At 37.0% G+C, this 121,896-nt stretch overlaps 1 protein-coding gene and 1 pseudogene across 1 annotated transcript; one reads left to right on the top strand and one right to left on the bottom strand.

The window, feature by feature from the left end:
- Positions 1-203: 203 nt before the first annotated feature.
- LOC145713709 (large ribosomal subunit protein eL18-like) lies at positions 204-60,233 on the bottom strand (annotated as a pseudogene).
- A 229-nt stretch (positions 60,234-60,462) lies between these two features.
- Positions 60,463-64,779, top strand: LOC145713600 (uncharacterized). The gene has a single exon (XM_081792458.1). It carries the CDS (start codon positions 60,463-60,465, stop codon positions 63,001-63,003), a length of 2,541 nt encoding a protein of 846 aa, XP_081648584.1. The 3' UTR covers positions 63,004-64,779.
- Positions 64,780-121,896: the final 57,117 nt, after the last annotated feature.

Below are 121,896 nucleotides of genomic sequence, written 5' to 3'. Positions count from 1 at the left end.
ACACTGTACAAAGTTGTTACAATATTGTTGACTATATCCCTTATGTTCTACATTACATCCCCATATCTGATTTATTTCATAACTGGAAGATTGTACCTCTTAATCCCTTTCTTTACCCAACCCCTCACTTCCCTGTGGCAACTATCAGTTTGCTCTCTCCTTTTTTTTTTTTTTTCAACATCCAAAATCTTTTTAATAACAAGTCAAGATCTGGGGTTCATTTTTGTAGCCCTGCTGGCCCTGTGGCCTCTGGTGTGCTCAAACTTCCAGCCCTCTGGCCGCACGTAGGGTTTGGTGTGGCTGTGCAGGTTTCCTGAGGCTTTGCCAAACCACTCGGCCCTTGCGTGGACCAGAGAGCAAGACTGTGCCACACAGCCCTTGGGGGAGTCCAGGGCCAACAAACTGGTCAAAGGTGAGGATCTTGCCTCCAGCTTTGAGGATGTGGATCCGGGCATGGCGGCTCACCGGCAGCACGTACACCTTCAGTTTGGGCACCTCCTGGACATGCACATCCTTGCAACCACAGTTGTTTTGTCTTCACAGCCAGGCAGCTTCATCTTCAGGATTATCCCGTAAAGGGACAGAAGTGGCCAGCTGGTGTGACTCATGAACAACCTCTTCAACACAACTTAGTTAAAGGTGGAGTTGGTTGGTCTGGACAGAAACCTGTACAGCTTGACCACAGTCTCATAGAAGTCCTCGATCTGGGGCTCCTTGCGCGGAAACCTTTGGGTCCTTGTTTTGGCGGATGTCAACTCCCACTATGGCGCCTCCTGCTCAACAGTTCCTGAAAGAGAGAAGCATTTTGTTCTCTTTCAGAGTTGCATTTTAACGGTAACATAGAACCATGGAATAAATAAAAGACTAAATCTAAAATTAGGTTAGACATATTCATTTGTGTTCACTAGTCTGTAGTTCCTATCTCAGAAAGCTTTCTTGAGTACTAAGTAACTTAATACATAATCGACAATTAGAACAGTGTCTAACATATAGCAAGTGCTCAATTAATATTGGCTATTATTATTCAAAAGATTTTTGGTCTCTCTATATTAGCAAAAATTACTAATGGCTCCGATAAGCAGATGACATTACATTTCTCCTGGTTTCTCTCATTAAAGCAGCAAAGTTGAATATTAATGAGTATAGAGAATTATGTTGTCATGCATGTTAGTCTGGAAAATATAAATTCATCTCATAAAAAAGTCAAAGGATCAAAGAAGGTTTTTACTGTTAATTGGAAACAAAGTCTCATTGGTGTCCTGATTTAAAGGGCACTCAATTATGATTAGCTAATAAAAAAAGAATAAAGAAATAAAGAAAAATAGTTAAGGTTAAAGTGAAGTTATTATTAGCCCTTAGTTCACTAAAATCTTTTCCTCATAGCCCTTGGCACCAAATAAAATTAAATATAGAAAAGTTTCATAATTCACGATGACATTCTCAGTGTTAAGACATTTTTAGATAAAAAATGCATTACTGAAAGCATACTTGAAAATTATTAGATGCAATATTTTTATAGCCAAAAGCACTTAAATTTTAAGAATTGAACAACTGGAGGACTGGATACTATTTATGGATTTAGATTTAGTCACTTTCATAAGTTAAAATTCTTTCTGTAAGCCACCTGTTCTTTCTCTCTCTTTAGAAATGGATTTGTTAAAAATATCTCAGGATTCTGACTATTCTCTAGTCTAAGGAAACCACATCAAGAGCAAAGTAGGATATTTTTCTTAATTATTGGTAAAGACTTTGGACAGGTTCATGGACAGACAGTTCACTAATTTGTTACACTCTTCTAGTAACATTTGAAAAAATCATCTGAAAAATCTCAGAATAGACACTGCCTAAAATAAAACCAAGCAACTGACCTAAGTTCAATGAAGTACTGAGAATATATACTACCTTAAACTTTAGCTTAATGAGTCCCTTAATTAGGGAGGACATAATCTAAGGTGCTAAAAAGTCATGTGGCTGAGTATTTGAATTATTGTATGTTTACATCAATTGAACTAGAAGCTATAATTATCAATTAGGGAAAGCCTGAATTAAAAGTTCTTCTAAGGAAGTATTAATGACATGCTTTCTTTATGTGCTTTAGACACATTTATTCACACACAGTTATTCATTTCCAGAAATAAGAAACTGAGTAAACGAACCACTAAAAAAGATAATTGTTTAAAAATGTAGTATTGTCCAAAAACAACAAATAACAGTCTCTGCTTACATACAGTCTTTCTCCACACAGTATATTTCGTTTTAAGTACATCTAATATATTTTGAAGTGTAACCTTTTATTTAGTCCATTATTGTAATTTACCATTAAAATAAAACTCTGAAAATGATGTTTACAAAGAATCATAAAGTACATGGGAAAATGCATAAGAGATGCAATGTATGAGGAAAAAAGGAAAGTGACATACAGCTGTATATAGAATATTAGCTGTAAACCTTGCTGTTTTCTCAATTTTTTACAATAAGCATATATTATTTTTAAAGTCAGAAAGCATATTTATTCAATGGAATTCTAGTCAATAACCAAATTATGGTTGGATAATTACAACACCCAACCAGTTTGTTTGTCTAATGATTCTACGAAAGTATAATTTATCATTTCAGCATTTCATATCATGGAACCCAACTTAGAAAATAATTCATTACCTACTCTTTTATATATTGATGATGATAATCAAGGCAGAAGCCCTTTATAAAATACATTTTTAGCCTTTAGCATGACAGGTTAAACAGAAGGAAGACTTTTTTTGCTTTGTAGAGTTATTAGCTGAAACCATCAACAGTTATAAATAAGCAAGCAACATCTTGTCAAGCTGCCCATGACCTTGATATGTTATCACATACCGAACATTGACTGGGTTTACAAAGATATACCTTAAACGTTCTGCTTCCCATTGACTAAAATATATTCATTGTGCATTTCATTCTACTTCACAATTTTTGAAAATCCAGTTTAATGGCTTTTTTCTTACATTATAATATTTAGTTATAATTTTTTCCTATATTATAAAACCTTACATAATATAGGGTTTATTTAACTCTTTATTCCTCCTTCTGGATGAGCTCTGCTGGCATTTTATTACTCTTTCACCAGGGCCATGTCTAGCTTTTTTCTATATATCTCACAGGTAAAACAAAAGTTCTATTTAAGAAAAAAAAAAAAAAAAAGACTGGCTTGCGCAGTTGTGGGATTTTATTGATTGATTGATAAGAAAATCTATCTGGGGATTGCCTTGAAAAGTCAGAAGTTTCAGTATGGATTTAGACATCCTAAACTCCATTTTCAAGACAACACCTTGCAAACAATCAGTAGAATCAAGTAAATCATTATGAAAATTATAGTAATTGTGTTTTCCAGGCCTGGGTGTTTTCTTTTAATGAATTATGAGAGCAAAGCCTATTACATTATTAACCAGGAAAATAATTAAACAGTATTTTTTAAGAAGAGAAAATAGAAATCAAACCAATTTTAAGAGCACATCAATAAAAAGAACAGAGTTTGGAGCAATACATTACAAATGAACAGAATTTAGGATGTTTGTAGTTCTTTTTTGATTTAAACAGGCATTAGTTTACTTTCTAAATCCAATTTGTATTTACATACATTCACCAGAATTGTAAAATATGAAAAAGTGAAACTAGAATTTTGCATATATAAAGACACTTTTCAGATTATGATTCCAAGAAGGCGGTAGAGTGGGTATAACCCTCTTGGAAAACTGTACTAACAATTTAGTAATTTGAGTAGACCCTGGCCTCAACAAACATGAAGTTAATGATTCTGCACACTCATTTATCACTTACTGAAGTTCTCTTTTAATGACATTTATGTGATTCCTAGGTATAAATTAGTTTTCTTATTTTTAGTTTTTAATAGATATTTCTCTGATATCTGATATTTAGCACTTTATGTATCATATTTTCAGCTCTAATTGCATTTACCAGTATACTAAAATTACACTGTCTTTGAATAAAAATACTATGTGAAAAATATGTGCTACAACAATAACTATGACTTCAGAGAAAAATATGTACTACAACAATAATTGTGACTTCAGAGAAGTTAATCTTAGGGAGATGGCAGATGGTCTCCCTTCAATAATCCTTTAAGAACTCCAGGTGGGACCACATGTAGGTGTGATGAAAAAATCAATAAAAGTTCACTGTTAAGTATCTCATGTGTTCAATTCTATCTTGGGACATAAGAGGGGTAAGACCAGAGTGGAGTGGATATTGAAAACTCAGGAAACTGTCAATGTCCTCAAGATATTTACAATAGACTTGGATAAAATAGTTAATGAATGATATAAGAACCAAATTCAGTGATCAATTGTGAGGTACAGAGATTGATATATCATGAAGCTAATAAAATGTAAGCTTCAGAGACAGTTACTAGAATGGATGCTTTACAAGGTCCTGGGGGGGATAGTTTGCCAGGGCTGCTATAGCAAAATACCACAGACTGATAACCTAAACAAAAGAAATGTATTTTCTTAGAATTCTGGAGGATAGAAGTCTGAAATCAAAGTGTCATCAGGTCTGGTTTCTTCTTCTCTTTTTTTTTAAGTACCATTTTTCTCTTTTCTTATTTATTTATTTATCTATCTATCTATTTATTTATTTATTTTTGAGGGAGATGGTAAAAGGAGAGGGAGAGAGAGAATCTCAAGCGGGCTCCACACCCAGCGCTGAGTCCAAAGCAGGGCTCAATCTCGCGACCGTGAGATAAGGATCTGAGCCAATATCAAAAGTCAGATGCTTAAACTGACTGAACCACCCAAACGCCCTAGGTCTGGTTTCTTCTGAGGCAGCTCTCCTTGTAGATAACCATCTTCTCCCTGTGTTTTCATATAGCATGTGTCTTTGTCCTAATCTCTTCTTTTTACAAAGATTCCAACCATATAGCCTCATTTTTACTTCATAATTTATTTAAAGACCTTATCTCTAAATACAGTCAGACACACTTCAGCCCATAATACTATGCCCTCTGGCCACCCACATTTATGTCCTTACCACATGCAATTTATATTCACCCCATCCCAAGAGCTACAAAAGTCTGAACCTATTCCAATATCAATTCTAATTCCAGTCTTATCTAAATCTCATCTAATTCAGATATGGCTTAGACTCCAGGTTTGATGCATTCTGAGGCTAAGTCCTCTCCAGCTGTGAAGCTGTGAAGTCAAACAAATTATCTGCTTCCACAATACATTAGTGGGACAGGCATAGGATAGACACTCCCATTCCAAAAGGAAGAAATTGAAAACAAGAAAAGGATTATGAGTTACCAGCGAGTCCAAAACCTAGCAGGTTAATGCCATTAGATTTTAATAATTATTATTCAGGATTAATCCTCTTTAGTTTTGATGCTCTCCCTCCTGCTCCAGCAGTGTGACAGTCACACTCCCTTGGCTCTGTTTGCCTGACTCTTCTGGAATGGGGAAGAAGAAGGCTCTGTCCTCAGGCTTGTGTCTCCAGGGCCCATGGTAGCAGAGGCAGCTCTACTGACCTTGAACTTTCAGGGTAATTCTTCCCTTTACTTGAAACATAAAGCTTGTTTGCAGACAGATAGCTCTATTGGACCATCTTGTGGAATTCCAGAAGTCAGACAGCCTTCTTTCATCTGTGGTATCACTGAAGTCCAAAATCAACTCTGGGACAGCTTGATTCCAGACTTCTGGTTATGAAATATAATTAAATATTGCTATTTATTTACTTCTGGTCAGAGATTTTTTTTGTTCCCAACTAAATGATAAGTGATGAAATGTGGAACGAAGAAAGGAGCAAGCTCCCTTATCAGCTATCATATTAGCAAATACTTTCTCTAGAAGGGTTAAGCATGTTTGTTGGTATAGAATTGTAAATAATGAGTTTTGGTTGAAATGAAAATTTCGGCTCTTTGGTACCCTCACTTGAAAGTTGTGCAGTCTCCATTGGTATTCTCCTCAAGGTTCATGCCATGCAGCTGTCTAATAGGGAAAAGCATTTTAAAATGATTTCTTTCTGATACTTACAGAACAGAACCCTTGTATTAGTATCTTTGTATGAGTTCTAATTTTCCATTTCACAGCAGCCAGTTTTATGTCATGTGGGGAACAAATTCAGGGTCATTCTTTTTAAATTTGAGACAGTTATCTGTACTGTTTAAGTAAAATGTAAACTGTGTGGGTGCTTTAGAGTGGTTGTCAATATTGACTAAATTGACAGAACAATTACTCAACTTTCTATTTCATTTGCCTTTGTACACATAGCCACAACTCAACTGGCTCAGTTAACTTACTCGGAGGAATTCATTTTCTATGAAAAGCTAAATTCTAACATGATACAATTTAATAATAGAGTGGAAATCTTGAGAGTGGGCAAACTTTCGAAGTAAGAATAACATTAAATTTGGTACTCAGATACTTGAGGGCAATTGTGGGTTAGGTTCATTTTAACAATTTCAATGACTCAGGCAGATTTATTCATTCAACAAACTTTCACTGAGACTTCCTATGTGCTTTTCACAGTGTTACATCTAGGGACACAATTTAAAATGTCAAGTCTCAGCCTTCAACAAATTCACAATCCACTGGGAAAATTAGACAAGAAGAGATAATTATGCACAGTATTGTAAGTGCAGTCAGTAGTAGGGTTGTAGAAAATAGTGTTTCAAGAAAATTAATGTGGTTGCATTATGTAAAGTGCACTTGAGTTAAGGATATCAAATTAGTAGTATAAAGTAGGTACTATTACTGTTCCTATTCTCTAAATAAGGAAACTTCAGAGAGATTCAGTAATAGTCTGGGATCACCAGATTATTCATTACTGTGTTCATTCATCAGAAACTTCTCTATGAGCCATGAATAGAGCAGCAATCAAGACAGACTGGACCCTGCCTTAAGGATCTTATAAGAGACCCAGGAGTGCTGTGGTAATTCAGAGAAAGAGATAATAGTACTGTATTTAGAATTGTAGTGGGGGCAATGGACATAAATACTAAAATTATACATTAAAAGGGCTCCTGGGTGGCTCAATCAGTTAAGTGTCCAACTTCAGCTCAGGTCATGATTTTGCAGTTGGCAAGTTGGAGCCCTAGTCGGGCTGTGTGCTGACAGCTCAGAGCCTGGACCCTGCTTCCTGTGTCTCCCTCTCTCTCTGCCTCTCCCTGGCTTGTGCTCTGTCCTTCTTTTTCTCTCTTAAAAATAAATATTTAAAAAAAATAATAATAACATTAAATTAAACATTAAAGAACAGAGCTGAGAGTCAAGCTGGGTTTATCCCACTTTTCTATAAAAGGTAGCTCTCCTACATTCTGGCAGCGAGTTTATGGTCAGTGAGAAGGGCTTTGTTGATGCTTATATATATATGGGACTGCAGGACTCATTGAGTTATATTGTCTGAGTGGGCATTTACTTTAAAATACTTTAGGACTGCGGCGCCTGGGTGGTTCAGTTGGTTGAGTGCTGACTTCGCTCAGGTCATGATCTCGGGGTTTGTGAGTTCGAGCCACATTGGGCTTCCTGCTGTTAGCGCATAGCCCACTTTGGATCCTCTGTACCCCTCTCTTTCTCTGCCCCTCCCCAGCTCACTCTCTCTCTCTCTCACTCAAAAATAAATAAAACTTTAAAATACTTTAGGACTGTATAAGCAGTATGAGATGAGTAAGAGAAAAAATAATTCTAATTAAATTCCTAGGGGTGACTAATTACCATTTGAAGAGTTTTTATCTATAGCAACACTTGGAGGCTAGATAATTAACAGGTGAAGTATCTTAAATGAAACCATCACCTTAGGATTTTCTGATTTGTACAAGTAATGTTAAAAATAATTTTGATTGGAAAACATATCAGTGCTAAGATATTTGATTGGTTTGGAATAGTGCGAGAAGATTAACCTCCTTCATATGAGTGAGATGTTGAAAAATTGGCAAGCCCAAAAGTATGTTCCATGCACAACACATCTGTAGCTTATTGACCCTGCATCTCCACTTTACTGAAAATTTTACCACCTAGTATGACTACAAGGCTTCCACATCCTGCCATGTAGGGTGGAAGAATGCAACTGCATTTGTTTCAGAGTGAGCCTTTCACACAAGGTGGATCTGAGGATACAGAAAAGAACTTTAAAAAAATTGATAAATAGGTTGCTAAGAAATATTAGTACCTTAGGTGGAATTTGGTCTGAGAATTGCTTTCTCCTGGTAGTAGGCTTCAGGGTTGAAGATAGGTAGCCTCTATTTATTTTCTAATTGTTGGAGGCTGCTGATATTTACCAGAAGAACCTGACATTCACAGAGTTGCCAAAAGAGCTTAGGTCTATTTGTTACAAAGGGTAATTCATTTCCAAAGGGGAACTAGGATCAATAGTTCCCCAAATATCAAACTATCCATGATTAGAATATTGGGGATCAGTGGGAGGAAAAGAATTGATGGTGTTGAGGGTAGCTTAGTAGGCTTGCTAATTTCTATAGGTTCTATCCTCTGGGTTAAGACAGAGCAACAGTACATTGCCTTTTCTCCTGAATGCTTCATAAACATAGTGAAGGTTCATTATTTCAATTCAACTAATACTCATTCTATTTCCTACTCAGGGCATTTGGTCATTAACCTAAATATTATTCAACACTGATTGCATGTTGAAATTGAGTGATATGGACCTCTAACTTCTAATTGGTTGTAGATTTTAATTAATACTTTTCATAGCATTGCAAATTTTACTTTTAGTTTTACAATGGTTTCTAGATCTCTCTCTCCCATCATTTGTCTTGCAATTTAACCTTTTCTTTCTATATTGCAATTCTGGCAATTGTATAATCCTAAATCTCAAGCTAATAATTAACTGTTACATTGTTCAATCTAAATATTTATTCTTTTATCCAGGAAGCTACCTTTCTTCTCAGCTTATGGAAGGGGTAGCCCTTAGATAGAGGGCTTTAGCACTCTCCTTTTAATTCTTATTATCTTAAATCTTTCATTCATGGCAATTATGATCGCCTCAACACAAAAGAAGTCTTCTCTCATTCTTTGGCTCTGTAATATCCTATTTAGTAATAGGATATATCCTATTTCCCCTACCTTTCTATAGCTCATATTCTTCTCCCTCTCTGTGAATGTTTTCCTTGGCCATCTTCTGGTCTCATGTTTTGTAACTCTGCTGAACTACTCCCTCTTTAGGCCAGTCTCATCACTTTTTGTAGTTTCATCAAAGAGATTCATAAAGTAAATAGGTAGCACATAATGATTAGTTGAATGCTGGGAGCTGTAGGGGAGGAAAAATAATTTCCCCTCTACCTTTCTAAGCTTTTGGCTGAGACTTCATGTAATAAAAGATGAAGAAGAAAAAGAAATGGAAGTTTAATAGTATGTATACCTCATCTATAAATGGAAGATACTCAGGAAAACTGAGTAATTCCCTGAAACAGCCCAAGCTGCCACCTTAAATACCATCTCCAGCTAAAGACAAAAGAAGATGTTGGGAGGTGGGGAAGACAGTTATGGGAGGTTATCAGGAAAAGCACAGTAAACAAGAGTATAATTGTTATACAGATTTAGGTCATTACTTTCTCCATTGATAAGTTTCTAGAGATTAAACATTATTCTCTTTCTGTTATAGAGAGGGAGACACCCTTGCAAATGAAGATTTTTCTTATACATCTGACCCTCGAAAAACAAAGGTTTGAACTGCATGGGTCCACTTATACGTGGATTGTTTAAAGTAGTGTTGTAAATGCATTTTGTCTTCCTAATGACTTTCTTAACACTTTTTTTCCTCTAGCTTACTTTATTATAAGAGTACAGTACATAATACATATACAAAACATGTGTTAATTGACTGCTTATGTTATTGGTAAGTCTTCAGTCAATAGTAGGCCACAGTAGTTAAGTTTTTGAGGAGTCAAAAGTTATACATGGAGTTTTTTAAAGTTTATTTTGAGAGAGAGAGAGAGAGAGAGAGAGAGAGAGAGAGAGAATGAGAGGGTATGACTAGGGCAGGGGCAGAGAGAGAGGGAGTTAGAGAATTCCAAGCAGGCTTCTCACTGTCAGTGCAGAGCCCAATGCGGGGTGGAACCCATGAACCGTGAGATCATGGACTGAGCCGAATTCAAGAGTTGGAAGCTCAACTGACAAGCCACCCAGGTGCCCCTATACAGGGATTTTTGACTGCAGGTTGGTACCCTTAACTTCTGCATTGTTCAAAGGTCAACTATAAATGCAAATGTTCCTTACAAAAAGGTAACTTCTACTTGGTTTTTGGAGTTTCTTAATAATAACCAGCTAAGATAATACTCATAACAATGAGGCATATTTGGGAGTGGCAAATTCTATTCTCCTTCAGAGCCACATTGAAAGAGGAATTAGATATAGTGCTTAGGCTTCAAATCTGATATTCCTTTTTAAAAATTTTTTTAATGTTTATTTATTTTTAAGAGAGAGAGAGACGGAGTGTGAGCTGGGGAGGGGCAGAGAGAGAGGGAGACACAGAATCTGAAGCAGACTCCAGGCTCCGAGCTGTCAGCACAGAGTCTGATGTGGGGCTCAACTGACAAACTGCAAGATCATGACCTGAGCCGAAGTCGGACTCTTAACAGACTGAACCACCCAGGTGCCCCCAAATCTGATATTCCTGAAACATATTAGTACCATCAATAAAATGGAAACTATAACAATTAACACCGCTCAAATACAAAATATTATAAGAGAATATTATGAAAAAGTATATGGTAATAAATGGGACATCCTAAAAGAAATGGATAAATTCCTAGAATCATACAGTCTTCCAAAATTGAATCAGGAAGAAATAGAAAATCTGAATAGACTGATTACTAGTAACAAGATTGAATCAGTAATTTAAAAACTCACAAGAAATGAAAGTCTAGAACCAGAAGCCTCTACAGGTGAATTCTACCAAACATTTAAAGAAGAGTTAATATGTAATCTTCTCAATTCCAAAAAAAAAAAAAACAAAAGACAAAACAGAATAAGAAAGAAAACTTCCAAATGTTTCCTATGAGGCCAGCATTATCCTGATACCATAACAAGGCAGACACTACAAAAAAAGAAAACTACAAGCCACTATGCCTGATGAACACAGATGCAAAAATTTTGAACAAATAAATCAAGTGGGATTTACTCCCAGGGATGCATGGAAGTTCAATACCCTCATATCAATCAATGTGATACATAACATTAACAATATGAAAGATAAAAATTATATGATCATCTAAGTAGATGCAGAAAAAATATTTGACAAAATTCAACATCAATTTATGGTAAAAATTCTGAACAAGGTGGATTTAGAGGGAACATATCTCAACATAAAAAAGTCCCTATATGAAAAGCCCACAACTAACACTATATGCAATGGTGAAAAACTGAAAACTTTTCCTTTAAGATCAAGAACAACAAGGATATCCCCTGTCACCACTTTTATTCAACATAATACTGGAAGTCTCAGCTGCAACCAGCAGACAAAAAATAAATTAATTAATTAAAAAAAATAAAAAGCATTGAAATTGGTAAGGAAGAAGTAAAACTGTCACTATTTACAGATGACAGAGATGACATGACACTATTTTTTGAAAACTTAAAGATCCTACCAAAAAACTATTAGAATTAATAAATGGATTCAGTAAAGTCACAGGATACAAAATTACACAGAAATTGGTTCGATTTATATATGCTAATAATGAAGTAGCAGAAAGAGAAATTAAGAAAACAATCCATTTATGATAGCACCAAAAATAATAAAACACCTATGAATAAATTTAACCAAGGAGGTAAAAGTCTTGTACTCTGAAAACTGTAAAACATCGATGAAAGAAATTGAAGGCAACACAAACAAATGGAAGGATATAACATGTTCATGGATTGGAAGAATTAATATTATTAAAAAGTCCATACTATCAAAAGAAATCTAAATATTCAATTCAATCACTACTAAAATATCAATAGTATTTTTCACATAACTAGAACAAATAATCCTAAAATTTGTATGGAACCATAAAAGACCCTGAATTAAAGACCAAAGCAATCTTAAGAAAAAAGAACAAAACTGGAGGTATCACAATCCTAGATTTCAAGATATAGGACAAACTGTAGTAATCAAAAACAGTCTGGTACTGGCACAAAAACAGACACATAGATCAGTAAAATAGAATAGAGAATCCAGAAATAAACCCATGATTAATCAATCTTCAACAAAGGAGGCAAGAATATGCAATGGGAAAAAGACAGTCTCTTCAAAAAATGGTGTTGGGAAAACTGGACAACAACATTCAAATGAATGTAATTAAACCACTTTCTCATACCACACACAAAAGTAAACTCGGAATGGATTAAGGACCTAAGTGTGAGACCTGAAATCATAAAAATCCCAGACAGTAACTTCTCTGACATTGGCTGGAGAAACTTTTTTTTTTCTAGATAGGTCTCCTGAGTCAAGGGAAACAAAAGCAAAAATAAACTATTTGGACTTCATCAAAATAAAATCTTGTGCTCAGTGAAGGAAACAATCAACAAAACTAAGAGGCAACATATGGAATGGGAGAAGATATTTGCAAATGACATATCTTATAAAGGGTTAGTTTCCAAAACATATAAAGAACTTATGAAACTCAACACCTAAAAAAAACAACAACATAATCCAATTAAGAATAGGCAGAAGAGGGGCGCCTGGGTGGCTTGGTTGGTTGAGCGGCCGACTTCGGCTCAGGTCATGATCTCACGGTCCGTGAGTTCGAGCCCCGCGTCAGGCTCTGTGCTGACAGCTCAGAGCCTGGAGCCTGTTTCCGATTCTGTGTCTCCCTCTCTCTCTGCCCCTCCCCTGTTCATGCTCTGTCTCTCTCTGTCTCAAAAATAAATAAACGTTAAAAAAAAAATTAAAAAAAAAAAAAAAGAATAGGCAGAAGATATGAACAGACAGTTCTCCAAAGAAGGCATACAGAAGGCCAACAGACACATGAAAAGAAAGATTCTCAACATCACTCATCATCAGGGAAATGCAAATCAAAACTGCAATGAAATATCACCTCACACCTGTCAGAATGACTAAAATCAACAACATAAGAAACAGCAGGTATTGGTGAGGATGCAAGTGCAAAGGAACACTTGTGCCCTGCTGGTGGGAATGCAAACTGCTGCAGCCACTCTGGAAAACAATATGGAGGTTCCTCAAAAAGTTAAAAATAGAACTACCTTCCTACAACTCAGCAATTACATTACTGGGTATTTACTCAAAGAATGTAAGAACAGTAATCCAAAGGGATACATGCACCCCTATGTTTATAGTAGCATTATTTATAATAGCAAAGATATGGAAGCAGCCCAAGTGTCTATATACTGATGAATGGATAAAGAAGATGTGATATCTATATCTATATATCTATATCTATATCTATTTATCATATCTATAGATATGATATATATAGATATGATAAATAGATATAGATATAGATGAATAGTATTCAGCCATAAAAAAGAATGAAATCTTGCCATTTGCAATGACATGGATGGAACTAGAGAGTATTATGATAAGTGAAATAAGTCAGTCAGAAGACAAATATCATATGATTTCACTCACATGTGGAATTTAAGAAACAAAACAAACAAGCAATGCGGTTGGGGGGGGTGCGGCGGGAAGTGACAAACCAAGAAACAGACTCTTAATTGTAGAGAACAAACTGATGGTTACCAGAGGGGACATTGGCAGGGGGAATGGGTTAAATAGGTGGTGAGGATCAAAGAGTGCATGTATTGTGATGAGCACTGGGTGATGTATGAAATTATTGAATCATTATGTTGTACAACTGAAATTAATATAACACTGTATGTTAAGTAACTGGAATTAAAATAAAAACTTAAAAAAAAAAACAAATAACCTAATTAAAAAATGGGCAGAGAACCTGAATAGACAAATTGCATATGATTTCATTTATGTGTGCAGTGTAAAAAACAAAACAAATGAACAACTCCTCCTTCACCCCAAAGAACAGACTCAAATAAACAGAAGAAAATACGAGAGAATAAACTGGTGGTTGCCAGAGGGGAGGGAGGAGGGGGATGGGGGAAATAGGTGGGAAAAAAGGCAATTAGAAGAGCTGGTATAGTAGGGAACCAGAGTAAATGGATAATTTCGTAGATGATATTTGATAGTTATTGGAATAGAAGTGAAAACAAACTTCCTGCATGATATTTGATAGTTATTGGAATAGAAGTGAAAACAAACTTCCTGCAGGCATACAGCTTAACAGGATCAAGAAGCAAGGATGTCAATATCAACATCACTGCTCAGGGAAATTCTTGCCTAGGAAGCTAAGGTTGAAAAAAATTTATTGTTTGTTTCAGGAACTTTCTGAGAAGTTATCTATCTAAAGAGTAAGCTGGCTCAGCTAGTTGCCCTTCTCAAGACAAGATGTTACTCATCAGGGTAAATATCCCCATTCTCAGATTGCTAGATCACTCAGTGAGAAAATTGCTCACTTAATCAAATGATTACTCAACAAGACTTACTTTAAAACTCTTGCCTTGCTGGGGCACCTGGGTGGCTCAGTCGGTTAAGCGTCCGATTTCGGCTCAGTTCATGATCTCACGGTTCATGAGTTCCATGCTGATGCCTCGGAGCCTGTTTCAGATTCCATGTCTCCCTCTCTCTGCCCCTCCCCTGCTCATGCTCTGTCTCTAAAAAATAAATAAATGTTTAAAAAAAAAAAACTCTTGCCTTGATGTATACACCAATATATACATTTAAAAATCTATATCACAAATTTTGTTCAATTCTAATCAGGTCCCTACTTTGAAAGAGGTACCTTAAACCAAACCCTCAAATTTTATAAACATCTGCCTTTGCCTTCCCCTTCCAAGATACTACTAAGACCTTGCGAAGGTAGTATTTCCACTTATTACAACAAGTAACACATTCTGCTTTGTTTCACTAACAGATTTTTGTTGGTGGTATTTTTTTAAGTTTATGTATTTATTTGAGAGAGAGTGAGAGAGCAAGCAAGGGAGCAGCAGAGAGAGAGGGAGAGAGAGAGAGAGAGAGAGAGAGAGAATACCAAGCAAGTTCTGCACTGTTAGCCACCCCCATTGGTGGTCTTTTTTTGAGTCAGCAGTCATAGATGTGATAGTTAAAATAATGAGAATAAGGGGCTTCTGGATGGCTCAGTCGGTTAAAGCTGCTGACTTCAGCTCTGTCATGATCTCATGGTTGGTGAGTTCTTGCCCTGCGTTGGGCTCTGTGCTGACAGCACAGAACCTGGAGCCTCCTTTGAGTTCTGTGTCTCCCTCTCTCTCTGCCCCTCCCTCACTCACACTCTGTTTCTCTCTCTCTCTCTCTCAAAAATAAATAAACGTTAAATTTTTTAAAAAAAATAAAATAATGAGAGTAAATGAAATTTTTAATGAATATACATGGCATGAGACTAGAAAAGGGCCAAGGAGAACGTTCAGAGAGTGAGAGGACGAAGATGAGCTAGAGAAGACCACACATAACTACAAGAAATATGATTGTGTCATCTATCAGATCCAAGCAAGGAGAGGGTACTTCTTTCTTGATGGGTTGATCATAAGTGTCATGTATTAAAAGTTTAGAATAGTAAGGATTAACAGGAGACTTACAAAATTGTAAGGTTTTCCTAGAAAACCTCAAATAGAACAGCTAGGCATGGAATGAATATATGGTTATTAGATGTGATCAATGGGTCTATACTAAATCTAAATGAATTTGAGAAAAGAAAGTGAAAATATGCTACCATAGATGAACGGAGCCCCCAAATCAAATTTGGCTTAGTGAAGCTTCCAGTCGAATGGAGCATTCATGATATTAGAGAAATGATATAATGGTTTGAATTATTTTGCCCAGAGTTCAGCAAACCTTTCTGTAAAGGGCTTCCCTATCTCTGTTGCAACTTCTGTTATCATTGTAAAGTCAAGGAAGCAGCAAATACATAAACATTTGGGAGTGAGTGGATGTGTTCCAAAAAAATTTTATTCACAAAATGAGATTGCATGGTGGATTTGGTTCATGGGCTGCAGTTTGAAGACCCCTGATTTATACTAAGGAAATGTTATGAAACAAAAGAAGTATTTGGCAAGCCAAAATATATACACTATTTGTAGACATTAAATAAATGCACTAGAATTGAGCAACTAACTACTGAAAATGTTTATGAAGAGTACCTGAAATTCAGTGTCTGAAGGCAATTTTTTATTTCTCTCAAAAAAAAAATTGTAAGGCTGAGGCTGGTATCTGAACTGCATGCATTTTGATTGCCATATCGGATCATCCTACACTGAAATAAGTAAGATGTGTAACACCATATTTTGCATTAAATGTATGCTACCCAATTAACAGTCTTTGTCAATTTAGAATTTTAATCAATGCATGCTGCTTTGCTATTCAAATCTTTTAAAAATTAGAATAGAAAAAGTTAAGGTAATTACTACAAATTAACAAGATACTTAGATTAATCCAGTGAACACTTGTAAATTCACGTTCAGACTTAAATAATATTAATCCCCAAAAGAAGTTTAGATAGCATTACTATTCTAAAAAGGGAGGTAAATGGGGGGAAAAGGAGATTGCAGTGGGTGTTCCTTGTACAGCTCAACTATAGAATTAACAATTTACTTTGTAATGAATTTTAATTTTTATAATATATGAACTATGCAAGTTTCATAAACTAGGTGCTTGCAAATAATGTGGTTGCGATATCAATATTAATGTCAAAGCAGAATTAAATAAAGATACTTAGTAGTAAAATCATAAAAAGTGCTGTCAGGACGACTTTCTCATTTAATTATGAAAGTGCACTATTACAACTTTGTGCATGCCTTTGATTTACTGCAGATCACACTGTTTTGATTATTTAATCACCTGCTGGTATTTCTTATACTTTATTTTAACTTTGGATTAGGAAAAACCCCCAAATTTAAAATATATTACATTGCAAAATATAGGCTAAGTGCTTTACATTGCAACACCACATTTAGTCCTTACACCAAATCCTGTGAGGTAAGGACTATTATTATCCCCATGCTACAGATAAGGAAAGTAAAGCACAAAAAAATTATGTAACTTTCTAGTAGTAATAGAACTCTTAAGTGGCAGAACAGAAACTTGACCAATTTCTATTTGTCTCAAGATCCCAATCTTTTAAGTGCCCTAATGTATCACCTCTAAAATTTTTTTTAACATTTATTCATTTTTGAGAGACAGAGAGACAGAGCATGAGTGGGGAAGGGGCAGAGAGAGGGAGACAGAATCGGAAGCAGGCTTCAGGCTCTGAAGTTGTCAGCACAGAACCAGACACAGGGCTTGAATGCACGAACTGCGAGATCATGACCTGAGCTGAAGTCGGACACTCAACCGACTGAGCCACCCAGGCGCCCCAATATATTACCTTTAAATAAGACTAATTGGAGGTGGGTGTGGGGAGTGCAGCCATACAGCTAGTTAATGAAGTATTCATCACATGCCAGGTTTTAGTGCTGTACTGGATACGACAGGAAATTCTCATTTGATAACAATTAAAATATTATGTAATATGTATACCCTGTGTACTATGAGACCCTTTTGTAAGTATAGTTAATACAAACCTTCTACTGGATTCATCATTTCAACAAAATGGAATAGGATATATCAAGAAATCAGGAGTATGTCTATGAACCGTTGCATCAGACTCTGAATTTTTTGAGAGTAAGGACTAGGATCTTGTTTACCTTTGTATCTCCAATGCTAAATGTGGGGCCAGTCATAAAACAGAAAATACTGGAGGTCAAGGGGAACCAGTAGTTGACCAACCACTTACCATTGTATAATCTTGGGTCAATAATAACCCGTAAATCTCAGTTTTATTATTTCTAAAATATAGTTGGCTGCTGGATAATTATAAAATTTGAAAAAGATACACTTTTTTGAGGTTTATTTTTATTTATTTTGAGAGAGAGGGCAGGCAGGGGAGAGGCAGAGAGAGAGGGAAAGAGAGAGAATCCCAAACATGCTCACACTGTCAGTGCAGAGCACAATGTGGGGCTTGAACTCACGAACAGTGAGATCATGACCTGAGCTGAAATCAAGAGTAGGATGCTTAATTGCCTCAACCACCCAGATGACCTAGTTTTTTTTTCTTTATGAAGCTTGCCATCTAATGTATGGAAGGCACACCTGTAATGATACTTGTCTTACCTTGCTCACAGAATTGATATGGTCATGAGTTACTGTATGTATTTGACACATTACAAATACTCTACAAAGATTAACATTGTAATTTCAATTATTTAAAGTTGTCATCCATCTATTAGTCTGGTTTATTTTGGTTGCAGGAGATAGAAATCTAACTCCAACTAGCTTAGGAGGAAAATGAATGTATCGAAATTATATAAGATAATTCCCTGAATCCAGAGAAGAAGAAACAAAACTGCAAGAACAATATAGCTCTAGGAAGCTCAGATATGTTAAGTAGGGTCTCAATGCCATGGGTCTCTTTTTTTCCTACTGCCCCTCTCTCCCTTTGGCTTGAGAATTAGTTCTTCCCAGGCTTTTTTACTTGGTAGAGAAAATAGCTTCTGACAACTCTAGAGTCATATCCTCATACTTGTTTTGATAACTATATAGTTCCTTGACTAGAGGTAAGAGAGACATTTCACCACAACCTACAGCTGAAAAATCCTGAGGAAATACTTTGCTTGCATGCAAGGATGGGATGTCCATCCTGTGCAAATCAATGGGGTCATACAATTGGGTTGCTATAATGGTTTCAGCCTGGGTCATGTGTTCATTCATTTTTATAAGAAATGGGCTTGGGAAATTATCTTGAGTAGACAAAGGCAACAATTTCTACAATACCATAGCTTCATTTGTTTATTCTCCTCTGCTCATGCCCATGCTCCAATGTGCCATTGGATTTGATTTACAAAACACACCTCCACACACAAAAGTATTCAGAATTTCACGATGGTGACAGCAGAACATTATATCAAGTGTGGGGCCCCTTTTGGGATCAAGCAACTTTACTGCATGGGTTTTATGCACATAAAGTCTATCTTGCTTGCTTGTTCACTTTGGGAAATAGGTCCTTGCTTACTCTCTGAACATGTAGTTGCTCAAAAGTGTTCAGAAATTGTTGGAAAAAAGAACTGAAAAAAATTCCTAGATTTGGGTTTACTCATGCACATGTGCATGTATACACATACACATATACACACACACCTCACATTCCTGAAACAAAAATGTCATTAAATAATACTGAACTTTACAATATATTCCTTTCTTTTTATTTATTTTTAATGTGTTATTTATTTTTGAGAGAGAGAGAGAGAGAGAGAGAGCACAAGCAGGGAAGGGGCAGAAAGGGAAGGAGATAGAGGATCTGAAGTGGGCTCTGCACTGACAGTAGAGAGCCCGACGCGGGGCTCAAACTCACGAGCCACAAAATCATGACCTAGGCCAAAGTCAGACACTCAACCAGCTGAGCCACCCAGGTGCCCCCATTCTTTTCTTTTTAAAAATGTTGGTCCTCATCTAATAAAGGAATACAATTTCCTTGAAATGTGACCAACTCATTCTGGTTTGCCTGGGACTTTCCAGTCCTGTGTCCCCTCACTTCTGGCAAAAGCCAGATGTGTAGTCATCTTGTCTCCATGTCTCTTTTCTGTCATTAATTCCCCTTCTTTGCCTTGATTTATTTTCAACCTAAGCAATCTATTTCTGTGAAACCCTTTCTGATACTTCCAGCCTGAGGTAAGTGCTCCTTCTTCTCTGCTCCAATAGAGTGCTGGGTATAACTTTCACAGAATTTACCACATTGCTCCCTTGGTTGTTTCTCCCATTGGACAAGAGATCCTTAGGGCATGAGGTGAGTTTTTTTTTTTAATCTCCATTTTCTTTGTGCCTAACATAGTGCTGGGTACATAAAGAGTAATCAATAAACACTTATTGAAAAGGAAAATGAAGCACCAGATCTAAAATTGCTCTTAATCATGAGGCTTGGGAAACTGAACTAACCACGAATGGTTAATAATCCTTTGCTTAGTTAGAAAATCAGCTTGGACAGTCACAGCTTCCTTCAGAAATACTAAAGTTGACCCACCCTCCAAATGTTGGGGATGAGTTCAATTAATTCCTTATTTACTAGATTCCTTATATCACCCTAGCCATCTTTCACCTAATGAGATGTGTGTTCTTTAATCTGGATATAAGAAATCCATTAAAGTCAGCAAATGATTTTCTATTGTTTTGATATCAAGTTTCCATATCATTGGACATAGTTGTAGAACTGTGATGTTACTGAAAAGTCAACACTATTATCTTCATATTACACAATAAGACTTTTTCCTAACCATGTTGATGTCACTGAAAGTTGAGTTTGAAGGATAGAGATAAAAGATTAAAGTTTGGATTTAGACTCAGTGAAAGAAAAATAAAGTTTTGCTTGAAAATTGCCTGCCTAATGTTGACATAAAGCTGATGGATATAATCAATTTATCTAGTGTCATGAAAACATCTAGGTTGAAAGGCTTTGATTTTAGTAAGAAAAAGAAATAGTGAATGTCTTGCTTTACACCAAGGAATTCAGCTTTATGCACTGAAATGCATGGTTTCATAGGCTACGAGTTGGTTTAAAGACAGACTATAAAAGTATTATTTTAGATTTCAAAATTGTTATTATTTATGCTATTGAAAAAAATTTTAAATACATTATACGAAGAGCTGTTTGTACAATCCTAATGCAGTATAGAAATTTGTAATGGTCACCTTCTCTTAAATATTTCTTTTTTATTTTTTTAAATTTTTTTAACGTTTTATTTATTTTTGAGACAGGGAGAGACAGAGCATGAACAGGGGAGGGTCAGAGAGAGGGAGACACAGAATCTGAAACAGGCTCCAGGCTCTGAGCTGTCAGCACAGAGCCAGACGCGGGGCTCGAACTCACAGACCACGAGATCATGACCTGAGCCGAAGTTGGCCGCTTAACCGACTGAGCCACCCAGGCGCCCCTCTTAAATATTTCTAATGTCATACTCTAAGTTAGTTTTTACTAGACTATTGCAATGACTTTTGATACTGTGAAAAATAAGCCTACTGCTCCAATCAAAGGAGGGATGCAGAGACTTGGAGCACAGTGAAGCTAAGCTTCAATCGCTTTTCTTACAAGAGTGGGTGTCTGATGGACAGGCACACTCAGGGCAGTTACAGCAGGCAATTTATCTCCTAGTGTGAAGTCTCTCCCCTGATTCCTCATTGGCTGAGTACTACAGAGATTACAGCCTTACTGGTGTTATGCCCAGAATTCGTGATCCCCAAAGACCACCAGGGAGCCGAGTCCAATGCAAAAGCAGAAGAGCCTTTATTCGAGCTAGCTCGAGCTCAATCCCCTACCTGCACCCACGCAGCGGTGAGATACCAGGGAGAGAGAGTGAGTTTCAAAAGGACAAAGGTTTTATTGGGGCCTAGGGGCAGTTGGTGAGGTAATGGCTGTGGCCTCAGCTGATTGGCTGGGGAAGGGTCGGAGTCCTGTTACGCAGGTTGCTGGGCGTGTTTTGACCAGGAATTTTGAACGGGTGAGTGGGAGGTTACTCAAGGGGTGGAGGCGTGGTCTAGGTGAAGGACACAGAACAAGATGGAGTCGGCTAGCGTAGGCCCGCCCTTTCACTGGGAAGTCATCTATGCCCATGGAAGACCAAAAAAGTAGTCTGATTCGAACAAACATACATTCCTCGAGGTGACTCAGAGACTTCAGATCTTTGGCTCATGCTCACTGCAAAGCCCAGAAAAACAAACCTGAGAAATGGAGAGGGGAAGAAGGACCAGGAAGTGAAGTGTCTAAGGGTTTGGAACTCCATTGGTGGGAGGAGGAGTTCATATATATTTCCAATAGGTTGTAAACCTATTGGTAACCATACAGCACAGCTTTTATTTGGTAATTTTGAAAATGAATCATCTCACTTCTCGTACTAACTTCCTGGAGTTAGGCCAAGCTTCATAGGTTTGTTGGGAAAATAAGTAAAGTTATGCACCATAAATGGCTGATGGGACAAACATAAGCTCTAGTTCCTACCTTAGAGACTCCTCTTTCAGGTTCTTCTTCCTGCCCTGGTTGCTGAGCATGCCAAATTACTACTAACATGAAATGCGGAAGTAACAGACAATAAATAGTTCCCTGTGCTTATGCTCAGGACTCAGATCTCTGGAGAAGGATCTTGTCTGAGCCTGCTGGTGTAAAATAAAACTCCAATCCACCAGGATCTCTGAGTGTTGCTTGGTTTTTCCACCAGCAATCCAGCTTGGTTCCGTAACAGGTTAAGGACATAATCCTCCCCACACTGTTCTCATTTCAAACATCAACCATCTGCTTGGGGGTTCCCAGGCCATGCACACTTCTGATCAATTGGCCATAAATTCAGGCTTTCCCACTACCCCCATCAAGTTCAATAAATTCACTAAAATGGCTCACAAAACTCATGAAAGTACCACTTATGATTATAGCTTTATAATAATAAAAAGTATAAAATCCAAGACCAGCCAAAAGCAGAGATGTATATGGAAAGAACTAGGAGGGTCCCAGATATGAAGTTTCCAGCTTCCTTTCCCAGTGGAGTCAAGATGCATCATCTTCCTGGCACATTTACATGTAACAATATATACAGAGTATTGTTAACCAGGGAAGCTTCAGTGTCCAGACTTTTTATTGGAGTTTCATCATATAGGCATGATTAATTAAATCATTGGCTATGTAATGGCACTCAACCTCCAGCTTCCTTTGCCTCCCCAGAGGTAACATGACCTGAATCCTTAAACATCTAATCACATAGTTTTTCTGTCATGGCCATCTTCTAACCTAAGTCATCTCAGTTAGCTCAAACTATATAGGAACCCACCATGAGTCACCTTATTAGCATAAACTATCAGAGCCTACTATGAATAACAAAGACATTCTTATCACTTGGGAAATTCCAAGAATTTAGAAGTTACCTCCCAGGAACTAAGGACAAAGGCCAACCAAATTTTTTGTTAAACAACTACTCATTGATAAATTGGGAGCTATTAAGATTTCTTCTGTGCTTACAGACTAGCATTCTTTATCTACGAAGTACACACACTTTGTTTTATATGTACCAAACAGAATACACCAAAAGGAAAACATTTTATACATAAACTGTTGCAAAAACACGTTGATCTATTTTTTTTTTTTTTTTTTTTGAGTGCAGAAATAAGTCCAGGGAATAAGGATTTGGGACCACTAAAGCTTTATTCTTAGGAGTGTCTTTCTTTTATTGTATAACTTTCAGAACAGCAAAACAGCTTCCTGAGTGCTTCACATTGTTTTATATGTGTAATATCATTTAAGGTCTTGACATACATATGGAATATGCAACTACTAAAATTGCATGGTTATAGCATTTTCCTTTTTTGGGGGGTTCCATCTTCTCTCTGCATGTGTATTTATTTCTTCAGTTTCATACGTTACGGGAGGAAAAATATTTTTTCCTTTACTCTTCTAAGTTACTTGGCTGAGACTCCCCTGTTCTAAAAGACAGATTAACGAGAGAAAAACAAGTGTAATAGCATGTATAACTCATGTATACATGGAAGATATCCAGAAAAATTGAGAAACATCCCAAAATGGCAGAAGCCATAACCTTAAATACCATCTCCATCTACAGACAAAAGAAAATGTTGGAGGGTGGGAAAGCCAGTTATAAGAGGCTATCAGAAAAAGTACAGTAAACAAGGAATGACTGTTATGTAGATTTAGGTCATTGTCTTCTCCATTGATGTGTGTTTCTAGAGACTTACAGGAGGAAGACACCCTTACAAATGGAGATTTTTCATTATAAATATAAATATTCTTTACAAAAGGGTAACTTCTACTTGGTTTTTAGAGCTTCTCCTGTATCTGCTATTTCTTAAAAATAACCAGTTTGTGGAATTTGGAAGTATGGCATAGAGAATATAGTCCATAATGTAATAATGTTGTATGGTGACAAGTCGTGACCACACTTATCAAGGTAACCATTGAGTAATGTATAGAATTGTCAAATCACTGTGTTGTAAAACTGAAACTAATATAACATTGTATGTCAACTATACTTCAATTAAAAAAAGATAACCAGCTTAAAGTAATCCTTTAGCCAAAGAAGCATATTTTGGGATGGCAAATTCTGCTTCCCTTCAATAACTTGGTTAATCTCAGAGATTTTGGAGTCAGACTACCTAGGTTCAAATTCCTGCTCTTCCATTAACTAGCTGCATGACATTGGGCAAGTTATGTGGCCTTTCTATGTCTCAGTTTTTTTCATCTAAAAAAACAAATAATAGTAATATTTACCTCACAGGTTGTAGTAAGGATCCAAATAATATAATAAATAAATAAATAATAATAAAAATAAATTATGTATGTGAAACACATAAAAGAGTTGTTGCAGAGTAAGATTCATTAAGTGTTGGCAATTGTACTTTCAATATGAGAATTATACATGTTTTCGATAATAGATCAAAGACAACAATTGCTTCTATATAGCTAAAAGGTGTTGCAGGATTTTTTACCATAATACCTGGGATTCGTTGTCTTGCCTCTTCGAAGAAGGAAGAGGTGGACATGAAATGAGCAGCAGGCCAAAGTTTATTAGAATATAAGATCAGAAAGGAAGAATAGTAGGAAAGCTCTCTTTATAGAGAAGGGATATTGGTAAGCGAATGCCCAAGAACTGTAGGCAAGGGTGCTTGTTTTACAAGGTTCTGGTCAGCCCTCCCTCTACCCTTCCCCCTTGTTCTTTCTTGGGTTCTACCCTTATTGGCTTGATAACTCTAGGTGCTGGGTTGCTCATTCCTGATTGGCTCATTTTCATTGTATGAGGGGTGGTCTACAGCCATACTTAGGTCTTTTGTCAAATTCCTGAGGGAAACCTGAAGGGGAGTAAGTGGGGTATGTTACATTCTTAAGAGGAACCTTATGCCTGAGGGGGTTTGCTGTGGTCAGAGGCTCCAAGCACTGTTCCAAAACAGGTGTTTTTCCCCACCCAGGGATCTCAGGTCATAACTTTTCCCTCTCTGCCTACTGAATCCTATCTTCTCCTATCATAAAGGTTACTTTGAGATCAGCTAGTCTGAACTTTATTCTCTTTCACTCCTGAATGTAGGCAACAAAGCACGTATTTCAGAAGTTCAAGGGAGGCAAAATAACTTGCCTAAAGTCACACAGTGAGTGGCATAGATGTGATTAAAATCCTCATTTCATGTTTCCAAGCTGAGTGCTCTTTTTACCACGCTGTACTGCATTAAGTTGAATGCAATTTATAATCATTCCAAAGTAGTACTCTCAGAAATCTTGGGTAAAAAAATTCAAAAGTACTGATGTGCTAAACAATACTCAACCTAGGAATACCTTCTCTATGTATATGCAAAAGAGCATGACTCAATTTCTTCAAATGTGAGTTTATGTACCTAAATTTGTGAAAAGAGTTCTGTATATATCTTATGCATTTTATTTTTTATTTTTTAATTTTTTTGCTATGTTCCCTTAAATTGATTCCTCTTGCTCAGAACATTTTTATTTTTTCTTTTGCTTTGGTTGTTGACAGATTTATTTTCAATTCAGTACAGCTCACTGAATTGCAAAGGAAAATAATGAGTGTGAAAGTGTTACAGTACACCCACATAGCCCTTCCACCTGGTTGCCTTATCCTTCCAAACAGACACCACCCCAAAGTAAACCATGTTGCTCAAAAACAGTGATGAAAGAAGAGTGGGAATAGTCTGTTGCGATATTCTAATTCAAATGCTAACTTGAATGTTTTTCATGGGCTGTTGTGATAAGGGCTGACATGATTCTGTGATGAACAAGGCAGCACTTTCAAATTGAAGTTTGTGGAATGCAAGTCCACTTGAGATGCTAACCATCCCACAAAGAGTTTTGGGGGGCAAATAGACAAGTCTGAGTTAGAGCTTTTTAAAAAATATTTCTGGATTTCCCAGTACCTTTCATAGGCTTTGGAACACATCTTCAAAAACACTTCGAGAAACATTACATCAAGATTTTGATAGTGAAAGGGTTCATAACTTGTAGTTTGAATGTTTTAACTGAAATTTTTGTTAAGGTAATTGTAGATATACATGCATTTGTAAAATATAGGGAGGTTCTATATATCCTTTATCCAGTTTCCCCCAATGGCAATATTTTGCAAAACTATATAGTACAGTATCATAGCCAGGATATGAATAGTTACACAATCTACTGATCCTACTTAGATTTCTCTAGTTTTATACCCATGTGCATGTGTGCGTGTGTGTGTGTGTGTGTATGTGTGTATGCATGTGTGCTTAGATCTATACAGGTTTAACACATGTGTAGATTCAAGTATCCTGTCCATGAATTTTTATCAGAAAATTATTACCTCTTTATTTCCACTACTCTATTACTAAAGATTAGCACTTTCTTCAATGATCAATGTAGGTTAAAACAAAACAAAACAAAACAACAACAAAAACCAGCACAGTTATATTAGCTGTGCCTATGACTTTTTCATCAATAGAACTCACATTATAGTGCTTGTAATTATTTCAAAACATCATTTATGGTCATCACTACAAAATTAGAATAATTGGTAATTCTGTCAATAGATCTTATTACTTAATTCTTTAATGAACATATATTTTACTATGTATATATCCCAATTTTCAAAAAGTTTGATAGCTTTATTTCATCATATTTAGTTTTTTTGTAATCCTATGTATTTTATTTATTTAAAAATATTATTTTGAGGGGCACCTGGGTGGCTCAGTCGGCTGGGCGTCCAACTTCGGCTCAGGTCATGATCTCACAGCTCGTGAGTTCAAGCCCCGCGTCGGGCTCTGTGCTGACAGCTCAGATTCTGGAGCCTGCTTCCGATTCTGTGTCTCCCTCTCTCTCTCTGCCCCTCTGCCATTAGCGCTCTGTATCTATCTGTCTTTCAAAAATGAATAAAACCATTAAAAAAATTAAAAAAAAGAAAGAGAAAAATATTATTTTGAGAAGGAGTTCATAAGCTTCACCAGACTGTCATAGGGATCTATGTCACAAAAAGGGTTAAGAACTTCTAGTGTAGTCAGGAAAATACACACAGAAAAGAGAGACAGAGGAGGTTGTTTTCATTTCCATCTCTGCTAGTTTTTACCTACAGAGCATAGACAAGTATGTAAATTCCAAGTCTTAGTTTCCTCACCAGTAAAATGAAAGTGAGACTAATCAGCTGCTATGGTTCCCTTATAGCTCTAAATTTCTCAGAAGCTTTTATACAAAAGTAAAGAAGTCATCTTTCCATTATTTTCTGAACTAGTTCAGATCTAATAAAAATAAGCTTTTTTTCTTTGAATTTTTAAAGATATATGGATAACTTGGAGCTTTTTCAGAAAAGAGCTTCAACCCATTAATTCATTCAAAAATAATCTTTATTCATGCTTTACACATTAATAGAACTATGCACCTGGAGTTTTGGAAACACCTAAGAAGATTAAGAAGATTAATTGTTAATTAGCAATTAATTATTTCTTTGTTAACAATTGATGGACAAAACCAATCTTGGAAAGAATTGTTATCAGCAAAGAATTCCTAGAGGAAGAATTTGAATTTGAATTCAATTGAATTGAACTGGCCATTTGAGTTGACTTTTGCAAAGGTCCTAAGGGAAGGGCATTCTAGACAAAACAAATGACATAAGTAAATGCACTGAGCAATGAGAGAGCATAATGCACTTGGAAAACAGCAGGCCCTTGTCTTTATCTTGTGAGAGGGTGAAAAGATGACTCTGGAGAGAGTTGAGGCCCTATTGTCATTGAGGGTCTTCTCTGCCTGCCAAGCCAGGCAAAGAGATCATGCATTTTATGGAGAAGTCAGTGGTGGCTGACAAACAGTCTTAAGAAGGAAAGATGACTTAATCTCATTTGCAATCTATAAGGATCATTTGATACTTATCAAAGGCTGAAGAAGGAACTAAAGGGAAATAAAATTGGACATAAAGAAACTAGTTACGAGGCTGCCAACAGTTGTTAGAATAAAATAGAGGACTTGAAATAAAGATATCGTTGCGGGGGTATACAATAGAAAATGTATTTGAAAGAAATAAAGGAGGAGTCAAGAAAGGCTTCTAGGTTTAAAGCTCAGAAAATTTGTAGTTAACAAAAGTAGGAAACATTAGGAACAATAGATTGGGGTAATACGGAGGAACAAAAAGTTGATTCAAACTTAAGACAGACTTTGAAATAACTCCAGAACACCTACATGGAAATATTCGGTAGCTGACTGGAAATTTAAATATGAAGGTTAAAAGTGAAGTTTGGGCTCACAATATAGATGTGGGAGTCATCTTTATTTACATGTTAATTGATGCTACAAGAGTGGACGCTGTCATTGAAAGAAATCATCAAAAGTGAAGAGAGGAAAGCAATAGATTCCAAATTTTGTTGGCAATATATTTCATTCATAAAAAAGTTTGTCCTGTATGCATGTGTGGGTGTGTTAGTTTATGTATAATCTAAAAACTAATGTATATGTGTATATTTTATAAATATTTTTTATTACAGATACCACCAAAATGTCAATATTAAAAAGATGAGATAAGAATACATACACATGAAAGTTCTAAAATTTTCCACACTCCAATGCATCATCTTGTGTACCTCCTCAGGTGTGTACACCTCACTGTGGGAATTAGTGGAGAATGGGTATAACAATGGAAAGCTGGAACCTTAAAGAATGAGTAAGAAATTGGTGGAGACAACTTGGGGAGGGTACTCCAAGTAGGGAGGGGATTTTGAGCAAAGGCATGTAGGTAAACAGTGGGAAACATAAGTACAGAGTTGCTGAAGCATAGAATGCAAAACAGGAAGTAGCAAGAGTTTATGTGGAAGAATCTGATGGAAGTTAGGTCCTTAGGGGCTTGTAGGCCACAGTAATGGGATTCGAATGCATTCTATATCTAATCAATGGGAAGCCAGAAAAGGTTTAAGGTAAGAGAATTTTTACATGTTTCTGTTTACATTTGGCTCAAATCACTAATGGTGATGGGGATTGGAGAGGGTGAGTTTGGAATCAGTGAGATAGAATGAAAGATATAGAAAATAGATTTGTGAAAATAAGTGAAATTAATTAGGTTTATTTCTCCTGGAGAATGGATGGCTAAGAAGTGACTTGGTCATAGTCTTTCAATATCAGATTTACTATGTGAAAGATTTTGTTTAGTCTGATTGCTGAGAAGTGGAAAAGAGGCAAGAAAATAAAGGTGGAGAAGTTTGAGTTGGTTATCAAGCAAACTCTTGATTATTTAAGTGATGATTTATATATTTAAAGTCTTTTTTCTCTAGAGATTTTCGTGAGAAGAATGGCATTAGTGGCTACTTTAGGATAGGCAGGTAACAAATGTCAGAGGTGTGGAAGTAGGACTATTGAGATTGATTCTTTTAAGAATCTGATGACAACTACTCTATGAAGACTAGATTCAGCTTGAGGGCTGCCTGTCTGTGAAAACTATAGTTTAATCATTCACCTCGTTTTAATAAGGGGTCCAAATCAGTTAGCTGCTTCCAGGAGGCCCTGTTGTGCCTTGTGATACTCTGAGAAAGTGATCAACCAAATAGCAAGCACTTAATGATAATTTACTACATTCGGGGTAAAAAACAAAGATTTACCATATAGTTTCTGCTCTGTGAGAGCTGATCATCTAGTTTGGGAAAACAGGACATATGTATGAGAAACTAACAATATAAGGGAGAATATATAAGTGCAGAGATAACTTATAATTAGCCCATAAACTTCTGTTGTGTCATGTTAGGTGATGCAGCACATTTAAATATCTATGTGTTACTGGAAGTTTTCCTAATAATGTCATTTCTGAGAAACTCAGGTCAGCAGAAATCAATGCATCCCTTAATAGTTAAACCTGACATATCTAGTCCTGTTATGTAAAAAGGTAAAAAGGTTAGAAATGAATAACGATGCCACTAATTCTATTTGATAATTCAAGAATTAAATTAACATTTACTCCAAATATTATTCAGTTTGAGTACAAATGGTTTATAGATTCAGCAGAATAAAGATGTTCTAGGATAAGTAATAGCTTAAAATTTATTTATTGTTCTGAAATGAGCATTTATAAGTGTTTACATTAATGCATGCTGAGACGCAATGCAGTGTGATGGAAAGAGTACTGGACTAAGAATTAAAACTTTTCCTGTTTTACTTCTTCCCCTAATTAGTTCTGTGATGGTACTGATTAAAATACTATTATAGTAATACAATCTGTTCTTCCTAAGGCATAACAAATTGAATGAAATCATCATTACTTTAAGCCTAAGAAAAATATTGAGATTTGAAAGCCAGTTAAATGGAAAACATGATAAATGTAAAATAATGCTGATGAATGGCCTAAACAAAAAGCTTAAATAAAGTTCAGCTACCAAGAATGTTTGACATGGTAGGTAATATGGTATTTGGATGAATAAAAGTATTGAGATTATATGGCAAAATTGTGGGAGAAGACCATGATAATATGTAAGAACTTGACTCCTCTTTCACATAGGAAACAGAGCTTTAGAAGTGACATATACAAGCCTCCTTAAATATCACAATTGTATAGAAGGGCCATAAAAACAAGGAAGAAATAGAGAAGGATGATAGCATTTATTAAGTACCTACTATTTGTGAAAACCTCTACACTCCGTTTTCACAAGTTCTTTACCTACTAGGAAAGTAATATAGAGCAGTATTTCCCAGCCACTTGGTACCATTGTTAAAAATACAGATTCCCTGGTCTCAGCTTACTTCCTGAATGATAGTCTCCAGAGAAGACAGCCTGATAATCTGTATCTTTTGCATGTGACCCATGTGATTCTGATGATCAGGCAATTTTAGAAAATACTGCTGTAGACTCTTAATGTTCACAAAAGACACATCCAGAGACTTTGGAATTTCATAATACTGCAAATATCACTTATAATCACTGTGATTTTCCACATAAATGTTCTATTTTGCTGGCTAAGAACCATCACTTTCTTAGATCTTCTCATTTTTTCTTTCTCTATATTTCTATCACCAGCACTAGCAGTTGGATCTTTGAGGGTATTTTTTCACAAACAAAAATTTAATCACTTTGAAGGGGATCTACTGAGCACATGAGCAAAAAGGAACTACAGATATACAGATGTTAGCCATGTACTTCTCTGGGTAGACAAGTAGAAACTGAGATATCTCACAGGTAAAAATGCTGAGACTAATCTTATTTTTCATAAGTTTATAATATAATATTTGTTAATTGTTGAATAAAATTATGTGGAAGAATAAGTCTACAATACACTTGGCAAATTTGCAGTTAATGTCATAGCCTTTTAGGTAGTGAAATGCTAAGCTGGAGGTTGTAAAATGGAAAAAGTCGCTCTCTGTAAAATCATTCTAACTTTCTGTAATGTGAGCAGGCGAATTCAACCAGGGACTCTGTGGAACCACTTTTAACATTTCCCTGACTCAAATGAATTGGAAGATGTGTCATACTGATTAAAGAAAGTAGGTATGATTTTTAAAGGTGAGTGAGCAAGACACTGATGAGAGTGTGGTACACAGCATGCATTTGAAGGAAATAACCCAAATTATATTCATAGGCTAATAGGATCCTAGTTTACCATTTACATCTATAGACAGCAGCTGTGAGTGCCTAAAGTAGTCTTTCTAAGCACCCAAGTATGGTTTATCATATCTACCTATTTTATTTTCTTTATAGCACTTCCCATGCATATTTCTGTTGAATGTCTGCCTTTGGCAATATTTTATTGTTTACTCCTTATTTGTTTGTTGTCTGTGTTGACTTCTTCCATCCCCAAAACAAGATGCAAACTGCATGAGAGTAGGGACCTTGTTTTACCTGCTTTCATTTGTTGAGCTGAATTATCAGCTCCTAGCACAAAATAGACACTTACTAAATGTTCGTTGAAAGAACGAATGTCCCAAAGACATCAATTTAGTATGTTGCTGTGGCCAAGAGGTCAAGAAAATAATAAGCATAATCATGGTATATATTAAACATAAAAATATAATATTCTACTTTGTATGAAAATTAAAGATTTACTCCCATATCTAGAAGATGTGAAGAAGTGGAGAAGTTCTAAATATAAGTAACAAGTAATCGGGATGATTGAAGAGCAAGATCTTTAAGAGTAGAGCATAAAGAGTATGCTTCTTTAGTCTGAGAAGATTAAAGCTGAAGGTTATGCATTGTAAGGGAAAGGGTAAGTTTAGAGATGTTCATCAAATCTTCATATTTAATAGTTAGGAGTTACCCTTTGGAATGCCTTTATTCAATAGGCATGCATTTTATAACAGGTACTCTGCTAGATGATGGAGATACAAAGATCAACAAAATACAGTAGTTCATAGGATAGTGGGAAAAAGCCTGATATATGGATGTCAGGGAAAGCTTTTTAGATAAGGTGATGCCTATTTTGAATTTGAAAATATGGTTAGAAGTTAGCCAGGTGGGGGCACCTGGGTGGCTCAGTCCATTAAACTTCAAACTCTTGATTTCAGATCAGGTCTCACAGGTCGTGGGATCGGGCCCCACATTGGGCTTCATGCTGACAACATGGAACCTGCTGGGGATTCTCTCTCTCCTTCTATCTTTGCCCCTTCCCTGCTTTCTCTGTCTGTCTGTCTCTCTCTCTCTCAAAAAAAAAAAAAAAAAAAACTTAAAAAAAAAGAAGTTAACCAGGTGAAGAATGTTTGGAAATAGGCAGGGATTTTTTTTGTAGTTTATCAATTTTGAGAGAGAGAGAAAGAGAGAGAGAGAGAGAGAGAGAGAGAGAGAGAGAGAGAGAGACGGGGCAGAGAGAGAAGGGGACAGAGGATCCAAAGCAAGCTCTGCACTGATAGCAGAGAGCCTGATCTGATGTGGGGCTTGAACTCATGAACTGTGAGATTATGACCTGAGCCAAAGGTAGACACTTAACCCACTGAGCCACCCAAGTACCCTGACAGGGAATTCTTGACAGCAGAAACAAAGGAAATACATGAGAAGCAAGAAGACATGTGTGAAGGACGACAAACAGTTCAACATTGCTTGAATTTAGCATTTGATAGGGGAATGGATGAAAAATGAGACTGGCAAGGCTCATAGAGACACTCATGTAGAGCTTAACATATTAGGGAGTTTGGACATTACTATATAAGAAATATAGACATTGAATGCTTTTTAAGCATGGTGCTTAATAATACTAACAAGCTTTGAATAGTTTGAATAGTTTGGGCTGGAACTTTTTTGGTAGATAAATTTGAAGGGGAATATATAAGAGGTTTGGAGAACAGTTAGGAAGCTGTTGTATTAGTCTAGGCAAATGATGATGGTTGTCTTGGGTAATGGTAGTGTGGATGTTAAAGTGGTGACAGACCCAAGGAATATTAAGGAGGACATAGCCACCAATTGGATATAGGGGAAAGGAAGGAGAAAAGGGAATCCAGATGACTTTAAAATTTCTGGTTTTAATGATTGAGTAGATGACAGATGCCAAATAATTACAGAAGAGGAGAGTATGGATTTAGAGATGAACTCAGTTGTGTTATTAATATTTCTGTAAGATATTTAGCATGCAGTCTTATGCCTGAGCAAGTGATAGAGTTTAGAGATAAAGATGTAGGAGTTATGAGTACATAGGAAATATTTGAACATTTGAGCATTACTTTTATCATCTGTGGAAAAGTGTAAAGTGAGAAGATAAGAGAAATGATACAGACCCTGGGAAACATCAATACTTCCTGAGAAAATGCAAGAAAAGGAACCCACAAAAGAAAAAAATTGGTTGAAGATACACTAAATTAACTACAGCAGTTTGGTGTCCTGAAGATCAACAGTGAAGAATTTCAGGAAAGAAGGAGTTATTGTCATTACTAAGTTACAGTGAAGAGGTTCAGTAAAGTAAGGATTGAAAAATCTCCTTTGGATCTTACAAATAGGAAGCCGTTTGTGACCTTAACTGAATCAGTTACGATACAGTAGTGAGTACAGGGCCCAGAATGAAGGAAATTGAGGATTTAGTGAGAAGCTAAAAGGGCAATATTTAGGATTAATAGAAGGGTGTTTCTTTCCTTTCTTTTACATAGAGTAGGTAAAAAAGCACTGGAATATCTAACTTCTAAAGCATAATACAGATTGAAAAAAAATTTTTAGGTAATTTTATGACTTGCAGATCCATGGTATTTATTAATAAAAGAAAGACTGTGGGGGCATAATTAGCCTGTTAAATGGATAGATATAAAAGTCATTCCTTATGTTTTTATCATAACACTCACCCATAGGACCATTTGAAATGTGTCTGGATTGATACCAAATGAATTACTATCCCTCACAGCTTTATTTGCCCTATTGACAAACAACTATAGAAGCAGGGACAGAAAAATATGAGTGCATCCTAATTTTCCTGTCAAATTCAAACGAAATCTGAGAAGGGTAATGCAACATGTTTAGTTCTCTGACAAAGAATATTGAGAAGAAAACAACAGAAGCAAGACTACAGGCGTAGAGTAATAAATATTTTTTTTGGAAAATATAGTACACTAAACTTGACACTATAAATATGAACAATGCTGACCTAAATAGATGGATCAAAAGCAAAAGTATTCTATTAGAGCCACCTGAATTTAATTGTTAACTCTCATTAGCTATAGAAGGTCAATTTTTGAAGTAGAACATCAGGGAGGAGTGTTGCTTTACAGGAATTTTGGCAGTTACTATAACATGTTATTAAACTTTTTGTTTTTTAGAAAAAATGCTACTATTTGTAATTTATTTTACATTTTAGTAACTTTTTTGTTGAAGTATAAATGACATACAGTATCCTATTAGTTTCAGGCATATACCATAGTGATTTGATATTTTTATGCATTATGAAATGACCCCCATGAGAAACCTAGTTACTATCTGTCACCACACAAAGTTATTACAATATTATTGACTATATTTCCTATGCTGTACATTTTATCCCCATGACTTATTTGTTTTATAACTAGAAGTTTGTATTTCTTAATCCCCTTCACCTATTTCACCTGCCTCCCAACCCCTACTCCATCTGGTAATAACCAGTTTGTTTACTGTATGTATGAGCCTGTTTCTATTTTGTATGTTCATTGTGTTTTTTTTTTAAGATTTCACATGTAAGTGAAATCATACAGTATTTGACTTTTTTTGAGTTATTTCACTTAGCATAATACCCTCTAGGTCCATCCATATTTTTACAAGTGGTAAGATTTCATTCTTTTTATGGCTGAGTAATATTGCATTGCATATGTGTATATATAAAAATAAAAATAAATATAATCTTTATCCCTTCATCTATCAGGGGACACTTAGGTTGCTTCCATATCTTGGCTATTATAAATAATGCTGCCATGAACATAGGGGTGTATATATCTCTTTGGATCAACATTTTTGTTTTCTTCAGATGAATACTCAAAAGTGGAACTGCTGAATCATATAGTAGTTCTATTTTTAGTTTTTTGAGGAACCTCCATTCTTTTTTCCATAGTGGCAGCACCAATTTAAATTCCCACCAACACAGTACCAGGGTTCCCATTTCTCCACATCCTTGCCAACATTTGTTATTTTGTGTCTTTTTGATAATAGACTATCTGACAAGTGTGCAGTAATATCTCATTGTGGTTTTGATTGGCAGGTTACTGATGATTAGTGATTGAGCATCTTTTCATATATCTGTTGATTGTATGTCTTCTTTGGAAAAATGTCTATGCAGGTTGTTTTTTGATATTAAGTTGTGTAAGTTCTCCATATATTTTGGATATTAACTCCATATTGGATATATCACTTGCAAAACCTTCTCTCATTCTGTATGTTGTCTTTCCATTTTGTTGATTTTTTTTCTGTGCAAAAGCTTTTTAGTTTGATGTAATCCTATTTGTTTATTTTAGCTTTTGTTGCCCTTGTCGGAGGAAAATGGTCCAAAAATATATTGCTAAGACCAATATAAAAGAGCTTCCTGCTTATATTTTCTTCTAGGAGCTTTATGGCTTCAGGTCTGACATTCAAGTCTTGAATCTATTGTAAAGTTATTTTTGTGTATGAGGTAACAAAGTGGTCCAGTTTCATTCTTTTGCAAGTTGTCTTGTTTTCCCAACACCATTTATTGAAGTGACTCTCTTCCTCATTTTATATTCTTGCCTCCTTTGTCATAGATTAATTGACCATGTAAGTGTGGGTTTAATTCAGGGCTCTCTATTCTGTTTCACTGATCTATATGTCTATTTTTGTGCTAGTATCATACTGTTTTTATCACTATACCTTTGTAATATAGTTTGAAATCTGGGAGCATGATACCTTCTGTTTTGTTCTTCTTTCTCAAAATTGCTTTGGTTATTCAGGATCTTTTGTGGTTCTATACAAATTTTAGGATTATTTGTTCTAGTTCCATGAAAAATGTCACTGCTTTTTGATAGGGATTGCATTGAATTTGTAGATTGCTTTGGGTAGTATCAACATTTTAACATTAATTCTCCCAATCTGTAAACATGGTGTATCTTTCCATTTATTTGTGTTGTCTTGAATTTCTTTCATCAGTGTCTTATGTTTTCAGAGTATAGGTATTTCACCTTCTTGGTTAAATTTATTCCTAGGTATTTTATTTTTTTAGTGCAATTTATAAATGGGATTTTTTCTTAATTTCCCTTTTTGATAGCTCATTAGTATATAAAAATGCAACTGATCTCTTTATGTTAATTTTCTATCCTGCAACTTTACTTAATTCATTTATTCTAATAGTTTTTGGTAGAGTATTTAGGGTTTTCTTTTTTAAGCTTATTTATTTATTTTGAGAGAGAGAGAGAGAGAGAGAGAGCAAGTGGGAGAAGGACAGAAAGAGGGAGAGAGAGGATGCTAAGCAGGTTCCATGCTGTCAGCACAGAGCCTGATGGGGAGCTTGAACTCATGAACCATGAGATCATGACCTGAGCTGAAATCAAGAGTCAGACACTTAACCAATTGAGCCACCCAAGTGCCCCTAGGGTTTTCTATATATAATGCCAAGTCATCTGCAAATAGTGACAGTTTTACTTCCATTCCATTTTAGATGCCTTTTATTTCCTTTTCTTGCCTAATTGCTGTTGCTAAGATTTCCAATACTATGTTGAATAAAAGTGGTGATAATGGGTGTCCTTGTCTTATTTCTGATCTTAGAGGAAAAGCTTTCAACTTTTCACCATTGAGTGTGATGTTAACTCTGGGTTTGTCATATATGGCTATTATTACTTTGAGGTATGCTCCCTCCAAATTGACTTTGTTGAGAGTTTTTATCATGAACAGATATTGAATTTTGTCAAATGCTTTTTTCTGCATCTATTGATCTGATCATATGATTTTATCCTTTCTTTTGTTAATGTGGTGTAACATGTTGATTGATTTGTAGATGTTGAACCTTCCTTGAATTCATGGAATAAGTTGTACTTAATCATGTTGTATGATCCTTTTAATGCATTGTTGAATTTGGTTTGCTAATATTCAGTTGAGATTTTTGCATCAATGTTCATCAGGGATATTGACCTATAATTTTCTTTTTTTTTTTGGAGTGTTTTCATCTGGCTTTGGTATCAGGGTAATGTTAGCCTCATGAAATGAGTTTGAAAGCATTCCATCCTCTTCAATTTTTTGGAAAGTTTGAAAAGCATAGGTATTAACTCTTTTTTAAATGTTTGGTATAATTTACCTGTGAAACCGTCTGGTCCTGAAATTTTTTTTCTTGGGAGTTTTAAAATTACTAATTCAGTTTCATTACTTGTAATCAATCTATTCAGATTTTCTTTTGCTTCATGATTCAGTCTTGGAAAGTTGTGTCTTTCTAGGAATTTATCCATTTCTTCCAGGTTGCCCAATATGTTGGCAAATAATTGTTTTCAGTAGTCTCTTAAGATCCTTTGTATTTTTGTGGTATTAGTTGTAACTTCCTTTTCATTTATGATTTTATTTATTTGGGCCCTCTTTTTTCTCATAAGTCTGGCTAGAGGTTTTTTTTTTTTTATTTTGTTTATCTTTTCAAAGAACCAGCTTTTATTTTCATTGATATTTTCTATTTTTTAGTCTATTTCATTTATTTCTGCTTTGATCTTTATTATTTTCTTCCTTCTACTAACTTTGGCCTTTGTTCTTTTTATAGTTCTTTTGAGTATATATATTGTTTTGGGGGCTTTTTCTTGTTTCTTGAGGTAAGCCTATATCGCTATAAACTTCTCTTAAAACTGCTATTGCTGTGTCCCATAGACTTTCAAAAGTTATGTTTTCATTTTCCTTTGTCTCAAGGTATTTTTTTATTTCCTTGGATTTGTTCATTAACTCATTGGTTGTTTAGTAGCATGTTGTTTAGTTTCCATATGTGTTTGTGTTTTTCCAGGTTTTGTTCTTCTACTTAATTTCTAGTTTCATACCATTGTGGTCAGAAAAGATGCTTGAGTGAAGCATCAAAATGATTTCAATATCTTGAGTTTACTGAATCTTGTTTTGTGACCTAACGTGATCTATCCTAAAGAATGTTCTATGTGCACTTGAAAAGAATGTGTATTCTGTAGTTTTAAAATAAAATGTTCTATAAATATCTATTAAGTCATCCTGGTCTAATGTGTCATTTAAAGCCAATATTTCCTTATTGATTTTCTGTCTGGATCATCTCTGCAATGATGTTAGTGAGATGTTAAAATTTTCTACTATTATTGTATTACTGTCAATTTATCTCTTTATGTCTATTAATATTTGCTTTATATATTTAAGTGTTCCTATGTTGTGTGCATAAATATTCATGAATGTTATATGTTTTTTTGGATTGATCTCTTTATCATGATATAATGTCCTTTGTCTTTTCTTTCAGTCTTTATTTTAAAGTCTATTTTGTCTGATATGGTTATTGCTACATGAACTTTCTTTTTGTTTCCACTTGCATGGAATATCTTTTCATCCCTTTCCTTTCAATATGTGTGTGCCTTTAGAACTGAAGTGAGTCTCTTATAGGCATCATATTAAATAAGCCTTTTTTTTTTATCCATTCAGCCATCCTGTGTTTCTTAATTGGAGTATTTAGCCTATTTACATTTAAAGTAATTATTGGTGGGCACGTACTTGTTTCCATTTTGATTATTGTTTTCTGGTTGTTTTTGTAGTTTATTCCCTTCTTCCTTGCTTGGTCCCTTCCCCTTGACTTGATGGTTTTCTTTAATGTTATGTTTGGGTTCCTTTCTCTTTATTTTTTGTGTATCTACTGTAGATTTTTGGTTTAAGGTTATCACGAGGTTCACATATATTGACCTATATAAATAGCAGTATATTTTAAGCTGATAGTTGCTTAAGCTCAGACTCATTGTAAAAGCACTACATTTTTTACTCACCACCCCGCCATGCTTTATGCATTTGACACTTATTTTACATCTTTTTATTTTGTGTGTCCCTTAACTACTTATTGTAGTTAGAGTTGATTTTACTATTTTTGTCTTTTTACCTTCATACTAACTTTTAAAGTAGCTGATTTACTGCCTTTACTATATTTGCTTTCATCTGTGAGACTTTTTTCTTTCATATATTTTTTTATTTGTATTCATGGCCTTACTTTCCCACTTAAAGAACACCCTTTAACATTTCTTATAATGCCAGTGTAGTGGTGATTAATTCTTAGCTTTTGCTTGTCTCAGAAACTCTTTATCTTTCCTCCATTTCTGAATGATAATCTTGCCAGGTAGAGCATTCTTGGTTGTAAGATTTTCCCTTTCAACACTTGAATATATCCTGCCACTCCTTTCTGACTTGTAAAGTTTCTGCTGAAAAATCAGCTGATAGTCTTATGGAGTTTCCCTTGTTTGTGACTATTTGTTTTTCTCTTGCTGCCTTTAAGATAATCTCTTTATCTTTATCTTTAGCCACTTTATTTTTTTTTAATGTTTATTTATTTTTGAGAGAGGGAGAGAGAGAGAGCACAAGTGGGGGTAAGGGCAGACAGAGAGGGAGACACAGAATCCAAAATTCAAAGCTGGCTCCAGGCTCCAAGCTGTTAGCACAGAGCCTGATGCAGGGCTCAAACTTGTGAACTGTGAGATCATGACCTGAGCCAAAGTTGGATGCTTAACCAAGTGAGCCACCCAGGCGCCCCAGCTTTTGCCATTTTAGTTATAATATGTCTTCATATGGACTTCTTTGGGTTCATCTTGTTTGGGAGTCTCTGTACTTTCTGGACTTGGATGTCTGTTTTCTTTCCAAAGTTAGGGAAGTTTTCAGCCATTATTACTTCAAATATGTTCTCTTATCATTTCTCTTTCTCTTTTCTTTCTAGGACTCCTACAATATGAATGTGAGTATGCTTGATGTTGTCCTAGAGTTCCTTTATTCTCATTAAACAGAATTTTTTTTTCTTTCTGTTCTGTGTGATTTCCAGTACTCCACCTTCCAGATCCCTGATCCATTCTTTTGTATCATCTAATAAGCTGTTGATTCCCTCTGGTGTATTTTTCAGTGATCATTCTATTCTTCAACTCTGTGATTTCTGTTTGGCACTTTTTTATGTTTTCTCTTTGTTGAGGTTCTCACTGTGTTCCTTCAATCTTCTGAGTTTGGTATATTTGTGGTCATTATTTTGAACTCTTGATCAGTTAAATTACTCATCTCCATTTCATTAGGGTTTTTTCCTGGGGTTCTATTTTTTTCTTTTTTTGGAAAATAAACTTCTTTCTCCTCATTTTGTTTGACTTTCTGTGTTTGTTTCTAGAACTAGGCAGAACAGCTACCTCTCCTGGTCTTGAAGGAATGGCATTATGTAAGAACATCCCTTGTGTTAGACTGCATGTTCTGGTGGTTTTAGCTGGTTGGCTGGAGCTGGTTCAGGCATGAGCTGTGTGGGACAGGGTGTCCTGGGCCACACCATGCTAGCGCAACCTGGTGAAATTACTGAAACTGGAGTGGGAGTGGGATGGGTGTGTCCTGGGGTGTGCTTTGCCCAGGCCACCTGGCAGGACAGCTAGAGTTAAGGTGGGCATGGACCAGGGTTGTCTTGGTGCACTTTGTGCTACAGTAATTCTGATGGGACACCTGGGTTGTGCATGGGCTTTAGGGCTCCTGGGGCATGGTGTACTGGGGCCATCTTGTGACTGCTGGAGCGGGGGTGGGCACTGGTGGAGGGCCACCTTAGTGGGAACAGCTGGAATTGGCACAGGATAAAGGCTTGGGGCTCACAGGGGTGGCCCTAATTGGCAGGCCAAAGTGGTCCCAGCTCCTATCTGTCCTGTTAAGGTGGAGGGGGGAACATAAACAATGGTATTTTCCTGCACCTTCAACCTTGGGGAGTTCTAGTAGTTCCCCAACTCTTTGCACATGCTCTAGTGTTAGCAAATGGATTATCTTCAATTACAGTCTAGTTGCCCTTTAAATTGATGTTTTTTTTTTTTTAGCAGTGCCTCAGGTTGGATGAGTCTGCATGAAGTCCCCTCAGTGATATTCCTCCCTAGTAGAGGTCATTGCCTTGGGAGTGGGCTTTTAATAATTACTGTGTCTCTGTTTTTCCTACTTTTCTCTATGTGGTCCCTCTACTATTTCTTGTGCAGATACTGTTCAATTAGCCACTGGTTCACAGTGCCTGTGAAAGGAAATGAGTTCTGGGGCTTCCCATGTTGCTGTATTGGACATGACTATTTGTAATTTCAATTGTTTTGTAGGGATTTCAGACTATGAGAAACATTAAAAATGGTTCACATATATGATTTTCCCTGAAATTATAGTGTTTATCTTGATCAGTCTAGGTCAGGTAGGTGAACTTGTGGCTGCATGAGTCATGACATGGAGTTATCACCTAGGATGGATATATCTTTGTGGGGACACACTATTCTAGTATATACTTTTCAGTTCTGTAGATTAGTTGCTCACTTTGGTCAGGTACATAAATGTTACCAATTTCTCAGACACTAATTTACACTAGATTAATTCAAAAGGGATCAATGTCTAAAATCTGCTGGTTTATTGTTTACAATGATAAGCATAACTATCAAGTAGACTGCAACACTTAGCTTGATGATCATGGGGTTTCCTCCATATTTGTAAGTTATGCTGGAAGTCTATATTATCAGATGATTGGTGAACATGTAATGAAAACAACTGGAATTAGTTGGATGATTTTCATGGAATTTTGTCTGGTGCCTGTCTCCACTAAATCATAGATCTGACCAGGGGACTGGAAAGTTACCATCCATTCATTAGAACACCCTCTTCATTGGATAGGTTTTAATGGAAATTCCGATTTGTACTTTCTGATTCTTGCTTTCCTATGTTTCAAAGTGTTCATTGATCTTCATTTGACTCATTAAAAAAAAATATGTTTAGGCTACCTACTAGGTTATAGGCAAGATTTGCTCTTGCTTTTGGAGTGAAAGACATTTTCTTTTATAGTATGACTTTTGCACATGTATTAGCACATGTATCATACATTGATTTTATTATTTTGGGTCTCAGTTCTGGGGAAATATGTCATTGCAGGCATGTAATATTAGGAGCATGGGTTTTGTGTTTAAATAATCAAGGTATTAGTTCTGGCTTCCCCACACATTATCTGTGGGCTCTTATAAAAGTTATTTAGCTTTCTTAAGCCCTAATTTGCTTATTTAAAAAATGGAGATGATACTGTTATTTAACTTACATGATTGTGGTGATGACTGCCTAAGATAAAGCATACTAAGTATGCACAGCATGTAGCACATAGTAAGTACTGAAAAGTTATGTATTGTTTATTACTATATAAAAAGTGTAGAAGAGAAAACTTTTTATTAGCACCATTAGTATTGTTTATAACATAAATATGTAAATGGCTATTGAAAAGATCATCAGTGAACAACTTTACTTTTAGTGTAAATGGAATCACTTCTACCTTCACTTAATATGCAACAATTATTAGTGCCAATTTGAAAATTAGAGCTGGTAACATTGATAATTGCTCCTCTTACACCTGAATGATTTTTTATATAGCTAGAAAAAATAGTACTGCTACTTATAATATTTATTCAACACTTGGCAAGTTGAATTGGTCCAAACATAAAACATTATTTTTAGGGAAAGCTGTTATCTATCTGGTCATCTATGTAAAGAAATAGATCAATGTGGCTTTTTAATATTTCAAGGTCATGCCAGAATTTTCTACTTTCTTTTTATTTTCTATTACTGACCTAAGAAGCAATAATAATTATATACAAAATTGTTTACCCTCATAACTATATCCCCTTAATATGTATTTTTATTTTTCTGTATATTCCATGTGTAGTCTTAATTCTATGCTTAATTCTATGTTACTGTTTTTACTTTCACATATAGAATATGTTTTGTTTCTGATCAGAGGCAGATGATGCCTTCAGCAACCAGAAGGCAACATAGATCCTGGAAATATCACAAATGCCAGTACACACATGGTGCATCCTTGGTGGTATTAGATGTGTAGCTCTAGTAAAGAGCATCCATGGAAATAGCTGAAATGTAGAATGCAGGTAGGTGGGGGACCAGATGACAGCTTCTAAAAACATAATGGAATGAAAGCACAAGAGGCAGTTGTCATATGAATTGAGTAATATAATTCAACTGAATATGGCAGGACAGGGTGACCTGGAATAAATCTTGGCCAAGCAGTTGATTAGTAAATAACAGAGAAACATCATTTGTCAACTTCATCTTTGTTTTCCCCCTCACTATCCTCATTGAAATTCTACCTGTTGTTCAAATCCTTCTTTCCAGATAAAGTCCCACCTTCTGCAAGAAGGCTTCTTTAATAGTAATAAGGATGATATGATGAAAATAACAATTACATATATATGATTACATTTACATATATATAAGAATATATCTATGAATACATATACATACATATATGAGAATATATATTATTTTTAGAGCGAATGAGAGAGCAAGTGGGTGAGGGGGCAGAGGGAGAGAGAGACAGAGAGAGAGAGAGAGAGAGAGAGAGAGACAGAGACAGAGACAGACAGAGAGAGAGCATGACAGAGAAAGAGAGAATCCGAAGCAGTTTCCATACTCAATACAGAGCCCAACACAGGGCTCCACATCATGACCATGAGATCTGAAATCAAGAGTCAGACACCCAACAGACTGAGGCACCCAGGCGTCCCAAGAATATATGTATTCTTATTTCATCTTTGCAACAACTCATTGAGGAAGCGGATCCTCAGAAATGTTAAGAAACTTGGCAAGTCATTCATCCAAAGTAGCGTTGATGACTTAAGACTTGTGGAGAATAAGGTACCTATGAAACATCCAGGTAAAGGTTTCTAGGAAGTTGTTATTTAGGTGAATCTGAAGTTTAGGACACAGAGAAGGACTGGAAAGTTGTGGGAGTCTTTAGCAATTAATAATGGTAGTTGAGAATAATGGAATAGGAGGATAAGATAGAAAGAACGTCTGAAATGATGGAAAGTGCCTGGGAAAAAAAAGGGTCTGAGGACAAGACTCAGGGAGATGCCAGTATTTAGGAGTGAATGGAAGCACACCAGGTAGCAAAAGGAAACTAAGAAGGAGCATCCATAAAGACAGGAGAAAAGTCAAGAGAGTTTGGTGTCCCAGAAGAAAAAGGAGGATTGGATTTCAAAAAGACGGTGGTCAACATAGTCAAAGGCCACAGAAATTTCAAGTCAGAAGAAACTTGGATTAAGAGAGGGGAGAGGGTCACTGGTGGAGCCCTTAGAATACTTTTTGTAGCTTTATAGGTGGAAATTAAGGTACAAGGAATGTAGACAAGAACATTATACGGCATAGAAAAAGCTTGAACATGTTTATACCATGATGGGGAAGGAGATAGTAGAGAGGAAGAGACTGAAATAGAGAAGAGAGTGGAGAGAACATGAATGAATTGAACTCCCTGAAGAGATGGGAGAGGCTGGAATCTAAATCATAGGTGAAGGAGTTGGCTTTAATGTTTAGAAGAGAAACTTTAATGTTTACTGTGAGAGCAAGTGAGGCAGGAACTATGCAAGACAGTAAGCTAAGCTTGAGGACAGTATGGCAACTGAGAAGTAAGAGAAGGAGCTGAGCAAAGGGCAGCTCCCTTCCCCCCACTTCATGATGGTAAACCTCTCTACATGGCTTGTGGTATCCTCTGGAAGCCCCCAGAAACATATGAGATTCAACATTCACAGTTCACTTTTCCCATACATATTCACAAACACGGTCTCATCATCCATCAGAGTATTCCAGTTTCAAATGCTGAAATCAGAAATGTCTTGCCCTCCTCTTTACAGAATCATGTCTCTCATCCTCACTGTAGCCTCCTGCCCTTGATAGCTCCTTATTTTTCCAGAACATCTTGGTCTGGCTTCCCTTTCCTCCTTATCCGCTCAGCTATCACAGTGGTTCTCTTTCTAGAGCCCCTCACCAGTCTTCCCCAATGGTTTGAGCTTTGTAATCCTCCATAGCTACCGGGTTCTCCCTTTACTCATGTACAGGGTACACAACAGGCTGTGTAAGGGTGGACAGCTTTTCCCTTCTTCCCTCCTAGGTTTGTGGCTGGCCCATTAATTAAATTGATGTAAGACAAGTTAATAGGAGAAAAATTTAATGTCATATGTCCCGGAGCTCCATAAAAATAGGAGACTCAAAGAAGTGTCCAAAGCAGCCACCTTTTATACCTTCTATATAAAGAAACAATATATTTGTGAAGAATTGAGAAGATGAGGTTTGTTTTGGGGGTAGTAAATTAGTGAAGAAGTGACAAAGTTTGTTTAGATAGCCTTTTCAGCCCTAAGTTCCCTATTCATGGAGATAAAGATACCTTCTGCCCTTCTGTTTCAGGAAGAGTACTTTTCATGTGGGAGATTTATTTCCTCCTTTTAGGGGGACAAAGGAGGATTACAGTGTCCTTTCTGTACCAGTTGTTTCTTAAGTAACTTTATTTCAAAATAATAAGTATGCCAGGGTGGCATATTCTGCTCTACCTCAGTCCTGCCTTTGAAACTTGCATGGAATTTCACAATGCAGAAGCTTAGTTGGCAGATCATTCTATTTAACTGAACTAATCTCTTAGTCTTAAAAATAGGTCAGTTCACTTAAACAACTGTGTTTCATTTCAGGAGGCAGTGATGTAGGTAGGCTCCCAAAATTAGGCCTATATGGTGTAAATATCTGTACCAGGTATTTAATAAGAAGTATTTCGATGAAAACAAAGGAAAACAATGGTTAATGGTTAGAGCAGACTAAAAAAATCCCATCTGAGTCCTGAGGAAAAGTAAAAACAATTCTAGATGTCTAGCTCAAAGCATCTTTAGATGGAGTGAAGGCAGGCAGTGGAAATTTTACAGATTTTCCTAGTTTGTAGTTTGAATGTCTCTGGTGATCTTTCTGAGTGGCCCACACAGCAATAAGACATGAAAATTGTCCATACATGAGCTGTTGTAATTTCTCTGAAGTTTATATCAAGTTGCCCAGTTTTAGCTTGCATGGCTTCAGGAAAAGGGCAGTTTTAGTTCTCAATCATTTCAAGTCAGAAATGTGGGAAAAAAACTGGAAATGTTAGTTTGGATAGTCGTGGTCAGATATTGGAAAAAACTGGAAGAATTCAGGATAGTCTAGTCCAGTTTACAGGTAGACAACAAAACCTCAAAGACAATGAATAAGACTAGAATCTGATATCCACAAGAGTGTGTTACAGATTTTACTGAAAACAATTTTTCTCTCTACAGTTACCTCTATTTCTATCAAAGTAAGACTAATTTGTTTGCAAAGTAAGTCTAGTCTCATTAAACTTTGCCTGATTATTTTCATAAATACAGCAAGAATATTGACTGACCATATAGGCTCTTTTAAGTCTGTTTCACTGTTAAAAGCCTCTTGAAGCTAGGAAGCCAAGCCAAGGGTTTAATATCAGACTTGACCTGCAGTACCTACACATTTGGGTTAATTCCTCTCTTCTTGAGGTTCCCCAAAATATCGTAAGTTTCCTGAACCTGCAGGAAGAAACCTTCCTTACTCACCTGATAAGGTTGCCCAGAACCCTGTAAACAAGGTACCAGGCTATTTTTCCAAGGAGATTTATTTGTTCCTTAAAGTCAGCTTTAGCTCCTTAAAGCTTTCTGGTAATATCTGAGTCTATGTACATCTTTTTCAAATATGATATTCCAGTCAAAGCCTTGGTAATATAACCATTGTTTTTAATTACATCATGTTACAAGGAGAACAGATTCTTATGGAACCTATGCAAATAGCTATACTACCACAAAAATAAGAATACTCACTAAGAGTTTATGAATTCTGGTGAGACCAGGTAGGGAAAAAAATAATTGTTTTATCTTTGTTCACAAAGGTATACTTTACCAAACTGGTGATAGTTTAAGAGAAAAGAGAAAACATTTTCTTAAATTTAGAAAAACAAAACATTAAAGAACCAATGTTTCAAGAAGTCATTTAAATCATGTAGTCATCTTTATCAGTTCATTCAGTCCCATGTAATTAATTCCTTTTTTCTTCATCTTTTATTAGCAGTTTAACGAAGATGTCATGTTCTTCATTAGAGTTATGTAAATTCTTACCCAGTCTAGTAGTGTGATCTGAAAGTTATCAGAAACATGTACTTGTTACAGCCCCTTCCATGAGTCTCCTTGAAGATGAAGTACTTTTCCAGGAACATTTTTACAAAAGCATCAGTTAAACGACAACTGTGTATAAATGGCAAAAGACTTAAAAATGGCCATGATTAAAGATCTGATGAGTTCATTATAATGCAATTGACAAGAGATTTGGTTATTTCTATGACGCACATTTTAATATGGAATATTAATAACTGGAATTAATAACAACATTACATGTCAGAATTTTAGGAATTTTATATAACTTCTGTTAACACTTATATTAATAACTCGTACCCATATGAATTTAACCTTAAGAAGGTTAAACATCACTTCTTAGAATGACAATGTTCCCCATATAATTTAACATAAACAAGCCTAATTAGTTAAACATCTCTTTTTCTAGGAGAGAGAACAAGACTTTGAGATGTTCCATGGACCCTCTGGAAATCTCAAAGTTAGTTCAAGACCCAAATGACTTCATTTTGAATTTGATTTTGGGTAGATTTGTCAGAAATATCAAATGGTTTAAAAGTACTCGATTAAATAGGATTGTAGATCACTATAAAACAATACTTAATTATCCATTTAACCAAAGTGACAGTTTAAATGCAGGCACAACTTAAACGCAGATACAAAAGGTTACATAGTTGTAAGCAAAACTTAGCTCTTTTAATTAAACGTTGAGAAGACTCAGTTTTAAGTAATCAAAGACCTAATAAGACTGCATGAAACAGTAAATTATTTTGATAAAGCACAGATTTAATCTTTGTTTTCTAGTCAGATTACTTAAAAGGTAAAGAAAAGCCTTTCACAATCTGTTATCAGGAGCAGATCAATAGTCCAAGAAAGCTTTGTCCTTTTAGCACATGAAAGAATATTAAGTTTTAGTTTTACATAAACATAACTACACAATTTTTTTAATTTTTTTAATGTTTATGTATGAGAGAGAGACAGAGCATGAGTGGGGGAGGAGCAGAGAGAGAGGGAGACAGGCTCCAGGCTCCGAAGCAGGCTCCAGGCCCTGAGCTGTCAGCACAGAGCCCGATGTGGGGCTTGAACCCACGAACCGTGAGATTATGACCTGAGCAGAAGTTGGACGCCCAACCCACTGAGCCACCCAGGCGCCCCATAAGTACAATTTTTATTAAAATTATTTTTTAAAGCTCTTAAAGAAAATTATTCAATTTTAGCCAGCTTGACAACCCAAGGTAAGATTTTTTCCCCCCTCTCTCTTCCCAACTTTCTATATCCATTTAGTTTGTTCTTTATTCTCTTGTCATTCAGACATAACCAGATTTTATATTTTATACAAAATTACTATTTTTCCTTTAACAAAACACATCTTCATACTTCGTACCTATTTTTAGTCAAAGATACACCCTACTTTTTTTGCATAGAGATGTTTCCCTTACTATTTCTGGTAGCTTTAATTTTATTTATTAAATTAACTCATTAATTAATTTTGAATTAATTAGAATTTTAACCCTTAGAAACTTTAATTTCTAGTAAAACCTAAGAAGTAAGCAATTGTGAACTGTTATACCAAAATTCTTTAGATTGGCAAATTTATGAATATATTTCATGATTTCCAGAAGCTTATACTTTTTTTTATAGTATAATTTTTCAGTGTGGCACAGGACATATTTACTGATAGATCCAAATATCTTTAGTTTTTCTGTAATAAGAATCCAAAAGTGGATATACCTCTTTCAGTAACTAATAATTCAGAATTTTATCTTATTTGGAAATGGTCTATATAGTCAATGAATTGCCATCATTAACCTAACTTATTAAAACTTTAAAGTTTAAAGTTACCAAAAAAGATTTTAGAAACTACTTAAGTAGAGATGTTATAAAATATTATTGAAAAGTTTACTTATAAACTTTTACCTCTTTTACATCTATTTAAATCACATGTTTTAAATAATCATATTTAGATTACTCATGAAAATTTCATGAGACATTAAAGCAGCTAGTCATTGTCTTAAATTATTTTTCTTGCTGACAAATTTTGTAACAGAGATAACATGAGGTTATTTGACTAATAAATCCAGGTAGAATAAAAGTTGTATATCTGCATTATATTTAATGCTGATAACTCTGAAAACGTTTCTTTTTTAATTAAACCAGTAACATTAAAGTAGCTTTTATTTACTGAAGAGTATTCCAGATCATGTGAACTTGACAAACATTTCAGTTAGGTTCAAATATATTTGTGAGAGCTTAGAAATATTTATTTTGATAAGCACTTATTTCTCTTTAACACAACTAAATGGAACCTTTAAAAATTTAATTTTGGCAATAGCATCTTGAGGTGGGAAAATATCACATATACATGACATACATCTATAGACATACATAAACACATAGAGACTTTATAGCTTTTGTTTTAAAATTTTAGCCATGAATCAATTACAGTAATACAAACTCACTAGTTTAATAACCATTGGATCCAAATTATGTTTCTGCAATTGGAGTAAATTGTCTACCTGCTCAGATGGCTAAAAATTTTTACTAATATTTGTGGAGAAGACTCTTAAGAATTGTATTTGTCTATGGGGTGCCTGGGCGGCTCAGTTGGTTAAGTGTCCGTCTCTTGATTTCGGCTCAGGTCATGATCTCACAATCATGACATCGTTCTCCATGCCGGGCTCCAAGCCAGCTGTGGAGCCTACTTAAGATTCTTTCTCTCCCTCCCCCTATGCCCTTCCTTGCACATGCACACGCATGCTTGTGTGCGTGTTCTTGCTCTCAAAAAAATTAAAAAAAAAGGATTGTATCGGTCTTTGATAAGTAATCTTATGAAGGCTGTGGACTAGCGTTTGGGCAAAGGAGCCTTTAAAAAAGTTTGTATATTAAAAAACTTCTTTCCTCCCTTTTTTTCTTTAGTCTCAGGTGATTGTGGGCAGTGTTTTATCTACTGGGGTGTTTACATTTCAAAAGGATGGAAAAATGTGTTTTCTCCTGGGAGTTTTGTGGTAGATATCTCTATTATCAGAAGTGTAGAATAATTACTATTTAAAATGTTTCCTCTTTTTCTTAAGTACAGGACAGTTTTGTTTCTAAAGTCCTGATCTTTTATAATATCTACATGCATTTTGAGATGAGTAGGGGAGATTTAGGGTAAGTTAGGTTAGCTTGGAATTACTTCTAGAGCATCATACTTTACATGCTCCAAGAGAAAGAAGCTTACTTTACATACCCCAGCAGGAGGAAGAATTTCTCCCTGACCGGCAACAGCCCAACCAATGAGAATTCAGCAAAACAACCTCTCCCAGCTTCCTCTTTTCTTCTGTAGAAGCAGGCTCCTCTCCTCTATTCTCCAGACTTGCCAATGGTTTGTCATAGTTTGCTTGTCCTGAATTGCAATTCTTCTGCTATTACTGAATACACTAAATGTCTGGTAAAATAACTGGATCTTTTGTTTTCTAAGGTCAACATTACATGGTTGTTACAAGAACCCACTTGAGCCCCTTGTGCTCTTTGCTTCTGAGTCGTCTTCTTCCTTTCAGTTCAGTAAGTCTCCTCCTTCATATGAGCTCCCTCCTTTTCGTTGAGCTCTCTGACTTTATTCAGGAGCTGTTCTTGTTTTTGTTGGTTTTTTAAAAAAAATGTTGATTTATTCATTTGAGAGAGAGAGAGACAGCAAGAGGCAGAGAGAGAAGGAGAGAGAGAATCCCAAGCAGGCCCCGCACTGCCAGTACAGAGCCTGATGCAGGGCTCAAACTCATGAACTGTGAGATCATGAGCTGAGCTGAAATCAAAAGTTGGATGCTTAACCAACTGAGCCATCCAGGTGCCCCTTTGTTGTTTTTATGAAGGAATTGCCCTTCTTGGGGAGTACTCTTCTATTTCTCAAACCTCTGTTTTTGAGTAATAGGATTCCAATCTGCTAAATTCTCTCAGGAGGGACCTCTTTCTTTTACCCCAGTTTTATGCTTAAAAACTATGGTTCCTCTTCATGTGCATTTTTAACTAATTAGGCCAATTTAACCAAAAATAATTTAGAACCAATGGCTATCATGGGGTACTTTTGATCTCCCCAACTTGCTTTTCTTAGAACCAGGGCTCTCAAATAAAAAAAAAACCAAATGGGAACCCTATATCAATTGGTATTTTGAGGCTTCCAAATATATTAAGGACTCTAAAATCCCCTCTTTACAAATTACCATTTCTTTTTTTTAATGTTTTATTTATTTTTGAGGGAAAGAGAGAGAGAGAGAGAGAGAGAGAGAGAGAGAGAGAGAGAGAGAACACAAGGTGGGGAGGGATAGAGAGAGCCAGAGACCCAGAATCCAAAACAGTCTCCAGGCTCTGAGCCATCAACACAGAACCTGATGCAGGGCTCGAACTCACAAACCATGAGATTATGACCTGAGTCGAAGTTGGAGGCTCAACCGAGCTGCCTAGGCGCCCCTACAAATGACCATTTCTAAGTTAACTGAGGTAAACAACTGAAAGAAGACAAAAAACTTCAGAGGTCTCTTTCTCCCCATCCTCTTTTATACCCTCTCTATCCCCACCTCTTTTCACCCTCCACTTCCTTATTCTAATTCTTTCAATGAACTTCCCTCTTTCTCTGAAATGCTCCTTGTTCCCTTCTCTGAACCGATTAGAAGAGGCACCTTTAAAGATTTTTTTTAGTTTGTTTATTTAGGGGCGCCTGGGTGGCTTAGTCAGTTAAGAGTCCAACTTCGGCTCAGGTCATGATCTCACAGTTCATGAGTTCGAGCCCCACATTGGGCTCTTCGCTGACAGCTTGGAGACTGGTTCCTGCTTTGGATTCTGTGTTTCCCTCTCTCTCTGTCCCTCCCACACTCGTGCTCTGTCTCTCTCTCTCTCTCTCTCTCTCTCTCTCAAAAATAAATAAAAATTAAAAAAAATTTAAAGTTTATTTACTTATTTTTTTTTTTTTTTTTTTTTTTTTTTTTTTTTTTTTTTCAACGTTTATTTATTTTTGGGACAGAGAGAGACAGAGCATGAACGGGGGAGGGACAGAGAGAGAGGGAGACACAGAATCGGAAACAGGCTCCAGGCTCTGAGCCATCAGCCCAGAGCCCGACGCGGGGCTCGAACTCACGGACCGCGAGATCGTGACCTGGCCGAAGTCGGACGCTTAACCGACTGCGCCACCCAGGCGCCCCTATTTACTTATTATTGAGAGAGAGCAAGCAAGCACACACCGGGGAGGGGTAGAGAGAAACAGACAGGGAGACAGAATCTGAAGTAGGCTCCAGGTTCTGATCTGTCAGCACAGAGTCTGACATGGGGCTTGAACCTACCAACTGTGAAATCATGACCTGAGCTGAAGTCTGCTGCTTAACTGACTGAGCCACCCAGATGCCCCTAAAACTACATCTTCAAAATTAGACCTTCTGGGGGCACCTGGGTGGCTCAGTCGGTTTAGCATACAACTCTAGGTTTCAGCTCAGGTCATGATGCCAGGGTCAGGGGATCAAGCCCCATGTCAGGCTCAGTGCTGAGTGTGGAGTCTGCCTAAGATTCTCTTTCTCTTTTCTCTCTCTCTCTCTTAATCACACTCTCTCTCTCAAAAAAATAAATTAGACCTTATGAGGATCCTAATGTTAAGCCCTTAATTTCCCATGTCCCCTGGGCTAAGGCTGAACTACAAGCCATAGTCAAAGATTTTCCTGGAGTTATTGAAGATTCTCATAGTTTTGCCAAGGAATTTTTTAAAATTAGATTTGCCAAGGAATTTAATATAGTCATCCAGACTTACCAACCAGGTTCCTCAGATTTGTACCAGCTAGTTCACATGCTTGTTGACAAAGGCCAAGCCCAACACTGGATGAAAACAGCTAACTGGGATGATCCTGAAGAAATCTCTAGAACTTTATATGAAAGACCAACTCAATGCCGTTTTATATGATCACACTGGGCAATTGCTGAATGACTTCACCTGGTAGTCCCTAGGGCTTTCCCAAAACCTGTTGATTGGAATAAGATTCATGTTTGCACTGAAAAACTGAGTGAATCTGTGTATGACTATTATAGTTACCTCCGAACTGTTTTTAAAGAAAATTCTGGCCTCCTTATGGATGTTGAATCCACTCGGGTAGCCTTCAACTCTATGTTCATTAAAGGGCTAAACTGGGATCTTTCCCTTATAGTTAAAAGGGCTAGGATGGAATGGGAAACTTTGTCCACTCCAGATTCAGTTAATTTAGCAAATTGGCTCTCCTATACTCTAGAGGATTCAACTAAAAGGAGGACCAGTAAAATCCCTGATTTTCAGTTCTAACAAATGGAAGCCCCTAAACAAAATCAAACCCCTCTGCCATTGTTGCAAAAAACCAAGACACAGGAAGAAAGACTGTTCTGAATGTAAGCATTCTAGGTGCCTTCAGTCCTCTAGGCTTTCCAGTGCCCTCCTAACCCCCAACTACAGAACTGTGAGTAACTACAGGGGCTTTTCCCAATGTTTCCTCTTAAATTGCTTAGAGAATTTTTATCAACATTGGAGCTACACTCTCTATGCTTGACCCTACTGTTATCAAATAAATAGCCCTTACCTCGAAGTACTGAAACGGTTCGGAGTGGGGATCTCTAATAAACAGGTTTCTATCTCTCAACCTATTCCCTTTTGTTTAGGCCCTCCAAGAGATACTCATAACTTTGCTTCTGAGATTCCTTAGAGAAATACGATGCTGGAGTTTTTCTACTGAAAGGGGGAGAGAATTCTAGAATTTGATAGAAACCAAAATAGCCAACCAGGAAAATCAGATGACATTTCACCATCTTTTATTTGCTCCATCAAAATTTACAGTAATTGATTTCCCTGTGGATAAGGTTAGTAATATTTCTTTGCCTTTACTTGGGAAGGAAAGCAGTGTACCTAGACAGAAATGCCCCAGGGTTTTACCAAAAATCCTTCCTACTTCTCCCAAAACTTTTTAATTTTTTTAGAGAGAGAGAGTGAGAGAGTGTGTGCATATGTGTGAATTTGGGAGGGTCAGAGGGAGAGAGAATTCCAAGAAGGCTCTGTGTTGTTAGTGAACAACCTGATGAGGGGCTTGTTTCTACAACCGCAGGATCATGACCTGAACTGAAATCCAGAATCGGATGCTTAAACAACTGAGCCACCCAGGTACCCCTTCTCCAAAATCTTAAAAGGGATTTAGGTGATATAAAGTTACCTGGAATCTCTACTTTATTACAATATGCAGATGATTTGTTTCTCTGCTCCCCTTCTCAGGCCTCTTTGCAGGAAGACAGCAACCACTTGTTAAAACTTTTAGTCTTAAAAGGACACAAAATCTCTGAGGAGAAACTGCAGATTGCTCAGACTCAGGTTTGATATTTGTGGTGCCTGATTTCAAAACGAGGGCTGCATTTAGATCCAAAGAGGACTCATGGCATCCTGAACTTCCCCGAACTAAGTGCTAATTACAAGGTTTTAGGCTAATTACAAGTTAGCTTCAGCCTAACTTGGCTCATGTGAAAATTGGATTCCAAACTCTCTTTCCCTCACTGTAATAATCTGAACCCTGCCACCATTCTTCCTTCCTCTATGGACAATACTCCTCATGACTGTGACTCTCACAGATCACCTCCTGACTCCTTATGATCACTTATAGGAAACTCCTTTGTATAACATTAATTTTCCATGGTTTACTGATGGTTCTTATTTAAAAGGTGAAAATGATAAATATGCTGGGTATGCTTTTGCAACTCCTTTTAAAGTAATTGAGGCAACACTTTTGCCCTTGGCTGAATTGGCCAAACAGATGAATTGTATACTCTTGATCACACCTGTATTTTAGCCAAAGGGAAAAACTGCAAATATCTATACTAACAGTAGGTTTGTTGGAGTAGCTCATGACTTTAGAATGCTATGGAAACAGCAAGGTGTCCTTATTTCCAGTGGAGACAAAATTAAAAATGGCTTTTATGTCCAGGAATTATTAGATGCCATACTCTTACAGACACTTTGGCCAGTATCAAGTTCCCTGCACATTTTAAACTTGATTCTCTTGAGGCTAATGGAAACCACCTTGAAGATTATTTCTGCAAAGAATGCTGCTCAAAAAGGAACAACTAAACATCTGTCTTGATCCAAAGGGATGTTCCCCCAAATGATTATCTAGAAAAATTGACTAGAGATGTCCAACAATTGGCCCCAGAAAAGGAAAAACAATATTGGAAATCTACTAAACATTGGTTCAATAAAAAAAGAAAACTCTGTGTTGGGCTAAAAGAATAATCCAGTGCTTCCAGAGACTCTAAAGTTCCCATTACTGATTACTCTACATGCAGTGAATCATTAGTCTACTGATAAAAACCTTTATGAGCCAATACTAGTGGGTGAATATGAGCAAGGTCACAGAGTGCTTACTTTGCTTGCCCACCTGTCTAAAATATAATTCAGGAAAACCTGTCTGTACTGCTCCTCGACACTTTAAATTGCCCAGTGGACCATACGAGTTTTGGCAGATGGATTTTTTTTTAATTTAAATTTAAATTTTTAATTTTTATTTTTCAATATATGAAGTTTATTGTCAAATTGGTTTCCATACAACACCCAGTGCTCATCACAAAAGGTGCCCTCCTCAATACCCATCACCCACCCTCCCCTCCCTCCCACCCCCCCATCAACCCTCAGTTTGTTCTCAGTTTTTAAGAGTCTCTTATGCTTTGGCTCTCTTCCACTCTAAACTCTTTTTTTTTCCTTCCCCTCCCCCATGGGTTTTGGTTAAGTTTCTCAGGATCCACATAAGAGTGAAAACATATGGTATCTGTCTTTCTCTGTATGGCTTATTTCACTTAGCATAACACTCTCCAGTTCCATCCATGTTGCTACAAAGGGCCATATTTCATTCTTTCTCATTGTTTGGCAGATGGATTTTATTTAGCTTTCCCCATCTCATGGATATAAATATGTATTGGTAACGGTTTGTGTATTTTCTTACTGGACTCCTATTTTTGTGCCTAAATTCCTATTAGAAAAGATCATCCCTACCTGCAGAATCCCTCTTGAACTTCATAATGACCAGGGAACTTGCTTCAACAGGTTTGTGCTTTTGGGCCAGTGTTGCAACACTTCCGTTGTGCTTATTACCCTCAATCCTCAGGGCTAATAGAATCCACTAACAGCATTATTAGGCAAAGTTTGTGGAGATCCTTCAAATACCCTGGCCAAAAGCACTCCCATTAGTGGTTCTAAATTTCAGGTCTACCCCTTTTGGAACTCATTAACTCTCACCCTTTGAGATAATCATAGGATGACCAATGTACTTGGCTCCTGCTGCTTTTGATCCACAGTCGGTAAAGGGGGATTTCCTTTAATATTGCAAAGGCCTAATTGCTTTTGTTGAAAATAACCATATTTTAGCAGAATAATCTTTCCACAGCACACTCCCCGGAGACAAGGACTTTAAATATCAACCTTGCAGCCCAGAAATTTCTCACACCTTGCAGCCCAGAAATTTCATCTATTGGAATGACATCTCCAGAAAGACTGTCTTCAACACTGATGGAAAGACCCCTATCAGGTACTGTTAACCAACTCTTGTGCTGCCAAACTTCAAAGAAAGGACCCTTGGATCCATGTGTCACATCTACAGAAAGCACCAAAACCTAACTAGATCTGCACACCAACTGATGACTTGAAAAAAAAGATTTCTAGGAATCGAAGCAAATGACAGTTGGAGACGGCTTTCCCAAGATGACCAGCCCAGACCTGTATACATTTTTCTCACTGTTGCTTCTAACCTTATTTTCTCCCTTTTTTTTCTTGGCCCAATCTATTGCAGAAGAGGAAAACCTTTCCAACTATTAGATCTGTCACCAGAAATCCAATTTATTCTTCTCTATTTAAATATGATTTTTTCCCCCTGCATCCAAGGGAAACACAAATGAGTTTGATTACAGAGCCCTGGAAAGCAGGAGGAGTTGTAAGGGATAGAGCAAAGTGAATCCTACCACCTGTCCTTGTGCTTCTGCTAACTTTACTTCCTGGATTTCAGCGTTCACATGAGTAACATGTATACCCTGGCCCTGGAGATCAGGCCAGAGTGCTCTTGGTAAATCTTGTAAGGAAAGAGAAGTTGAAATAGGCAGCTGGATGTTTAAGGGATTTTCTGGGGAAGGTGGGGGAGTTTTATGAGCTAAGGGAATTTGCTGAGGAGACAGGGCTGGATTTTAATTTTAATTCTAATTTTTTAAAGTTTTTATTTAAATTCCAGTTTTGACATGCTGTGTAATGCTAGTTTCAGGTGTACAATTAAGTGACATGGCTGGGTTTTATTTTATTATTTACTTATTCATTTCTAAAGTTTATTTATTTATTTTGAGAGGGAGAGAGAGAGAGAAAGAATGAGCAGGGGAGGGGGAGAGAGAGAGAGAGAGGATTTCAAGCATGGGAGCCTGACATGGGGCTTGATCCCATGAACAGTGAGATCATGACCTGAGCCGAAATCAAGAGTGAGAGCTTAACCAACTGAGCCACCCAGCTGCCCCAGGGCTGGATTTTAAAAAGAGGAATTTATGTTGGATGTGGACTTTAATTTTTGTTCTAAGTCTAATTTCTGTTCTTTAACCTTGTTAAGACAGTCCCTAAAGGTACTAATTATTCTCCTCTATATCCACTTCATAATTTGGTCTTTCCATAGGTACCTATAATAGTTGTTTAGGATGAGAACTCTTTAAATTTTTTTTCAAATGTAGAAGTTTTTCTAATTGAAAGGATTTATTATCTGGCAATGATGAGTAGGATCTTATATTAATCTCAATAGAGACTCAAACCAATAAGACTTTTTATAGCTTAACCATGGACATAAGAGGCATCCCAAAAGAGGGTACAAGCCCTCACAAGATCCAGAGGGTTCACTCCCAAAGTTAGCATAAAAAAGCAAAAACCTTTGTTGTCACCAGTGGTAAGAATGATGTAGTGAAAATGGTGTCTCCAGTTTCCCATGAAAATGTGAGATGCCTCCAGTCACAGAGTCACTAATCTGGAAAGGTACTACTGGAATGATACTTTTCCAGCACTAACAAGACAACAGTGGTTTAGACAACTGAGGCACCTTATGACAAACTCCTCTGAGACCTAGCACAGTTGGACAAAGAGAATGTTGCCTATGACTTCATGTGTTGTATTTCCAAGCCTATTTGGCCACCAGATGCAAGCCAGTACTTGTACCTTCTGACTGGCAGAGACCAGAGAGAATATTCTCACTGGTCACAAGGCCACACTCTCAGGACAGAACAAGATGAAAGCAAACCTCATCTGGTTTTTACATAAGGGACCCACCGCCAACTTTGTCTAAACAGATGCCAATCTGTTCAGAACTGTGAACTCACCAGTCTGGGAAGCATTCAACCCAATGGTTTCCCTCCTTATGACAAATGATAGGGACAAAAGAAAACAATGACTGTCCTTGGGAGGAAAGAGAGCAATAGAAAACAGGAGTATTCGTAATAAATCTTTACCAGTCACTATACCCAAGGAACTAGTTTACACAAATATATTCTCCTGCTAAACTAAATTTAGAAAAAAAAAAAAAAAGGACTTTCACCATTCTCACTTCCACCAGACCCTGTGAGCAGAGATCCAGGAGACTGATGTGGTAAGAATTCTTAGTTTCTACAGGCTCTTGTCAGATTCCCAGGATCTCTCAGGTGCCATAGCCCCAGATTCAGCAATATCTGGGTAGTGGAGGGCCCCAGGTTGGATGCCAAAACTGTAGAAGTGGAAAAATTTTCCCTTCTTACCTTCTAGGTTCTTTGGCTGGCCTAATAATTAAATTAACATAAGTAGGATTTACAGGAGGAAAACAAATTTAATTTCTTATCTACAGGAAATCCATATAAATATGAGACTCAAAAAAGTGACCCAAGCAGGCAACTTTTACAACTGCAAGAAAAAAAATTGTGAAGAATTGACAAGACAAAGAGGTTTGGGTTTGGGGTCGTAAATTAGTGAAGAAGTAATAAGGTGTTTTATATTGCCTTCTCAACCCTGAATTCATTCCCTATTTCCAGTGATAAGGGTGCCTTCTACTCTTTGGGAATAGACAGGGTACCCTTCATATGGGTGATTTATTTCCTCCTTTCAGGGGCACAAAGGAGGGTTAGAATGTCCTTCTTACATCAACTGTATCCTAAGTAACTTTAACTTAAAGTAATGTGCCAAAGTGACATATTTTGCTCTCCTTCACCTGGTTCCCACTGCTGCCCCAAAGTTCAGCTTCCTTCCTTTCCCCACAGCAGTAGAGCAACCGTAGCCCTTCTTTCTCTGTCCTGCCCCTTTTCTGGGTTTTGATAGATGCCAGGCATGCACCCTATTTATCTTCCTGAACAGGGGGTCCTGCAACTCCAGTCTTCACCTCAACTCTTTCTCTCCCTCCCCTAAAAGTTCTCTGACATTCTTGTACCACCCTTCCTTTTAGACCAGGAGTGTGTGTGTGTGTGTGTGTGTGTTTGAAAGTCCCATCCCAGCCCGTTATGTGCATGAGTGGCAACTATTACTATCTCCAAAGAATCTGATGTGCCCCCTCCCAGTCTGGGCTCACTGTAGTACCCGGCGCTGCCGAGCGCTCTGCTGGCCTTCCAGGGGGCGCTCGGCCCCGGACCGTGCCTCCCAGAACACCTTGCGGTGGCTCCTGTGGCTCAGAACTCTGTGACGCATCGTGCCATCTTTGCCCTTCACGTAGTGGGCATTGGTGTGGTGAGAGAACGTTTTTCTTTCTATCTTTTTTAAGGAAAACAAGGGAGTGAGGGAGAAAAGTCAAGGACGAGGCCAGGACTTGAAAAGGACTGAAGTAGGACTGAGCGGGGAGGTGAAGGGTGGACCTTTACTGACGGCGGCAGGGGCGGCAGGGGTTGTGAGGAGGCCGGTTAACTAGGCCGCAGCAGCCATGGCGGTGGACTTTGGGGACCACGCCAGCGGGTTCCGCCACACCGAGGTGATCAGGTTCATCAACGACGAAGTCCTCATGAACGGCGGTGGGCCGGATTTCTACGCGGCCTTGCGCTCGCGGCCCTGGGACGAGGTAGAGGAGCGGCTTCGGACGGTCCTGGCCGACCCGCAGGTGCCGCGCGCCACGAAGAGGGCCTGTGCGTGGAGCGCGCTCGCCCTGAGCGTGCGCGTGGGAGCCAGGCAGCGGGAGCAGCAGGAGCGCCAGGCCCGGCGGCTGCAGAGCCAAGTGGAGGAGCGCGAGACGGCTGCCTGGGCCCTGGCCTCCGAGCTGCAGCGGCTGCGCGGGGAGCGCGAGTGGGCGGTCGCACAGCTGCGCTCCACACAGGCTGCGCTGCGGCAGACTCTGGTCGAGTGTGACGCGCTTCGCGGGCGGCTGCTCCAGGTGGAGAGGGCCTCCCGGGTCGTGCCGCTGGCCCGCGAGAGAGTGCCTGGGCCTCCGGCCGAGCAACTTGAGGCCATAGCATGGCCCCGGAATGCAGATGTGGTGGCCAGGGGGCTGCGCAGCAGGCTGTATTTTGAGGCCCGGGTGCCGGCCCCGGTGGCTGTTCTCTACGTGCCGGGACCCCCGAGTCCCTGGGCTCAGGCCGTACAGCCCGCTCTGCCAGTGCCCGTGCGGTACTTGCTTCCGTTCCGTGCCCCGTTCCCCGTGGGATTCCCCGTCTCGCCACCTCTGCCGCCAGTAGTAGTCATGGATGCAGAAGCTGCAGTAGTTCCACATCAGATGCCTCCTCTGGGGATCGGGCCACCTGGTCCACGTGCTGCAGTGGGCTACCAAGAGGGGATGGTCCCACGGTGGGACCCGAGGAGCTGCAGCCAGGCGGAAGGTCCTGCGATCCTCCAGAGTGCAGTCCCCCTGAGGGACGTCAGAAGCCTTAGCCAAGAAGGTCCGCAGCGGCCTCAGGGGATGGTTCCTGTCAGAGATAGCTGGAGCCAGAGCCAGAGCCAGGAAGAAGATCCAGAGAACACTCAAGAAGTGGTCCCCCTTGGGGATAGCTGGAGCCACAGCCAGCAAGAAGATCCCGAGAGAGCCCAGGGGACGGTTCCTGTCGGGGAGAGCAGGAGCCACAACCAGGAGGAAGGTCCAGAGAGGGCCCAGGGGGTGGTTCCTGCTGGGGACAGCCGGAGCCGGAGCCAGGAAGAAGGTCCGGGGTGGGCCAAAGGAATGGCCACCCTTGGGGATGGCTGGCGCCAGAGCCAGGAAGACCGTGCAAAGAGGGCCTGGGGGATGGTTCCCGTCGGGGAGAGCTGGAGCCACAGCCAGCAAGAAGATCAAGAGGTGCTCCAGGGGGTGGTCCCCCTTGGGGAGAGCTGGACCCAGAGTCAGCGAGAAGGTCCAGAGAACCCCCAAGGAATGGTCACCCTTTGGGGTAGCTGGAGCCAGAGCCGGGAAGAAGGGCCAGGGTGGGCCCAAGGAATGGTTCCTGTTGGGGATAGCTGGAGCCACAGCCAAGAAGAAGATCGAGAGATGCCCCAGGGGGTGGTACTTCTTAGGGATAGTTGGAGCCTCAGCCAGGAGGATGATCTAGGGAGGCCTCAGGGGATGGTCTCCTTTGGGGATAGCTGGAGCCAGAGCTGGAAAGAGGGTTCGGAGAGGCCTCGGGGGATGGTACTCCTTAAAGATAACCAGGGCCAGAGCCAGGAAGAAGGTCCAGAGAATCCTCAGGAGATGGTTCCCTTTGGGGATAGTTGGAGTCTCAGCCAGGAAGAAGGGCCAGCAAAGGCCCAGGGGATGGTCCCCTTTGGGGGTAGCTGGGGCCTCAGCCAGGAAGAAGGTTCGGGGCGATCCCAGGAGATGGTTACCTTTGGTGCCAGCAAGATGAATAGCCGGGAAGAAGATCCAGAGAGGCCCCGGGAGATGGTACCTCTGGGGGCCAGTGGGAGACACAACCAGGAAGAAGATCCAAAGAGGCCTCAGGTGATGGTGCCCCTGGGGGCCAGTAGGGACCACAGCCAGGAAGAAGGTCCAAAAAGACCCCAAGGGATGGCCCCCCTTGTTGCCAGCAGAAGCAGTAGCCACGAAGAAGATCCAGAGAGGCCTCAGGAGATGCTCTCCTTGGGGGCCAGCGGGAACTACAGCCAAGTAGAAGGTCCAAGAAGACCCCAGGGGACGGGGGACAGAAGACGCCATAGCCAGGAAGAAAGTCCAAAGAGGTACCCCCCGGGGTTTAGGAGGAGCCACAGCCTGGAAGAAGGTCTACAGAGGCCCCAGGCGCCCCCCCAGGGGGACAGCCGGAGCTGTGGTGTGAGGGAAAGCCCAATGAAACAGCAGCCTCAGGGGCAGAAGGCCAAGCAACCAAAAGGGAAAAAAGCTCTGGGTCTCCTGCACCAGGAGAAGTCTGCCTCAGGCTGCGGCCCAGAGAGTTGGGAGTGCCCACGGTGTAAAGCCATGAATTTTTCATGGCGCAAGGCCTGCTATAAATGCAAGGAAGTCTGTGTGGACGTTGAGAGTAGAGGCCTGGACCCAAGACCAACTCACTGATTTAAGAAAGGTAAGTAAGAATGAAAACGAAAGAAAAGACCAATTTCATAAGCCCAAAGAAAAACCAATTTCATAAGACCCTCTTCTGACCAAAAAGTAACTTATGTACCTCACAGAAGATTTGCAAACCAAAATTGGTGTAGAGAGAATTAAAACAATCCGTTATTCTATTACCCAAAGTAACAACTTTTTATCGTTGTGGGTACTACATACACACATAAATGCAAATGTATTTATATACTTTTTAAAATTTACTTGAACAAAGACTGCTTTTGAGGATCATATTCTTTAAAAAGGAACTTCTCTTAATTGCACTGACATTCACAGGTGGTGGATTCTGAATGGCTGATGCCGATTGGTGGACACCCCGGAGAAGCTGAAGTCTTGGAGCCTTCCCCCGCCCTCCCCTCCACTCTCTTCTGTTTTCTTATTCACGTCCTTTTTTCTGAAAGTGCTGTGTCTTTGGCTGGGAACAGCCATGTCTTTTTCGAGTTATAACTATACTGAGTTTCAGGAGCACTGCTTTTCCTGGGAAATGCTATTGTTCCTTTGTACATGGCTACAGTGTTCATGTTTGCTCCTGGTTTTTATTTTATAGGTGAGGGCCTGTTTTTGTGTCTCCGAGCCCCACAGAAATTGTTTGTTGCTGAAGAAGCTGAACCTGTCCCATTAGAAGATCTTCTAAGAGTTTACAGAAATCACACTTGATTCCTGCTGACCTGCACCTCATCGAGACCCCCGTTGGCTGGAGCGGAGAGGAGTGAGAGGAAGTCGGGGAAGAGGAGATGCTTTGGCGCTCGTTAAGGCGGAAAGGAGGGCAAAATGATTTCGTTAGAATTTAATTTCTCTTATGGGACAAGGAATTAATTTGGAAGAGTTGGGTGTTGTGGTGTTAAATTCTGTGATAGCAAATTTGATAGATAACATTTAATTCTTTACACAAATTGTTATTGATTGCCTAGTTTAGGTTAGGAGCTAGAACCATATGTTAATATTTAGGGCACACATCATAACTTTTTCATTAGATGATAGGAGAGAGCATAATTTGAGATCAGAAGTGAGTTATTTGCCTAGTATATAGCATGGGCTTTGGGTAAACCCATTTGAAGTAACATAGATATTTTGCAGTTCCAGGAGCAACATCAGAACTTTCATGAGAGGATTTACCAAACTCCTCATCTCCTTGCTCCTAGGTGAAACAAATGAGCAGTGGCAAAGATCAGGAAAGTAGCATCACAAAGTGCAGGCAGGATTTTTCTGAAAGTCTGATTTCTTTCCTTGAGAGGGAAAACTATTTTCCTTGTTGCCCTGAAAGACCAGTAACTTAAGTATCTTAAGTCACTGAGTGACTTAAAGATAGTACTTGGGGGAGTGTTACACACTTGAATCCTCAGTCTTGGCTGCCTCCATCCCAAGCCCCTTTCCAGCCAAGAATGGATGAAGAACACAGTGGATTCCAAGGACAGACATAATGCTTCTCTTGGATTAGATTAAAAATAATACTGGACTGGATCAAGCACTCTTGACAATGACCCTGGTCCCCTTATCTTCCACTTGGTGTATTCTCTGCAAGGCTGTCTGCTCTTCTGAGGCAGCTGGCACAAGTGAGGAGGGAGCCATGATGGAGCCCAGGGGGTGGGAGGTTAAATCAGCCTCAGTCTGAACAAAAGATGTTGTAGTTTCCCCTGTGAGATCTGCCCAGCTCACCAAGCTCAACCTCTGCCAAGGTTTTTCTGATATTAATTAGTAATAAAGAGTGTGTACTTGCCTGCTGTATCTTCTGTGTAACGTGTATCTTGGGGAAGGTTGGCCAGAGGTGGCAGCTTAAATCTGCATCCTTCCCTCTAGCTCACTGAGGTGAAGGAAAGTTCAGTCTCATTCATTATGAGAGGGGCCCTGCCTCTTCCTGTGAATTACCCAAGAATGGGAGGGGGAAGGGGTTTTTGTGGGGCCTTCAATGCATTGTGATTATCCCTGCTACTCTTACTGTCCAAGTCCAGATGGTCCCTTGAAGGTGGGCATGTCTGCTTCTCTAGGGCGAGTGGGGTTTGGAGGTGTCTGCCAATGCTGGAAGCCCTAATGCCTAGGGTCCATTTCCCTACATGAACCATGCGCCATTCCCCTCTGGGGCCCTCCCTTTTTCCTGGCAGGGAGTAAGGAGTGCTAAGGTATCATTAACAGTATTCTCCTTCCTTTCTCTCTATTCTATAAGTCACTCCTCTCTCCTTTAGTATGATTTGGTCCAAATAATAAGGATTATAGAAAACCAAATACAGGCTGGTGGAATAAACCTCCCCTGGTATAAGGGGGGAACAAAGATATGGATGCCTTTTTGGAATGGGTATAGTGAGATGAGGGGATGAACAACAAAAATGATCCCGTCATACTGGAAATCTCTCTTATCTCAGAGATATGACTAACAGCGAGGGCCTTGGTTATCTAGGATAGGAGCACAGGAATAAAAGAGAGCTGTGGGGAAACAAACTCATAACTATTTGGAGGTGGAAGAGAGGAGATACTATGATATTTTATAGATCCTTAAGTCCCCTATACATTTGGAAAGATGAGCATGTACAGATATTTTTCCTCCTGGGTCTAAATTTAGTGTTGGTGCAATACAGGAAGAGTTCAAATGGTGATGGAGAAAGAGGAGAGAGAGGCCTTGCAGCAGCTACTACCATTACTGATGGTAGGGGTGGGCCTAGTACTGCAGCCTTACAGGCACTTATGAAGGTGGTGGTGGTGGAGGAGGGATATGGGTATTTCTCTGAACAGGAGAGTACAGGGGAGGTGGGAAGAAGCTCTTCAGATTTTCTGTGGGATCTTCAGAGTGGGAGAGGCAAAATTCAGTGTGGAAGATCATAGCAATAGTCTCCTCTACTCCACATTCTCACCCATTTCTTCACTTCATACCTGCTACTAGATCCTCACAGGAGCAGTGGTTTCAAACTCCCCATTTCCACAATGAATATACCACCTATCCCTTATCCCCTTCCACTTCCACTAGCAAAAACAGCATCAGAAGGAGCGGCTCTGATAAGAGCAGTTCCTGTGGGAGCATCTGCAGCTACCATACTGGGATATGGAAAAAGTTCCTTTGGTAAGCAAGAGGAGGCAGCAGCCTCGGGGGCAGAAGGGACAGGAATGAAGGACTTAGCATTCCTTAAGATCTCTTAGGGATGAGAAAATTGTACCTGGTAAAGACCAAGGGACTAGAATGGTGGAAGTGGTAAAAAATGATTATTTTGGGGATAAAGCCATGTTTCAACTGAAGGAGATGTCTGATCTGGACAAGAGCTTTGTCTTCTGATGGGGCCAGTCCTCTTTGATTTCAGAAATGCAAAGAGAGAACCAAGGAGATATTAAACAGAACAAGTAATTTTCTGAGTATGTCTCAAATTATAAATGTAGCTTAATTTCACTTGGGAAAAATTAGAAAATGCAGAAAAAAAAAGATTTAACCATAATCCCACCACTGGAGTGAAGTGCCACTGTTTATATTTTTATGTATTTAATTCCATAAATGTATACAGAGATAGGTGTGATAGGTGTTTTAAACATCCTTTACATGCAATTGTATAGAATATCTTATAGCCTTATTTTTTATTGTGGTTAAAAAAAAAAACCATGAAATCTTACCCTCTTAACAAAATTTTAACTGTGAAATTTAACTACATTACTAACTATAAGCACAACGTTGTACAGCAGGTCCCTAGATCTTTTTCATCTTGTGTGACCAAGTTTATACCTGTAGTCTTATTTTTAATTAATATGTTAACTAAGTTTTTTTTTCCTTTCACACCTTGATGCTTGCAGGTGGGGAGGCCCTACCCCAGACTCATCCTTGAGGAGTCTGGCTCACACCACCTATAAATTAAACCCCAATCCTTGTCAGTGCCTCCCCTCACCCCACTCAGAGTCACAATGTGGTGGTACTTCATCCCAGGGGACCATGGCCAGATGTTGGGGACCAGGTTCTGGACTAGAGGCTGTGTGGGGAAGGACTGCCTGAGGCCAAAATAGAGGAGTAATGTGCAAGCACTGGAGCCAAGTCTATCGCCTTCTGGGAGGCTGAAGGCCACTGGGCAGAGACTTGGGCCCCAGTCTGACGTCTGCCAAGGTCCAAGGCTGAAGCAACACACTGTTTCATCGCACATCCCTGGGGCCAGTAGTTTCTCCTGGCAGTAGAGAAGTTTATAGAATCTGTCCCAGGAGACCATTGCTGCCGTACCTCAGCCTCTCACCGCCAAAGTACAGCCTCAAAGAATTGCTCTGTCTGACCCGGTCCAACTGCAAGTACCGAGTGATGGTGGAGCTGGCTCCTTCACCTAAGCCCCTCCATCAGGAAATGTTCACGTCTTTTGAACACAAAGAGCAACACCTACCTGCTGGGGTCAGGCTGGATGAAACATGGTTTTCCCCAGGAAGGCAAATAGGGCAGAATTGGAGCCCTCCGGATATGCTCTGTAGATATGGGTGTGTATAGGGATGTAAATTCGGGTCCAGATAGAGGGGCAGGGAACGGATGGGCTGGAATACACTGAGGATTAAGTGTGGCTCAGAAGACGGCGGCATCTCCCCTGAGATGCTGCTGCAGCTATCGCCCTTCCTAGAGCAACGCGATCTCGCGGGATCTCAGGAGCTCTACGTGGGCGGGGCAGGGGAGTCCTGGGAAGAGAAATAGCTGGGTGTCTCCTGGCTGGAGCCCTCTTATCCGAGACTCGTCCCTAAGGGGGCTAGCTCAGGCCACCTATCAAGCAAACCTCACTTCACCTTTGCGCCTTTCCCTGCCTGTGCCGCTTTGCCCCGCGGGCCCTAGGCTGGGTGTTGGGGACTGGCCCAGAGGCTGTGCAGGGGCAGAACCATGGAGGCCACGACGGGTAAGTGAATTGCGCACGCAATATATTAATTAATTAATCCATGGACAACATCTAGAAAAAAGTAGGTGATAACATATTTCTATGAGCTCTAAATACAAGAGGCTGGGGGCAATTCATAGCTATAAGACCTGAGCAATCTGTGTGGGAGTGAGCATAAAGAAACAATGGATCATCTGACAGACCAGAAAATAGGAAAATCCTAAAATAGTCTACAAACCAAAATACTCTACAAGTATTAATTAGAAAACACAGTGCTCTAAATTGAGAAAAGCAAGTGGAAGTAGAATGAGTACAAGTGAAATGTGGTAAGGTTGAAGAGGTTGGATTATCTAGGCATGATGAGCTCTCAAAACCGCAGCCAAAGCTCCCTTCCAGTACAAACCCACACTGAGAGGAGAGACGTCATTCTGTTTCTCATTCTGTTTTTCCTTTATAATTACTTTGGAATTTTTCTCCTATTATTTTGTTACCCATTTTTAAATGAAATCGGTTTTCCTGAGTTTTTAGAAGGAGGCATGGTTCAAGCAGAGCTTTTCTAACATCTCAAAGTTCAATGTATTGTTTTTGTGTGATCTTCAAAAAGCAGCTTGCTTTCTTGCAGTTCTGGAGGCTAAAAGTCCAAAATCAAGGTGTTAGCAAAGTTGGACTGTGAGGGCCCTAAGAGAAAGATCTGTCCTAGGCCTCTCTCCTTAGCTTGTAGATGGCTATCTTCTGCCAGTACCTTTTCAAATTCTCTTTCCTCTATATGTGTCTCTGTCTCCGTGTCCATATTTTCCTTCTTTATAAGGACACCAGTCAGGGCGCACCCTAATGACCTCACCTTAACTAATTTCATCTGCAGTGACCCTATTTCCAAGTAAAGTCACATTCTGAGGTTCTGGAGTTTGGGATTTCATCATGTGAATTTTTAGGGTACACAATTCAACTCATAAGACTCCTAAATGTAGTTTTTCTACTTAGGTCTCTGAATTTAAGAACAATTAAGACTAAGCTTTTGAAACTCTTTTCTAGTATAGGTATAAACTAGATTTGAATTCTAGCACTGGTTATTGCTAGCTATGTGATATTAAGCAAGTTGCTTACCATTTCTGTGGCTCAATTTTCCCATCTATAAAATGGGAATAATAATATGTATTGAATAGGGTATTTGTGAGGATTAAAAGAAGTAATATATGAAAACACACTTAGAACAGTGCCACCTTCAGTTTATAAAACAATTTTATAATTCTTTCCCTTAATTAGAAGAAACAATGAAACCCAACTGATAGGCATTAAACAAGCAATCTCTCTGAAAAGTTACCAAATAAAATGTAAGTATTTGAAAATGTACAATTTTAATCTTTCTTGCTAGTGAGAGACAAAGCTTCCACCAATATTCATGACGTTTATTTTTAAAAAGAGTGTTTATTTGGCTGATGTGAATCATAGTGGTAAGGAAACAAAGTCTTGAGTTCTATTTTATCTAGGGCAATTAGCTTCAATCATTATCTCCATGGTTTAATTAAGTGAATCAGTTACAAATCAATTGGTGTAGGTATCACCCATTGACTATACCAAAAGCTTTAAAAGATAAATCAGCTTTTCAGTTTTTATAGTAACTTCATCTCTTGGTCCTCCCTGTTTTACAAAGAAGGGAAACCATCCTTAATTTCTGAAGAAGAAAAAATGTAACTAGAAACACATTAATTTGATTCCAGCAGCTAAAATTTCTGTTGACTGCACCACAGTTTCCTTATAATTATGAGCATTGTGGTGTAGCTGGTCCACCATGCCTTTTCTTCTGACTGATCATCTTCCTATACTGTAATCCTATTCTGAGGATCAGTCTGTAGCTAAAAGAAAAGTGATTTGTATTGTTGATGTAATGGAATTACTCTGTGAGTGTAGCAAATTGGAGCTTTTTATTATAAACACTACCATAATTGATTATTTTAGCTTTAGGTTAGGGTAACTTAAATGTAACCTGTAATTTCCACAACTTGAAATCAATGGAGTACATTTATTTTTAATTAAATGGCTGCCAAAATAGAATTTAAGGGGAAATGTGCAAATAAAAACAATAAGTACTGTATTGGTTACCTATTGCTGTGTAACAAATTACCCAGAATTTGGCAGTTCAAAGCAAAGTGCATTTATTATCTCACAGTTTCTGTGGGTTAGGAATCCAGATATGGTTTAGCTGGGTCCTCTGCTTCGGGGTCACTTACAAGGCTGTAACCAAGGTATCAGCCAGGACTTAAAGGCTCATATGAAGGCTCCACTGTGGAAGGATCCACTTCTAAGCCCACTTATCTGGTTATTGGTAAATGTGGTAGGCCAAATAATGGTTCCCTAAAGAAGTCCATGTTCAAACGTGTGAACATGTTATGTTACATGGCAAAAAGGACTTATAGTTGCAGATGGAATTAAAGTTGCTAATCATCTGGGTTTAAAATAAGGAGATCATCCTAGATTATCTTCGTGTATAATGGGTGAGCCATTAATGGTGGAAGTGGGAGGCAGAAGAGGAATCAATGTGCGAGTGATGTGATGTGAGAAAGACTCAGCTAGTCACTATTGGCTTTGAGGATGGAAGGGGTGGGGTGTGAGCCAAGGAATGGGGTCAGCCTCTAGAAGCTGGAAAAGGCAAGGAAATGGATTCTTCTCTAGAGCCTCTAGAAGTGAATGCAACACTGTTTGTACCTTGATTTTAGCCCAGTGAGATTAATTTCAAACTTCTGATTTTCAAAACTATAAGATAATAAATTTGTGTTGTTTTAAACTGCTAACTGGTGATAATTTGTTATAGCAACAATAGGAAACTAGTGCAGCAAGAATCAGTTCTTCAAGGGTTATTGGAGGGAGGGCCTCAGTTCCTTGCTGGTGGTTACCTGGAGGCCATCCACAGTCCCTTGCCATGTGGATCTCTCCGGCTTGCCTCATCAGAGCAAGAACTCAAAAAGAGCAAGAACAAGACAGGGAGGTGCTAGAAAAATGGAAGTCACAGTGTTTTCTAACTTAGTTACAGAAGTGACATCTCATCACTTTGGTATATTACATTTGTTAGAAGCAAGTCATTAGGTCCAGCCCACCATAGAGGAGAGGAGATCACACAAAGTTGTGATTTCCAGGAGATGGGGATCATTGGGTTTCATGTCAGAAGCTGCCTATCACAAGTACTGATAAAATACAACATTTTCCTCATGTTTAAAATCATGAGAACTTCCTGCTATCTCACTGTTCTTACTTTATTTAGTTTTCTTTTTCATCTTCTGTAATTTCTTTTAAAAGATATTTTAAATATGCATGTATATGGATATACAGAAATATGAAGAATAAGTGAAAAAATATTAAATGTTGTGATCTCTTATGAAAGGATTTTGAGAGATACATTGTTTAAAATGTTGCTCGTCTTTTAAAGTTTTACAGTGAGCATATTTTATATGTTAAATATAAAATCAAAATTAAAGTAATTTTATGAAATAATTTGAAAAATTAAAAGATAAAACTTTCCATATTTATGAATGCCCCACACTAATTTTGATATGTGCATTCAGTTCTTAACTTATTTTTTGTTCAATGCAAATCATATTCTGTAGTCAGTGAACCATGCATCCCAATATTATATTTCACTGAAGAATAAATTGATCATAGATTTCACTGGAAAAAGAATTAAAGGAATTAGAATGAATTAAAATTTGTTATGACAAAAATAACCTCTTAACCTTTTATGAGGGATACATAGCGACAGAACTTTGAATAATAAGCTAATTCTTAAAATGCACACACATAGAGGTCTTACATGTGTCTAAGACCTTCAACAATTTTTATGGTGTTTGTCATTCCCATGTTTGGTTCCATATTTAGACATGTAGAAGCAAGTCTCAATTGAAAAACCACTTTTCTCCTGATTTATTATGAGTAAGAAGATTTGTCATGAGGAACACAGAAAGTGAAGCATATGCTCTGAGGTTTCTTGAAAAAAAAGGACAACTTGGCAGTGATTCAAATGGACATCCTTTTGCCTTTATAAGAAAAGCAAAATGAGCATATTGATTTGATTTCTTCATAATAATGAGTTACATGACCAGCCAAAATACTAGCAAAGAATAATTCATGTATAATCACATTCCATCCCTGGGAAAAAAGGAGTGCTTTATAAAGCTACTCTGAGCTAAGATAATAAGAAAAGAAAAACATATTGTTATTTAGACGAAATATATTTACAGCATGGCCCTTTGTTATATTCCTCACTTTTAAAAGAAAAATATAGTATCCATTACTAGATTGGAGTAACTCACTTTTCTTTTGCCTGCAGTTTGATTTTACACATTGAATGCTTTATGTTTGATTAAAATAATTTATAATTTTGTGTGTATATGTGTGTGTGTGATTTCATATGTGTAAAATAGATGAGACCAATTTTTTTCTGAAGCTTAAAGTCATAGCTTCTCCTGGCCAGCGAAAAGGTGACCAAATAAACAAATAACTCTATCTGCTGTGGCATTTTACAAATGCACATGACATTCGTTTTTCTTGATCCCTTTTGTTTGCACTTGTAATATTCTGTGAGATGTTGTAAGGTCAAAATAAAATTAATACTGCCCAGTAATAATGATGAGAAAGTGACTGAAGGGATATTTGAAAATATGTTTATCATTTATAGCATGAAAGACAGCATATGATGTTGTAGAACACCTTTTATTTCCATTAAAAATTAAATGCAAACATGCGTAAGGTTACCAAGATAAGAAAAATATATATATTGGAGTATTTGTGTTAATTCATTGTTACCATTTTCTGTTAACTTTCAAGATTTATAGTTGTGGCTTTAGGCTGCACAAAACACATCACTCCTGGAAATCATTCATTTATGTATAAGTATGTACCCTCACACAGATGAAATTTGTATTTTGATCACCTAGTATTTTAAATATCTATGTTTCATGATGATTCTATGTTATGATATACTTTGGTGTGCCAAACTATGCTATGATGCATTAAAGGGTCCCTTACTCCCTAGTGACTATTATAGTTGCTCTTCCAGAAGCAGTGATAAGCATGGTTAGGAATATAACAATGATTAATACCACTGATGACATGATTAGTGGAACCAGTCATTTTATTTGGGGTGCTTTTAAAAACTCTTTGTTTTGACAAGTGGCCTGCCAAAACAGACAACTCACAACAAAGAGCTTGCTCAGGGGAATTTATAAACAAATGATAAAAATTCAGCAGTGCTATGGTAATCCGACTTTTTGATGATTTACATATTTTTTCTGTTGTTTTAATGATTGAATAATCTAAAGACTATTATCTTATTAGGAATGTTCCTATGGGGATTTTTCTTTACAATTAAAAAAGCAGTTTGCCAAAATGGGCAGTATTTGAACTAATACTTCTGTTTGCCAGCCTACCAAATGAATAGAACATCTGGATGTCTGCAGCTAACTCAAATTTGCTCCCAGCAAATCAGTCTGCAGTTGAGGATTCAGGTTCCATTTATCTAACACCAAAATAAAAAATGAGAAAAAGATCTGCTACACCTTTAGTTTTTTAATATGTGTGAGAACAATTATATAAATATTTTGAAAAATTTTGTCTCTTTTAGTCTGTTAGGCATCAGAGAGATGTATCAGTTTTCATCTAACTATTTGAAGTTTATCATGGAGCTTATTATACTTGTTCCTTTATTTTTTAAAAAATGTGTATTTATTTTGAAAGAGAGAGAGAGCATGTGCACACATGGAGGAGGGACAGAGAGAGGGAGAGAGAGAAGCCCAAGCAGGCTCCACATTGTCAGTGCAGAGCCTGACATGGGGCTCCATCTCATGAAACATGAGATCATGACCTGAAATTGAGAGTCAGATGCTAATGAACTGAACCACCTAGGCACCCCATACTTGTTCCTTTTAAAATACACATTTCTGGGGCACCTGGGTGGCTCAGTCAGTTAATCGTCTGACTTTGGCTCAGATCGTAATCTCACAGTTTGTGAGTTTGAGCCCTGCATGGGGCTCTCTGCTGTCAGTGCAGAGCCTGGTTGGATCCTCTGCCCCTCCCCCTCCCCTGCTCTGAAAAATAAACATTAAAAAAAAAATACACATTTCTACTACAAATTTCAAGTTTGCTTGGTGCCAAAACAGTGTCACCTAATATGTATCATGTCAAAGGTTTAGTGTAAGAATTTGTAGTCCTGTGGAATTTTAATATTCCATCTTTTATTATTATTATTATAATTTAGAACAACCCTAAGGCCACAAAATGATATATAACATGTATAGTATTTATTTTTAAAATTATTTATTTTGAAAGATGGAAGGGACCTTAAAGGTCACTAGACATCAGAACATTCTAATACTTTAATCCTATTTGCAACATTCCTGCAAAGCTACTGGTTTCCAAATGGACACTTTACTCCCTCATTCCATCCAGGAATTTATAACCTCTGGAGACAGCAGAGTTTTTTCTTATACTGAGATGAAAGCTGACATGTGTTCATGTTTGTTTTCACCCAGCAGTCTCAATGTCTTCTTCTAGGAGTTTACAAAAGTAATTTAGTATTCTTCCTTTGGCTTCTGTTTTTCAGATTAAACATTACTAGTTCTTTTACTTAGTCTTCATATAAAATGGTTTCAAGTTCTGTCATCAGTTTGACTGCTTTCATGTTAAACAAATTCTGAAACACAGCTCTCAGAACTGAACACCATACTTGGGTGTGGTCTGAGCAAGATTATCAACACACTTATTTAAAACCTGTGCTTGTGGGGCATCTGGGTGGCTAAGGCATGATCTCTCAGTTTGTGAGTTCGAGCCCCACATCGGGATGTCTGCTGTCAATACAGAACCTGCTTCAGATCTTCTGCACCTTCCCAGCTAGGGCATGCACTCTCTTTCTCTCTCAGAAATAAACATTAAAGGGGCGCCTGGGTGGCTCAGTCAGTTGGGCGTCCGGCTTCTGCCCAGGTCACAATCTCATTGTTCGTGGGTTCAAGCCCCGCGTCGGGCTCTGTGCTAACATCTCAGAGCCTGGAGCCTGCTTTGAATTCTGTGTCTCCCTCTCTCTCTGCCCCTTCCCTACTCATGCTCTGTCTCTCAAAAATAAACATCGAAAAAAAATTAAAAAATAAACATTAAAAAACCCCCTATACTTGTATAGTAATATGATCTAAATTGTAATACACGTTTTGAAGGTTGACTCATTTTTTATTCACTTTAAACTAAAATGTCAAAGTCTTTTTATTTTTTTTTTAATTTTTTTAGTGTGTATTGTTGCTAAATCATGTCTTTCCCATGCTGCACTTGTATAGTTGGCTTTTTGAATCTAAATCCAGGACATTATACTTATCCCTATAATAATGTAACTTGTTAGATTTCACTTGTTAATTGTCAACCTGTCATAATCATAGTGATTCTGATTTTGTCATCAAAAGCACTTTCTCCTCCAGCCGGATTTGTGGCATCTATCAATTTAGTAGATTTTACCATTCATATTGTCAAATGATTCATTAACCAGATTATCAAACAGGCCAGAAATCAGAGAACTTCTTTGGCATGTTGTTGGAGATCTCCTTTTAGGTTGTCATTATTCCATTTTAAGTTGATGTTATTTTGTTAAATTATATCCTTTCTTTTACTTATTCAACTAGTTATACTTTAACATTAGTATCATCTGCCCCACATTTCTCTGTCCCATTGAAATCTGGCTAAAATCTAATATCTAGAGACACTATTGTGGGGTGTGTCCTTGGACTACCAATAATTGACCCTGCCAGAATAGAAAATGGAAATGAAAATGAAAATTTGTTTTTGTAAGTGTTGTTGAGCCAGAACAAAAGTTCTTCTGTGGCTGCTTTAGGACAGGGTTACGAAAGTTCTAGGTGGTGCTTCACCTGTTATTGCATTGCTTCCTGAAAAGAAATCACCTGTTACTTAATTTACTTCTTACTCTATTGACAGTACTGTGATAGGTAAGTAGGACTGAGAAATAACTATATGATACTTTTTACTGAAACACTTACATTGTACTTTCATGGTCACAGACTTACATTTCCGTGGCCCTGATCACAGGGAGATTTTCTGTGAGCTTATGAATGACACATTGTGACATATCCTGTCAGAAACAAACAAAAATAAATCCCAAACACTAATGTAGTGCTTTTTAATTTTTTTACCACAAAAGAAATACATTTTATATCAAAGCTTATTATCTATCTATGAATGTAGGTGTATATATGTACACACATAAGTATATATGCCTATGTGTATAATTATGTGCATATGTATATGTCAAAACAAATATTTCATAACATAGCATTTACCCTCATTGCTGGGTTTGATAAAATTGTTTATTCTGTTTTATTAGAAAAACTTATTTGGTGGCTACTAAATCGCTTTTCTGAGCCACTAGTAGTCTGTGACTGTCCTAAGGTAGAATCTCTGATGATGATGGATCCACCATATCATCCTCATTCTTGAGGTAGGGAGGCATATACTCAAAGGCTGTAGAGATGTATCACCAGTTTTAAGCACAATGAGGATTTATAGCCCTCCATATTGTTTAGGCCACCATCTCCTCTATATGATCTAGGATATATTTTTATGTAGATTAGGGCACTCCAGGAAAACATTTATTTGTCTAGTTTTCTTCAGGAAGAATAGATGTCAGCAGAATGTTTGGGGCAAGGATGCAAAAAACATTTATAAAGTGCCTATTATGTCCCAGGCATTGTTTAAAGTATTTTGCACATTTGGTTGTTTTGGCCTTTAAAAAGAAGTAAGGATCACAGACTGTAGTAATCTGCCCAAGGTCACTAAATTCTTTTATGTAAGAAACCTGAATTTAGGCCCAGACTCTTTCTGATTTCAAAGCCCATGTACATTCCACTATGTTGCATTAATTTCCACTTTAAAATTTGACTTGCTTTTTATGCATTTGAACTGTACCCTTTTCCCCATCCAATTCGTAAAACTCCAGTTGCCTCATTTTTTGTTTATTTGTTTTTTTTTAGTTATCTCTACACCCAGTGTGGGGCTCAAACTTACAACCCTGACTGAGATCAAGAGTTGCATGCTCTTCTGACTGAGCCAGCTGGGCACTCCTCCGATTGCCTTTTTAGCGAGGTTTATTTGGAATACAGATTGTTATACTCCCATGTTCCTTCTCTATTCCTTATTTGACACTCTGATTTGTATGAATAGTGTGGTTAATAGCACGGACTCTGGACTCTCTGGAGCCAGCTGTCCTGGGTTTGAATCTTGGCCCTTCCACTTTGTTTGCTCTGTAATCTTGAGCAAGTTATGTAGCTTCTCAGTGCCCAAATTTCTTCATCTGTAAAAAGAAGATATTAGTAACTACTTCATAGCATTTGTGTGAGGATTAAAATGAGTGAATAATGTAAAGCACTTACATGGCATAGTGCCTTGCACATAATGCTAAATAAGTGTCAGTTATTATAAATGTCCCATGTGCTTACCTACAGGGTATATTTTGTTTCAGAAAAATACCTAGCTATCTCCATGGTAAGGTGTGTGAGATACTGAAAGGACCAACTAGAAGAAAGCTATCTCTTGTAATCCACTTTCATGGTGTTTCTTCCTTCTTGGTTTGAAATTTTAGCCATTAGAAAAGGACTAATGGGAAACAATGAGGAGGAGAGGGCACTATTTTCAGAAGGACACAGGAAGTAACTGAAGTTACCAAGACATGACTCTGTTGTTCTTCTGACATTAAGCCACACATCAATATGATTAAATTGGGGGCCTGGTATAGGATGGAGAGGCCTAGCAGGAGGAGTTGTGGCCTCCGCCTCTATCCCTGCTTTAATCACAGGGCTATTTGCCTCTGCTGCTCCTACATGTCTAGAGGCAAAATTAGCAATTCTCCTCCCCATAGGGTATACATTCTGAGTCATTCACTGAGCCCTAATCAAAGTTAATGCCCAAATACTTTGACCCGTATAATTGAGAACTGACTGTATTCTTCCCATTTTAAATATGAGGAAGCTCAAAAAGGTTAAATAATTTGCCTCATATGAGGGTTTTGCAACCTGGGAATTATTGACATTTTGGTCCAGATAATTCTTTGTTTTAGGGGTTATTCTGTGCATTGTGGGATGCTTAACAGCATCCCTATTCTCTACCTGGTAGATTCTAATTGCACTCACTAGCTGTGATAACCAAAAATATCTCTAGACACTGCCAAATATTCTAGGCATGGATGGTGCAAGGTATAAAATTACCTTGTGTTGAGAACCACTGCCTTAGGTCAGAAACGTGTAAGGTAGGGAGCTAGGACTCAAACTCAAGTGTATCTGATTTAGAATCCCATGATTTTTAACATTATATGAAACTGTCCTTATCGAATGTGACATTGATATGCTCTGAATGGTAGGCAAAATAAAAGGGTATATGCTATGGGAAGTCAGGTCTAGATGCCAAACTTGACCTCACTTAAAATTACCGGAAAACTCATCATAATGGCTTCTTATGTTAGAGCTTCACACTGCTTAAGGGGAATGAATGTACAAAGTGTGAGGACTCAAGGCCCTTTTTGAAGGAAATTAGAAGAGCTTCCAGAGTGGGAACACAAGTGTGCAGGTGGTATAGGAAGAGCTTTGGGACATCTGGCCCTTTAACATTTGCTCCAAATACCCAAAGCAATTGAAACAATTCTGCACAGTTCTGACATGAACCAAGCTACCTGGATACATCCAAACTACTTTATGTTTACTCACCAAGTGAAGGTACTGAAGGAACTGGGTAGACATCTTTATTTGCAGATGGTAGGGATCTGAGGTTCTCCAGTTAATGTGCTTAGTTTCCAGAGGTAGTTATTTTTTTAACCTCCCTTCCAGTCCTTGAGAAACACTAAGAACAAAATGAAAACAAGAGGGCAAATTTTGGAGCCTGGAACTCTGCATCTAGGCATCTTCCACATGATTTACTGCTCACAGTGCAGGATACAAATAAAGGCCATGCCAGCATGTGAAAGCTTAAAATACATTCTAATGAAGATCACATTGTGAGCATTGCCAAGACAGAATAAAATGCAATCAGGATTTAAATGTGGCTAAAATAATAGCTCCTTGGATTCAAGCACACTGATTAATGCCAGAGACACTTATGAGATGCTGTTGTCTGGTCATCAGTGTTATTTTTCTTGTGGAACACTTTGTACTAAAAGCAATAAAAGAGGGCTAATAAACTAAGAAGAGGATACGTTATTCTATAAAATTAACATGACTCAGGTGAAGTGCTTTAGTTACAGATGATCTATGTTCCAAGATTGACAGTTTATCAGCATAACTTATTTTGAAATATGCATACTCCAAATATTTCTGAAATATTCACCTTTCATAGCAGATTCTCTTGCTTTTCTCATGTCTGTGTGTAAATGTAAATTTTGTTCTTACTGTATACTCAGCTTTTTTTTTAATTTGAGGAGCCAAAATTAGCTTTAGAGATATCAGTTGAAGGGGAAGATGTATCTAGACTTAAAAAGAACATTGAAGCATCTTGTAAGCATTCTTGACTTCAGTTTTGTAACTTAAGACGGTAGGTGAACAAACATACATTCCCATAAAGGCTGACATGTTTAAAAGCCTGAGTGATTAGTTAGTGATAAGAGTACATGGTAAATGCTATTACTATACTTTGTTTGAAACACAAAACAACAATGAACGCAACAAAATAAAATCCACTGTATATACCCCTCATATCTCATAATACACCCTCTCTTTCTTGTGAGGTTAGAGTTGTTAGGGAGCAAGCAGAAACTTGTTTGTACTCAGAAAAACGCCTACTGAAATGACCACCCGTTGCTAGGAAATAATTGAAATTGATAAACTTGTTTGGTGTTTCTCTTTTCATATAACACTTTGATATAACTGATTTCATAAGAAAAAATACTGGTTGTGATGGAATTTCAATCTCTACTAAGTATAACTATATCCCCACTATTACCATTGTGTAGCACACACACATACACAAGGAGAAAGAGCTTGGGAACTGACACCTAGATGTGAACCCTGGCTTTATATCTGTTTACATTTTTACTCTGCTTACATCATTTGTAACATTGAGGTTTGATAAAAACAAAATGAGGAAAGTAGCTAAAATAAATAAACAATACTGTAGGAACAAAAAAAATTGGTAGATAGTATTTATGATAGTATTAATACAACTGGTAGGTTTGCTTTGTTATGGTACAAAGACTACTAGACTAAGAACCAAGAGACTTGGATTCTGATTGTGGTTCTGCCACTAATTAGCTATGTGACTGTAAACAATTCATTTAGTCTGTGACTCAACTTCTTCATCTTTAAAATGAAGCATTGGATCAGATGATATAGCTCCAAGTACCACTCCCCTCACACATTCTTACATTTTAGTGACTTTGCCTCATATAGGGAGACCAGGTCTTGGCCATAGCCAGCCAGGTACTATTCTGTTATCATTTATAGTGAAATTAGTAGTCAAGTTTAAGAGTCCTTTAGGAATGAGCACAGTGTACTTGAAATATGAGCTATTACAGCATAATGCTCCATTGGTAAAATACTAAGCCTAGCAGTTCAGGCAACATGCTATATTGAACTAGTGTACATGCCCTTATTTTACATGTTGTAAACCACATAAATGAGCCAAAGATGGCCTCTGCATGTTGGCCCCCCTTTAGTCCTACACAGCAGGCTGAGATCCATTAGCCCAAATTTCCTCTGACACTAAACTCAAGTTTTTACACATCTAATTGTTTTAAACATACCCAAAATAAACAGATATTTAACCATTTAGAGTCTGCCTGCTTTGCATACCCTGTGAAACCACAAGACATGTTAGCTATAGATAAGACAAACCCTGCAACCGTAAAGCTCCTAGCCACCGTTGCCCTTTGGAGCTCTCTGACCCAAAGATACTCTGCAGTGCTGCTGAGGTACATCACCTAGACACAAGAGCACTATGTCTGATTCCCCCTCCCCCTGCCGTTCCCTTGCCCTCATCCCCTTCAGGATGGTAGCCACCACTATCACCAAAGTCTTTGGGCAGTCTCATGCTGTGAAGGAGTTCCCTGCATGCCTGAAAACCTGCCAATGTGTCACTCAAATAAAGCTTGCATGTGCAACTGCCATATGTGGGAATTAGAAACACCTAAAGGAAGAAATATTTCAATAAGGTTTCGAATAAGAAACCATAATGGAAATTATGAAATACTTATAACTGCAGAGCAGTGAAACCACTCTAAATCAGAACTTGTAGAATGAAGAAAAAGCCAGTATTTAGAAGGACATTTATAGCCTGAAATAAATATATTTGAAAAGAAGAAAGACTGAAAATTACTGAGGCAAGCATTCACTTTGAAGGGTGAGACAAAGAACATTAGTATAAAGCCAAAAAAAAAAATGAAGAAAATCATAAGTAGAAAAGCAGATATTAAAGAAAAGACAAAGACACAACAGAGAGGATTACAAATTGAAATACTAAGTATTTGAAATAATTATTAAAATATAGGAATATCTGGCAATATTTTTTGAACAAATAAAAGATACAATTAAATAGTATTAGAATGAGAAAGGGACCATTGTATTGCTTTGGTAGGAAATTTTGAAATTAATAACAGAATATTTTGTATTCCACTAAATGAGAAAACGAAGATGAAGTGAGAAATTTTCCAGGTGAATATGTATTTACATAATAAGATCAATTTACTCAATTATTCAGAAGAGTCCTCCACACATTAAATCTATTGAATTACTATTACAGTGTTCTTCCTTCCTCAAGGTACCAGGTCCAGAAGGTATAAAAAGGCATGTTTTGCAAACCCTCCAGTTATAGATAACCCCTTTCTTTATTCAAATAGTGCCAGAAAATAGAAAAAGAGAGTGTTTCTCATAATTTTATGAGAATTTTGTAACTGATACACAATATTGATAAGAACAGTAAGGGACAATAACAAGCCATTGTCAGAAACATAGATGGAAAAACATTGAGTAGTATATTAGCAAATGTAATCCAGTAGCATATTTTTTTTTAATTAAAAAAATTTTTTTTAATGTTTTTTATTTATTTTGGAGACAGAGGCAGAGCATAAGCAGGGGAGGGGAAGAGAGAGGGGGAAACACAGAATCCGAAGCAGGCTTCAGGCTCTGAGCTGTCAGCACAGAGCCCGATGCAGGGCTCGAATTCACGGAGTGTGAGATCATGACCTGAGCCGAAGTCAGACGCTCAACCGACTGAGCCACCCAGGCGCCCCAGTAGCATATTTTTAAAAGTAACTCAAGTATGTTTTATTCCAGCAATTAAGAATTATTTAATATTAGAAGATCTATTAATAAAATTAATAGAGGAAAAGAGAAATAAAGTAGTGTCATCTTAATAGATACAGAAAAAGCTTTTAGTAAAATTAAAATAAAATCATAGAAAACTAGGAACTTCCATAACCCCATCAATAATATCTACCCAAAACCTATTTATTAAATGTCCAAAGTATAGTGTAAAGTAAAGGTATACATAATGGTGGAAGACAAGGATTCAGTATTGTCAAGATATCAATTCTTCTTAAATTTACTTATAAATTTAGTGCAATTACACTGCAGATGACAACTAGGTTTTTCATAGATCCACAGAAAAATGAAGAATTATCAAAACAATTTAAAGAAAAAGAAGTGTTCTTTGTAGCCACTAGTTTCTTAGGCACATTATAAAGATGCAAACAAAAAGCAGTGTAATATTAGGGTAAGGGGTAAAGAGATAGAGAAGAATAGAGGAAGAGAGAGAGGAATCAATAGAACAGAAATATACGTAAATAAGAAATTGGCATATGACAGAAGTGGCATTTAGATCAAGGGGGAAAGGAGGGACTAATCAATAAAAAGTTTGGTAATAAAACAAAGTTTTCGAAATAATTAGTGTTCAGTATTCATCATAGTGATTACCTCAGTTTAATTAATGCACATTTTATTATTAATGTAAAATGACTTAGTATTTGATTGTCCAGAGCATTTATCCAGGTTGTGCATTATTTTTCATTTTCCTCTTGGCCTGTTTTTTGGGTAATAATTGAACTTTAGGACAGAGAAAGGAGAAAACAGCCAAATACTAACATAGTGTCTGGAAGAAGTTTGAAAATCATAATTAAAATCACATTTGGTTCCTCAAAAAATTAAAAATAGACTTACCCTATGACCCAGCAGTAGCACTGCTAGGAATTTACCCAAGGGATACAGGAGTACTGATGCATAGGGGCACTTGTACCCCAATGTTTATAGCAGCACTCTCAACAATAGCCAAATTGTGGAAAGAGCCTAAATGTCCATCAACTGATGAATGGATAAAGAAATTGTGGTTTATATACACAATAGAGTACTACGTGGCAATGAGAAAGAATGAAATATGGCCCTTTGTAGCAACATGGATGGAACTGGAGAGTGTGATGCTAAGTGAAATAAGCCATACAGAGAAAGACATGCCATATGTTTTCACTCTTATGTGGATCCTGAGAAACTTAACAGAAACCCATGGGGGAGGGGAAGGAAAAAACAAAGAGGTTAGTGTGGGAGAAAGCCAAAGCATAAGAGACTCTTAAAAACTGAGAACAAACTGAGGGTTGATGGGGGGTGGGAGGGAGGGAAGGGTAGGTGATGGGTATTGAAGAGGGCATCTTTTGGGATGAGCACTGGGTGTTGTATGGAAACCAATTTGACAATAAATTTTATATATTTAAATAAAAAAAAATCACGTTTGGGAAAACTTCTACCTTCTGTGGCAGACTAGCTAGTGCTTGTCAACTCTCCTACTGTGAACTAGAAGACCTGAACAAAATGTCTAAAAAAATCTATTTGAATGCATAAGAAAGCTAACATATTGAAGAATTATGGAGTCAAGATCTGGGGAGAACAAACATCCAAACCAATTCTGCTTTGCATCAGCTTTTCCGCACAGGATATCCGCTGATATTGGAAGAGGCTGTAGAGTACCTGAGAAGCTGAGCACAGGTTACAGGCTATCTAGGACTCACCTTATAAAATCTTTATACTTGAGGTTCAGACTCCAAAGAATTATAATTTAGATTAAGGGTAAACCAGAAATATTCTGGCACTCTCAGGGATTAAAGGTATGCTTCAAATAATCTCATACTCTGTAACTGGAGTACATTGATCTGCACTATTAGTTTCCTAGCCCTTTTACCAGAAGCAAATTCAAATCTTCTTTGGAGAAAGATAGCATCATCCCAGACCTTTTATGATGTTAATATACAATAGCCAGCCATCAATAAAAAAAAAAAAAAAGGCACATGAAGATAATGAGACAGGGTGACCAAAACCAAACAAATTAACAAAAGAAAAACAATACACAACAAAGAGAGAAACACAGAAAATTCTGATCATGAAACTATGAAACAAATATTGAAAATAACTGCCTATTAACATCAAGGAATATAAACAGGGGAAACTGAAAACTATAAAAGAGAACCAAATAAAAACTTTTAAATTAAAAAATATAATGAGCTAAATTAACTCAATGGATGGGCTTAAGAGAGGATTAGATTCAGCTGAAGAGTTACTTAGGAAAATAATATATGTCAGAGTAAATAACTATACTGAAGAGGAGAGAGAAAGAATTTTTAACACACACAGAATGTAAGGGGCATAAGGGATACAGAAGTTCTAACACATTGATAATGGAGTCTCATATTGAAAAGAGAAAAAAATGAAGCAGAAACAATTTTTGAAGAGATTATAGCTGAAAATTTCCTAAAACTTATGAAAAACATTGAGCCATTGATTTTAAAAGCCCAATGAAATGCCAAACAAAATAAGAGAAAAATCACACTGTAATGGTTAATTTTGTATGTCAAGTTGGGCTAGCGTATATATTGCCCAGTTGTTTTATCAAGTAACATCTAGTCTAGATGTTGCTATGGAGTAATTTTTTTTAGAGTGATTACATTTAAGTAGATTTTGAGTAAGGCAGATTACATATCATAATGTGTGTGGGACTCATCCAATCAGATGAAGGTCTTAGGAGCAAAGACTGAGGCTCTGAAGAGGAAGGATTTCTGCCTTCAGACTGCAGTGGAAAAATTTTGCTGTAGTTTCCAAACTTTGAAGTCAAGACTACAATATCAACTCTTACTGGAATTTCCAGCCTGCTAGCCTGCCCTGAAGATTTCACACTTACCTGCTCCTGTAGTCACATGAACCAATTCCTTAAAATAAATATCTCTCCTTTCTCTCTCTCTCATTCCTTCTTGATAAACAGGTATCTATCTATCTATCTATCTATCTATCTACTTATCTATAGATATATATGTATCTAAGATCTATATTTATATACTTTTTCTGTGGAGGACCCTGACAAATATACACATTCAGACAGTTCTTAATAAAACTACTCAAAAGCAACAAGAGAGAGAAAATCTTAGAAGCAAACAGGAAAAGGAAGTATACATCTTGTTCATGGACTGGAAGATTCAGTATTTTAAATGTGTAAATACTCCCAAAATAGATACAAGGAGTCAAAGATTTGCAGAAATGATTAAGTTGATCTTAAAATTCATATGGATATTCAAGGGACCCTGAATATCCAGGCAGATATTGACGAGGGTGCTAAGACCATTTAATGGGGGTAAGAATAGTCTTCAACAAATGGTGCTGTAAGAATGAATTTTAACTCCTATCTCACATCATAGACAAAAGCTAAGTCAAAATGGACCTAAATGCAAGATTTAAAACTATAAAATTCTTAGAAGAAAACAGATATAAATATTCACGAACTTGCATTAGCTCACTATATTTTATATTATATATATTTTATATAATGGGATATTATTGAGCCATAAAAAGAAAGGAGATTCTAATCCATGCTACAACATAGGTGAACCTTGAGCACTCTATGCTAAGTGAAATAAACCGATCACAAAAGACAAATTCTGTATGATCCCACTTATATAAGGTATCTATAGTAGACAAACCCATAGAAAAAGAAAGAATGGTGGTTTTCAGAGGCTGGGGAAAGAGGTGTATGGTGAATTATTATTTAATGGGTATAGAGTTTCAGTTTTGAAAGATGAAAAAGTTCTGGATGGAGATTGGTTGCACAATGTGAATATACTCAGTACCTCTAAACTGTACACATCAAAGTGGTTAAGATGGTACATTTTATGTTATTTATATTTTACCACAATTACAAATTTTAAAATTATAAAAAAAGGCATTATTGGAAAAGTTGATTAAATCTAAAGTCTGTAGTTTAGTAGTAGTTGTGTACCAAAGTTAATTCTTAGTTTTGATAATTTTACTATGGCTATGTAGGACATTAACAAGCTGAGTGAAGGCATTAAATGGAATTTTGTCTTGTTTTTGCAACTTTTCTGTAAGTCTAAAATTATATGAATAAAAAGTAAATAAAAAATGAAAACATATAACTGGTGAATTTCCACACTAAATTGAGGGAAAAACCTGAACTTTTACAGCTAGATAGATTATCTGAGCACTAAAACCTTTTTTCCCTTTGGGCTTATTTCCCTTTATTTTCCTTGCACGATGACCAAAATGTTTCAAAATCCCAAGATTTCCAACAGTAGCAGCCAATCTAAGTTTCACATTCTGATAAATGGTCAAGAGGTTCCTAGGTACAAAGAGGCATTATTAAACAGACCACTTCATTTTTTCCTGAGCCCATCATTTCCTTTTGCAATTTCAGTATTTTTATTCAAAAAGCAGCACAGGGTTACTACTACATTCCCATCATAGAATCGGCAGAGAAACTTGTGTCATTAAAAGGAAATACTCCAAAATCTATAATGTGATGTGCTGTTTTTTTCCTTGCCAATATTTTTAGCTTTCCTTCAGTGCAAAAATACTTTGTGTTTTTCCCTGGTATTGGTAGGGCTTTGTGATCAAATTTACTGATGAAAAGTTAAAAATCTTTTGTTGGAAGGAATAATTGAAGACATTTATAATCATGTCTTCAACTGATGAAAATCCTAAGTAGAGTTTTAATTTCTTGTCATATAGTGGGATAGATTTCCATTTTTACTTTTAAAGGAACTTATATAATATTAACAGTAACATTAGGTATTTCTCAGCAAGATCAAGAAAAAGGAGCATGTAAGTCTTTATTTCCATATATGTATTTTATGTGTGTGCGCACACACACACACACGCACAAACACATGCTGTATAGAGTGTTTAATTTGGCTCCCTCTCCTCCTAAAATAAGTAAAGGAATAACAGTGGGTATATACTGCTTTTGATAAATCTCATTTATTAATGATAATTTCATTAAATATAATTTAATAGTCACAGTTCTTTCTACTTGAAGTCTCTTCAGAGTTGACTTTATAAAATAATGTGCTATTTATTTATTACATCAATTTTGTTTCAGTTCATTTCAGATTTAAGTTAGTTATACCCAAGATGGGAAGACTTACTTACTGTAAGCCTTTTAACAATAAACTTTGAGGGGAAAGTGGGTGATGAGCGTTGAGGAGGACATCTGCTGGGATGAGCACTGGGTGTTGTATGGAAACCAATTTGACAATAAATTTCATATTAAAAATTAATTACTAGATTAACCCTAAATATAGTCCTGTAAAATTATCTTTCTATATAATTTTTGGTTTCTTCTACTTTTGACAAACCAGAATGCCAATTAACAGGTGTTCCCATACTTGATAACTGATCATTGAATTATGACCCTGAAAAACTGCAAACTGCAGGGTTGCTTTTGAATTGTTGAAGAAGTAAACTATACAGTTTTCTTTTTTCTTTTTAGGTTTTTATTTTAATTCCAGTTGGTTAACATACAGTATGATATTAGATTCTGGTGTAGTGATTCAACACTTCCATATAACATCCAGTGCTCATCACAAGTTTACTCCTTAATCCCCATCACCTATTTAACCCATACTCCAACCCACCTTACCTCAGGTAAACATCAGTGTGTCCTCTGTAGTTAAGAGTCTATTTCTTGGTTTACCTCTCTGTTCCTGTTTTTTTTTTTTTCCATTTGCCCATTTGTTTTCTTTCTTAAATTCCACATATGAGTGAAGTCATATGGTATTTGTCTTTCCCTGACTGACTTATTTCGCTTAGCATAATACTCTGTAGCTCCATCTACATCATTGCAAATGACAAGATTTCATTCTCTTTTTGTGGCTAATACTCCATTGTGTGTGTGTGTGTGTGTGTGTGTGTGTGTGTGTGTGTGTACACACACACACAGTTAGGGACAGTGTGAGGGCATATGCTTATTATCCTGTAGTTCAGAGACCTTTCCAGAGGGATAACTGTAGGGTTAGGGTTATGGTTAGGGTTAGGGATTAGCGGTTAGGGTTAGGGTGAGGGTGAGGGTGAGGGTGAGGGTATGTGCCTGGTATCCTGCAGTTCAGAGACCTCTCCAGATGGTTAAGTTTGGCTTAGAGTTATTGGTAGGAGTTAGGTTAGAGTTATGGTTAATGTTAGGGTAGGGTTAAGGTGAGAGTATGTGCCTGGCCTCTTGCAGTTCAGATATTTTCCAGACAGTAAAACCCTAGACCTCTTCTCGAGTGAGAATAGCCATGGCAAACATCTATGGAGGTAGGGAAGGAGGAGAATTGGGTTCTAATTAGTCTATTATTTTTCTTCTGCCTCCAAATTTTTATTTAAATTCCTATTAAACTACATATTTAGTTTTAGTTGTAGAATATTTTGATTTGTTAATTATATACAACAGCCAGTGCTCATCAAAACAAGTGCCCTCCATTAATACCCATCATGTATTTAGCCCATCCTCTCCACGTCTGCTCCAGTAATGTTCCATTTGTTCTTTATAGTTAAGAGTGTGTTTCTTGGTTTGCCTCTTTTTTCCCCCTATGTTCATTAATTTTGTTTTTTACATCCTGCTTATGAGTGAAGTCATATGGTGTTTCTCTTTCTCTGAGTGACTTATTTTGCTTAACATAATACTCTGTAGTTCCATCCACATCCTTGCAAATGTCAATATTTCATTTTTTAATGGCTGAAGAATATTTTAATTTATATGTATATGTATATATATGTATGTATATATATACACATACACACATCACCTCATATTTATACATTCATCTGTTGAGGGAAATTTGGGTTCTTTCAATGATTTGGGTATGGTTGATTATGCTTCTATAAATGTCAGGATTCACATATCTCTTTGAATCAGTATTTTTGTATCCTTTGGGAAAATACCTAGTAGTACAATTTCTGGATTGTAGGGAAGTTCTATTTTTAACTTTTTTTAAAAATATAATTTATTGTTAAGTTGGCTAACATACAGTGTATACAGTGTCCTCTTGGCTTCGGGAGTAGATTCCCATGACTCATTGCTTCCATACAACACCCAGTGCTCATCCCAACAAGTGCCCTTCTCAATGCCCATCACCAATTTCCCCCCCTCCCCTGCCCCCTTATCAACCCTTAGTTTGTTCTCTGTATTTAAGAGTCTCTTATGGTTTGCCTCCCTCTCTGTTTGAAACTGTTTCCTCCCTTCCCTTCCCCCATGGTTTTCTGTTAAGTTTCTCAAGTTCCACATGTGAGTGAATACATATGATATCTGTCTTTCTCTGACTGACTTATTTCACTTTGCATAATACCTTCCAGTTCCATCCATGTTGTTGCAGATGGCAGGATTTCATTCTTTCTCATTGCCAAGTATTATAAACCACATCTTCTTTTAAATTTTTTTAATGTTTATTTATTTCTGAGAGAGAGAGAGAGAGAGAGAGAGAGAGAGAGAGAGAGAGTGTGAGCAAGGGAGGGGCAGAGAGAGAGAGGAAGACACAGAATCTAAAACAGGCCCCAGGCTCTGAGCTGTCAGCACAGAGCCCGACGCAGGGCTTGAACTACAAACCATGAGAACATGACCCGAGCTGAAGTTGGATGTTTAACCGACTGAGCCACACAGGTGCCCCAAACCACATCTTCTTTATCCATTCATCAGTTGATAGACATTTGGGCTCCTTCCATAACTTGGCTATTGTCAGAATCGCTGCTGTAAACATAGGGGTACATGTGCCCCTGTGAATCAGCACTCCTGTATCCTTTGGATAAATTCATAGTAGCGCTATTGCTGGATTGTAGGGTAGTTCTATTTTTAATGTTTTGAGGAACCTCCGCACTGTTTTCTAGAGTGGCTGCACCAGTTTGCATTTCCACCAACAGAGGAACCTCCATACTGTTTACCAGAGTGGCTACACCACTTTGCATTGCCACCAACAGTGTAAGAGGGTTCCCCTTTCTCTGCATCCTCACCAACATCAGTCTTTTCCTGGGTTGTTAATCTTAGCCATTCTGACTGGTGTGAGGTGATATATCATGGTAATTTTGATTTGTATTTGTCTGATGATGGGTGATGTTGAGCATCTTTTTATGTGTCTGTCAGCCATCTGGATGTCTTCTTTGGAAAAATATCTATTCATATCTTCTGCCCATTTCTTACCTGGATTGTTTTTATGGGTGTTGAATTTGATATGTTTTTTTATAGATTTTTGGATACTAACCGTTTACCAGACATGTCATTTGCAGATATCTTCCTCCATTTTGCAGGTTCCCTTTTCATTTTGTTGATTGTGTTTTTGCTGTGCAGAAGCTTTTTATCTTGATAAACTTCCAGTAGTTTATTTTTGCTTTTGTTTCCCTTGCCTCAGGAGAACATGTCTAGTAAGAAGTTGCTATGCCCCATGTCAAAGAGGTTACTGCCTGTATTCTCCTCTGGGATATGCATTTTATTTTTAACATCAAGCATACTTTATTGGGGCTAAAATCCTTGAAGATTGGTGATCTGTGCATGGCAAATATGGCAGCATTATGTTAGTCAAAATAATTAAAATGAATATCCTATCTTTTAGTCATTTAAAAACAGCAACTAATATTTGTTGTAATCATGACTTCTTTGTCTCTTTCCCAGAAAAACTATGAAGCAATGTTATCTATCTCTGGATCCTTGGCCCTTAAGAATACTTTATGATTTTTAGTAATAGTGGTAGTAGTTAGTCATGCCAGCAGCAGTAATGATAACAAGTAACATTTATTGAGTGTTTACTATATGCCAGGCCCTGTTTTAAGTATTATACCAGTATTAACTTATTTAATATCTCAGTAGATATATGGGGTCTGTATCATTTAATATTCTCATTTTACAGATGAAGAAAGTCAGGCACAGAGAAATTCAATAACTCTCCTAAGGTTACGCATCTTATAAATTAGAGTCAGGACTGAAACCCAGGCAGTCTTGCTCTAGAGCTTATCCTCCCTCTATTTTATGGTTACTCTTAAAGGAAATTCCCTATAATAATTATGTAAAGCTCCATTAATTTTTTCTAGTATTAGTAGAATGTATCATATTGCTTTAATCTTTTTATTTATCTTTTAACTCATGTATTATTCATTCAACAATTACTGAATGCCTACTCTGTTGTAGGCATTGTGCTGTGTACAAGACAGACGTAGTTTTTAAATTTAAATTTAAATTATACTTGGGGAAACAGGTACTAAATATATATTTCTGTAATATATTATTTAATTATAATTTTAATGAAATATGGCTTATTTTAAAACTACCTCAATCATAAAATGTCTCAGCATTCCTCAGTCAGATGCCCTCTCTGCCTTCTCTGAATCCCTCCAGTACTCTACCACTGAAATGCTAGGCAGTATAGTTTGCCTTATATTGCAGCCAGCTGGACATTTGCCTTTTATTATATTCTAAGGGTCAAGTTCGCTGACAATAGAGATTGCTTTTTACTTATCTATGACTGGTAGTGCCCCATATAGTATCTTTTTCCACAGTTTACAGAGTATGTCCTCATATTTGTTGATTGCTTAAATGAAGGCAAATTAAATCTGCTTGTGTTGTTAGAACAATGAAGATGATGAGTGAACCACCTTCAAAATAAAACAATTTTGATTTACTCTCATATCAGTTACTTAAGTAGTTTCCATAGTGTCAGATTGGGACCAACTCTTGTACTTGCTATCTGAATTAGCTGAGCTTAATAAAAGCAGAATAGGCACTAAATTAATGGATTGACACTGTAGTGTTTGTTCTCACCATGAGAATCATTGTCAAAGTACACAGAATTTCTAAGAAGGAAGCATTTATTTTTAAAATAAAATATTTCCATGTCCTCTTGAATCTACTGTTATTTTATTCTTAGTAAAATAAAGAAATGGAAAGATTGGAAGCATCCATCCTTAATTTAAGCAAAGCAAAAAAAGAACTTCTTTATGGTAGCACACAGCTAGAGGTAGCTTGGTGTGTCAGTGAAATGACACCAAAGAAGGCTTTTGTGTTTAAAACATAAAATAGGTGCTTTAAAATTCACTATTAAGAATTACATATTCTCTGTTTTGAAAATAGGATATATGGATAAGCATTGTATATAAGAAGCTGAGGTTGTGGTGGAATACTTCCCTATTTGTTGGGAACACTGTTTTTTCCAATGATGTAGACGAAGCCTTTCTATGACCCAATTACTTACATTAAAAATAAAAAGAAATTGCTCATTAGCTTTGTTAATAAAAAAGTTAGATATTTATTTATAAATGATAATGATATGTAACTTCTAAGAAATACTGAATTTACTATTTTTTCCCATTTCTAACTAGAGCACCAGATAATGGATAAAGCCACATGTCAAACAATTTCTAATACAATAGCTGCTGAATAGCATCTTGTTAGATTATTGAAATGATCTCTTCTATGTAACATATACACATGATTGAATAAAATGCATTTTATTATTCATATGAGATATCTTAAAATAACTGTATTTTAGAAAATTTAAAAAAGTAACATGATATGGCTATAGGAAGATTTCGGAAGTTTCTTTTTTTAATGTTTATTTATTTATTTACTTTTTAATATGAAATTTATTGTCAAATTGGTTTCCATACAACACCCAGTGCTCACCCAGCAGGTGCCCTCCTCAGTGCCCATCACCAATGTTTATTTATTTTTGAGGGAGAGAGAGACAGAGTGTGAGTGGGGGATGAGCAGACAGAGAGGGAGACACAGAATCAGAAGCAGGCTCCAGGCTCTGAGCAGTCAGCACAGAGCCCGATGCAGGGCTAGAACTCATGAACTGCAAGATCATGACCTGCCCCAAAGTCAGATGCCCAACCAACTGAGCCACCCAGGTGTCACAAATTTTGGAAGATTCTTAAATAAAATAATAAAATAATACACATGTTAGAAACAGGGTTGTGGTTTATAGTTACTTATGAAAAAATATATTTATATGTATAAATTACAGATGTGTGTGCATATATAAGTAAAGGTAAAATTTCAACTTTAATTTTTTTAAAGTTTATTTATTTTGAGAGAGAGAGTGTGTGTGTGTGAGCAAGGGAGGGGCAGAGACAGCGGGAGGGAGGCAATCCCAAGCAGGCTCCACCCTGTCAGCGCAGAGCCTGACATGGGGCTTGATTCCATGAATTGTGAGATTGTGACCTGAGCTGAAATCAAGAGTCAGACACTTAACTGACAGAGCCACCCAGGTACCCCTCAGCTTACTTTAAAACAGCCTGTTATATAAAAATGCAGGTTTAAAAGAAACAGAGTAGGAAATTAAATAATCACAATAAGGTTTCAAATGAATGCCAGGTATTCTACTATATAAAGCTGGATGGTCATAATTTAAAATCTCAGCTTCTGGTATATGGTATTTCTGTGTATATCCTATTTTCAAAATGGAAAAATTTTAAATAGTGGATTATAAAACACATATATCCTGTTTTTAAGAACAAAATGCTCTTTGATGCCATTCAACTGTCATGGCAAGCTACCCTGTTTGCTACTATAAAAAAAAAGTTCTTTTGAATTTAAATCTGGTAGAACATGTGCAACGCACTATTTGTACTATGTACTATTCCTTTGTGGATAACAAAACTTAGAGATGGTGTTCTTTTGGCATAATTCAGTTCACAAAAATATAATTTAAACACAAACATTTAGAAATGCCACTATTTTGGGGCACCTGGGTGGCTCAGTTGGTTAAGTGTCTGACTTAGGCTCAGGTCATGATCTCGCAGTCTGTGAGTTTGAGCCCCATGTCGGGCTCTGTGTGACAGCTCAGAGCCTGGAGCCTACTTCAGATTCTGTCTCTCTCTCTCTCTCTCTGCCCCTGCCCCTCAAAAATAAGTAAACATTAAGAAAAATTTAGAAATGCCACTGTTTCATATAATGAAAAATGTCTATATAATCCAGTAATGAGAACTAACTATAGCATAGGGCAGGGGTAGGCAAAATTTTTCTGCAAAGGACTGGATAGTAAATATTTAGGCTTTGCATTATATATGGTCATGATAACATCTACTCAACTCTGCCATTTTGTACCATGAAAGTAGGCCTAGATAATATGAATAAGCTTGGCCACATTCAAATAACACTTTAATAAAAACATGTGATAGCAGTCATGTTGCAACTGGGTCATAGTATGCGTACCTGTCTGTACTCTGTGTATCTCCTAAGCCCTCTCACTAAAGTGCAGAATGTTAATCAATGAATTAATGGATAGGCAAATGAATAAGTAAATGAATAAACTACTAAACTGACGTAGACTAAATTAAAGGGGACCTAGCTAGAACATTCTGTGGTAAAGTTGGTTAAAATAGAAAGGGGAAGTATACGTGCTTTTATTGCTGTTAAAAAGAACATGACAAGGCCCCTGGGTGGCTTAGTCAGTTGGGTGTCCGACTCTTTATTTTGGCTCGGGTCATGATCCCAGGGTCATGGGATCGAGCCCCACGTCAGGTTCCACACTGAGCATGGAGCCTGCTTGAGTTTCTCTCTCTCTTTTTCTCTCTCTCTGTCCCTCTGCTCCTCTCCCCTGATCACTTTCTCTATCTCTCTCTAAAATAAAATTTAAAAAAGACCATGACAAACATGCATTTGGATGCTAGAAGATTCTAATTTGACATAGTACTTTTGAAATCTCTTCTAATTCCACTGGAATTAAAATAATATTTCCAAATAATTCTTCCTGTATTCTACTAGTCAAGAAGCATGGAAGTGACATTAATAAGATGGCAGAATAGTAAGCACCAGACCCTTTTTACTTTCACAGAGACACCAAGTAAACAATACATGGACTTTGTGAGAAATCAGAAACCAAGTAGAGGCTCCTGTATTCCAGGCAACTGCAGAATCATCCACATTGAAGCAGTAGGAAAATTTGTGGCATTTTACTGCCATATTCTTTCTCCCTGGCACAGTGCCACACCGTTGGGAGGAAGAGTGGAACATGCATCCAACATTCCAGCCTTTTTAGGGGAGATCCAAGAGATAGGTGTCTTTCTAACCTGTCTCAAGTGTTGATAGGACCTGACATACCCTAGGTGCCTGGGGGCACTGAGACCAAAATAGAACTGGGCTTCATGTTGCTGTTCCAGAGGATCTGTTGTAAATTAGACAATACAGCTCAATGGGCTTTCACTCAGGGGGAAAAGAGTGGAACGTTTATACACTGTTATGGTTTTTTTTTAATAGCTACACAAGGGACTGGTTTCTGTGTTACCCAACTTAGGATGTAGATGGGACACAGCATATTCTAGATGCCTGGGAGCCACTGAGAACAAAAAAAAGAGGTGGGTGGTATGTTGCTACTCTGTGGTCCGAAGGGACCATGGTATAGCAGACAAACACTAGAAGGAACAGGAGATTGCAAGCTCCTGAAAAAAGAAACTGGCAAATTCCTCTAATGAATAATTTACACATACAAGGTTGGAGAAGACACATCCACAGAAAAGAATTGAGAGGCCCTCAGAATCTGTATCCAGGCTGATTGGCGAACGTCTTTCCCTGTACAAAGTCAGTCTAAAAATCCTGTGAGAGGTGGCTGTTTTTTTTCAAATGTATGGATACTGATACAGAGTTAGATAGAACATGAGGAAACAGGGAACAATTGTCCAAAGGAACAAAATAAATTTCCAGAGCCTGATTTTGAAGAAATGGAGTTATGTGAATTACTTGAATATAAGAATTAAAAATAACCATTGTGAAGATGCTCAGTGAACTCAGGAAATCATTGCATGAACAAAATAAGAATTTCAACAAAAAGAGAAAATATACGAAAGACTAAAAAGAAGGTTTAGAGCTGAAAAATGTAATAACTGAAGAATTCACTGCAGGGGTTCAGGAACAGATTAAGCAGAAGAAAGGATTAATGAACTCAAAGACAAACCAATTGAAATTATCCAGTTAAAAGAGCAATTCTGAAAATTTTAAAATTAAAAAAATTTTAAAAATTGAAAAAAAATGTTAAGAAAGCCTAAGGGACTGATGAGATACTACATTACAGGAGTTCCAGAAGGAAAAGAGAGAGGAAGGGTCAGAAAGCTTATTTAAAGAAATAATGGCTAAATTTTTCTAAATTTAGGGGAAGGAACTAGGCATCTAGATTCAAGAATACCACTTGACCCTAAAAAAAGACCACAGTGAGGCATATTATAATTAAATTGTTAAAATTCAAAAATAAAGTGTTTTGAAAACAGCAAGATAAAAGCAACTCATTATGTAGAAGGGAATCTCCATAAGACTATCAGTGGATTTCTCAGCAGAAAATTTGCAGGCCAGAAGGACGCAGATTGTCTATTCAAAGTGCTGAAATAAAAATACCTGTCAACCAAGAATATCAGTCTTGGCAAAAATGTCTTTTAAAATGAAGAGATAAAGACATTCCCAGACAAACAAAAGCTGAGGGAGTTCACCACTAGATCTGTTTTTACCAGAAATGCTAAAGAGAGTCCTTTAGGTTGGAATAAAAATATATTAAACAGCAACATGAAAGATATGAAAGTATAAGCTCATTGGTAAAGGTAAATATATAGACAACTACAGAATACTGTAATACTGTAATAGTGATGCATAAATCACTTTTAACTCTGGCATAGAAGTTAAAAGAATAAAAAATAACTACTTATAAAAATATATTAATGAATAAGCAACAAAGATGTAATATATAATATAATATATGTAGCATAAAGTTTTGGAGGAGGAGAGAAATAAAAGTATAGTTTTTGTATGCAACTGAACCTAACTTGTTATCAGCTTGAAATAGATTGTAACTGTTACAACTGTAGGATGCTTTAGGTAATACCCATGGCACACTAAGAAAATACCTATAGAAATTATAGAAAAGGAAAAGAGGAAATAAAGCATGCCACTAAAAGAAAATATTAGTGAAATGCAAAGGAAGATAGCAAGAGAGGAAAAGACAGACAAAGGAACTACAAGACTAACAGAAAACACTTGACAGAATGGCAATAGTAAATAATAATAAGTAGTAAATATTTTCCTATCAATAATTAATTTAAATATAAATGGATTAAACTTTCCAACCAAAAAACATGGAGTGGCTGAATGAATAAAAGTCAAAATCAAAGTGTATGCTGTCTACAAGAGATATTCCATGATATTCTATAAGTATGGAAACCAAAAGAAAGCAGGCTGTATTTACATCAAAAAAAGTAGACACTAAGCCCAAAACTGTCATAAGTGACAAAGAATGGCATAATATGATAAAAGGGTCAGTTCACCAGAAAGATATAACAATTATAAATATCCATGCATGCAACATCAGAGTACCTAAATATATGAAGCAAACATTAACAGAACTGAAGGAATAAATAGATAGTAACAATAATAGTAAATTTCAATATCCCACTTTCAATAATAGACAGAACATACAGAAAAAAGGTCAATAAGGAAACCGAGAACTTGAACAATACTAAAGACCAAACAAACCTTACAAACATGTAAAGAGTATTTCACCCAACAGCAGAATTCACACTCTCAAACACACATAGAGCATTTCTCCAGGATAAATCACATATTAGATCACAAAACAAGTCTTAATAAATTTAAGAAGATTGAAATCATACCAAGTATCTTTTGCAACTACAATGAAATGAAAACTAGAAATCAAGAGCAGAAAGAAAACTGGAAAATTCACAAATTTGTCAAAATTGAACAACACACTCTTGAACAACCAATGATTCAAAGAAGAAAGAAAAGGGAAATGAGAAAATATCTTGAAATAAATAAAAATGAAAACACATCATACTTAAACTTATGGATACAGCAATAACAATAGTATAGCAGTAAGTTTATAGCCATATATGTCTATAATAAAAGAAGAAAACTCTAAAATTAACTCTACTTCAGGTATCTAGAAAAAGAAGAACAAACTAAACCTAAAACTGATGGAAGGAAATAATAAAAGAGCAGAAATAAAGGAAATAGAGAATAGAAAAACAATGGAAAAAATAAACTGAGTTGGTTTTAAAAAAGATAAAATCGACAAAGTTTGACTAAGAAAAATAAAATCTCAAATAAAATCAGAAATGAAAGAGGAGACATTACAGCTGATGGCACAGAAAGAAAGAAGCATTAAAAGAGACTAACTACTGTGAACAAATTATATGCCAACAAATTGACCAGCCTAGAAGAAATGGATAAATTCTTAGAAATATATAACTGTGAAGACTGAATCATGAAGTAGAAAATTTGAGCATTCCTAAAACTAGTAAGGAGATTGTATCAGTATTCAAATATCTCCCAACAGAGAAAAGCCTGGGACCATGGCTTCACTGCTGAATTTTACCAAACATTTGAAGAAGAATTAATGCCAGTCCTTCTCAAACTCTTCCAAAAAAATTGAAGAGGAGGGAATACATCCAAACTCATTCTGTGAGGGCAGTATTACTATGATATCAGAGCCAGAAAAAAACACTAAAGGAAAGGAATACTACAGGCCAATATCCCTTATGAATGTAGATACAAAAATTCTCAATAAAATACCGGCAAACAGAATTCAACAGCATATTAAAAAAGGATCATACAGCATGACCACATGGGTCATGTGCTGGCATGCTCTGTGATGGCGACAATGGTTTAACACATGAGAATAACATTTTTAAGTTCTAAAAATCTACAATTTCTTTCTGCCTCAACATCCCAACAAACAGGCTGTGAACAGCCTGTCCAGGTGACTGTACCAATGTGATAAGGCTGGCCCTTGGCTCAAGTTCCCCTTCTTTCCCTTTCCTGACTGTGACTTAGTGACATTCAAATGCACCAATGAAATCACCTTATTTCTTTTGCCTGTGTACTCTACCCAGACTCCCAGTAAAGGCATTTGCCCCTTAGTTCTTGCTCTTTCTTTTAAAAAAAATTTTTTTTAACGTTTATTTATTTTTGAGACAGAGAGAGACAGAGCATAAACGGGAGGGGCAGAGAGAGAGGGAGACACAAAATCAGAAGCAGGCTCCAAGCTCCGAGCCATCAGCCCAGAGTCCGATGTGGGGCTCGAACTCACGGACCATGAGATCGTGACCTGAGCTGAAGTCGGACGCTTAACCGACTGAGCCACCCAGGCGCCCCAGTTCTTGCTCTTTTGTTAGCTCCTACACCAAGTGGGAATATATCAAACTAGAAAGTTTCTGCACTGAAAAGGAAATAGAGTGAAAAGGCAACCTATGGGATGGGAGAAAATATTTACAAACCATATATTTGATAAGGGGTTAATGTCCAAAATAAATAGGGAACTCTTACAGCTTAACAGCATAGAAACAACCTGATTAAAAAATAGGCAGACAGGTGTCAGGTGATATCTCATTGTAGTTTTGATTTACATTTCCCTGATGGTGAGTGATGTTGTGCATCTTTTCATGTGTCTGTTGGCCATCTGGATGTCTTCTTCAGTGAAATTTCTGTTCGTTTCTTCTGCCTACAATGAGCTATCACCTGACACCTGTCAGAATGGCTAAAATAAAACACAAAAGAAACAAAAGTGTTGGTGAAGATGTGGAGAAAAAGGAACCCTTGTGTGCTGTTGGTGGGAATTCACACCAGTTCAGCCACTGTGGAAAACAGTATAGAGGTTCCTCAAAAGTTAAAAATAGAAGCACTCTGTGATCCAACAATTACACTATTGGACATTTAACTCCAAAATACAAAAATATGAATGCAATGGAATACAGGTGCCCTTGTGTTTATAGCAGTATTATTTATAGTAGCCAAATTATGGAAGCAGCTCACATGTCCATCAATAGATGGCTAGATAAAAAAAGATGTGATATATATACACAATGGAATATTACTTAGCCATAAAAAGAATGAAATCTTGCCATTTACAATGACATGGGGGGATCTAGAGAGTATAATGCTAATGGAAATAAGAGAAAGACAAATACCATATTATTTCACTCATATGTGTAATTTAAGAAACAACACAAATGAGCAAAAGGCAAAAAAGAAGAGAGAGAGGCAAACCAAGAAACAGACTCTTAGCTATAGAGAACAAACTGATGGCAACCAGAGGCAGGTGGGTGGGGGGATTGGTAAAACAGATAATGGGGATTAAGGAGTGCACTTGTGATGAGCACTGAGTGATATATGCAATTATTGAATCACTATATTTTACACCTGGAACTAATATAAACACTGTATGTTGACTATACTGGAATTTAAAATAAAATAAGAAAATATAAAAATGGGCAAACAACTTCAATAGACATTTTTCCATAAAATAGGTACTAATGGCCAACAGATATGAAAAGATTCTTGACATCACTAATCATCAGAAAAATGTAAATCAAAAGCACAATAATATATCATCTTACACCTGTTAGAATGGTCTTTATAAAAAAATAGAAAATAATCGTTAGTAAGGATGTGGAGAAATTGGAACTTTTGTGCACTGTTGGTGGGGATGTAAAATGTTGCAGCTGCTATGGAAAACAGTGTGGAGGTTCTTCAAAACATTAAAAACACAACTACTATGTTATCCAGAAATCCTTCTGGCTATTCAAAAAAATTGAAATTGGGGTCTTTTTTTTAATGTTTATTTATATTGAGAGAGAGAGAGCAAGCACATGCATGAATGGGGGAGGAGCAGAGAGAGATGGAGAGAGAAAATCCCAAGCAGTCTCCATGCTGTTAGCATGGAGCCTGATGTGGTGCTCAGTCTCATGAATCGTGAGATCACGACCTGAGCTGAAATCAAGAGTAGGGTGCTTAACTGACTGAGCCACGCAGCCACCCCTGAAATCGGGATCTTGAGGGGATATTTGCACTTCCATTTTCATTGCAGCAATATTCACAATAGCCAGGAGGTGGGAATAATCTAAATGTCCACTGATGGATAAATAAAGAAAATGTGGTATATACATATGATGGAATATTATTCAGTTTTCAAAAAGGAAATTCTGTCATATGTGATAGCCTGGATGAACTTTGAGGACATTATGCTAAGTGAAATAAGCCAGTCACAGAAGGGCAAATACTGCATGATTCTATTTATTTGAAGTATCTAAAGTAGACTCATCAAAGTAGAAAGTGGAATGATGATTGTCAGCAACTGGGAGAAGGACAAAATGGGGAGTTTCTTTCAATGGATATCAAGTTTCAATCATACAAGATCAAAAATTTTAGAGATATGGTGTACAACATTGTGCTTACACTTAATAATACTGTATTGTACCCTTGAAAATTTAAGAGGGTAGATCTCATGTCATGTTTCTATTTATAATAATAATAATAATAAACAAGGCTTGCATGGATTACTGAAATGGACCATTATTTCTTGTTTTTGACTTCAAATAGGTGAATGTTTCTGTCATGTAAATGTTTTTGGAAAACCAAGGCAAAAGTTTAAAAAGAGCATATTTCCTAAAAAAAAAACAAAAAGAGAGCCTTCCTCCCTCCCTCTCTCTCTCTTTCCTCCTCCTCTCTTTCTGACTACCAGAACCTTTAATATCTACAATCACAGAGAATAGAGCAAATGTCTGACTTGTCTCTTTTGCAGAGAAACAGAAATCCCCGTAGTGCATACTATTTAAAATATGCTATTTAAAATTTTCATGTTTTTTTTTTCAATTTTGAAAATCAGAATCACTTGATTATAGCAACGTCACACATCACCATTCAGTATTGCACACATGACAAGCTTGACATTTTAAAACGAAATTCTTTTGAATCATTTAGCAGTGAGAAAAGCGTATAAATAATTTCTGAGTGACTAGAATATGTATTTTAGGCCAAATTCACTATAAAACAGTGACACATTTTTTTCAAAACTCTCTAAAATAAAATGGAGAGTTAGGCTAAGAACAACCATGAAAACTTTTACCTTCACAAATCTTTCTGTGAGAAATAAAAGCCTTAAAATTGTATGCTTATAGTCTAGTTGCCTTTTTAGCCTTAATTACAGCATTCATGGTAACACTTTATTTTCTAACATGACACACATTTAAATGTGTTTTTACATTAATTCCTTTTTATAACCAGAGTTATTTAAGAAACAGCTGTGATAACAAATGTCCCGAAAGTAAGGATTGACAACACAATTTAAGGGAAATGAGACTGGCAAAGCAGTATTTGCACTGTTAGATTCAGATCTTCACTTATGCAACTTTTAAGCTATAAGAGTGTATGCTATGTCCATTATTTATATTGTTCAGACATGATCTCTATAATAACAATATGTGCATATTTTATGTCACTAGGATATTTATTTGTTTGATAACACTTCACTGTAGGCCTAATTGTGTACTAGGCACAATATTAGAGATACGGAGATGAAATAGAAAGTCAGAGTCTTCAAGATACTTGGTTTAGAGTCATTACAATTCATGGATAAGCTAATTGTTTCAAGTGACAATTGATAATGAAGTCTGTAATAGACTTGTGACACTAATACCTAAATAAGAGCAGGTATAATAAAAACGAATGAAATCTTGCCATTTGCAACAATGTGAATGAAGCTATGGAGTATTATGCTAAGTGAAATAAGTTAGAGAAGGACAGATACCATATGATTGCATTCATATGTGGAATTTAACAAAAAAGGAGCAAAGGGAAAAAGAAGAGAGGCAAACCAAGAAACAGTCTCTTAACTGTAGAGAGCAAACTGATGGTTACCAGAGAGGAGGTGGGTGAGGGATGGCTTGAATAGGTGATGGTGATGAGGGAGTTACATTTGTGATGAGCACCAGGTGTTGTATGGAATTGTTGAATCACTATATTGTAAACCTAAAACTAATATTACACTGTGTTAACTGGAATTTAAATAAAAACTTAAAGAAATAAGTAAGAGCAGGTATAATAGAGGGAATGATTTTATAATTGTCCTCCAGAACTTGTAGGCATTCATTCAACAAACATTTATGGTGTTTAAAGTTCTAGAAAGGATGAATGAATATATGAGATGCAGTCTCTACCTATAAGAACTGCATAATGTAGTGAGGGTCAGGGAGGAGATGCTCGCATAAAAAATAAGCATAATACAAGATGGAATAAAATAAGTTGAAATCAGTTTTATAATGATGGTATAAAAAGCTGCTGTAGAGTGTAGAGGAGGCATGATTAATACCAAGTTGATGGGAAAAACTTTGTGAAGGGGATGAAATTTCAATTGAGCCATGAAAATTGCCTTTTTGATAAAAAGAGAGGGAAGAAATGGGATTCCATATTAGAGTCATGACAGAAGTGGTCAGGTCTGAAAAGACATGGCTTACTGTGGCTAGAGCATAGGATGTGTGTTAGGATACAGATGAAACTAGGAGGTTCATTTAAAGCCAGATGGTGACAGACCCTCAATATCATTGATAGGAAGTTTGAATTTCATTTTTTAGGCAATGTGGTTATGGGTGGGTGAGACAGAGCAGTGAAGGTTTTTTAATTGTTTCTAAAAATGTTATTTCTAACCCCTTTTTGGTCACTTCAAAGTACTAGTGCTTTATGGACTAAATGTTTTGAATATGCTCCAGCAACAGTTTTATACAGCAAATGCTTCTTTGATCTCTTTGCATTTTACACCAACATTCCATACCTCTATTACAATATTCGTTTCATTTTGCCTTGTATTATATTTTGCTTTTTTAACACATGTATCTCCTCCATGCTGAATTAAAGATTCCCTGAAGAACAGAAACCATGTCTATATATTCATTTATAGTTTACCTATAATATACATTTATTAACAGTACCCACTTCTCTGGGTTATTGTAAACATTAAACAAAGGAAAACACCTGAGAGTCTAAAGGTATAGTGGCTAAAAGTTTGAACTCAGGGACCCAGCTGTATGAGTTTAAATACCAGTTCTCTGACTTACCAGCTGTGGAATCTTGAACAAGTTATTTACTCATTAAAAAAAAAGTTTTATTGAAATATAATTTATGTCATACAATTCACTCATTTAAAGCCTACAATTACAATTAAATTGCTTTTTGTATATTCACAGGTATGTGCAGGAATCACCACAGTCAATTTTAGAATATATTTTCATTTTCATTGCCACAAAAAGAAACTCTCAAATCCTTTAACTATTATCCCAATCCTGCTCCACTCTCCTCCCTGGGCCTAGCCATAAGCAACCACTATTCTACTTTCTGTCTCTGTAGATTTCCCTGTTGTGGACATTAGATATGAATGGAATCATACAATATGTAGTCTTTTGTGACTGGCTTCTTTCATTTAGCATAATGTTTTCAAGACTCATCCATGTTTTAGCATGAGTTATAGTTTCATTCCTTTTTTTCATTTATTTTTTTTAAATTTACATCCAAATTAGTTAGCATATAGTGCAACAATGATTTCAGGAGTAGATTCCTTAATGCCCCTTACCCTTTTAGCCCATCCCCCCTTCTACACCCCCTCCAGTAACCCTCTGTTTGTTCTCCATATTTATGAGTCTCTTCTGTTTTGTCCCCTTCCCTGTTTTTATGGTTTTTGTTTCCCCTCCCTTATGTTCATCTGTTTAGTCTCTTAAAGTCCTCGTATGAGTGAATTCATATTTGTCTTTCTCTAACTAATTTCACTTAGCATAATACCCTCCAGTTCCAACCACGTAGTTGCAAATGGCAAGATTTCATTCTTTTTGATTGCTGAGTAATACCCCATTGTATATATATATACCACATATTCTTTATCCATTCATCCATCGATGGACATTTGGGCTCTTTCCATACTTTGGCTATTGTTGAAAGTGCTGCTATAAACATTGGGTTGCATGTGTCCCTTTGAAACAGCACACCTATATCCCTTGGATAAATACCTAGTAGTGTAATTGCTGGGTTGTAGGGTAGTTCTATTTTTAGTTTTTTGAACAACCTGCATACTGTTTTCCAGAGTGGCTGCATCAGCTTGCATTTCTACCAACAATGTAAAAGAGATCCTCTTTCTCCACATCCTCGCCAATATCTGTTGTTGCCTGAGTTGTTAATGTTAGCCATTCTGACAGGTGTAAGGCCATATCTCATTGTGGTTTTGACTTATATTTCCCTGATGATGAGTTTTGTGGAGCATTTTTTCATGTGTCGGTTGGCCATCTGGATGTCTTCTTTGGAGAAGTGTCTCTTGCCCATTTCTTCACTGGATTTTTTGTTTTTTGGGTGTTCAGTTGGTAAGTTTTTTATACATTTTGGATACTAACCCTTTATCTGATATGTCATTTGCAAATATCTTCTCCGATTCTGTTGGTTGCCTTTTAGTTTTGCTGATTGTTTCCTTCGCTGTGCAGAAGTTTTTTGTCTTGATGAGGTCCCTGGAGTTCATTTTTTCTTTTGTTTCCCTTGCCTCTGGAGACATGTTGAATAAGAAGTTGCTTCAGCCAAGCTCAAAGAGGTTTTTGCTTGCTTTCTCCTTGAGGATTTTGATGGCTTCCAGTCATACATTTAGGTCTTTCATCCATTTTGAGTTTATTTTTGTAGATGGTGTAAGAAAGTGGTCCAGGTTCATTCTTCTGCAGGTCGCTCTCCTGGTTTCCCAGCACCACTTGCTGAAGAGACTGTCTTTATTCCTTTGGATATTCTTTCCTGCTTTGTCAAAGATTAGTTGGCCATACATTTGTGGGTCCATTTCTGGGTTCTCTATTCTGTTCCATTGATCTGAGTGTCTGTTCTTGTGCCAGTACCATACTGTCTTGATGATTACAGCTTTGTAGTATAGCTTGAAGTCTGGGATTGTGATGCCTCCTGCTTTGGTTTTCCTTTTCAAGATTGCTTTGGCTACTCGGGGTCTTTTCTGGTTCCATACAGATTTTAGGATTATTTGTTCTAGCTCTGTGTAGAATGCTGGTGTTATTTTCATAGGGATTGCATTGAATATGTAGATTACTTTGGGTAGTATTGACATTTTAACAATATTTGTTTTTCCTCTCCAGGAGCATGGAATCTTTTTCCATTTTTTTGTGTCTTCTTCAATTTCTTTCATAGGCTTTCTATAGTTTTCAGTGTGTAGATTTTTCACCTCTTTGGTTAGATTTATTCCTAGGTATTTTATGGTTTTTGGTGCAACTGTAAATGGGATCGATTCCTTGATTTCTCTTTCTGTGGCTTTATTGTTGGTGTATAGGAATGCAGCCAATTTCTGTGCATTGATTTTATATCCTGAAACTTTGCTGAATTCATGATTCAGTTCTAGCAGTTATTTGGTGGAATCTTTAGGGTTTTCCATATAGAGTATCATGTCATCTGCAAAGAGTGAAAGTTTGACCTCCTCCTGGCCGATTTGGACGCCTTTTATTCCTTTGTGTTGTCTGATTGCAGAGGCTAAGACTTCCAATACTATGTTGAATAACAGTGGTGAGAGTGGACATCCCTGTCTTGTTCCTGACCTTAGGGGGAAAGCTCTCAGTTATTCCCCATTGAGGATGATATTAGCATTGGGTCATTCATATACGGCTTTTATGATCTCGAAGTATGGTCCTTCTATCCCTAGTTTCTTGAGGATTTTTATCAAGAAAGGATGCTGTATTTTGTCAAATGCTTTCTCTGCATCTATTGAGAGGATCATGGTTCTTGTCCTTTCTTTTATTGATGTGATGAATCACGTTAATTGTTTTGTGGATATTGAACCAGCCCTGCCTCCCAGGTATAAATCCCACTTGGTCATGGTGAATTATTTTTTTAATGTATTGTTGGAACCAGTTGGATAATATCTTGTTGAGGAGTTTTGCATCCATGTTCATCAGGGAAGTTGGTCTATAGTTTCCTTTTTAGTGGGGTCTCTGTCTGGTTTTGGAATCAAGGTAATGCTGGCTTCATAGAAAGAGTTTGGAAGTTTTCCTTCCACTTCTATTTTTTGGAACAGCTTCAAGAGAATAGATGTTAACTCTTCCTTAAATGTTTGGTAGAATTCCCCTGGAAAGCCATCTGGCTCTGGACTCTTGTTTTTTGGGAGATTTTTGATTACTAATTCAATTTTCTTACGGGTTATAGGTCTGTTCAAATTTTCTATTTCTTCCTGTTTCAGTTTTGGTAGTGTGTATGTTTCTAGGAATTTGTCCATTTCTTCCATATTGCCCATTTTATTGACATATAATTGCACATAATCTTCTCTTATTATTGTTTTTATTTCTGCTGTGTTGGTTGTGATCTCTCCTCTTTCATTCTTGATTTTATTTATTTGGGTCCTTTCCTTTTTCTTTTTGATCAAACTTGCTAGTGGCTTATCAATTTTATTAATTCTTTCAAAGAACCAGCTTCTGGTTTCATTGATCTGTTCTAGTGTTTTGTTTTGTTTTTGGTTTCGATAACGTTAATTTCTGCTCTAATCTTTATTATTTCCTGCCTTCTGCTAGTTTGGGGTTTTATTTGCTGTTCTTTTTCCAGCTCCTTAAGGTGTAAGGTTAAGTTGTGTATCTGAGATCTTTCTTCCTTCTTTAGGAGGGCCTGGATTGCTATATACTTTCCTCTTGTGACCGCCTTTGCTGATTCCCAGAGGTTTTGGGTTGTGGTGTTATCATTTTCATTGACTTCTGTATACTCTTTAATTTCCTCTTTAACTTCTTGGTTAGCCCTTTCATTCTTTAGCAGGATGTTCGTTAGTCTCCAACTATTTGTTACCTTTCCAAATTTTTTCTTGTGGTTAATCTCAAGTTTCATAGCGTTGTGGTCTGAAAATAATGCACGATATGATCTCAATCTTTTTGTACGCACTGAGGGCTGATTTGTGTCCCAGTATGTGGTCTATTCTGGAGAACATTCCATGTGCACTGGAGAAGAATGTATATTCTGCTGCTTTAGGATGAAATGTTCTGAATATATCTGTTAAGTCCATCTGGTCCAGTGTGTCATTCAAAGCCATTGTTTCCGTGTTGATTTTTTGATTAGATGATCTGTCCATTGCTGTGAGTGGGGGGTTGAAGTCTCCTACTATTATGGTATTACTATTGATGGGTTTCTTTATATTTGTGATTAATTGATTTATACATTTGCGTGCTTTCACATTTGGTGCAAAGATGTTTACAACTGTTAGGTCTTCTTAGTGCATAGACCCTTAATTATGATATACTGCCCTTCTTCATCTCTTGATACAGTCTTTATTTTAAAGTCTAGATTGTCTGATATACGTATGTCTACTCTGGCTTTCTTTTGTTGACCATTAGCATGACAGATGGTTCTCCATCCCCTTACTTTCAATCTGAAGGTGTCTTTAGGTCTAAAGTGGGTCTCTTGTAAACAGCATACAGATGGATCTTGTTTTCTTATCCATTCTGTTACCCTATGTCTTTTGATTGGAGCATTGAGCCCATTGACGTTTAGAGTGAGTACTGAAAGATATGAATTTATTGCCATTATGTTGCTTTTAGAGTTGGAGTTTCAGGTGGTGTTCTCTGGTCCTTTCTACTCTTTGTTGCTTTTGGTATGTATGTATGTATGTTATATATGTATGTATGTCTTTATATTTTCATCATGTCTCCCCTCAGAGAGTCCCCCTTAAAATTTCTTGCAGGGCTGGTTTAGTGGTCACAAACTCCTTTAATTTTTGTTTGGGAAAATTTTTATCTCTGCTTCTATTTTGAATGTCAGCCTTGCTGGATAAAGAATTCCTGGCTGCATATTTTTCCGATTCAGCGCATTCAATAAATCCTGCCACTCCTTTCTGGCCTGCCAAGTTTCTGTGGATAGGTCTGCAGCAAACCTGATCTGTCTTCCCTTGTAGGTTAAGGACTTTTTTTCCCTTGCTGGTTTCATGATTCTCTCCTTGCCTGAGTATTTTGTGAATTTGACTATGATATACCTTGTTGGTGGTCGGTTTTTGTTGAATCTAATGGGAATCTTCTGTGCTTCCTGGATTTTGATGTCTGTGTCTTTCCTCAGATTAGAAAAGTTTTCCGCTATGATCTGCTCACGTAACCATTCTACCCCTATTTCTCTCTCTTTTCTTCTGGGACCCCTATGATTCTGATGTTCCTTTTTAACAAGTCACTGATTTCTCTGATTCTTAAATCATGCTCTTTTGCCTTAATCTCCCTCTTTTTTTCAGCTTCGTTATTCTCTATAAGTTTGTCCCCTATATCGCTGATTCTCTGTTCTGCCTCATCCATGCATGCTGCCGTGGCATCCATTCATGATTGCAGCTCAGTTCTAGCATTTTTTATTTCATCCTGACTAGCTTTTACTTATTTCATCTCTGCAGAAAAGGATTCTAATCTATTTTTGACTCCAGCTAGTATTCTTATTATCGTGATTCTAAATTCTGGTTCAGACACCTTGCTTGTGTCTATGTTGGTTAAGTCCGTGGCTGTCGTTTCCTTCTGCTCTTTATTTTGGGGTGAATTCTTTCGTTTTGTCATTTTGAAGGGAGAAAAGGAATTAATGACGTAGAAAAAATTAAAATTAAAAAAATTAAAACTAAAACATTAAAATTAAAAAATTAAAAAAGCACACACATACACACACACAAAATCGAATAAATGATGCTAGATCCTAGGTGTGTTTTGGTATGGGTGTTGAAATTGGCTTGATAGATTAGGAAAAAAAAGAGGAAAGAAGATAAAAAAGGAAATCATTTGAAAATTTGGAAAAATGAATACACTGAAGTAGACTAAAATGAAATGATGCAAGTAAACTAGAATTTGAAAAAATTTACACAAAAGTAAAAAATATAGTAGAAAAAAATGAAAGTATTTTTAATAAAAATTAAAAATAGAAATAAATTTTTTCTTTCTGTATTCAAGAAAAAGCAATGAAATGAAAAAGAAAAAAATCATTTGTAAATTGAAAAAATGAATACACTTGAGTAGACTAAAATAAAATGATGGAAGTAAAGTAGAATATGAAAAAATTTACACAAAAGTAAAAAAATATAGTAAAAAATTAAAGAGAAATATTTTTAATAAAAATTGGAAATGAAAATGAATTTTTTCTCTTTCTGTATTCAAGGAAAAAAAATGAAGAGATAAAAAGAAAAAAGAAAAAAAAAGAATGAAAGAAAATTTAATAGATGGACCTGCTAACAGGCTGAAATACGACTGGACCTAACAGGCTGAAATACGACTGAAATTATTTTGTTTTCCCCTGGAAGTAAGACTGTGAAGCGGTTTATAGTCCATAAACTAAGCAGGCAGTGAGACTTCCATTCTTGAAGAGTGAGGTTGGCCTAGTTGGACGGGGCTTAGTGTAACGGCTCCGTTATCCACTAGATGGCGCTGCTAACCTACTGGGGTGGATTGTTTTGGCCCTTGTAGGTGAGTATGCGCAGGCACAGAAGCGGTGAAAGTGGAGTCACCCAGCTACCCAGTCTCTAGTATCGGAACTCTGTTCTCCCCGATCATCAATCACGCACCTGTCCTTTGTCTTCAGCTTTCGTCCACTTTCAGCTTTTGCACTGTCCGTGACCAAGCCTCAGGTAGTACCTCTCTCCCGAGTTTTGTCTCAGATGCAGCTGTTTTCCCTTCCACTTACTTCTGAGGGACTGCAGCTTTGACCTGGTCCGCCCCTCTGGGGAGGGTCTCACTGAACAATAGCTGAATGCCGGCCGCACCCAGGAAAGTTCGTGGGACTGTGTTGCTGCCAATGCCCAGAGACTGATGCCTGGTGCCAGCCTGCCCCAGGAAAAGTTCGCAAGATAGTGTAGCAGCAGTGTTTCAGGGATTATGGAAAATCACAACACACATCTGGCACCAGGCTTCCCCCTTAACGACCTTGTTCCAGCACCAGCAGATGTGGCCATTCTCTGGGGTCTGCTGGGCCCAGGTTGCCTCACAGCCTCTACCAAATGTCCTTCCAGCAGTGGAACCGCTTTTCCCTGTGTGGCCTGAGAACCTCCCGGATCTGACTCTGCTCCTGAGGATTTGCCCTTGCCACCAGAGCACCACCAGGTATCGAGCTGTGGAGTTGCAGACTCTGCGCTCCCCCTGTTTACAGTCTTAATGGAATTTAAAACCCTCTCCTTTCTCCCTCTCTGGTTTAGTCCCTGTGGCTGTTTCCAATTTTCCACTTTCTCTCCAGCTGTTTTTGGGGAGGAGCACTTTTCCTGTATTCTCCCCATTGTCTCCGTCCTCTCTCCGCACATAAAAGCACCTCCCTGCCCTCCGCGGCTTCTCTCTCCCCAAGTTCACTTCTCGGTACTGCGTACCTGTTGAATTCTGTGGTTCAGGTTGTGCAGATTGTTGTGTTAATCCTCAGATCAGTTTTCTAGGTGTGCAGGATGGTTTAGTGTTGGTCTGGCTGTATTCCATGGATGCGAGTCACACAAATGACTTCCATGCTGTTCTGCCATCTTTGCTCCCCCCATATTTTCATTAATTTTTATGGCAGAATAATATTCCATTGTATAGATGTGTCAAATTTTGTTTATCCATTTGTTAGCTGATGAGCATTTTGTTTTTTTCCATTTTTGGGCCATTATGAATACTATTGCTATAAATATTTGTCAGTAAGGTTTTGTGTGGGCATATGCTTTTATTTACCTTGGGTATATAAATAGCTAGCAGTGGAATTGCTAGGTCATAGAGTAACTGTGTATTTAATCATTTGAGGAAATGCCAGACTGTTTTCCAAAGAGACCGTACCTTTATATGGTTCACCAGAATTGCATGAGGGTTTTAAGTTCTCTACATCCTTGTCAGCTCTTGTTATTATCTGACTTTTTGTCCAGCCACCCTAGTGGATGTGAAATGGTATTTCATTGTGGCTTTGATTTGCATTTGCCTGATGATTAATGATGTCATTTATATTTCTGCCTTGCAGAAATGTCTATTCAAGACCTTTCCCAATTTGTAATTGAGTTGTTTTTTATTATTGAATTATAAGTATTCTTGATACATTCAAGATACAAGTCCCTTATCAGATATATGACTTGCAAACAGTTTCTTCCATACTGTGGGTTATCTTTTTTACTTTCTTATTGGTGTCCTTTGAAGAACAAAAGTATTTTTTGTTGTTGCTCATGCTTTTGGTATCATGAGTTCCTTAATCCTGATGTATTTCAATATTCTCATCTATAAAAGAGTAATAATTTTGCTATCTCATGGGACTGTTATAATTAAATGAATGTAAGCACTTAGAATAATATAGGACATATAGTAAATACTTGTTGAATGTCATCTATTATTATTAATGTTATTGTTAGGATTATTATTTGAAACAACTAAAACAGTACCTGGCACATTATAGGAATTCAGCTTTCATTATGTAACAATAATTCCCTGTATCTGATAAATAACAAAATATGCATTGGGCAGAAAATACATGTAAATATTTGGGGAGGAAAGATTTTTAGGGATACTAGATCTTAAGACATTATAGGCCTATTTTATTTAAAAACAAAGATTAATAGGGCACAGTTCTAAATATTTTATCTAAAGTTGTTTATATTAAAAAATCAAGCTGGGACAATGATGAATTGTTTTATATTTTCCTTTAATATAGTTCCTTTTATTCTGTCTTTACTTCTGACGTGGGTGATCATCAGGGATAATTTGGATTTTATGATAATAGAGGAAATTGGCAAGTCACTTGTGAAATATTATGGCAATAATGGCTTTGTACTAAAGATAAATCCTTTATCTTCTCCAAAGTAATATGATGTGTCAATAAATGTGAAGTAAAAATGACATACATATTTGTTAAGCCAACAACGGTTAGGGAAGCTTGCCATGCATAATAATAAGACAATTTTAATAATTTTCATTATCAACAAAAGAAGTTTGGAAAATGTATCAAAATTCCTTTTTGTTTTTCTTCTGTTTTAGTCCTAAGCATGTGTGCTATATAGATAAATGTTCATTCAAATGACAATATGATTGTGTCAATATGAAAAAAAATTCATAACCAGGAGAAATGTGCATGTAAATTATATACATAGGAGAGAAAGAGGGAAATGAAAGATCCATAGCTAAAGAAGCAATTGGGGCTCTCATTAAAGTGAGAGCAATTATTAACTCATTGATTAGTTATGTTAGTATTTACTTTTCTTTTGTCCACGACAGTTTTTACGTGTCCATCACAAGTGTCCTTGTTTTTTACAACATTAATTGCTATCAGTGACAGTGTTTCTGAATATTTCAACCATGTGAAATTTGCACACTTGCTTTCTCATTCTGGGATCTTCCTATAATTAGGGTTATCAGAATGGCCTTGAGGAGACTTCTTGAGCTTAGGAGTGATTATTTCTCTCTGTTTAGTAATGGTTTACTACAGGGCTTTGGTATCAGGTAAAGCTGAATTTTTGGAGTGACAGGAATCTGTTTGTTACAGGTTTTAATATTGCTGACTGGACAGGGAAATGACTGAGACTGTCCTTGCTCGTGTGGGAATCTATCATGAAAGCATTTGATGAAGGCCTTGTTGAGAAAAGGACTCTGCTTTTGCCTGTCTCACTAGGGAACTTTGAAGATGTTATTGATAGTCTGACTCCATTTTGCAAGCAGAGAATCAAGAGGGGGAAACAAGCTTTTTTCACCTAAGTTGATAGGACATTTGTTAGCTTTTTATTTGCTTTAAGTTTTAGAGATTAAAACAGAGGGCTTGGCCTAGTGTCCCTCCTTCCCATAATGGAATTAATTTTGCCATTCAGTTATTTTATCATTTGCTTTATTTTTTTCTTTTATTCATTCATTTATAGAAGTGCTTCCAGTTCTTTAACTTTCATGCTTTTTTTGTTGTTGTTAAAGATTGGGGCTTTTGTTTTCTTCAAGTTCTTATTTAAATTCCAGGTAGTTAGCATACAGTGTAATATTAGTTCCAGGTGTAGAATTTAGTGATTCAACAACTCCATACATCACCAGGTGCTCATCACAAGAGCACTCCTTTCTTGCTTTTTTGAATGGAAAAGAGGAAGTACCAGCACAAGGGGTAGAGCTTCAAATGAGGCTTCTTTCCCTTTGGCTCTTTCTACAGATACACTTTTATAATACTAAAATGCATCTCTTTTCCCACTTTGAGGTGGACTTCAAGAAAGTTTCCTGCTCTATGCCTAAAGTCACATGCTTTGACAATTTTGTGAAGTTGGAGGCTAAAATATCCCTATAATTTGGACCCCCAAAATAAGTCAGAAGAACTTCTAAGTAGATTATTCTTTTTTATCTCTTTAATAAAAATTTATTTATTTTTTTTAAATTTTTTTTTTTAACGTTTATTTATTTTTGAGACAGAGAGAGACAGAGCATGAACAGGGGAGGGGCAGAGAGAGAGGGAGACACAGAATCCGAAACAGGCTCCAGGCTCTGAGCTGTCAGCACAGAGCCTGACGCGGGGCTTGAACTCACGGACCGTGAGATCATGACCTGAGCCGAAGTCGGACGCTCAACCGACCGAGCCACCCAGGCGCCCCTCATAAAAATTTATTAATTGAGACCTTCTTTCACTCATTGAAGATACAGAGATAAGTAAGTGATCCTCTCTGCCATCAAGGGGCTTTTGCTCTAATAGGGGAGATACATGTGTAAATAAGCACAATGGATGATTAAAAATTTTTTTAATGTTTATTTATTTTTGAGAGAGAGAGAGAGAGAGAGTGGGGGAGTGTCAGAGAGAGAGAGAGAGAGAGAGAGAGAGAGAGAGAGAGAGAGAATCCAAAGCAGGCTCCGGGCTCTGAGCTGTCAGCACAGAGTCCGACACGGGGCTTGAACTCACAAGTTGTGAGATCATGACCTGAGCTGTAGTTGGCCACTTAACTGACTGAGCCACCCAGGGGCCCCAACGCAATGGATGATTTAAGTGCTATGATAGAAATATGTGTAAGTATAGTGGGACACAAAGAAGGGAGTGGAGAGTATTATCTGGGTAGGGGATAAAAAGGACAGGAAAAGATTTCTAGGTAACATGCTTTTCCCCTTTACAGAATACCATCTTATTATCTGTGCTTTTCCCCTTTACAGAATACCATCTTATCTGTATGGCAAATTTCTACTACTGCTCTTAGAGTCAACTGAGTTTTTCTGTCTTCTAGTAAAATTTCCCTGACTCCTCCCTGCTCTTCTCCCTTCTTTACATTCCCAGCTGCCCTTTATAAACCTCCATTAAAGTAATGATCATATTGTATTGGAAGTTTATTTTTACTCCTCCCCCTATCAACCTTAACTGTAAGCTCATTGAAGGTAAGAATCATGTTTTCAAACCATGTATCTACTAAATCCTGACCACGTATAATGAATAGGAAGTCAATAAATTTGTATTCAGTATTTCAAAGACTTAAATACCAACATTGCTTCAGCTAAAGCCCTTAAAGTTTGGCAGATTAAAGACAGCTACAAATTATTTGATATTCTTCTCTTTAAATCTGAGGTGGTTTATGATTGTTTTGACTAACAAAATATGATGGCCTAACCATTAAGAGGGATTCCACAATGGTTTCTTAGAACCCTGAAGTGTCGTGTAAAAAGTCCAACTATATAGGTAGCAAGATCAGTAGGAGAGCTCTTGAGACAACATGAAAAGGGAGAGGGGCCCAGCTACGCCCAGCCTTCTAGCCAATCCTGCCAGGTTGCCAAGCACGTGAGGGAAACCATCTTGTACCTTCCAGATCACTTCAACTACTAACTGAATATTAAAGTTATCCCAGTCAACAGCACATGAGGCAGAAGAATTGTTAAGCCAGAACTCTGTCTGTATTCCTGACCCAAAATCACGAGATAAAGTAAAATGGTTGATATTTTAAATTACCAAGTTTTGGGATAGGTTGCTAATTAGTAATAGGTAATTAAAAGGCCAAGTCTCTTCAATCATATATTTTTTCCAACATTTAAAAATTTGAAAAATTTCAAATGTGGGAAAGTAGACAGAATAATATGGTGGTCACCTGTTTACCACCATTTTACAATAATAATTTTGCCATATTTGCTTTACCACACATTTATCTATCTTACCATTCCTCTATTGATACATCAAAATACCTTATTTTCTGATGCATTTCAGGATAAGTGGACATCAGCATAGTTCATCCCTAAACATTTCAGCATGAATATCAGTAGCTAGAGTTCAATATATGGTTATATATTTTTTTTCTTTTGAGAGAAAATTGATGTACAATGAGATACACAGATCTTAAGTGAACATATGCTAAATTTTAAGAAATGTATACACTTGTGTGACTTAATCATGAAGATAACTTCATGAAGATACAGGATATTAACATTACCTAAGAAAATTCCTGCATGTCCCTTCTAAGTCAGTCTCTGCATCTAGCACTCCAGGAAGGCATTTGCCTGATTTTTTTCTACCATAAATTTAGTCTGTTATTGAATTTCATTTAAACATTACTGTAGATTTTCTACTCTTTTGTGTAAGGCTTGTTTCATTGAGATCAGTATTTTTGAGATCCATCCATGTTGTACTTATCAGAGGTTTATTCCCTTCTATTACCGAGTAGAATTCTTTTGCATGAATGTATTTCAGTTTGTCTGTTTTTCTGGTCACAGACACCTGAATTGATTCCAGATTTTAGATGTTGTGAATAAATCTACTTTGAACATTATCTTAGGTCTTTTTGTGAACACATATTTTCCTTTCTCTTGGGTAAATACCTAGAAGTAGAATTTCTGGGTGATAGCATATGTTTAGTTTTATAAAACAACAACAACAACAACAACAAATGCCTGATGCTTTTTCCTTTTTTTTCAAAAAATTTTTTTCTAGTGTTTATTTATTTTGAGAGAGAGAGAGAAAGAGAGAGAGAGAGAGAGAGAGAGAGAGAGAGAGAGAGAGAGAATGAGTGGGGGAGGGGCAGAAAGAGGGAGACAGAGAATCCAAAACAGCCTCCAGACTCAGCTGTCAGTAGAGAGCCGGATGCGGGCTGAACTCATGAACCCTGAGGTCATGACCTGAGCCAAAGGCAGCTGCTCAACTGACTCAGCCACCCAGGTGTTCCCTGCCTGATTCTTTTTCAAAGCAGTTATTGTAATTTACATCCCTAATAACACTGTATGAGAGTTCTGGTTACTCTACATCTTTGTCAACATTTGATATTGTCAGGTCTTTTAATTGTATTTGATGTTGTCAAGTCTTTTAATTGTATCTATTCTGGAGGGTGTGTAATGGTGTATCATTATGGTTTTAATTTGCATTTGCCTGGTGATTAATGATGTTGAGCATTTTTTCATGTTCTTATTGGCCACTTGTATATCTTCCTTGGTGAAAGGTCAAAGTCTTTTGCCTTTTAAAAATGCTTTTTGTCTTTTTGACTTACAGGTGTTCTTTATATATTCTAGATGAGTCCTTTATCGTGTTATGCTGTGTAAATATTTTCTAACAGCCTGTGTTTTGGGCACTCATTTCCTTAATTGTGTCTTTCAGCAAGCAGAGTTCTTAACGTTCAATGAAGTAAAATTCATCACCATTTTCTTTTATTATTACTGCTGTTTGTGTCATGTGTAAAAAACCCTTGCTAACCCTCAAGTCACAAGAATTTTCTTCTGTATTTTCCACTAGAAATTTTATAGTTTTAGTTTTTCTTTGGATCTATGGCCCATCTTAAATTAACTTTTGTGTGTGATGTGAGGTAGGTTATTCTAGCAACATCTATTGGGTTGCTTTGGTGGCTTTGTCAAGATTCAATAGACCATATAATGTGGGTCTAGTTTTGGGTGCTCTTTTCTGTTGCCTTGATATATTTGTTTATTCTTATGGCAGTATTCTATTGTCTTGATTCCTGTAGTTTTATAGTAAATGTAATTAGGTAGTAGAAGCCCTCCAAATTTATTCTTTTGTAAGATTGTTTTAGATAATCTAGGTCTTCTGCAACTCACATAAATTTTACAACTTATCAAAGTCTACAAAAGGCCTGGGGTAATTTGTGTGTGTGTGTGTGTGTGTGTGTGTGTGTGTGTGTGTGTGTGTAAAGAGAGAGAGAGAGAGAGATGATACATATATAGAGAGATATATAAATATGTAGATGTATAGATATATATAGAGAGAGGCATATAATATCTATATGTCATATCTATGTACAATTCATAAGCCTTAGGTTTATAGATATAAAATATTATATGTATGTATAAATAAATACAACTTTGAAGGAATTGGTGTCTTTAGCATATGTTGTCTTTCCAATCCATGAGCATAGTAGATCTCTCTATTTTTAAAGATCTTTAATCTCTCCAAGAAATATTTCATAGTATTCAGTGCAGAGGTTTTGCATATCTTTTGTTAAATTTATTCCCAAGATGTTTTATGACAGTTTTGGAATAAAATTGCCCTAAAAATTTCATTTCTAAATGATACTAGTCTATAAAAGTGAAACTGATGTTTGTACATTAGCCTTGTACCCTACAATCATGCTAAATTTACTATTTAGTTCTAGTAATCCTTTATGCTAAGGTTGTCATATGTATTACATCTGTGTATATTACACATCTTGCAATGCAATATTATAATTTTGCTTTAAATGGTCATATACATTTTGAAGTAATTAAGACAAAAATTTTTTTACATTTACTCATATATTTCTTTTTCTAGTGTTCTTTATTACTTTCTGAAGACTTAAAATTTCTATCTGGTATCATTTCCCTTCAACCTGATGGATTTTTGAAAAATGTTTTTAAAGTTTATTTATTTACTTTGAGAGAAAGGGAGCACAAGTGGCGGGGAGCAGAGAGAAGAGAGAGACAGAATCCCAAGCAGGCTCTTTGCCATCAGCTCACAGTCTCGATATGGGGCTTGTACCCACAAACCGTGAGATCATGACCTGACCTGAAACCGAAGGTCAGATGCTTAACCCACTGTGCCACCCAGGTGCCCCTGATGAATTTTCTTTATAGCGATTAGTTTTGTTTTTGTTTATGTCAAAATGTCATTGTACTATCTTCTGCCTTCATTGTTTTTCATGAAAAATCAGCAATAATTTTAAAAATGTTTCTTTCTGTATAATTTATCATTTTTCTTTGTTATTTTCAGGATTTTCTATTTACATCTGCTTTTTTAAAGAAAATGACATGATATGCCTGGTATGTTTTCCTTGTATTAACTTGTAAGAGGTTTTCTGAGTATTGTGAGTTTCTACACTTATGTTTTTCACCAAATTTGAGAAACTTTTAGTTATTTTTCTTCAAATGTTTTGTTTTCCCTACCCATTTTATTTCTTTCCTCTCTCCTTGTGGTACTCCATTTACATGCATATTCAATCATTTGATATTATCCCTCAGGTTTATTGAGACTCAATAATTTTTCTCTCTGTTCCTTAGGTTGGATAATTTCTATTGATCTATCTTCATGTTCGTTGGCTTTTTCTTCTGTCATCTTCTATCTGATAGTAATAAATCCATCTAAGTGAATTTCTTTCTCAGAAATTATATTTTCTTTTCTCAATTTCCCTTTGGCTTTTTAAGAATAGTTTTCTGTGTCTTTGCTGGGATTTTTCTAGAAATAATTTCTTGCAAACATATTTTCCTTTATGTTTTTGAGCATAGTTACAATGGCTACTTAAAATTCTTATGTGCTAATTCCAATATCTGGGTCATCTTGATATAGTTTCAATTGATTCCCTTTTCATTTGGATATGGGTCACATTTTCTTGCTTCTTTATATGTCTAGGATTCTTAGATTATATCCCAGACATTATAAATTATACAGTCCAGAAATTCTAAATTCTGTTATACTCTTCAGAAGGGTACTGATTTTTGTTGTTTTTGTTACAACAGGCAGTTAACATTGCTGGACTCATACTCCTAACTCTGTCTCTCCTGTGTTGGCCAGGAGTTGAAATCTCTGTTTAGTTCTTTTAGCCATAGTTGGGATGCTTGCAATTTGTGTCACACCTATGTAATTCGGAGTTCATCTAGATATATAGGAAGATTTTGTACACTGAGTTTAAGGACTCCTCTCTGTGGCTGTCTTCTTTATGAGATACTGCCTTCACTTTCCAGCTACTCTCATTGCTCCTAAGACTCTTATTTGATTCAATTCATAAGGGTTTTGGGTTTTCTATTCAATTTTATCTACCTCAGGTGGGACTGCCTAGGGCTTTCCTTCAGGCAAAAAGCTCTAAAATATGGAAATTCAACCTTTGCCCTTTCCTTCTTCTAAGTGTAATTTCTCTAAAGTATCTGCTTGCTTCTGCTTATTCTCCAGTGTCTTCAGACATTTTTTTCCCCCAAGGTGTTATATGTAGAATTGTTGGCCTTTTTATAATTAATCTTCCATTATCAGACAGGGATCATCTAAACTATGAGATTTTAGAATATATAAATAAGGTAGTGAATGGTGCTAGCTGATTCCTAATGTATATTTTGTTGACTGTTGTACAAATATAACTTTATTTCAGACTTAGTATAGCATGGATTGGATATTTATAAATATGTTACATATTTATATTTATACACCTAATATACTTATTCTAATATTTTTGATTTCTTATGTTTGTCCCCTTTTTATTATGTATTTTACAGAAGAGAAATTGGTATTATATTTTAACTTGTATCTTTTTTATGATTTTTTTAATGTTTATTTATTTATTTTGAGGGAGAGAGGGGCAGAGAGAGAGAAGGAGAGAGAGAGAATCCCAAGCAGGCTCAATGCAGAGCCTGACATGGGGCTTGAGCTCAGGAATCTGTGAGATCATGACCTGAGCTGAAATCAAGAGTTGGATGCTTAACCAACTGAGGCACCCAGGCACCCCTTAACTTGTACCTTTTTCTTTCAGTAACCTGATGTTTCTAAAATTGACTATATTTTTGGTTGCTGGACAGTTTTTCTGCTAAACAAGGATGAGTTTAGATACATGAATAGTTATAATTTTAGGTGCAAAAATTAATATGACCATAGATGATGTTTACTACCCATGACAAATTTTAAAAAATTAATCAAATCCATCTCTCTTACGAAAGTGAAATAGCAAGTTCAAATGGTTTGACTTTTGACATTATGATGTTGTCAAATTGGTTTTAAAAAACGATGATATATTTAGCATAGTACTTTGCTACAGTTCATATTTCAGTTCTATATTTGTGTAATTGAGCGTATGATTTTTAAAATAATTTCAAATGCACTGTATATTATACATTTCTAATATACTGTAAACAGGATGTTTTGTTTACAGCTGTTCAGATCCACTAAATATCTGTAGATTTGCTTCCTCAGCTAGAGCAGGAACTTACTGGCTATAACTCCCTGCCTTGTTCAATAACTTCCAGTAATTATCAGGAAGGAAATGCAATAAATTTATGTAATAGACTGCCCCTTTGCTATAATATACAATCAGAGGCGATCAATGCTTCTTACAATAAGGAGAAGAATTACAACTGTGTTTTATTTTATAGCTTTGGTAATACAGCTTTGGAAACCACCAGAGGGAGTAGAGTTAAACTTCAGTGGTCAAATTCCATTGCGGTAAAACATAGCCTAAGGCTGACATTTTACAAAGTAGCAACACAACAAGGGATTGTGTACTTCTTAGCAGACTATTTTATTTGTTCACCCAGCCAGCTAGTGGAAGACCTCCTATATTGCTGCTCTTTTAGTTCATATGCCTGGAATAATGAGAATCTCTATGCATATAATAAATAATATCAAGTTTAACCTTTGGCCATATCCTTACAAGAAGGGAAAGATAGACATAGTTGGTAATGAAACCTCCAGTGTTGCAGTAACCCACGATGACTTGTTCATTACAAACTTATATTTGTTACGGCTTTAAAAATATACTTTTATTGTGGTTTAAATCAAAGGGCACTTTTGAGTCCTGCCTAGTTATGCTTAAAGTATAATTACACGCTACATATCTTGGTAAGTAAATGAAAGCCTTTTCTTAGTTATTTGTTATAAATTTTACTTTGCCTGTAGCTAAGTGAAGGCCAGG

Source organism: Panthera onca, chromosome X (assembly GCF_046562875.1).
Source record: "Panthera onca isolate mPanOnc1 chromosome X, mPanOnc1 haplotype 2, whole genome shotgun sequence".
NCBI classification, from domain to species: domain Eukaryota; kingdom Metazoa; phylum Chordata; class Mammalia; order Carnivora; family Felidae; genus Panthera; species Panthera onca.
This window is presented reverse-complemented; position numbering and strand designations above follow the sequence as displayed.

Excerpts from the sequence above, each read along its gene's own strand:
- LOC145713600 (XM_081792458.1), top strand. The coding sequence starts at position 60,463 with ATGGCGGTGGACTTTGGGGACCACGCCAGCGGGTTCCGCCACACCGAG.